The following is a 144,179-nucleotide window of genomic DNA, read 5'->3' as shown; positions in this document are numbered from 1 at the left end:
GACTTGCTACTTTGTACCTGCCGTGCTTGTTATTTCTTTGTTTTTGAAAAGAAAATATAACCTGGTTAAATTTTAAATTAATTTTACTTTTGTAGCTTGAGACCCGTTCACCACCCCGCACCTTCTTTCACGCATAACTACCACAAAAACACGGTAACAATAATAATAATAATAATAATAATAATAATAATAATAATAATACAGATAAAATAATAAAAATACAGATATTATCTTGTAACGGGATTTGAACCGTTACAAAATTCAAAGAAGCCTTTCCTTTTGAATTATTTACACTATTTCAAACTTAGAGAGGCGTTTCCTCTCGAATTATTTACATTTATCACTTTGCGCACACATTTAATTCGTATGGGCATACCCTGCTGTAATTCTGTTTACCTGTTGAGAATTAATATATTCAAGTTATATCAAGTTACGATATCCTATGAACTGAAGTGAATGTTTCTATGAATACATTTTTGAACCTTTGAAAGTCGTTTCACAACACTTCCCTAAATTAATCATTGCTGAATATGCAATATAATACACACGCTCGTTTTATTAGGAATTTTATCAACACACATAACACGACATTATTTACACAACGTGGCTACCTGTGGACAATCATAAAGCAACTCAAATATCCAAACATCATAAACAGAGTATCATAGCACTTCCTGCAAGAAATGGGCGAGAACAAATACATTTCAAACACACACGATAAGTCACAGATGGTACAAGTCATCTGCTACTGGTGACAGTGAGTAGAAGCTTTCACTGTCTCCTGGAATGAACTCAGGATCTTCTGGGACATGGTATATTTAACCTGGAATTCCCTACACGCTGTAAATAATTAAGGAAATAAATTGGAGGGATCCTTCCTTTAATGCACATTGGAATCTCTGCGACGTTGGTAATATTTAAATTGACGCACATAATAGCTGTGCCGAGAGGAATGAACCAGCTACTTGTATTCTGTTCCCTTTCAATGGAGCAAACACTTTACTTCGTCCCCTTTGACGGGCTCGTAAATCACCCAGTTGTGAGTCGCCCACGACCCACTTCCAAACAGCGGGCCACTGGGTCCTCTTAACTTACTTCACAGCGAATAATCTCACTTCTTTCTTTCCTGGCCACAATGGCAGCACATTAAATATTGGCTCCAAATCCGGCTGTAATCGTCGTAGCACCGTATCTACTTCGCGCATATTAATAACAGACTCTAGAGGAACTTTACATTTCTACTTCACAATACACATTAGGGCTACAGCCTGCTTAGCCACCCCGTTCCTCCTCTCGGTACCTCGAATACAATGCTATTTAATGATGAACCCGTGCCACACGGGTCCAAATTACACCACGCACTCACGAGCTAAATAATTCAGCGATATATACCCCAATGTCATTTATCCATCCGTTGTTTCAGCAGCCTTAATTACTAGTTAGGAGGACTCCCTACCAGGTGTGAAGTGCAAAAAGCAAAAAAAAAAAAAAAAAAAAAAAAAAAAAATTACTGAGAGATCTTTGATGACTCATATTTGCTATAGAAAAGATGATAACTGGAGTCATTTTTACAGAATATTTAAGCCCTCTTTACTCGACCGAGCTTCACACTTAATTAATCTAAGGTCCTTAGAATTACGTCATTTATTACCAAAAGCCTTTTTAAAAACGGAAGTAAAATATGGTTGTTCCAAATCATGATGAAGGTATTCCATAAAAAAACCCCAAAATAAAATGAAATTACGATTATCCCTTTGAAATAGCATATTGGCGATCTACGTTACATCTACATGCAAATTTACTCTATATTTACAATAGGAAACGACTTTCAAATCTACAAATAGTTGGAAATGTACTCATCCTTCCGGAAAACCACGAACACAGCATTACAGGAGCGCACATCCATGTATTTACTCTGCCCTCATGATGCCATCAGCGATGTGAAGTCCTTTGATGACCAACTGGCAAGTCACGAACATGACGGCTTGATCTCGTGCGAAATTCCAGACGATCTCTGCTACACCAGGCGAAATTCCGGCAGGCAGCTAGATATCTCGTTCACTCCGACGTTCTTGTAGACTCCTTATGTAAATGAGGGGAAGTTATCTCATGTGAATGCATTAGTTTATATTACACATCACAGATTAAATGCATGGTTGGGTCTGCTTAATGACACAAGCACTCCAACCTAACTTCGGTTGTGTCCCTGAAGCCCGACATTATTCCCATCTCATCCACCTATACTTTCTATTGACAGCTACTTTAAGTCCTGAAGCTCCACTGGTTCACTTAGAAACGTCACTGGTTAGGCCACTAGTGTGTTAGCACTCTCGTATTACACAACAATAATTCAGGCGTACTCTAGTGAACTTAGTCATACGTAAGTCGAGCTCTCTACTGCGTTTGGGATCGATCTAACGTGGCACTGCCCTTAATCATGCCGCCGACAATGAGCCGTTCATTTCCTTTCCTTATATTTCACATTAATATCGAATACACTCACTCCACGCACTTAGTTAAATACGTGCCTATTTATGTTAATTGAGCCGTATTAGTTTAGGCATATATGAGGCTCGATGCACGATCTCTTCGACACACCGACAGCGATCATCACGGTTTCGTACCGTTCCTACTATATTTGTTAGCGGCACACTGTACGCACAAACAACTTACTCAGATTGTGGTTATTTCCACATACATTCACAGACTTTAATAAATCACTGCATTACACAGCTCACATTACAGAATGATTTCTTCATAAAAGACTCACACACAAATCACGACGAACTGGTCACGAACTGACGTTGAACTGAAAATGAACTGGTGGTGTCCGTTCCTCAGCTCCTTACTACATAGGCGAGATGCCCCGGTGCTAGCAGTGGGGGTAAAACACAACCCCTTCTCAAAATGTGCTCCGGTAATACGCATCGTAGAGTGATGAACAGGATATCAAATTGTAGCTCCTGTATTCCCATTTTCACTGAGTGAATATGATTAAAATAGCTTCGTAGATTCTCAAGCAATCTTAAAAGCGTCCTTTTGTCTCTTTCGGCGAATGATGACGAGCGCCAGGGGAATCCTTGAGCTGGCTGCCGCGGTTGGGACCCAATATCTGGTAAGACAGGCCCTTGTTACGGCGTAGCTACCGTTTTTTCAATTATGTAGAGCACTTCTCGGTCTCATAATTATGTGTAAAATTCTCTGATTCAAATGAATGCTTGCACGTGACTCTCCGTTGAGTATCTTGCGATTTATAATAATTATCAGGGGAAAAACAATTGAACTCGATGAGTTGGCAGTGGTGAATGAATGAGGGAAATATGGTATACTGTTAGTTCTCACGTTGGATGTACTCCCTGAGCTCTACTAGTGCCCTAGATTCTCTGTCACGTGATAATGCGTCTCTTTCCATCTCGCTCGTGGTTGGAGTGAGAAAACTTCGAGTACCAGCGCTCCTGCAATGCCTTGCTGCTAATTACCGACAACTAGAGTTGGGTCGCGCGAGCCGGCATATATCCAATCGCATCCCGGAGCGGGTGGATAAATCCTAACTTGGACAGTTTTTACCACACAATGACGCGGAAAACGGCATATTTCATCTCCTGAGTATCATGATATACGTTGTGAACGGTCACAATATACATCAAACAGAAAACCTACAAAATGGTAAGTATTTTGATGCTCTCTGAGCGAATTTCGACAGCGGAAGAGGTTGACAGTTTACCAACTTAAGTGCGGTAATAATTACTTTTTGAGACTTTGATTCAACACTTTAAATAAGACTTTCACCAAAAGGTCAATATTACACATGTATATTATAATCATTTAGTATTTGACTACACACTAAGAAACTAACAAGACACTAAAGAGACTGCCAGACTGACAAATTCGCGCGACAAGCTGTGAATCTTTCTTCGGTGTCCATGACCTTGGCAAAAAACATCTCCATTCCTTGCTGTGCCGCTAACAAATCAGTTTGCCACGACGAAAGAATGAGCTGATAAGACGACAGGGTTTGTACTAATTGATTTTTTAATAATTCCTATAATTTCTAGTTTCAGCCGGCTAAAATGGAATACAAATGTAATGTTTTCTTCACAATGTGGGTGGGAGAGGCATAGCCCTCCCCCCCTAATCACCGCTACTGCCGTTGGAGCAGAAAGAGAACACGAAATAATGAAGGAGAGATGAAGGTAAAAAGCATCACACAAGTAAGTGCAAACCATTTTTAGACTCAACTAGGAACCCAGTGGTCTCCAAACCATGCTCCCAAGTTCAGAGCTCCTGGATTGTCACCCCTTTTAGTTGCCTCTGACGACAGTCAGGGGATAGTTATATGTAGGCTATTCTATGCTCCTAGCCACAGGGCGTAAAAGAGAACGAATATCTTTTAACAATAACAAGCAAGCTTGTAGTTTTACACTACTGTTTATATCATGATTATAGCAACAGGACCTCTTCTTAAAAAATGTTATTTGCTTTACGTCTCACTATTTTTATGATTTTCGGAGACGCCCAGGTGCCGGAATTTAGTCCCGCAGGAGTTCTTTTACGTGCTAGTAAATCTACTGACACGAGGCTGATGTATTTGAGCTCCTTCAAATACCACCGGACGGAGCCAGGATCGAACCTGCCAAGTTGGGGGTCAGAAGGCCAACGCCTTAACCGTCTGAGCCGCTCAGCCCGGCGCCTCTTCTTTTAGACGGAATACGAATCATAGGGAAGTAGTACCGAGCGAGCTGGCCGTGTGATTAGGGATATAGTGTGTTCGAACTCCCACTGTCGCCAGTACTGAAGATGGTTTTTCGCAGTTTCCCATTTTAATACCAGGCAAAAACCTTAAGGCCACGGTCGGTTCCTTCCTAATCCTCTCCCTTTTCTCTCCCATCGCCGCCATAAGTTCTATCTGCGTCGATGCAACGTAAAGCAAATTGTAAAATTGTAAAATGAAAATACAGTAAATAAAAATTGCAGAAGGGATGCTGAGCCATTATATTAATTAATTGTTTCAGGTAGTTTCCACATAATTGGTACATTTATTGAGGGGCCCATGTTTGTTTAAGATGGCAGGTTTGTTCTAGCAGAAACTGGGTTATCTCCGGTAGTAAGCTGTTCTAAGAGACTCAGTGTCCATTTTCTAGCAAGTGGGGAGTGTTAGAGTTGTCAGAAGATTGTTTTGAAACCGTCAAACGCTAGTAGACAACCGTACCAAGAATGTAAACTGGAGACGAGAAGTGAGTGTGTTCTCCATACACTATTGAAGATTGGTTTTCCTCCAGGCTAATAACATTTGTGGTGGTGATGATTCTTGTTTGAGAGGAAATACAAGTGGGAAATCATCTTCATTATTATAACATGTAGGAAGAAAAGAATAAAACAAAAGCATTAGCCTTAACTCGGGTTATTCAGTCAAGCTGAGTGGCTCATATGGTAAAATTCTGGGCATCTGACCCGAAGTTGGCGGGTTCGATCCCCACTCAGTCCGGTGGTATTTGAAGGTGCTTAAATACGCCAGCATCGTATTGGCAGAATTTTTGGTATGGGAAAGAACTTTTGCGGGACAAAATTCCAGCACCTCTACCTCTCTGAAAATCGTAAAAGTAGTTAATGGGACATAAAACCATTATTATTATTATTATTATTATTATTATTATTATTATTATTATTATTATTATTATTATTATTATTATTATTATTACAGTATGATTATTATTTCTTTGTTTCTTTCTTAATCTGTTTACCCTCCAGGGTTGGCTTTTCCCTCGGACTCAGTGAGGGATCACACCTCTACCGCCTCAAGGGCAGTGTCCTGGAGCGTGAGACTTTCGGTCAAGGGATATAACTGGTAAGGATGACCAGTACCTCGCCCAGGCGGCCTCACCTGCTATGCTAAACAGGGGCGTTGTGGGGGATGGGAATATTTTATGGGATAGACTAGGAAGAGGGAAGGAAGCGATCGTGGCCTTAAGTTAGGTACCAACCCGGGATTCGCCTGGAGGAGAAATGGGAAACCACGGAAAACCACTTCGAGCATGGCTGAGGTGGGAATCGAACCCACCTCTACTCAGTTGATCTCGCAAACCTGAGTGGACCCCGTTCTAGCCCTTGTACCACTTTTCAAATTTCGTGGTAGAGCCGGGAATCGAAACCGTGCCTCCGCGGGTGGCAGCTAATCACACTAACCACTACACTACAGAGGCGGACTTCAGATGTCTCACTATTCATTTTCGTATTCGTAGTTGCTCATGTCGTCGTATTTACACACAAGTCTGATATTTTCTTGTCATTAAGTTAGGAAATAGAAAATAACAAGGTAATCAGACTAGTTGAAAGAAGGGAGACCATTATATGAGAAGTAGAAAAGCCAATAATAATAAGTGAGATTAACGAAGGGATAGACATTTTCTGCGGATTATCCTAGATAATTGTGGATCACTGGAGCTACCTGGCTCATTTGGATTTTGGCCGGTTGCCTTAACCAACACCACACGGGGCCTTAAATGTAGATATCTCTTTTGCTGTTCGTTTTACAGGAGAATTCCTCATATAAAAATAGTATTTGCAAATTTTTTCTTCTATACCTTTTACCAATAATAATAATAATAATAATAATAATAATAATAATAATAATAATAATAATAATAATAATAATAATAATAATAATAATAATAATAATAATAATAATAATAACAATAATAATAATAATAATAAAAATTAGTGTGCCTATTGCTAACCTGGTGCAGCCCTTGTAAGGCAGATCCTTCGAAGAGGGTGAGCGGTATCTGCTGTGTATAGAAAGCTGCCTGTTATTGTGGTGTAGGATAGTGTTCTGTGTTCTATATAAGTTGCAGGGGTGTTGGTAACAGCACAGTCCTCGGGCCATGGGAATGAACTATTTAAGGTTAAATTCTCCGGCCCGGCCGGGAACTGAAACCGGGGCCCTCTGTACCGAAAGGCGCTACGTTAACCATTCAGCCAAAGAGACGGACACCTTTTACCAAGAAAGTAAAAATAAGGAAAACTTTGAAGTCCAAGAGCTAATAACAAACTCTGTGAAGAGTTGCCATTAAAATCATCCTGGCAATTTTAAAGGCTTTCTACATATGTCTGTAGTGTACATTTTAAGTATTTGGTTGAGTACTTGGTTTTTGTACCAGAAGGAGAAGATCAAATCAAGAGCAGCAATAGTGCAAAAAAGATGGAACTGATAAGGGCTACAGAGAGCCAGGAAGCGAGTATATCACAAGCCGCTGACAGCTGCATGTCCACTCACGTGCTTCAGAATCTCACGAGCAACTTGATAGAAGGATCGACAAAAGTGTAATCAATCGAACGAGTTGGTGGTGCGGTTGGTTCGAACCCCACTGTCGGCAGCTCTGAGAATGATTTTCCGTGGTTTCCCATTTTCACACCAGGCAAATGCTGGAGCTGTACCGGTACCTTAATTCAGGCCACGGCGACTTCCTTCCCACTCCTAGCCGTTTTCTATCCCATTGTCGTCATAAGACCTATCTGTGTCAGTGCGACTCAAAGCAAATTGTAATAAATAAATAAATGTAATCATGCACATGTTAGATGATATTCCCGTCAACCCAGCTACTGTAGTATGTATACTAATTACAAGATATAATATTGATTAGTAAGGGCGTATTTTATGGAGTGCGAGAGAGAGAGAGGAAGGGAGAGAGAATCTTTGTTGCACCGTGCCGGTATACCCATAAATAACACGTATTCACATCTATAAACTAGTAAACGACGGTTGTTAATGCGTCGTTCCATTTCTGTTCCATTTAGGAAGGTATGTTATTTTCTGATGCACTGCTATTAGAGGTCGGTGGATATCGATCGCGTCACATTGTCTACGCTCATCAATGTTTGGTTTTGTCCTAGTTAATGGCGACCTAACAGTACTTTTCCCTTATTATCCGGCGGATACAAGCATTGCGAGCGGGTCACTTACATTATTTTTAGCTGTGAAGGTCTCTATGGAAACAGGTAATGGGCTTAGAATGTTTATGTTATGAACGAGCCGATTGTCGCAGGTCACGACTCAGCTCCCTGGTCAAAACATACGTTAGATAGTGATAGGCTGAATATTCAAAGTGACACCATCACACTCTAACTACCAACCATGGCTGTGTAAGTTTCTTGTTTTAAAATTCTTTGATCACCTTAGTGGCGAACTAAGTAAACACAATGCGTTAAAATTTGTCATAAAGGAAATAAATAATCCGTCAAATAAAGCTGTGTTCATGTATATGTCGGCAAACGCCTGTAATATAAGGAAACAAAGCAATGTCATTTCCGTACAGGTCATGAAGGCCCTTGGAGGGGTGGAACGTAGCTCTACGCCCGGGTGCCTTTGCTCCAGGAATTAACGTGGTTCTTATTGTTGGTGTAGGCTGAGTGAATTTCAAGGCCATGTGCACCTCCAGAAGTAGAGATCTTGTTTATTATTAATTTAAAGGAAGAATTACGTAAATAAATTCAGTAGAAACCACAGGCGGACTGTCCGCAGAAATGGCGTCGTACATTAAATACAGTAGAATTCCATTAGTCCGGCATCGGACAGTCCGGAACGCCCGATGGTCCGGCACCATTCGAGGATTTGTTTATGTTATTATTTCTTAATAATGATCTCTCTTGAACAATTTGATGCATTATTTGTCGAAACGATTGGAAGTGTATTTTTTATTTCAAAGTTAATAGTGCAAATGTATCTGATACAGTCCAGTTGTTATGCATTGACTTACTTAAATATCTCTATCTCTGGAAATATTCAATCTAGAAGGCCGTGTGCTACACCGAATACTGGAAAGCCAACCATATGATTAAAAATAACAGATTTCAAAAATAGAATGTATGGGCCACGTTCAAAAACGGATGGAAACATGCCTTCAAAAATTGAAACGGACAGAAGGAAAAGGGAAGTTGTAGATGGAAAGACTCTAAATGGTAAAGGAAGACTTACAGATAAAAATATCGATGAACTCCGGCATTGTTATGGAATGGCAATAAGAAACAACACGTTTGAAAAGAGGAGTGTGTTGTTAAACTAATGATTCTGCTGATCAATATTTTACTGAAAAGCGCCGTGTTACAGCTGTTTTCTTTGTACGCTTTAACCTATATCGTAGTAAGAGGTACCGCCCGATAGTCCGACATTTTCGGTAATCCGGCACCGGGCCGGTCCGGAACGTGCCGGACTATCGGACTTCTACTGTATATAGATTCTTCCTTTTCTTCTTAATATTATTATTATTATCATCTACAAAATTGTATAAAGCTGATTTTATGTATTTGGTCATCAGATACAGTGGTACTATCCTAAAGTGAGGAATTAAGTAAGCAGGTTCGTTTGAACACTGCCAGTTTGCCTTCGAGTGGGATTTGGGTTTCCTAGTGAGGTGATGAATAGAGTAGTACTTGCAGTATATCTGTTAACATCAAAATTTAAGTGATCTTAATTCTCTCCGTGACCTTATACTCACAACCGTGTATTGTGGTAACGTCCTCTCTTATTGAACGTTAAGTTCATTAATGAAATATACGGCAATAAAAATTTAAGTGAGCAAGATGCAATAAATTTAGTGGAAGTGTTCACCTAAATTAGTGTAATTTATTGCAGTGGCCTTCTCAATTTCCGGCAAAATACCAGTCTTATAGAATAAGGTCATTTCGTATTCCTCGGGCGATGCGTTCTTATGTTATTGTTGTTGTTGTTGTTATCTGTTTTACGTCGCACCGACACAGATAGTTCTTATGACGACGAAGGGATAGGAAAGGCCTAGGAGTGGGAAGGAAGTGGCCGTGGCCTTAATTAAGGTACAGCCCCAGCATTCGCCTGGTGTGAAAATGGGAAACCACGGAAAAACATTTTCAGGGCTACCGACAGTGGGAATCGAACCCACTATCTCCCGGATACAAGCTCACAGCCGCGCGCCCCTAACCGTACGATCAACTCGCCCGGTCGTTCTTAGTTATGAGGTTGTAGTTTATTTTATGAGTGGTGTGTAGAATTAAAGTTACTCTCTAGTACCTGAGGTTGCAGGTGTGAATCCAGGCGCCGCTGGTCGATATTTAAGAGCAATAGTAGTTTAGGCAAGAGCCTCCTCGACTCAGGCGCTAGCACGGCGGCCTCTTATCATTAGGTTTCGTGGTTCAAATCCTGGTCACTCCATGCGAGATTTATGCTGGTCAAAGCGGAGGCGGGGCAAGTTTTTCTCCGGGTAGTCCGGTTTTCCCTGTCATCTTTCATTTCAGAAACACTCTTCAAAATAATTTAAAGTCATCTGTCAGTTATTAATCATTGCTCCAGAGGAGTGTGACAGGCTTCGGCAGCCGGCGCTGTTCCTATCCTCGCCGCTAGATTGGGCTTCGTTCATTCCATCCCTGACTCAGTCAAATGACTGGAACAGGCTGTATATTTTCATATTTTTCAGTAGTTTAGGCACGTCGAAGCCATCCTTTCAAGGCGAAATTCCTGAAGACCAGTTTTTGCCATTGGACTGAGCGACTTGGATGGTGCAGTGCTCACTTTCTGAGCAGAAGTTTGCAGCTCTGAAAACCGTGAAAGTAATGATTGGCCAACACCATTCTTCTTCTTCTTCTTCTTCTTCTTCTTCTTCTTCTTGCGTTAGGGCCTACTAGAGACCACGTTCCAATTCCAGTTCTACATCCTTTGTTGTTGTTTCTTCCTTTTCTTCCAATATTCCTTCATTGTTTCACTATTTTTCTTTTTTCTTCCTTCAGACCACTTTGTGCCGGTTTTCTTTGCCTCTCTCCCTTGGAATCCTTCCATCTTTAAAACTTTCTTCCTGAAAATTTCTCTTTCCATTACTTCTTCTTCTCTGATGTTGTTTCTTTCCAAGTATATTTTTATCTCTTGAACCCAGGTGGTTTTTCTTTCAAAGATTCGTGAAGATCTTTTTGGTTAGTCTATTGTCGTCCATTCTGTAAATATGTCCAAAAAATAGCAGTGACATTTTCCGTGCTGTTATAGATATGTTTTCTCTGTTCTGATAAATTTCGTTTTTACTTCTTAATTTCCAAAATTCTGTAGTTTTTAGAGGACCTAATATTTTTTTAATAATTCTTCCTTCTAGTACTTCCAATCTTTCAAGTTCATAATTGAGTACTAAGCATTCACTGCCATATAAGCATTCTGGTTTAACAACTGTGTTGTAGTGCTTTATTTTAAGAATTTTAGATAAACATTTATTGTTGTATGCATTTTTTGTTATATCATATGCTCTTTCCATTTTGTGTGCCCTTGCTTCTATAGCAGATTTTTCCAAACCATTTTCTTGGATTGTTTCCCTCACATATTTGAATTGCTTTACCCTTTCGATTTAACCAACATCTGTTCCTAGCAATTTTGGAGCATTTTTTATATTCGTCATGAATTTTGTTTTCACTACCGAAATTCTTAAACCTACCATGTTGCCTGTCTCTTCGAGAAAATTTACTTGTATTGCTGCATTACTCAGGCTTTCAGAGAATATGGTAAAATAATCTGCAAATGCTAGGCATAATAATAATAATAATAATAATAATAATAATAATAATAATAATAATAATAATAATAATAATAATAATAATAATAATAATAATTATTATTATTATTATTATTAACAACCTCCGTGGCTCAGGCGGCAGCGCGCCAGCCTTTTACTGCTGGGTTCCGTGGTTCGAATCCCGGTCACTCCATGTGAGACTTGTGCTGGACAAAGAGGAGGCGGGACAGGTTTTTCTCCGGGTACTCCGGTTTTTCCTGTCATCTTTCAATCCAGCATCACTTTCCAATATCATTCCACCTTTCAGACATTAATCACTGCCCCAGAGGAGTGCGACAGGCTTTGGTAGCCGGCAAGATTCCTATCTTCGCCGCTAGATGGGGGCTTCATTCATCCCGTTACTGACCCGGTCGAATGACTGGAAACGGGCTGTGGATTTTCATTATTATTATTATTATTATTATTATTATTATTATTAGTAATTCCATTTCTGCAATGCCTAATGAATTACTATAGGTTCTACGAGATCCAGATATATCGCATTTCTATCCTGCAGGGGTTCTTTTTCATGTCAATTGTCAACGGCACGGTGTTGTCGCATTTAAATGCCCTTAGATGCCACCGACTCCAGTCAGCGTTATGTCCTCTACCTTGCGAACAGAAGGACAACGACAAATACCTGCATTAATGAGGTCGGCTCGTATGCTTAGCATGCTAGCTACTTGTACCCATGTTCGTGGGTTCGATCCTAGCAGAGGTTGGTTGGTGGATTGTTGAAGCAGTCGTTCTGTGTCCGGACGTTTATGGTCATCACAAAATCACGGACATTTGCGGTCTCTGAGAAGTATTTGTGCCCGGATTGTGTCGGCCGAGGTGCGAGAGGTATCCGCCTCTATCTAAACGACCAAAATATTATGTGTACTCGAGTTTGGAAGTAACCAATAGTCTTGCAGAAAATCCAATAACAGCATCGTTTCATTTCAATTTGGATCATGTAGGTATAGAATTTGTTATTTATATTATAAATTTTTTACCGCAGGTGGGTTGCAGAAGTGCCCGCTTTTAAACGCGTTTCAGCCATGCGTAACATTTAAGACATTATTTCTCAAAACCGACATGTTTTTGAAAACATCTTTCCAACTCCCGAGGATGCCATGCTCCCCCAACCATAACATGCCCACCACCATGCTTTACTGTTGACACTGTGTGTTGTTGGTGTAATTCGGTGTTAGGTTTTCGCCACACTTTCTTTCGTCCGTCAGAACCAAACAGGTTCGACTCGTCTGAGAATATGACAGTGTCCCGGAATCCCAGCGGTTTTCCACAATATTCCTTGGCTAATGCAAGGCATTTCTTCCTGTTTACCTACGAGATATATGGTTTCTTTCGTGGGGATCTGCCATGTATATCGGGGCTATGCAAGACATTCCGTACTGTCTGCGCACTCACCGTCTTGTTAGATATTGTGGCGACGTCTGCAGCTAACGAGGCAGCACTTCTTGTCGAATCTTTTGGGACTAAACGTGCGATGCGCCGTCTCTGTCGTTCTGTGAGTATTCGTGGGCGACTTGATCTGGCTCCATGCTCCTTATATTTGTGTATAACATATCGCAAAGTGGAGAAACTGATAGTTATCATTCTACTGATCTCTCTGTAACTTTTGTCTTGTGAGTGCAGTAACACAATGTTCTCTCGAACGGCGGATGAGTGTCCTCCTTTCCTTGGTCCCATGCTGACAGTACTGAGTACTACCACATCTACCGTCAGACTGACTGGTAAACAAGCCTTAGTGACGATACAGACACATGTCCGTGTGTTCTATGCTGTTTACACCAACGAGGCGTACGAGGGCTGTACTGTGTCAATAATTATTTGGCGGTTCTAATATTTTATTTTCCTCTCGAAATCGCTCGCTGCTCGTGTCCCTGCATAATATCCTATGTAATATTGTGTATCTACCACTGATCTCTATACCTGGATGGCTGGTAGCTTGGGTAGCAGTAAGCCGAATAGAAGATGACTGGCGTCGTAAGATGGCAGCGAGCGCATGGTGCAATAGACCACGAGGAGCGCGCTTGCTTTGTTTATGCTTAGTTCAGTGACGCCAGGCCTCTTGATTGTAGTTTCACGAGTGTTCTGTGCTGTGTTATTGCAAAGTAAATAGTAGTGTATTTTACGAATTTAGGTTCGTTGCCTTTTAGTATGCTTGTGAATTACAAGATTAAATTTAAATATGTATGTGTTTATCTGAAATATGAATGAAGAAACATTCTACGGGGTATTAACATACCGCAGTATTCAGCTTATGGATGTACAAACAGAACCGATCAGCAGAAGGAGAAATCATTTCATCGGGGAGTTTTAATAATAATGTTATTTGCTTTACGTCCCACTAACTACTTTTTTAAGGTTTTCGGAGACGCCAAGGTGCCGGAATTTAGTCCCGCAGGAGTTCTTTTACGTGCCAGTAAATCTACCGACACGGGGCTGTCGTATTTGAGCACCTTCAAATACCACCGGACTGAGCCAGGATCGAACCTGCCAAGTTGGGGTTAGAAGGCCAGCGCCTTAACCGTCTGAGCCACTCAGCCCGGCTCGGGGAGTTTTATACTGTACATAAGAATCTTCCTAGGGTAGTGTTTTGAGTTTTAGGTTTATTGTATCTTATTTCGCATATTCCGGGAGCAAAATGGCAATTAATTTTTGTAGGTTTCCTTTCTCGAGACCCGAACATCTAAGATCATCGATTAGGAGTATCAGGCGGGAGAATTGGGAGCCTTCTAAAACAGCTGTTCTCTGCTCGGATCACTTAGAGGAAGACTGTTTTGATAGAAATGGACAAACTGTACACCTTAGAAGTGATGTACAGCCAACTGTTTTCAATTTTGCTGAACATTAACTGCAAGTAAAGATTTACTTTTTTTTTTCTCATAATTAAACTGACGGTTTCGATGAAATAATTGACGTGACCTTATAACAATCTTAGAAAATGAAGTCTGGAGGAATTCTAGACCTTATTTACATCAGTAATAATTATGGGTTTCAGACACTGGAGTGGTGGGAGAAGGGAACGTGTGGTGGGTGTTTGGGGCTATTCCATTATACTATTCGTGGTATTTGGGACTCTTTTAAGTGGTGTTACATATTTCTGATGATGACTATCAATATCGCTTTGCTAGCTGAATTTAATTAAAGAGGTCTGTAATAGTACATTAAGCTGCAGGTAATGTGATATATTGACTAGTTTTGAATATTTGCTGGTTTTATAAATGTGTACATTTGCTTCAATGATATTTTAATTTGATAATATGCGCGTTATTTCTTGGAAACAGGAAACAGAAATTCATTATCAAGCACCGATTACGATATGTCGAATCTAGGCCTGTATATTGAGCTACGTTTATAGGTACATCATTTTAAGAATGCATAGTTTCGTGGCATACATGTATACAATTTACAGCAATGTTTCCAGAAACTGGTTTTCACTCGTATTGTGTTACCGATCGCTAATTGCATGTATTCAGCACCTAAGTTAATATTTGTCGGCCGTTATTATACACTCATTTTTATTGCTATCCCGGAGCTTTAGTGACCTCGGAATGACGTGTCAGTGATTCCAATGACCTTATGCTTTGAGTGAACATGTCTCTATATTTTTAATTATTCCAATGCGCCATTAATTGCGACTTAAAATTGACTATATTATCATTGCTTCCCCATAAGGAGAGCTCGAGGTTGGGTACGCCAACATGGCGAACCGCGCGTTCAACTTGGCGTACTCTCTCCTGCAGCGGAGACCTGCCATCAGCGATCCATGTATAGAGATCAGTGGTATCTACCGTATCTCTGTCTACGTGTGTATCTTGCATGTTACATTGCCGTTCATTGCTCTCAGTAGTTCAACAACATGGGGTGTGCCAATACTTTTTTGTAACAAGTGTATTTTGGACGGAGGAATGTTAGGCTCTTCTGCATTCCTTCAACCGCCGGCGCAACTCGGTGTCTAGCCAGGCAGTACACTACCGGCTATCGACCTGGAAACACGTGCAGTCAAATCTCGTTCCGTTTTGTAGCCGATGTGAGTTCCATACAGGAATTAGATAAGAAAATGTTTATTGAACTAATGAACGCCATTCTGAAATACAGAATATTTATATATTTATTCCTATATACAGTTTTGAAGTTAGGACTCTTGGCCCTCTCTTACACTTAACCATATAAAGTAAATTTTTTATGTTTTTTACAGCATTAATTTAAAATATCATGACAATCAATAACAAAATGAAATGTCGTATGGCTTTTAGTGCCGGGATATCCCAGGACGGGTTCGGTTCGCCAAGGTGCAGGTCTTTCTATGTGACCCCCGTAGGCGACCTGCGCGTCGTGATGAGGATGAAATGATGATGAAGACAACACATACACCCAGCCCCCGTGCCGTAGGAATTAACCAATTAAGGTTAAAATCCCCGACCCGGCCGGGAATCGAACCCGGGACCCTCTGAACCGAAGGCCAGTACGCTGACCATTCAGCCAACGATTACAATTAATGAGATGACGAGTAAATCCGGAAAGTTTCTTTTTTCCTTGCTATTTACTTTACGTCGCACCGACGTCTCATGGCGACGATGGGATAGGAAAGTGCTAGGAATGAGAAGGAAGCGGCCGTGGCCTTAATTAAGGTACAGCCCCAGCATTTGCCTGGTGTGAAAATGGGAAACCACGGAAAACCATCTTCAGGGCTGCCGACAGTGGGGTTCGAACCGACTATCTCCCGATTACTGGATACTGGCCGCACTTAAGCGACTGCAGCTATCGAGCTTGGTAATCTGGAAAGGAGTAACAATAGTACCATTAATTAAGATTACTATTAATGAAGAAAGGTATATTGCCTCCGAGGAGTATAAGGACATTTATTTATACAATGTAGATGTTAGGCCTCTTTAAAATAGACAATCATCATCATTATCGTCATCATCACATTTATTTATCTATTGCTTTTAGAGCCAGGAGTGTCCGAGGACATATTCGGCTCACCCGGTGCAGCCCTTTTAAGGCAGACCTTCCAAAGAGTGTGGGCAGCATGTACCGTGTGTGGGAACTGCGTGTTTCTGTAGTGGAGGATGGTGTTGTGCGTGAGTTGAAGGAATGTTGTGGGGAGTACAAATACCCAGTCCTCAAGCCAGGGAAAATAACCATTTTAAGGTTAAAATCTCCGATTCCACCGGGAATCGAGCCCGGAACCCGCTGAACCGAAGGCGACTACGCTGACCATTCACCCAAGGAAGTATAAGAACAATAGGAAGAGGACTGTGTCATGGGAAGAGATTTCAGGAGACATTGTGGAAGGATTCAAGTGGTAAGAACTCGTCTTGACGTAGATCGATCGTCCCAGTCGTGAACGAATTCAGCATTGAATTAAAGGCGGTAGTGGTCTACTTGGTTCACCAAGCTCGATAGCTGCAGTCGTTTAAGTGCGGCCAGTATCCAGTATTCGGGAGATAGTAGGTTCGAACCCCACTGTCGGCAGCCCTGAAAATGGTTTTCCGTGGTTTCCCATTTTCACACCAGGCAAATGCTGGGGCTGTACCTTAATTAAGACCACGGCCGCTTCCTTCCCACTCCTAGCCCTTTCCCGTCCCATCGTCGCCATAAGACCTATCTGTGTCGGTGCGACGTAAAGCAACTAGCAAAAAAAAAAAAAAGGTCTACTTGGTTCATCCGGAAGAATGCGTGTTCGAATGCCTGTCAGGAAGTAGAAAAGATAGAAAGCAGATTTCCACCTTTGGAGAAGCACATGGCACTGAGGTTCACAATGCCTACACAAAGGTGAATTTTTGACGGGGGTTGGTTGATGAGGGGGGTGGGGGGTGGGAGGGGGTGAAGCTAACTATTCTGTCCCACTTAGTGTCTAGGTTATGAATAACAGAAGCCTTTATCTTCCAGTCTTCCAAGAGCCTTCATGGCTTGTGCGGAGATGACTTTGTAATAATAATAATAATAATAATAATAATAATAATAATAATAATAATAATAATACCCAGGAGCATGTAAAAGGAAGTTTATTTAGCGTAATATTTTGGATGTGCTATCACTTCCTGTACACACTGTGCAGCAACAGGGGTTTTCTTTCACATATTCCGTTGCTTTCATCTGACAGATCATTTGAACGAAGAGATAAACTGAGTAGGATTTTGGCATCAAATTAGTGTGGAATAGTTTTGTGAGAAAGACCGGAACTCTCGGAAGGTTAGCCATGCTAATTCCGTAAATATTCCACGAGGCCGTCGAGACGTCTCCACGCTGCGGGCTGGAGGAATTTTCCATACGATCTGCTGTTACTACCCGCCCAGTCAGCCGTCCTTGATTAAGTCTGCTCCTCAGATAGGATGAATCAAAGCGAGAAATGTGCGTTTGCACGGCTTGAGAAAGCAAACACCATGTGAGAATCTCAGCTTTCTTGTTTAGAGGAACTATAGAACAGTGTGTGTGTGTGCTAGTAGTGCCTTGTTAGCTAATGTGCTGAAGGACAATAGTCGGTTACTAATGTAACCCCTCTTCTAACATGCTAGGCTATAGTTACAGTGCTATGATTGCCTATCTTATTTGGGTGTTACGAAAGCAGAGCACTGTTACATTCGCTTTCCATCCCTAGGAGCTATGGCCTACCAAGCGACCGCTGTTCAGTCCTAGGGCCTGCAGATTATGATGTGTCGTGTAGTCAGCACGCCGATTCCTCTCGGTCGTTATTCCTGGCTTTCTAGACCGGAGCCGCCAGCTCCTCAAATGTAATCACGTAGGCTGAGTGGACCTCAAACCAGCCCTCAGATTCAGGTAAACATCCCTGACCTGGCCAGGCACTGAAGCCGGAGCTTCCACGTAAGAGGCAGGCACGCTACCCCTACGGCGGGGCTGGCACTTTTAACCTACAGTATACTATAACATTATTATAAAGAGAGAAAATCTGTGAGTCTGTTTGTGGGTGGAGGGTAATCTCTGACCGAACGAGTTGGCTACACGGTTCGGATTACATAGATGTGAGCTTGCATTCGGCAGCTCTGGTTCTCCTATTTTCAAACCAGGCAACTTTTATTAAAGCCACGGCTGTTTCTTTCGCAGTCCCAGTGCTTTGATATCTAATCGTCACCAAAAAAACCTAAGTCTGTGTGACATTGAAACACTTGGAAATAAATAAGGAAACCTCGCAAACCACTAAATCGATTTCAGTAATTTTTTCACCATTGGAAAACTCATTTGTTACAGTTATTACAAGCTATATATAATTAGGCTAGCCTATCGAGAAAACAGGTAGTTTAAGAAAACATATACTGAGCGAGTTGGCCGTGCGGTTAGGGAGCTTGCACTCGGGAGATAGTGAGTTCGAACCCCACTATGGGCAGCCCTGAAGATGGTTTTTCGTGGTGTACGATTTTCACACCAGGCAGACTGTTATCTTGATTAAGGCCACGGTCGCTTTCTTCCCATTCCTAGACCTTCCTATCCCATCGTCGCCATATTTGTAAGACCTGTGTCGGTGCGACTTAAAACCAATTACAAAAATAAACAAAAGAAAAAGAAAACGTAGAGCTGGTAAGAAACATTGTGTGTCCGGAACCCTTAAAAGGTATTTAATTATTCAGTCCTGTTAAAGAAAGGAACCCATCAAGTACATTCAAGAATTAAAATTTTATTCAGATGAGGATGATGATGATGATGATGTTTGATGTTTAAAGGGGCCTAACAGCTAGGTCATCGGCCCCGAGAAATTTTCTTCAGTGAAGTTCTTATCTTATGCATTTTCTTCTTACCTCCAGCAGTTTTCTAGGAATATCTACTTTTCTCTACTTTGGCACTTGCTTTATCGGATAGAATTCTAAGTATGCGGTTAACAGTTGGTCTTGCGAACAAAGTGAGGCTAGCCTACATACATGTTTTAGAATTGATTTTCCTGAGTAGTCAGACTGGTCATCTGACATTTTAAAACTTTACATGAGAGGCAAAAAACTTATTTGGAGAACAGTCTTCAAGCGAGATTGGAATAAATTTTTATTTCCAGCTACAGGGTGGTTCAAAATAGTGTGTCTTTTAGTTTCACCTTATTAAAACTGCATAAAATGGGTGTAAATTTGAACTAAAGTATAAAGGTGATCAGTTTCGTGACAGTAAATGTAAATTGATTGCTTTTGTTGCCTTAACTCACTCTAAACTGATTATTGCACATAGGTTTCAGCACTGCAAAAATGCCGTATATTGTTACTAATAGAAACAACTGCAAAATACTACCAGAAACATCATAACAACACAGGAGAAATCAACATAACAATAGAAACGTCGACCTCACCAGTAACACCTGGCTACTGGTTCAGTTAAATAATAATAAACGAATATTGCTGTTTTGAAATATATCAACATAATCATGCATCGGGCTTGAAATATCATGGTTTATTGTTGAAGTGTTCTTTTCTTACGCGTTTTCCGTTCAAACAATGAGGTCAGTATCGGAATCCATTGGTATTTCCCGTTCTTCTTCCATTTCACCTCCTGCTGTTTTACCAGTAAAGGAATCCAGGGCATATTTGTAGAAGGAGAGCTGCATGAGATGTCGCCTCTTATCACCATGGTGTTTGACAAGTAGTTTTCCCACATTTTATACTTTTTTTTGGATTCGGTTGCAATCCTAATGCAATCGGCAAAAGATTGATGACAATAATATTTCTACGTGGTTTGCATATGCTCTTCAGTTGATTGAAGTCTGTCATATAGTCCTTTCTCCTCTTTCTAAAACCTTCCCCTTAATTCTAATTAGAATAAAGCGTTTAGTTTAAAAAAAATTTGAAATCCCCTTGCGCGATAGATTTACCACATTATTGCTGTTTTCCAGTCGAATAACTCGACATCTTTTATCTGTAAGACAGTTCTATACTCTTCAAAAATACCAATGTACTCCTGAGGATCAACAATAACGTGTTTCTTCCTGATCACTCTTTCTATGCACCAAAACACTCGATCATGAGGCATGAAGGAATGCTCTGCGGCTGGGAATATGAAATATAAAAATGCAATCCCTCTGAAGCCCCTCCCTGCACCCACGAAGCAGCCATTCCTAAGACAATTGAATTTTTTTCCAGCGCATCCATCTGTAAAGAAGTATATTATATCAATATTTTAATCAAATTTTATGTTTCTGATGCGATGATACAGAATTTACGCTATTGTATTTGATCCCCTTTTATTTTGAAGTTCATTCCAAGTGTAAATGAATATGTTGGATTTTCCTTGGGTTGACTTGAGGAACTTGGGCTCACGGTGAAATTACACTGATGACTGTAATACGCTGTATGGTTCGGAAATTTGGGTAAGACTAGATTCTTTTCGCAGTCAAACGACAAGATGTCAGTATTTTCTTTCTCAGTTTTCAGTAGAGCATAGAATGCCGAAGCACACTTTTTGTGGTTCTGCAACTCTAGTTATAGATCTGTCCTTTTCTGACCGTAATTTTCAATTGAAATTATTGAAATGATTCCCTCATTCCCTTCAGTTCGATGCATTTAGAGCATTAATCAACTGATGGTGTCCCGAAGCTAATGTTATGTTCAGAGCAAAATACTGACCTATAATAATAGTATTTCACTTTGACAAACTCGTCAACACTTTTACTGTATATTTTCCACATTTTTAATGTAGATAGATCACTGCTTAGGTACTGTGTTTAGAACCCTGTCGAGCTTAATGCGACTCAAGTGGTACCAATGATTCTATATGAGATTTTAGTTTCGATTTGCGTGCCTCGAATACTTTGGATTTACGATCTCCGCCATGTTTCTCTTTAGGAGAAGCACTAGGTATCACGTGGTCTCTGAATAGTTTCTCGACCCTGAACTTAGAAATACCAGTACTCCTACAAAAGTATTCTTGCATACTGGCACCTCTGAATGTCCAGAGTCCTGTCTGAAACATTATATGTAATATTTTATGCTTACAGTCTTAGGTTTCGTTGTTGCATCTCGTGGATATTTTCGTTTATGATGTGTTGTCTTTGAATATAGTAAAATCAAGTTATCCTGATCTACGTAGTCTGTTGCGGAATAGAAATTCTGGTGAAATTGCATATTGCATATTAAGTCTTGAACAATTAACATTATTAGTATTATGGCCACATCTGGGAAGTTTTGGCAGGAAGCATGGCGAATGTCTGAAATGAAACGTGAGCATTTCATGAAATATTGCATTGCATACCTTTCATTCAATGATGCATTCCTAAGTGCACAATTCTTAAGTTAACTCTTAAAATAATGTCTGTAGCATAAATTACCTTATTCTCTTCTTCTTGTTTATTAGCCATTCTCTTTCGCCGCGCTTTCTTTTTCTTCTCTTGTTGGGCTCACATAGCTTAATGCCATTATACGTTTGTAGGAGTTCTTACTCTGGGCTCATTTTGCTATAAACTTCCACCCTACCGAATCATAACAGGATGGAACGTTGCATTCTTTTGCTTTGGCGGTTGTAGCTTTAAAATGATAAACAGTCCACCAGAATAAGAGTTCAGAATGTCTTCAATGAGTTTAGAGTATGATGTTAATTCGGCTATGACAATGACTAATTTTGTTTCCGTGCTCAACCTTACTTAATAAACATTATACAGCAGATAATACGTTTCGGTGCCTTTGATGGCGGGACCTAGTGTTTACAGTGCACTATGTCTTCTGGTATGGACTACAGCAATTTTGTTACTTTCATTGATCTGTCTCAGCTTTATCCTTGGCTTTGACAAAATGAAAGTGACTTAGGTATGAGTGATACTAGTAATGCCATTCCTTCTGCAGCCAGTCCCTGCTATGAATGGTGTGAAAATATTGCTCATAGGGTCGGTTGGTGCATGCATTTCGGTGGGCTTGGCAGACTGATATGTAATAGCAACTTCTGGTTCAGTGAGGAAAGCAACGTAAAACTACCTCACTCCTCATTTCCCTATTACGCCTCTTCAGTGATGCCTAGGCCATCTATGGCAGCTGATGGCGGAGCTGTTGAGGATCCAACCAGCCTTCGGGCTGAGGACTAAACATACATACAATACGTTTCGAAACCAAAATTTGTAAAAGAGAAGTTCTGTAACCGAAACAATGATGCAGATGAGCAATTATGCAGGAATTTACATGCTTCCATTAATAGTGAAAGTAAGAAATTTCGACTCTCATTATAACATATGTTGTAGATGGCGTTGTGATCGATCGTCTGTCAAATGTAACTCAATTTCCCCCAAAAATTCAGATGATCAGTCTTGATAATAGACCAGTAATTGGTTCTTATGCATCTTTTTCTTACCTCCAACAGTTTTCCAGGAAAATCTACTTTTCTTTACTTTGGCACGTGTTTTATCGGATAGAATCCCAAATATTCGGTTAACTATTAGTCTTTCAAATAAAATAGGCGTAGCCTACATACATGATTTAGAATTAATTTTCCTATAAATATATTTATATGTACTTCAACTCTAACTGTTTTACAGAAAATTACACTTTCATGTTATGTTGAAGGAACAGTTCGAGTTCGGGGCACTCGCATGTCCAGCGCCGAATCTGACAAGTCGGTGAAATTCATGGTCCAATGTCGTAAAATTCTCCTAGATCTTCAGAAAATGAACCTCTCAGTAAACAAAATAATTTAATAATGAACAACAATCTTTGAGATAACACGGTGTGTTTTCGCTCAATAGTATCGCCGTAGCGAATAGGTATCGCATTAACAAGTGTTTAAGAAAACGTTCACGCTTCTTCTACGCCAAACTCGGCAATGGAGTCGAGGACGGAAGAGAGGTTGATACCCCCTACTTCTCTAGAGAGACAAAGGCTGGCTAAAGGTAACCCAGCATCATAAGGTCCGGACTTCCTCGCATTTCCCTCAGCTGTCAGCTCGAGAACTGTCATACGTGTCGGATCCACCGACTACGGTCATACTGACAGACTTAACATACAGCACCTATCGAGCGAGTTGGCCGTGCGGTTAGGGGCGCGCAGCCGTGAGCTTACATTCGGGAGAGAGTGGGTTCGAACCCCACTGTCGTCAGCCCTGAAGATGGTTTTCCATGGTTTACCATTTTCACACCAGACTGTAAATTAATTAAGGCCAAGGTCACTTCCTTCCCACTCCTAGCTCTTTCCTATCCCATCGACGCTGTTAGACGTATCTGTGTCGCCGCGTCGTAAAGCCAGTCGTAAAAAACAAAAACATATACCTTAACATACTGGGGTGTAACACGATTGAGTAACCTGAATGTTTAATCACGGCCGACTTGATGTGTCGCTCTAGTTAGCTGGAGCGCAGCGAGGGATCCAGTCGGTCGTGGTTTAATGTGCTTAGTTCGCCGATTGGCCGAGAGATTTCGCTATATCACTAAGGTGACCAACAAGTTCCGAAATTTCCCGATCATACTTATCAAGTGCTAATGTCTAATTCATGGAGGTGAGACTGAGTTGTATTTCTTTAATTTTCCTTCTTCACATTCTTTGCTTCTCTGACTGTGTATTTGTGTGTGTGTATATCAAAGTTTTTGTTTTTTCAATGCACTTCTTCAAGAAGTGCCGTGTAATCCCAGCGTTTTAGGTTAGGCTATTACTTTTCCGTGCTGTGAATCTAAACGATCAGTAATCAGCGCCAAAGTCCTTTGAGCGGTTATTACGCTGCACGCACACGTAGAGTTTGTTTGTTGCGTTGCACTTCCGGGAAGTGCTGTACAATTTCAACGTTTTTGATTGTGGCAATAGTCTACTTCGTGCTGTGTATTCAGATAATCGCTAATAGGTGCCACCAGAAAACTCCTTTTTGAGTTAAAAAATATTTGTTCGTGGCGTCGACCTCTAGAGATCTTTTGCCACTACTTGCACTATGTGATATGAACCTGCGTGTAATTGAAATTGCAGAAGTGTAGAGTGTTGAATGCGAGGAAAGGGACGTTAAGGACGACACAAACACCCAGTCCCCAGGCTAGGGATATTAATCATTTACAATTAAAAATCCCTGACCCGGCCGCGAATCGAACCGGGGGCCGCTGGGTGCCTTTTTGAGGTTACTTAGGAATGGAACGGCATGTTATTACTATTAGGTGACGGTGACTTTTCCGTGTTGTTTCCTATTCTTTATTCAATTTCGACGAGTATCATCGTGAAATTCAGTTATGTGCAGTCAAAACATTACAAATGAATGGCTATGCGCACTTTACTGCCGGTGACTCATCTTATAGACTTCGTTTTAATAAATGCAGAATATTGAAAATTACTGTATTTAAACGATGAGTAAGGTGGTCAGATTAAATTACACTGAATTAATAAATATTATTTTCCGACCGTTTACTTAGAGCATATGTATATTGTGCCCTTTTGATATGATATAAAGTGATATAAGTCCCTGGACAAATTAATATAACCACCTCATGTTCTCTCTCTTTATGGATTCATTTAACCATTTTAGACACTGGAAAGTGTTTGTAGGAAGACTGTAAGTGCATTTATATATCAAGAAAATATTTAAGTAGGAGAATTGTGAAAAATATTGTATGTTGGTCACACTGTTTACATGTTTGCGCCAATTTATACTTAGCCTATGGAGGGAAATGCGTGTCGCTCTTGTATTCATTTACTCTGCAAATAAGTTGCTTTTTGAAGGTAAAATTCTAATGGTAAGTTAAGCCTAATCAATTAATTTCATTTCTGCTTGCATGTACGTATATTTCACGCCCGTTTACGATACGTTTATGCTCCTTTGGGAGAAAATTAACAACATTTTCCAATTCTGACCTCAAATCGTTACGCTTTCAGAAATGGGCCTGGAAAAGGACCTGTCACCAACCTAAAGGGGAATGATTCAAGGTCTTTTGACTGAAACACAGCAAGAAATAGCAAAAAAAGTTGGTGTTTCAAAAACTTCACTGGCTAATATCAGTCGTAGGTTACGTGAAAAGAACACTCTGGCATTGAATCGTAAGGGAAAATGTGACAGAAAAAAGGTGCTGTCACCTCGCGGTGAACGAATGTTGAGAAAAATAATAATAGAAGATAGAACAGCAACGAACTGCAACATTAGAAGGAAACTGAACGATGCAGGAATTCCAGTGTCTACCAGAACAGTTCGGCGAAGACTGGCAGGCTTGGGCTACAAAAGCTGCAGACCTGCTCGCAAGCCAAGACTTAATCCAAGGATGATGAAGCAACGGTTGGAATGGGCTAAGGCGCACAAACACTTCACTGTAGAAGACTGGAGATCAGTATGTTTTCCAACTCATTTTGATTTGAAAATTATCCATAGTTTCAAATATTTTGCTAAGTGCTTTTGTGTTTCAAGTGTGCTTTAGTGACGAAAGCACCTTCCAGATTTTAATGAATAAGGCTCAGTTTATTAAGAGAAAGCCATCGGAAAAATTCAATGAAGATTGCGTGATAAAGACTATCAAACATCCAACTTCGGTGATGATATGGTCAGTGATTAGCGGCAGAGGTTTGGGCAGGCTGTACATCGTTGAAGGTACGATGAAACAATCTGCAAATTTGACTTCTTCCACAACTCCGGGATAGGTTTTAAGGAGATGAAAAGAAAATATTTATGCAAGATGGTGCGCCCTGCCATACGGCAAAGACTGTCAAAAGATTCTTGAAGGAAAAGGAAGTTAGTCTGTTGGACTGGCCAGGTAACTCTCCCGACCTCAACCCAATTGAGAATGTATGGGAACTGTTAAAGAGGGAAGTGGCAAAAACAATGTCACTACGAGGATACAATTACTTACACGGATCATATTTCACTGGAACCACAACCAGCAATTCAAGGATATGAGCTTACGATGCATAGATAGCATGCCTCGCAGAGTGCAGGCCGTTATTGCAGCAATTAAATGAGGATTCAAATCTGAGTTTTGCGATTGGTTGTGTTATTCTGTGTGTATAAGTCTAGTCACATTTCACACAATTAAGATAAATAAAACATGAATGAAAAACATAAAGGCAATGTAAAGTTTATTTTCCTAGGTTTCCTTAGGTGGTCATATTAATTTGGCCAGGGACAATATTTGAGATTAATAGACTCATAAACTACAATATGTTCTTATTACTTCCGAGAGTATTTACGAAGTGGTTTGAACGAAATAAGGCAGGTAGTTTTATTATGATGAGTAATTTTATGTAATTAATTTAATTCCAAAGCCGCACCAAGATTAGATCGAACTCGAAGGACAGATTGTCGCTAGGCGACAACGAATTACTCTGCATCCTATTTAGTTATAGAGGTTTGGGAAGACGCCGCCATATTTTATGAGCCAAACTTATTAAAAATATGACTTGCTACGTGGAATTGATAGTGTGGGGGCAAGACACCCCTACCACCTCTAGGGGAGGGGGTAAAATCTAAAAGTAATCAAAAACGACCGCTATTAGTGTCGTATGCATAGTTTTAGGACTCACTGAGATGAACTATGGCACTCAAGATGCCGTTTACGTCGAAGTTCATCCCGGAGTGGGGGTTGAAAGGGGGTGAAGTATATAAAATATAAAAACACAAATATTAATGTAGAATTCCAATATTTTAGGGTCGCTGAGATGAATAAGTGCACTCCAAATGTCGTTTTAAGTCCAAGTTCAGTCCCATCGGCATGGGGGCAAGAGATGGTAGTGATTATTGTAAATGTATATAGTTCATCATGAATTTGTATCAATAAAAATAATATCTCAATCAGTATGGGCTGTCTTTCATTTTTCCACATTTTTCTTCAACGAATTCTAGATTACATATAGATCATCCATATTTACACTGACTGACAGAGCAAATGCAACACCAAGAAGGAGTGGTCAGAACTTTATGCCAATTGCAGGATAGACTGACGTCACTGAGGTATGCTCATGATGTGAAATGCGCCGCTGTGCTGCGCACGTAGCGAACGATAAATGGGACACGGCGTTGGCGAATGGCCCACTTCGTACCGTGATTTCTCAGCCGACAGTCATTGTAGAACGTGTTGTCGTGTGCCACAGGACACGTGTATAGCTAAGAATGCCAGGCCGCCGTCAACGGAGGCATTTCCAGCAGACAGACGACTTTACGAGGGGTATGGTGATCGGGCTGAGAAGGGCAGGTTGGTCGCTTCGTCAAATCGCAGCCGATACCCATAGGGATGTGTCCACGGTGCAGCGCCTGTGGCGAAGATGGTTGGCGCAGGGACATGTGGCACGTGCGAGGGGTCCAGGCGCAGCCCGAGTGACGTCAGCACGCGAGGATCGGCGCATCCGCCGCCAAGCGGTGGCAGCCCCGCACGCCACGTCAACCGCCATTCTTCAGCATGTGCAAGACTCCCTGGCTGTTCCAATATCGACCAGAACAATTTCCCGTCGATTGGTTGAAGGAGGCCTGCACTCCCGGCGTCCGCTCAGAAGACTACCATTGACTCCACAGCATAGACGTGCACGCCTGGCATGGTGCCGGGCTAGAGCGACTTGGATGAGGGAATGGCGGAACGTTGTGTTCTCCGATGAGTCACGCTTCTGTTCTGTCAGTGATAGTCACCGCAGACGAGTGTGGCGTCGGCGTGGAGAAAGGTCAAATCCGGCAGTAACTGTGGAGCGCCCTACCGCTAGACAACGCGGCATCATGGTTTGGGGCGCTATTGCGTATGATTCCACGTCACCTCTAGTGCGTATTCAAGGCACGTTAAATGCCCACCGCTACGTGCAGCATGTGCTGCATGTGCTGCGGCCGGTGGCACTCCCGTACCTTCAGGGGCTGCCCAATGCTCTGTTTCAGCAGGATAATGCCCGCCCACACACTGCTCGCATCTCCCAACAGGCTCTACGAGGTATACAGATGCTTCCGTGGCCAGCGTACTCTCCGGATCTCTCACCAATCGAACACGTGTGGGATCTCATTGGACGCCGTTTGCAAACTCTGCCCCAGCCTCGTACGGACGACCAACTGTGGCAAATGTTTGACAGAGAATGGAGAACCATCCCTCAGGACACCATCCGCACTCTTATTGACTCTGTACCTCGACGTGTTTCGGCGTGCATCGCCGCTCGCGGTGGTCCTACATCCTACTGAGTCGATGCCGTGCGCATTGTGTAACCTGCATATCGGTTTGAAATAAACATCAATTATTCGTCCGTGCCGTCTCTGTTTTTTCCCCAACTTTCATCCCTTTCGAACCACTCCTTCTTGGTGTTGCATTTGCTCTGTCAGTCAGTGTATATACACAAGCGTAACAGCGGCACACAGGCAGGGAAACGTCTGCCGGGTTCTGCTAGTACAGTAAATTATAAAACACGTTCGACTACGACACGGGGAATATTATTTACAATTAACTTGTCTGTGGTACCGTTTATGTCGGTTACTGCAACATCCCATATACACATTTTTCCGAAAGCCTCTTTGTGATATGCAGAACAATTCAGAGCCCAATATACCCGGTGGGCAAATAAATATTTAAAATAGGATTGAGGAGGGATTGACCTTGTTAATGAACATCACAGAAGATGATGGAAATCGCCTTATCTGAAGAAATTTTAAAAAAAACCTGAGGATCCAAAAGTCCTGATTGCACTTCACTCAGAAACCACCGGCAGAACTCAACACGTGAAGGTTCGTCTGGGCGCTTTAACGCACGCACAACATAAATTTGTAAGAATGCAGATGCAGGTTCATTTTGATAATGTTTCGACACGATGATCTCTTAATTCTCACTTGCACAAATAAACGGTGTTGAGATTTCGTCGGACTTCGTTTCAGGCTTTCCTTAACGCCAGCAATGATTTCTGGTGTTCGAACTCTGCTGTTTTTATTCGCTACAGAGCCCATTTCAAGCCATTTACCACTAAGTTTTGCATTGTAGACTTTGCTGGAGGTTTTGCCAAAACACTTCCAGTCTTAAACTTTTGCGCAAACAGTTCCGCACAGGTTTTCTACGAATCGTGCTTCTCATAACACTCGACAATGAACACGCGCTGTTTTTATCATGGGCACCATTTTATGTTGCATTGAACTCGTCACTAAGCACGTCTGCTCCTGTCTCTCACTCACATTAGTGACACAGTGACGTCCTCGGGAGATGCGTACGCGCAGACATGTGGCAACAACCGATTGGCGCATCGAAATTACGGTTTACAGCATTTCCTGTGATAGGCAGTTGTCCTGTTTATTAACAAGGTTTAACTCCGCGTCAGTCTTATAAACATTCTCCGGACGAGTTTTATTTTGCCTTCATTGTAGGCCTAGGTCTGACACAAAAGTGTTTCAATTGAGGTTTGAAAGTTACATCTACAAGTGGCATGGAGAGTTATTGTCTCTATGCTGTCACTAAATTGTCGTACAGTGCATAGCGATTATTGAAACTGCATGGAACTTGTGTGTTATCTTTGAAAATCAATATCAAGGATTCATATGATGTCGAATCTACACAGCTATTATGTGGGATGAAGCTCCCATGGCTCAAGTATTTGCATCAATGTCGACTGATCGACTCCTCAGAGAGTAGTATTCCTTTTGGAGGAATCGTCAGCGGACGAGATTTCAAACATATTGTCATTACTTGCACCTGTCTCCAAACAAAAAATAATTCAGAATAAACAGCTTCATAACGAAATATGAAAAGAAAAACTTCTTATTTCGAATACATTATTTTTAAAATTTTTCAGTTAAGAGGCTCGACGCCACATACCCATAAAATACGTGAAAATGAAGCTACTATTGTGATTTTATGAGTACATTTAAATGCTTCTCAAGGTAATTTAAATGGAATACGGTTAATTATACAACATGTGTATGACAACTGTCTAGACATGCAAATTATTACTACGTATAGCTGATAGCTTACATTCGAGAGGCAGAAGGTTTGAAGCACGCTGTAGGCAGCCAGGAAGACGGTTTGTCGTGGTTTATCATTTTTACACCTTAATTCAGTGGCTTCGTTCCCAGTAAGATATGTCTGAATCGGGTCGACGTAAAAGCGATAGAAGGAAAACGAAGAAATTATTATTGATGAAAGAATAGTTCTAAGAAAGAAGTCTTTCATTTTCACGCCCTTCATGGCCCTTGTCTTCCTTTAGCCTATATCATTTTTCGAAGTATCGGATCCCTTCCATTTTCCACCCTTAGTGTTAATAGATGATGGTTGCCCAGGATACGTCCTACAATAATTACCAACACCACCACTAGACACACAATTACCTATTTCATTCGAAATACGATAATATCTTATTTGTCATGCTTTCTGCATGTGATTAACGAAGTACAAGTACTAGGTATGTCTACCCTAGTCAGTATTTTTCGTGGCAAGTTATATGTTGTAATGTCTCCGGTGCGCACCACCAATATTTTAATTTACATACAGTAGCTAACTAACATATCTTTCAATGTAGGATATAAAGAAATATTTTAAAGAGTGGAATAGATACGAGACGAATTATTTCCCATTTACAGAAAACTGTTATATACACTGACAGAAAATCATAACTCAACACCAAGAAGGAGTTTGTGCTAGATAAACGAAATTCGAGAGCCGTGTTTGCACACCTGAAAGAACACGCCTTTTCAAATTCGCGCACTAGTTGACTAAGAGTGGTGCTAGTAGAGCCACTATGATCTTGCAAAGCAAGTTTGCTTTAAATACGCGCTGTGAACTTCGTGAGCGTTAGCCATCGTCCGGTGTTGACGTTGTGATGTAGATGTGAGTTACACATGCCTTTAAGGAGACGAAGAGGGTAGTATCAGCAGCTTACTGTGGTTCAACGAGGTCGTGTATTAGGACTAGGAGAAGGTGGATATTCTTTCCGCGATATTACGGAAGGACTTGGAAGAGATGTATTCACAGTGCATCGGTGTTGGCAACAGTGGTTACGGGAAAACACTGTCTTAAGAAGACCGGGGTCCAGCCGCACACGGACCACTACGGTGAGGGAAGACCACTGTATTCGCCGCATGACTGTGGTGGATTTTTCTGCATCTACAGCAGCGGTTAGAACTTGAGTTGGCACTTGAGTGACATAACGAACTGTAAGAAGTCAATTACTTGAGGGACAGTTCCGAGCCAGAGCAGATTCGACTTGAGTGGTGTCAAGCTAGAGCTAATTGGAGGACGGAGTGGAGGTCTGTTTTGTTCTCATATGAGAGCCGTTTCTGTCTTGGTGCCAGCGATGGCCGTAGGTTGGTAAGAAGGAGGCCAGGTGAGTGCGTGGAAACAAGCTGTTTGCAGCGTCGACACACTGCACCTGCACCAGGAGTTATGTTCTGGGGAGCGATTTTCTTTGACAACAGCACAACAGCAGCACTATAGTCGTTATCCCAAGAACCTCGAGAGTGGATTTGTACGTCAGACTGGTGATTAAACCGGTTGTGCTGCCATTCACTCGCAGTATTCAAGGGAGTGTTTTCCAACAAGATAACGTTCGTCCTAATTCCGCAGCTGTCACCCAGCATGCTCTACAGACTGTCGACCAGTTGCGCTGGCCTGCGAGGTCACCGGACCTTTCTCCCATTGAGCATGTATGGGACATTATGTGACGACAAATCCAGCGTCATCCAATACCAGCATTAACCGTTGCTGATTCGACTGACCAAGTGCAACAGGCGTGGAACTCCATCCCACAAAATGACATACGGCACCTGTACGACACATTCCATGCATGTTTGCATCCTTGCTTTCAAAATCACTACTTTGGTTATTCATGTACCACCATGTCTTCTCGCGCACAGCCAGTCTGAGTGGCTCAGACGGGTAAGTAGCTGCTTTCTGAGCCTAAATTGACAGTTTCGATCCGGGATCAGTCCGGTGGTATTTGAAGTTGCTCAAATACGCCATCTCTGTGTCGGTAGATTTACCGGCACGTAAAAGAACTCCTGCGGGACAAACTTCCAGCACCTCGGTGTCTCCGAAAACCGCAAAAAGTAGTTAGCTGGACGTAAAACCCATAAAATTATTATTCTAGCGCATACTTGAACCAGTGACCTGGAAACTTTCACCAAATAAGCAGGCAGGATCAGGTTCAATCATACATGAACGAATGGATTTTTATAAGTGAGGATTTACCCTTGGCAGAAATATTTGGCCAGAAGTATGTTAAGATACAATAGTTGCCACCCTTAGCTGACGTTTTTGTTAAATTCAATGTCCTACTAAATTTCTTCAATATCTCTGTACTTCTACAACCATTATTAACTCTGTTTCTTTCTAAACTGCACCTCCTACTTATTCTCTTTTCTCTGTTATAAAATAGCGTGTCTTTACTAATTCCTACCATCTTTAAAGGTCACAATTATTTTCACGCTCATCAAAAATTGCTTTGAACTCAATCCATAGACTGTTTACGTTTTTATCACAATTTTACTCAATCATAATTACTTATTTTAAATTCGCTCATGCCCCACTGATCAGCCATACGGATCTGATTTTTAGCCCTACTCGTATAACCTTTCTTTCTGTCACATTTATTTTTAAATACCACCTGATTATTTATGCCATATATCATTTCAGTTTCTCTATAGAAGTCATCTGTTTTTTCAGCACCACTTCTAGAATACTCTTTCCTCTAGTTGATTCAATCACTTTCTTATGCAGCTGTCCTTTCCAAATTAAGTTATTTACCTTTCATTGATCATGCTTTCTGTGCCAGTTAACATCTGGAAAATTGAGATCACCCAATATATTCACGTTACTTTCTGTGTTGTTCCTCACATTACTCATTATATCTTATCAAATAAATCCGCGTCAAAAAGTCTCACTCATTCCAGGTCTGTATACCCCAAACATATCATGTTGTCTATTATATTTCGAGATGAGCCTTTCACATAGAGTTCTCTGCTTCTCATCCTTTACTTCTTCATATCTTACAAATTCTTCTTTCACCAACTGGACACCAGTGGGATCTGAACCCTCAACCGGTTGGCCATTTTAATTCTGTACTTAAAAACACTTCAACACGTACTATATGTACGGAACATGACCTAATAATAATAATAATAATAATAATAATAATAATAATAATAATAATAATAATAATAATAATAATAATAATAATTACAGATATTAACGTTTATTGTTAAGTTCTTTTTTAACCAGAATTGAGCTACTGAGAATCTGTTCTCTGCTCTCTTATTTTTCGTGTAAGTTCGATATGATGATTAATGGAACTCATAAACCTGACACTTTTTTTAACGAAATGATGGAATAACTCGCGTTAGGACAAATAAAATTGTTGTGCATACTTATTGACATAAATCGTACGAGGGTCTTGAGAGAATCGGATATCGCTTGTACACGATGTATCATCTAAAGTGAAAAATCTAGTGATGTCTGTTTTAATTTTATGGATTGTACATACTTTCTTATTGCGGAAGCTATTTTGCTTCATTTTGAAAATATTTGAGGTCACAGAGTTAGATGGTACGCCTGTATAGTGTAGGCTATTGATCGAATATACTGCACTTAATATTATTAATTTCACTCATGAATTTCCCATCGTACAATTTTAATTTTATTACTTGGTCGAAGATGGTAAGTAGTAACAATTAGTTAATTAATTCACTTAATTAGTTAAATAATCTCTTTATGTAAAAGTAAAATTATGTCTGTATACTTTCCATCATGTCTAAACTGCTGAGCAGAATTTTATGATATTTTGCTCAAACATTCTCAGATGCTCTTTGCACACGTTTGACTGTGTTTCATTTCTTAATATAGACCTGAAAACATATTACCTATGAAAACTCGCGTAATGACTTACTTCCAGACCTGCTACCATGGTTACGTAAGCATAGAAATAACATTGTTTTACTAACATGTGGCTGATATCCGACATGTTGATGGTATCTGGTTTGCCAAGCATGCTACAGTACGTCGGCTTATCCTGGATGTGGTGCTGGTAAAACCAGATAAGCTCTATAGAGAAACCGAAGTAACAGACGGTATTAGTGATCTTGAAGCTGTTTTTGTCGTAGTTAAAAATAAATGTGATAGAAAGGAAGGTTTTAAAAGTAGGACTATTAGGCAGTAGCATATGGCTGATAAAGTAGGCATGAGGCAGTTTCTAAAAAGTAACTATGACCGGTGGAAAACGGTAAATAAAAATGTAAAAAGACTATGGGATGGCTTTAAAGCAATTGTTGAGGAATGTTAAAACAGGTTTGTACCTTTAAAGGTGGTAAGGAATTATAAAGACCCACCTTATTATAATAGAGAAGGTGCAGATTGGAAAGAAATAGCGTTAGAAATGGCTGTGGAAGTAAGGAGAATTGAAGGAACTTACTAGGAAATTGAATCTAGCAAAGAAGGCAGCTAAGGATAACATGATGGCAAGCATGATTGGTAGTCATACAAATTTTAGAGAAAAATGGAAGGGTATGTATAGGTATTTTAAGGCAGAAACAGTTTGCAAGGAGGAAATTCCAGGAATAATAAATGAACAAGGGGAGTGTGTATGTGAGGATCTTCAAAAGGCAAAAGTATTCAGTCAGCAGTACGTAAGGATAGTTGGTTACAACTGCTAAAAATGTATTAAAATTTACATATGATGACAATGACATTTACAATAAGATACAAAAGTTGAAAACTAGAAAATCAGCTGGAATTGATAAGATTTCTGGGCATATACTAAAGACAATGGGTTTGGATATAGTACCATATCTGAAGTACCTTTTTAATTATTGTTTGGTTGAAGGAGCTATACCAAATGAATGGACATTTGCTATAGTAGTCCCTTTGTATAAAGAAAAGGGTGATAGACATAAAGCTGAAAATTACAGGCCAGTCAGTTTGACATGCATTGCATGTAAGCTTTGGGAAGGAATTCTTTCTGATTATATTAGACATGTTTTTGCGAAATAAATAACTGGTTCGATAGCAGGCAGGTCGGTTTTAGCAAAGGTTATTCCACTGAAGCTCAACTTGTAGGATTCCAGCAAGATATAGCAGGTATCTTGGATTCAGGAGGTCAAATTCAAATGGACTGTGTCGCGATTGACCTATCTAAACATTTGATAGGGTGAATCATGGGATATTACTGGCAAAAATGAGTGCAATTGGACCAGACAATGGAGTGACTGAATGGGTTGCTATATTTCTAGAAAATAGATCTCACAGAATTAGAGTAGGCGAAGCTTTATCTGAACCCGTAATAATTAAGAGGGGAATTTCTCAAGGCAGTATTATTGAACCTTTATGTTTTCTTATATATATAAATCATATGAGTAAACAAGTGGAATCAGAGGTAAGGTTTTTGAGGATGATATTATTCTGTACAGATTGTGAGCAACTGCAAAATGACCTCGATAATGTTTTGAGATGGACGGCGCGCAATGGTTTATTGATAAACTGGGTTAAAAGTCAGGTTGTGAGTTTCACAAATAGAAAATTACTGCGTTGATGGGGTGAAAGTTTCTTTTGGGGATCATTGTAAGTATCTAGGTGTTAATATAAGGAAAGATCTTCATTGGGATAATCACATAAATGGGATTGTAAATAAAGGGTACAGATCTCTGCACATGGTTATGAGGGTGTTTAGGGGTTGTAGTAAGGATGTAAAGGAGCGGGCATATAAGTCTCTGGTAAGACCCCAACCAGAGTATGATTCCAGTGTATGGGACCCTCAACAGGATTACCTGATTCAAGAACTGGAAAAAATCCAAAGAAAAGCAGGTCGATTTGTTCTGGGTGATTTCCGAGAAGAGAGTAGCTTTACAAAAATGTTGAAAAGTTTGGGTTGGGAAGAATTGGGAGAAAGAAGACGAGCTGCTCGACTAAGTGGTATGTTCCGAGCTGTCAGCGGAGAGGGGGCGTGGAATGACATTAGTAGACGAATAATTTTTTTTTGCTAGGGGCTTTACGTCGCACCGACACAGATAGGTCTTATGGCGACGATGGGATAGGAAAGGCCTAGGAGTTGGAAGGAAGCTGCCTGGCTTTAATTAAGGTACAGCCCCAGCATTTGCCTGGTGTGAAAATGGGAAACCACGGAAAACCATCTTCAGGGCTGCCGATAGTGGGATTCGAACCTACTATCTCCCGGATGCAAGCTCACAGCCACGCGCCTCTACGCACACGGCCCACTCGCCCGGTACGAGTAAGTTTGAGTGGCGTCTTTAAAAGTAGGAAAGATCACAATATGAAGATAAAGTTGGAATTCAAGAGGACAAATCGGGGCAAATATTCATTTATAGGAAGGGGAGTTAGGGATTGGAATAACTTACCAAGGGAGATGTTCAGTAAATTTCCAATTTCTTTGAAATCATTTAAGAAAAGGCTAGGAAAGCAACAGATAGGGAATCTGCCACCTGGGCGACTGCCCTAAATGCAGATCAGTATTGATTGATTGATTGATTGATTGATTGATTGATTGATTGACTGATTGATTTATTGAAGTTTCCTACACCAAAATTATTCGTTGGTAAATTATCTTTCTGTTGACCTTGGATTGTTAACAAGGCAACTTCAAGAGTGCTCCGAAGCTACTAAAAGTCTGGAAGAAATTAAATTATACGTACTTTACGACTTCCATTATATGCTATAAACTGTAATTATGTCCCCATTCCCTACCTAGTTTATTTGTTCTTTTATTACCCCTCGATTCTTGCCACTAAAATTCAATTCTTGTACATACTGTAGGCAGACATTATTTCTTTGAACTCAGTTCTAGAAACTCCTTCAACTTGTCTATGACTTCTACATCTACAAATTCCACGTAAATGAATTTCATCTTATTTATTTAATATTGTACAATCAGACATAGAGTCATAATGGCTTCACGTATTCCTACATTTCTCATCATCATCATCATCTGTTTACCCTCCAGATCCGGCTTTTCCCTCGGACTCAGCGAGGGATCCCACCTCTACCGCCTCAAGGGCAGTGTCCTGGAGCTTCAGACTCTTGGTCGGGGGATACAACTGGGGAGTATGACCAGTACCTCGCCCAGGCGGCCTCACCTGCTATGGTGAACAGGGGCCTAGTAGGGGGATGGGAAGATTGGAAGGGATAGGCAAGGAAGAGGGAAGGAAGCGGCCGTGGCCTTAAGTTAGGTACCATCCCGGCATTCGCCTGGAGGAGAAGTGGGAAACCACGGAAAACCACTTCCAGGATGGCTGAGGTGGAAATCGAACCTACCTCTACTCAGTTGACCTCCCGAGGCTGAGTGGACCCCGTTTCAGCCCTCGTACCACTTTTCAAATTTCGTGGCAGAGCCGGGAATCGAACCCGGACCTCCGGGGGTGGCAGTTAATCACGCTAACCACTACACCACAGAGGCGGCTCCTACATTTCTTCGAAATGCAAATTGATCTTCTCTGAATTCATCTTCAACTTGTCTCTGCAATAAAGTATTCTAGAGATAATTAAGTTAGAGCTTCAAACATGGCTTTCGATGTAGCATCTAACAGATATGTAAGGACGTTTGCAACCAATTACTAAAATTAACGATATGTTAACAAATTAAGTATAACAAATAATGCTCAAATTAAGTTACAATGAACATCATATGGCCGTTGCACCTATAAAAACCGCTATGTGATAACATTTCAGCCTAGAACTCTGACCAGAAATGTTCTGTCATCTAAGGTTCAGTATTGCATGAACTACCTCATCGATTTTTCGTTGTGACATATGTGCTGCGGGTCAGTATTTATCCCCTCAATATTGTCACGTACCGGTATTTCGAAGGACAACGACGATATAAAGATTTCGACATGGTTAAATGAAACATTCTCAGATACAAATCCTTCTTAGTCCCCCTCCCTGGATCTAGTCCCACTGCACTTCCCTATGTATGTTAATGATTTTTGTGTCAAAGAGACTCTTAAGGGGACATGTGCACGAAATTCTTCGAAAGCATGACATGTTTGTTGTTGCTGAAATTACTAGTTTATTGTGTAGGTAATCTACTCCCAAAAGGATTTAGTTGAACTCAGTACCTGAGTGAACTAAATTCCTAACACATGCACGTCATGTGCCACGCCCCCTTTCTTCAAGCATTTTTTTTTTAACCTTCGCTGAACTCTTTACGTCTGTTTAGTCAGGAAGTTGACGGTACCACACTTACGAGTATAGAAGTTGGCTGTAAAGCGTGATTTCTAGTTGGTCAAGCACGGCGATCAATGCGGAAAGATTGTTTTGATTTGAGAGATACAGTGCGAGGTTTCGTGTTGTGAAATTCAATCGTCATTTCCTAGACTTCCTGTTTCCAGGACACATGTACCTTTCTCTCTGGAACTACTGAACGTATCAACCTGAAACTTGATGTGCACGCAGGCTAAACACTTGTACACATGTTTATGCAAGGAAAATACAAAAAATGCCATTTTATGGATTTAAAAAAGTTTATTATAAATCGTCGTTGCCGGGACAAAACCTCCTATGTGAGAATATTTTTGAAGATATACTGACCCGCAGTACATACGTTATGAAGAGAGAGAATGCCTTGGCAATATTCACACGACATTGCACATTAGATGACAGAACTTTACTGGACAAAGTTCCAAGCTAAAATATTTCACATAGGAGGTTTTGTCCCGGCAACGACGATATGTACTTTATGTGAAGTTTTCAAGTTGAGAAGTTCATTTATTTAAAAAAATCATGTAGCACGAAATTAGAAACGCCCGCAGACATTAAGACATACATTTCTTAGAAATCACTAAGAAGTACAAGGTTCAGGATCTCGGCTTTGCTGAGGAAAAGGTACATCAATATGACCAAAATTAAAATTTAAAAAATCAATTTTTAAAATCTAAAGTAACTGATTACTGTTTATATCTAGCCATTGTTACAGCTCGTACAGCACAAAGGTGAAAGACATAAAAGATTGGATATTATATACTTTTTGTTATACACACATATTAGATACAACTGTTTCCATAGATATTTATACCTTTGTGAAATAAGTAATAATTGAAAAATCTCCGTTATTATTCCCCATACGGTAAAAACGCATCACTTTAAATCACCATGTAAAATTTCATGGTTCTAACTCAAATAATGTCCAAGTTAGAGAGAATTTAGAAAATCAATAAATTTACGTGCACGACTCCACATAACAATTGAATCGGGATGCATTTTGAGGGGCTAAATAGAAGATTTTAGGACGGACAGCAAAACATCATTCTCCTTCTTTGTTTTGCTGTGGCTCCCATGTTCGTATGGTGTTGGCGTTTCCTTACTTTGACGTAGAATACGTATTTTTCAGAGGACCTACTTTTTCAAAAGTGACACGAACAGTGCCATCAACATATCATGGGTGTTCTCCACGCGGTCATATAAATCATAAACTATGGTTAAGTATAATTTCAGAGTGTAAACAATATGCTCACTTGTACATAAAGTGATTCAATCATATAGTTCTGCATTTATTACACTATTAGTGAAACGTAATAGTCTCCTAGAATAGAATGGTTATAAACACGTTGTAAAAGAGGTATGTAATATCAGTAAAATAATATTACCCGACCTTAATTCCCCTGCCAGTTGATACTTAGGATAAATGAAAATTCCTCTAAAAAGAGTGAGTAAAATCATAATAAATAAATAAATTATATACAATATTTTTCGTTTTATGTTTGTGTCCTTTAATTGTTAAAGAAATGTATTCTACACATTAATAATAATGGCGTGTAGCCTCCGAAGAGACCTGGCGCAGGTCTTTCGTGTTGACGCCGTATAGACGAACCTCGCGTCTGTGAAGACGGCACATACATCCAGCCTCCGAGCCATTGGAATTAACTAATGAAGGTTAAAAATCTCCGACTCGGTCGGGAATCGAACCCGGCATCCACTGGATCAATGGCCAGCACGCTACCCATTTAGCCGTGGAGTATTCTACGCGTTGGGTCTTCATGGAAACTGTTTACAAAAATGTTTCTCCATGGCTTTCCATCCTGAGCTTCCTCCTTTTTCCGTTACGTCTCTCTCAGGTCCGGTGCTGATTTGCGCTTCGCCACATAATCTGTAGGCCTTCAGGTTGAGCAGCAGTTGCTTGGTAGGCCAAAGGCATCTCAGAGACGGTAGCGCCAGGGAATTAATTAATTAATTAATCTCAGCTTAGTCTTTCTCTCTCAGTATTTTCCGTTACTGCGTCACTCTCTTTCTCACGCATTCTTCGTTTCTTCTCTCTACGTGGCTCACCATTTGAGCCTATGTCCGTGATTCTTCTTGCTGACGGGTCACACTTTTACCGTACTCCCGATATTTCTGATTTAGTCTTTCATCATCACACCACACATCCATATTTGCACTCTAATTTCTGCCACTTCCATCGTCCTTTCTCGATCCTTTGTAACCGCTCATGTTTCAGTTTCATATAACGGGTCTTATCACACTGTACCCCACTCAGCTTTCTCCAGTTCATACAGCCACACATTCTTTAGTTTATTTCAAAAGCTTTACTGGAGTCGTAAACTTAGATTCGCTGAATCAAAAGGTTGCAAATAAATCGCGAAGCATCTTTCTTGTTTTGTAAAATTCTGTGAAATAAGTAATTACATTTGCATTCCGTAGCCTTGCGTAGGATATTCAAAAGATTTTTTGAAGAAGTGAATGCCTTGTGACTTTATTCTCCCTAGCACATTTCTCTTCCCATTCATGTCTAAAATAGTGCGTAGAACTAGGACACATCTTTGAGGACGTCACTGTAGTCTCCTTCCACTGACTATACGCCCTGCAAAGTAAACACTTTTCACTTGATTATGGGAGGTGGGGTTGGAGACATGACGCAAGCGGAACAGCACTGAAGACCTGTAATTGGGCATCGCTGCTCTATAATCATTAGTTTATGGTCGACTGAGTAGCACAGTTAGTAAGACGAGGCGTTCACTTTATTCGCTGAAGGACACGTGAAAACATCTCAAACCTTATGCTTAAATTCAAGAGAAGACTCATGTCCTTTCTAGTGACAGTATTTGAAGAGACACTAGTCTGTACGTGCCCAGTATATTTCTCACATGCAGTGTTAATCACGTACTTTGTTAACACCTGAATTTTATATATAAACAAATGTGCTATTCCCTCGAGCGAATGGCATGTGTCTGTGAAATGAATTTTGAGTGATTTGGGTGACTGAAAGTAACTGGTATTTTACTTGTTGGCTGAACGGTCAGCGTACTGGCCTTCGGTGCAGAGGGTCCCGGGTCCGATTCCCGGCCGGGTCGGGGATTTTAACCTTAATTGGTTAATTCCAATGGCCCGGGGGCTGGCTGTATGTGTTGTCTTCATCATCATCATTTCATCCTCATCACGACGTGCAGGTCACCTACAGGCGTCAAATAGGAAGACCTGCACCTGGCGAGCCGAACCCGTCCTGGGATATCCCGGCACTACAAGCCATACGACATTTCATTTCATTTCACTGGTATTTTAATGATACATTCTGTGATGAGAAAAGAACAAAATAAAAGTAACTACAGTATAATTATCTGAGAAAAAAATTCACCAGTTACTAATATTAGTCTACTTTTTCAACAAGTAATAAATGAAATTACAACGAATTCACAGAACGCGAGACATTAGGGAATCACTGACATCCTTTTTCCCATGGGAATGGTATGATAGTAAAGATTGCAACGAAAAATACGTTACTCCATTTTGTGTGCTTCTTTTAAAAGCATGGAGGTATTAAGTGGCTACCTTCACTAGGTGAGTCTAATTGGACTTTCAAAATGGTTGACCGGGTGAGTTGGCCGTGCGCGTAGAGGCGTGCGGCTGTGAGCTTGCATCCGGGAGATAGTAGGTTCGAATCCCACTATCGGCAGCCCTGAAGATGGTTTTCCGTGATTTCCCATTTTCACACCAGGCAAATGCTGGGGCTGTACCTTAATTAAGGCCACGGCCGCTTCCTTCCAACTCCTAGGCCTTTCCTATCCCATCGTCGCCGTAAGACCTATCTGTGTCGGTGCAATGTAAAGTCCCCTAGCAAAATGGTTGCTTCCAAGCAAAGTTTCCGTGTCACATTCCTGTTTTCATTATTTTCAAGATAACTGAAAAAATGAAAATGTTTCCAGTCATTTGACAGAGTCAGGAATGGAATGAATGAAGACTCATCTAGTGGCGAAGATAGGAATTGTGCCGACTGCCGAAGCCTGTGGCCTGTGGCGCTCCTCTAGGGCAATGATTAATGACTGACAAATGAAACGAAATGATACTGGAGTGTTTTCCTGGAATGAAAGATGAAAGGGAAAGCCGGAGTACCAGGAGCAAAACCTGTCCCACCTCCATTTTGACGAGCAGAAATCCGGGGCTTGAATCGCGGAACCCAGCGGTGAGAGGCCAGCGCGCTACAGCCTTAGCCACGGAGGCTGAACTTTCAGGATTACTAATTCAACTAGGGGAATGGAATTTTTTTTTAACACCATCGCCGTCACATGTTTATTCCCGGGTGGGGATGGTAGAATAACATCCTATATATCCCCTGCCTGTCGTAAGAGATAACTGAAAGAAGGACGAGGGCCTTTCAACTTGGAAGCGTGGGTTGGTGGCCACGGTTCCGCGAGGTGAGTCTGGCATTTCTTCCTTTACTTGTGTCAGACTCCTCGGTTTCATCCTTCCTAACCGATCTCCCTTGCTATTTTCCGACCCGACGGTACCGGTATTAAATTTCCGAGTCCTGGTGAGTCCATTTTCACGATCTTCGGGACTCTTCTCTCTCTTTTGCCGATACCTTCATTTTTCGAAGGGTCGGACCTCTTCCATTATCCTTCTGATCAGTGTTAATAGACGGAAGTTGCCCACTCATAATTTCTCTTAAAACGATAAAAACCACAACCACCATCTCGAACACGTAGTACACGAATTTCTAAATCTCAATCAGTAACCACAACAACATGTGAGTAAATGAACGCGTGCCCGTCGTATCCTGGAACTATATCCATGGAGCGACGTCCTGCGAGTGCTGGGGCTTCATAGTTGCCAAGCTCTCGATGCGATGTGTATCGATTACTAAAATGTTACTACTACTGTAATCTAACGATTACAATTTTATTTTTAGAATTATATTACGAGTAAAAAGTACATTTTGAGAAAAGTAAAGATTTCTTTTCTTTCTTATTTCTTAATCTGTTTGCCCTCCATGATTTGTTTTTGTCTCGGACTCGGCGATGGATTCCACCTCTACCGCCTCAAGGGCAGTGTCCTGGAGAGTGAGACTTTGTGTCGGATGATACAACTGAGGATTAGGACCAGTACCTCGCCCAGGCAGCCTCACCTGCTGTTCTGAACAGGGTCCTTGTGAGGGGGAGTGGGCATGGAAAAATTGGAAGGTATAGACAAGGAAGAGGGAAGGATGCGGCCATGGACTTAAATTAGGTGCCCTCCCGGCATTTGACTGGAGGAGAAGTGGGAAACTACGGAAAATCACTTCGTGATGGCTGAGGTGGGAATCGAACCCCCTCTACTCAGTCGACCTCTCAAGGATGAGTGGACCCCGTTCCATCCCCCGTACCACTTTTCAAATTTCGTGGCAGAGCCGGGAATCGAAGTCGGGCCTTCGGGGGTGGCAGCTAATCACACTAACCACTACACCATAGAGGTGGACACAACTACTTATAATAATAATAATAATAATAATAATAATAATAATAATAATAATAATAATAATAATAATAATAATAATAATAATAATAGAATAATGGCCGCCAAGCTGGAGTCATGAAGTGGAGCTCCGCGATCTTGACATCTTTTCTCGCGTTCTGTGTAGTGTCGGTGAGTATCAGGGAGTATTTGAGCATTTGATTGGTGTGGTGGTTGTGTGAACGTGTTATCTTGGGAATCTAGAGCTTGTTTTAATTGATTTGAGGGCATAATTTTATTTCATTTTATTGCCATAAACGCCTCCATGTTGGATTTAACTACAATTGCTCCATAGATAACTTACCAAGAGTGTATATTGGCTGCTAACCTTGCCCTAACAACCACGCACTCGCTAAATTTTCTTGGTCTCCATAGATACTACCAACTAGATATATCATTCCACTCTTCCATTGAGGCGTCTCTAAGGCAACAGATCTTAGCCTACTGCTGGGAGCCATCTTGGTGGTCTGTGATAATATAATAATAAACACCATATGTGGGGAAGATTGGTCTCCGTTATAAGCCTGGGAAGGCAACCAGTCTAAGGGAGAAAACCCTAAATAAACCTACCGGAGCTCACAACCTCGGTAGTATCTCGATCAGGGGTTTAACCTCTGGTCTCCTAAGACAATTTTCAACTAAAGCATGGAGGACAAAGTCACGGAAGTAACTACCCCAGGTGGTATCAAATCCACCTCCGCCTTTGGCGGTGTTAGTAGGCCTTCGGATTCTGGGGAGCCCACACCAACATGCTTTGAGGACGAGTCGGAGCGTCCTGGAACTACTAGCAATAAGATCCGATATAAGGAACATAACTATTTCGCCACATTGAACATCAACTCACTACTTAAGCTAGGCAAACTGAAGCATTTAACTGATACTTTGACTCACCACAAGATACTACTCACAGCAATACAGGAAACCAGGTATACAGATGAGAATGCCTTTGATTCGCAGGGGTACCGTATTTTTAAGGGAAAGGTAGGGCGCAGGAGAATGAAGAATGTGCCACACCTGGGGACTGGGTTCATTGTAAGCCATAAGATACTGGACTCGGTAATTGACTTCGACTCGCCCAATAGTCGAGTGTCCCTTCTAACCTTCCGGTGCACAAACAAGATATACACTGCAGTAAATGTTCACGCACCTATCAATGAGGACAATAAACGTAACCCTGAAAGTACTGCACCATCCCGCGTCCGGGTTGACTACACGAGTTTCCAGACTAGCTCTTGATAATACTTTCATCTGCCGAAAATTCTTGGGTTGTGAGTTCCGCGTGAGAAAGAACACCGACGGCCTACGGTAAATACCAACCTACGTAGATGAACGTCTTCAACACGCTATTAGTCGGTTACCGTATATTTTTGATACCAAAATTTATCGCAAAAATCAGATTATCGTGGCTTGCCAAGAACACCCTACATGATATCATCATGATCGCAATGAAAATTAATCATTCCAAACTTATATCTAGTACTTATTCTAAACAGACATTGAAAGAATTCAATATTACTCTACTCAGCTTTTATTCATAAATTGATTTATGGATGAATTGGAATAAACGTTGATTACCTTGAAAATCTTTTATACAGTATAGCAGGTTTCCTATTCAATCAGTTTCTCAATAATATATTGATGTTGTCTTGAAGAAATAGGTTTGGGAAAACCTCTGATAAATAAATAAATAAATGAACTTAGGCCTTATTCATCTGACTCATAATCTTAGCCTATCTAAAAATTGTATTCTGACTAAGTAGTTTCCAAGGGATTGAAATGAAAAGAAAAATAATTAAATTACATAATAAGTAAAATTACTCAACATAATTGAAAAAGTTGGACAATTGCAATAATTATAATTATTATAATGTTTGTAGTGAAAGAATTATTTGGATGCATCCGAAAGCTCTAAGTAAAATAAGCTATCTTCCTACTATATACAATTCAAATTAAAGTTCAATTGGAAAATGAGGAAAACGCAAAGAAATTGGCCAATAATTAATGACTCAATTAATTAATTAATTAATTAATTAAGATCTGGAATCTCTGAATATTATACTAAGTTGCTTCTCGAAATCATCAAGATTCAATTGCCTGAATTAAATTCACATACAATTACAGAAATGTATATCACTCAGTTGAAAACAGTTCATCTCAATGTCCACGCACAATAGAAAAATCGTGTGAAAAGATTACTGTCTGATCCTTAGGTATTTACTCTATTCGAAGTTTCAATTTGTTCAATGTTTCATATTTTGTATCAATTAGCCTCCATATAAGCAAAACTAAGTCCACTTTAAGTCGTAAGCATTTTCAAATTATTTCCATCGTAAGGATTACATTGCTAAATTATTCAATTATTCCTTTAATTCATGGTTAAATTCCAGCTAAAGTGCGTATATGACTTACCATAACATTTCCAAGTACATTACGATTACTATTCCAACGAAATACCATGTGTGGAAAAACTGACACATAGGAAGACTCTATCCTCATCTAAAATCCACATATGAAAGTCTAAGTTACCAGTGATGACTAATATTGCTCCAAAAGAAAATAAATAAATCGTAAGCTGACTTGCCGTAAGTGAGAATATATATGAAAACAGTCGTAATTATGTCAGTGAAGGTCTAAATGTTTATGTAAGTGATCTCTTGGCTCTTCGAAGATCCTACTTATTCAATTAATTCTTTAGTGATGGCATTAAGATCGTATCCTAAACCGTATCATATATATATTAGGGAATAAAATAGCAATCAGAAACAGTACATTTCACTACCGACACCTTAGCATGTGCCACCCACACATACTACCATTTCTCGAAGAAATACTATGACCGACACCTTAAATAACAGTAACTATCACCATCAAAATACACTAGCAACTCATATGCTAACTATATTCATTATTTAACACTTCCATTATCGCATAGCATTTATAATTGAAGCACTCATTCCATCAAAACACAACATATGTACTATCACCTGCACATATATATATATTCATTACCATTACTGTCATAGTATCAAATAAATAGTACACTGTAACCTTAAAATTGTGCCATCAAATTTCCTTGTAATACTCCCTAAATACGATCTTTACGCTTGCTATTAGTCAAAACCATCATGCATATAAATATTAGGTTCTCATATTACTCTAATATTTCACTGACAACAAATTATGAACAATATCAATCACTTCTCCACTATCATATTGACAAACTTACGAACGGCATTTCACTGGTACTTTAACGCCTATGTTTGGAATTTACGGTAACTTTGGATGAATACCTATTTCCTTGTGAACACACACACGTATATTAATTACGCACACAAAATGTCACTACAAATATTATACATTAACCCAAAGAATAAGGTTTTCTACTTACGATACGACTTAAATGGGGACTTATCTTTGCTTATTGGATCTGGCTTCCATCTCGCTGTTGATCGTCATGGGATGGTAGGTCTTGCTCCCTGGTTCGGCTTAAGTAACAAGGAATCATCTCGTCATCACAGCTGACTACTATCCTCCTGGATCATTCATCTCGTCAAGCGTTACCATAGCCAGAGTAGTCCTCGCCTCAGCTTCTTAGAAGATCATGATGGCCTTCATTGCATCAAGGACAGAATAATACAAGGCGTTAGTGGATTTATACATGGTAATCTGCTTAGTAATGCTAATGTGGTCAGTATATTTGTTTTCTGTTCCGCTTAATTTGCCTATAAGACTCTAAATATCGTCTTGTTTCAAACTGCCTTGCTCGCCGAAACGTTGTGAATATTACGTGCTTTAAAGATTGCACTCTGTTCGGTTTACTTCAGCTCTCTTGATGTTATGCAGTATCGGGCAAATAAAATGTTCCGAGCCCAACCGTGACGTAGTGAAGCTCCAACTTGACGTTTCTTATCAGCTGGTCTTTTATCTCACGTATATGTCAATTACAGCTGGTGTTCGGCGGGTTATCGTGGACTTGATCTTATCTCTAACAGTAGACCAAAATCTCCAATTATTACTGGGTTTCTTTACGCGATTCCGTCTTTCTTGGTGTAGTGCTCAAATAAGAATCCTTTCTCTAATGGAAGACTTTTTTTTCAATAATCGATTTAAATAATCCGCTCTCGTCATTCTTTCGCACTGCCTTCTAAAAAAAGAATTCCTTCTGTGATTGCCGGTTGAATTTATCATCTCTTCAGTTCATACAGCTGTTAATTGTTTTTATTCTGACCCGCTAATAGCCGAAGCGCCATTTTTGTTCCAAATATAGTAACTATAGAACGGTGAAATGGCACATTTACTCCTCCCACGTTGACTTAAATATATGGCTTGCTATATATTTATCCTATATATTTCTAAGATCATAATGGGACTTTTCACTGTTCATAGTTAAAATTTTGAGAGCATTACTGTAAGTTTTTTTTTTTTTAATTGGATTAGTTCGTTCTTCTCATAAGCCATTCCACTTCTCATTCCTTATTTAACTACGTCATTTGATGGATCCTAATTCCTTTGTTCCTTGTAATATAACTTAATATTTGCCGCATTGTGTATTCCTTTACTTCTACCATTCAGATCGTGAACTTCATAAGCGTTGTTTCCAAATGACCGATGTATAACAAATGGTCCATCGAATAAATGTATGAACTTTGCAAATATTTTAGTGGATACGTTCGAGATTGCTGGCTTCTTTACTAATATAAGGTCGCCTTTCCTCAATTCAGGATGGAACTTCTTGTGTTGTATCCTCCTCAGTCTCCTTTGGGATTGTTTATATAACCTCTCTCGAACTAGTTGGTCCAGCTTATCTTGGTCTAAGCTTGGTTCGGTAGGTAACTGGATTATTTTGTCCCATGGTCTCTCAGGTTTAATGTTGTAATGAATAACCTTTGGAATTTGGCCGCTGGATTCGTGGACAGTGTTATTAATACTTTCTTCAATTTTCTCAAGGACATCTATCCACTTCCAGTGTTGCTTGGAACAGTATATCCGGCAAAATTTGGCTATTTCTTTCATATATCTTTCGACTGGGTTGGATGCTGGATGTCTTATTGAACATAGAACATGTTTAATTCCCATCTCTTCCATAGCCTCTTTAAATTTAAGTGACGTAAACTGAGTTCCTCTGTCGGACAACAGTCTCTCGGGTTTTCCCATGTTAGGCAAAATATGTTTAACCAGACGTCGTATTACTTGTTTCGAATTAGCACGCTGTATTGGTTGAAGTGATACATACTTTGAGAAAACGTCCATAACTACCACGATGAATTTATTTCCTTTCTTAGCGGTAGGAAGCTTGCCAAATATGTCGATAGCATATAGCTCTCTGGCTTTGTGTGGTATTATGGCCCTTGGTTCATGCCTTATCAGACAATTACCTTGTTTTACTTTCTGGCAAATATCACAAGTTCTTACAATACTCCTTATAGTTCTTCTATTTCCTTTCCAAGTGAATTTTTCTAAGATGACTTGAGTTACTTTCTCCATACCGCCATGTCCTGTGATCCGATGTACGTGCCAGATCACTTCTCTATATAATACTGAAGGTAATACAATGCGTACTTTCTCTTGATCTTTACCTGTTTTAGCCATGAGCATACCCTGTTTGATGCTGTATACTCTTGATATTTTCGACCTTGCCTCAGAATCACAATCTCTACTTTCTAACTTATCTATGATATTCTTCAACTTCTCATCCTGACGTTGCAACTGTACAATATTCCGTAATTTTTCTAGAATATCCTCATCTTCCGGAATTAGCTCTATTTTATGGACTTCCTCCATGTTGTCCATGGGATTTCGACTCAAAGCATCGGCTAGGATATTTTCCTTTCCACTGCAGTATTCTATCTTTATTTGGAACTGTTGAGTGAACAACATCCATCTTGTTATTCTTTCGTTTGTCATTGCTGCTTTAAGTCCGAAAGTCAACGCTTTGTGATCAGACCTGACAGTTATGGGATATCCATAGATAGTTTTCTTCCACTGCTGTAAAGCATAGACTATTGCTAGTAGCTCTTGTTCTGTGGTGGTGTAATGAATTTCATGACTCCTCAACTTTCGACTGGTGAAAGCTAAATATATTCTTTTAGGGGGTGTTCCCTCTTCCTCTTGGTATAAACATGCGCCTATACCGACATTTGAGGCATCTGACTGAATAATAAATTCCTTTTCGTAATTAGGATAGCCTAGCTTTATACTTTTGGTCAGCAAAGTTTTTAATTCTTGGAATGCCCTTTCTGCTTTTTCATCCCACTTCCATCTGTTATTTGTTTTCAAAAGATCCTGTAGAGGTGCTGCAGTCTGAGTGTAACCTTTACAGTGGTTAGAAAAGAACTGGGCCATTCCGAGGAATTGTCGTACATGTTTAATGCGTTTTGGTCGAGGAAAGTCGCATATCGCCTGGATTTTTACTGGGTTTGGTCGTACCCCTGTGCCATCTATCATGTGACCGACAAATAATACTTCTTCCTGACAGAACTTGGACTTGGCTATGTTGATTTTGAATCCAGCTGTCCTTAGATTTTGAAATAACTTCTCTAGCTTATCACAATGATCCTCGAATGTCTTGGTTGCCAAGATGAGGTCGTCTACATAACAAGTTAGAAATTCCTTCACCTCTGGAGTTAAGTTCCTATCCAGGGCTCTCACCAAAACGGCACAACTATTTTTCAGTCCGAAAGGCAATCGACAGTAGCAATAAGTCTGACTGTCAAACATGAATCCCGTTAGCAGTCGAGATTTTTCTTCAAGGACAATATGATGGTAGGAAGACGTGAAGTCCATCGTTGAAAAATACCTCATGTCTCGGAATTTTTGTACAATGTCCTTAATCTTCGGTACAGTATTATATTCAGGAATTAATCGGGTATTTAAGGATCTCGCATCTAGGCAAATTCTCAGTTTCCCGTTGCTTTTCACAACTATTACTAACGGGTTCAAATATGGACTAGATGTTTTCATGATAATTCCATCATCCTCCATGCCTTTTATAATTTCCTTTACTTCTGAGAAATATTTTTCTGGTACCCCATACAATTTTCCTTTAAAAGGTGTCCAATCATTTACCAACAACTTATATCTAAAATTAGGAATCTGTCCTGGCTTGTTCCTGAATAAATCTGAATATTCCTGCAAGATTCCGTGAAGTCTGGATTTTTCGAGTGGTGAAATTTTAGCATTTGCAACCGCCTCTGAGATGTTTGGTGTATTTTCTTCTTCCACTGTAATCATGACCTTCTCAATAATTTCTAGCATTTTCTCACATGGTATTGATATTTCATTCCCTTCTATTTGCAATTTCGAATCCCTTTCTGAGTGTAAGTCCTCTCCTTCTTCCTCGACTTTCACATTATTGACTACACCGTCGTCCTTATTGATCTTAATTCTTTCCTGTTTTTCTTCGGTATTCCCATCGCAAATAGGAAATCTTATCTCTTGTTTCTCCATGTCAATGGTCATTCCTGTGACTGTGATAAAATCTATTCCTAGTATGACGTTATACTTGATTCGGTTCATGACTACGAATGGGTGTTCAAAATTTCTGTTTCCTATATTAATCTCCAGATATGTTTGTATATCACACTCCACTGTCTTGTCAGGTACAATACCCCGTATCTTAATTTTTGACACTGGGATCGTAAGCAGTTTCATTCTCTTATTCATGTCTTGGAAAAGCTCTTTGGATAACACACTAATACTGGCTCCAGAATCCACAAGGCAATGTACTTTAAGTTCTCCTATTTTTGCGACTATAATAGGTAAATTATATCTTTTCTTGATGTGATGCTGTGTTAAGTCCTTAACCAATTCTTCAGAATCAATCTCCCACGAATCTACCTGCGTTACAAAATAACTATTAATTTTGAAATTCCCCGCGTTTTCTACATTTTCAATTTCACCTTCTAATTCGAAATCGGCGTTTTTTTTTGCTTGTTGGCCTTTCACTCTCTCCCCTATATTCAAATTCTTTTGTGTTGGGATTGAGTGCCTGTTCTTCTTGTCTTCGCTTCTTGAATCTTTGTAATTCAAGACTCTCAGCTCCTTCCACGTCAGTATTTACGTCCTGATCTCTGATAGCCTTTTCCCATTTAATTTTATCATTTCGGGCCTCATTCAGTTCTTGGATGTATCTTCGGTTGTAACTTTGCTTTTCTTGAGTATCCCTAACATTCCTTCTTTCATATCGGGGTCTCTCTCTGAAATTATTTCTTCCTCTGCCATCTCGATACTGGTTCCTCGGTCGCATATTGGGCTTATACCTTCTATTTCCCATATATGTCCCTTGACCATAGGTTCCTCTCCTGCAATGACATTTTCCTTCCTCCTTTCTTCCATTTTCTGGATTGCCCCATTGTCTTTTTCTATTTATGTTTCTGTGTTCTTCTAGGGTATTTCTACTTGTGTCATCTTGCGTAAGTATGTTAACAGTTTCTTCACTGTAACCATTCCTAGCTATCCTGTGAGGATGTGGTACCGTAGTCATGTCAATCTGTCTTAGTGTTGTCTCCATTTGTACAGCCGTTACCGGGTTAGCAGTAGCTAGTAACCGTTGAACGTCTAACGGAAATTGACGTTGTATAGTCTTAATTGCTTCGAGTTCGCTGGGTGGTGAATCCAGGTCCTGGAAACGATAAAATTGGTGGGCAAAGAAATCGCTGAACCCTGTTTGACCATTTGAAGCATATTTACGAGAATAGAGTTCTAAGCGTAAGTTGTGTTGAATGTCTGGATTCCAGAAGCGTTGCAAGAATGCTGTTTTAAAATCGCTGTACTCGTGGAAAGTATATTTGAATGCTTGGAACCACAAACTAGGATTTGCGTCCAAGTGTTTTTCTACTATTTTTAGTTTTTTCTCCTCTGGGATACCATGCTCTCTGAAATAATCATCCATTTCCCGAAGGAAACGTTTCGGTGACATACTCGTGGTGTTATTAAAATGTTTGGGCCTATCGTCGAATGTCTTTATTACATTTATTATAGTAGGGCACCCACTACTTCCATTCTCTGTATTCCTTTCCGCAATACTATGATTCGAACGTGTAACCGGTATACCTGCATTTTCCCTCTCATTCATCTGAAATTCCACATTCTTACGACCTTCGTCATTGGATGATGGAACGGTCCTTCCATGTTCTTCATCCCTGATCTCTTGTATTTGAGCTTGTATCAGCCGAAATCCTTCCTCAGATTTACTTATTCTCTGATTTAGCTCTTCTTTGTTGTGCTCGATCTCGTCTTTTATTTCCGCTATTTTATTTCCGATCTGATCTGCAGCTTGTTCGTATTTCCTTTCCAAATCAGCATTCGTTGTCTGTATTTCGCTGCTTAATTCCCCAATCTTCTCCTCACATTGTTTCCATTTCTCTTGGGAATCTATATGCAATTTCTCCACGTTGTCCGTCAGGCTCTTTATCTCATTCTCCTTCAGAGATTGTAAATAGTTATTGTTCCCTATCATCTCTTTCTTGATGTCATTTATTTCATCTTGTATTTTCTGATTTTTCTCTTCCACTTTTCCACTAATCTCTGCTTTCCATTCCTCCATGTGGCTCTTGATCTTGCCCATTTCTGATCCTATTTTTAAGATCTCTTCTCTCATTTCCGTCATTATTATTTCGCGTCTTTCTTCTTGCTCCCTAGTTACCTCTTCCATCTTCCTCCGATATTTGATCAATTCTTCCTTCTGTTCTTGATGACCTTTCTTCATCTCTTCCTTCATCTCCTGCTTCTTTTCTTGCTTCATCTCCTCCATCATTTGCCTCTGCTTCTCTTCCTGTTTACTAATAATTTCTTCCATCATTTGCTTCTGTTTCTCTTCTTGCTTCCTCTCCTTCTCTTCCTGTTCTTCCTTCTGTTTTCTCTCCTTCTCTTCCTGTTCTTCCTTCTGTTTTCTCTCCTTCTCTTCCTGCCTCTTCTCCTTTTCTTCCTGTTCCTCCTTCTGTTTTCTCTCCTTCTCTTCCTGTTCTTCCTTCTGTTTTCTCTCCTTCTCTTCCTGTTCTTCCTTATCGCGCTTTCGGTTTTCTTCCATCATTTGCTTTATGGCTTGCAACATTCCCTGTCGCTCTTCTTTCTGCTCTTTCTGGTATTTTTCTTGCTTCTCCTCCTGTACTCTCTGGTACTCTTCAAATTGTGCTTTTAATTGACTCAATGTTGACATCTTTACTTTTACGTATTATCTCCGAATTCTCTATTATTTCAGAAAATACTCTAATTCTGCCCTAATTCCTCTATAGTTCAATATTCACAAATATTCTTATCCTTACTCACTCAACTGTACTGATACAATGCTTAAATATAGGCTTAACCACTCTGACTAGGCTTTGCTTACGAGGATGACCCAATTACTCCACAAAATATGAAACATTTACCTTAATGACTAAGATTCCAAATCCTAATTCTGGCCTAAATAATTAAAAAAAAATTCAAATAACTCAACTTATCATCTACTTCCTATATCTAAGTTATTTCATAATAAATGGTGACCAACATGTTAGTAACATCCCTTATATCCATTTACAATGTTTTATATTTACAATTATAAAGTCCTCATATTCTACTTCAGCTTCCTCTGGACAGAAATTCGATTATTTCCAGCCATCCTGAAATATTTTCTTCCTCTCATCCATCCGTTTCTCTCCCCTTTTACTTCTGATTATTATTATTATTGGGCATCTATTCAATTTCACAGTCCATTGTTCTGCTGTGCTTTCTTCGATCCCAATATAATATCTGGTCAAACGACAATTTTTTTTATCAGATATGACTAAATTTTGCATGATACCTCCATTTTCACTCCATCATCTGGTCCCTACATTCAAAATCTTCTGTGAATCAACTCCTAAAATATACCTTTCCTTCTTATCAAGGCTCTTTCAGTAAAATTTGAAATTGCCACATGTTTGTGTAATTCTACAATACTCGACAACTCCATTTCTTGACCTTAATATCTTTCTCTTCATTCTGAATATGACGTAGCTTCATATGAATATGGTTTGATAACCAACATCTCTCTCCCACGGTGTTTTTCTCTTGAATTATTCCACTATTGCGGCATCAATTACTACATGTTTTAGCAACATTCTGCTCCACAGTGTCCCTCTATATTTGCCACAGATTACTCCCACGGTGTCTTTCTCTATTTGCTACGCGTATGGGCGACAATTTAACTACAATTGGCGACCATTCGTGTACACCTTTACCTCATTTCGCATGGCACCAATTTAACTACAAGTTTTGGCGACCCTTTACTGCCACGGTGTCTTTCTCTAGAATTGCCCCGCAGTTGGGCAGCCAATTAACTACATGCACCATCCCGCGTCCGGGTTGACTACACGAGTTTCCAGACTAGCTCTTGATAATACTTTCATCTGCCGAAAATTCTTGGGTTGTGAGTTCCGCGTGAGAAAGAACACCGACGGCCTACGGTAAATACCAACCTACGTAGATGAACGTCTTCAACACGCTATTAGTCGGTTACCGTATATTTTTGATACCAAAATTTATCGCAAAAATCAGATTATCGTGGCTTGCCAAGAACACCCTACATGATATCATCATGATCGCAATGAAAATTAATCATTCCAAACTTATATCTAGTACTTATTCTAAACAGACATTGAAAGAATTCAATATTACTCTACTCAGCTTTTATTCATAAATTGATTTATGGATGAATTGGAATAAACGTTGATTACCTTGAAAATCTTTTATACAGTATAGCAGGTTTCCTATTCAATCAGTTTCTCAATAATATATTGATGTTGTCTTGAAGAAATAGGTTTGGGAAAACCTCTGATAAATAAATAAATAAATGAACTTAGGCCTTATTCATCTGACTCATAATCTTAGCCTATCTAAAAATTGTATTCTGACTAAGTAGTTTCCAAGGGATTGAAATGAAAAGAAAAATAATTAAATTACATAATAAGTAAAATTACTCAACATAATTGAAAAAGTTGGACAATTGCAATAATTATAATTATTATAATGTTTGTAGTGAAAGAATTATTTGGATGCATCCGAAAGCTCTAAGTAAAATAAGCTATCTTCCTACTATATACAATTCAAATTAAAGTTCAATTGGAAAATGAGGAAAACGCAAAGAAATTGGCCAATAATTAATGACTCAATTAATTAATTAATTAATTAATTAAGATCTGGAATCTCTGAATATTATACTAAGTTGCTTCTCGAAATCATCAAGATTCAATTGCCTGAATTAAATTCACATACAATTACAGAAATGTATATCACTCAGTTGAAAACAGTTCATCTCAATGTCCACGCACAATAGAAAAATCGTGTGAAAAGATTACTGTCTGATCCTTAGGTATTTACTCTATTCGAAGTTTCAATTTGTTCAATGTTTCATATTTTGTATCAATTAGCCTCCATATAAGCAAAACTAAGTCCACTTTAAGTCGTAAGCATTTTCAAATTATTTCCATCGTAAGGATTACATTGCTAAATTATTCAATTATTCCTTTAATTCATGGTTAAATTCCAGCTAAAGTGCGTATATGACTTACCATAACATTTCCAAGTACATTACGATTACTATTCCAACGAAATACTATGTGTGGAAAAACTGACACATAGGAAGACTCTATCCTCATCTAAAATCCACATATGAAAGTCTAAGTTACCAGTGATGACTAATATTGCTCCAAAAGAAAATAAATAAATCGTAAGCTGACTTGCCGTAAGTGAGAATATATATGAAAACAGTCGTAATTATGTCAGTGAAGGTCTAAATGTTTATGTAAGTGATCTCTTGGCTCTTCGAAGATCCTACTTATTCAATTAATTCTTTAGTGATGGCATTAAGATCGTATCCTAAACCGTATCATATATATATTAGGGAATAAAATAGCAATCAGAAACAGTACATTTCACTACCGACACCTTAGCATGTGCCACCCACACATACTACCATTTCTCGAAGAAATACTATGACCGACACCTTAAATAACAGTAACTATCACCATCAAAATACACTAGCAACTCATATGCTAACTATATTCATTATTTAACACTTCCATTATCGCATAGCATTTATAATTGAAGCACTCATTCCATCAAAACACAACATATGTACTATCACCTGCACATATATATATATTCATTACCATTACTGTCATAGTATCAAATAAATAGTACACTGTAACCTTAAAATTGTGCCATCAAATTTCCTTGTAATACTCCCTAAATACGATCTTTACGCTTGCTATTAGTCAAAACCATCATGCATATAAATATTAGGTTCTCATATTACTCTAATATTTCACTGACAACAAATTATGAACAATATCAATCACTTCTCCACTATCATATTGACAAACTTACGAACGGCATTTCACTGGTACTTTAACGCCTATGTTTGGAATTTACGGTAACTTTGGATGAATACCTATTTCCTTGTGAACACACACACGTATATTAATTACGCACACAAAATGTCACTACAAATATTATACATTAACCCAAAGAATAAGGTTTTCTACTTACGATACGACTTAAATGGGGACTTATCTTTGCTTATTGGATCTGGCTTCCATCTCGCTGTTGATCGTCATGGGATGGTAGGTCTTGCTCCCTGGTTCGGCTTAAGTAACAAGGAATCATCTCGTCATCACAGCTGACTACTATCCTCCTGGATCATTCATCTCGTCAAGCGTTACCATAGCCAGAGTAGTCCTCGCCTCAGCTTCTTAGAAGATCATGATGGCCTTCATTGCATCAAGGACAGAATAATACAAGGCGTTAGTGGATTTATACATGGTAATCTGCTTAGTAATGCTAATGTGGTCAGTATATTTGTTTTCTGTTCCGCTTAATTTGCCTATAAGACTCTAAATATCGTCTTGTTTCAAACTGCCTTGCTCGCCGAAACGTTGTGAATATTACGTGCTTTAAAGATTGCACTCTGTTCGGTTTACTTCAGCTCTCTTGATGTTATGCAGTATCGGGCAAATAAAATGTTCCGAGCCCAACCGTGACGTAGTGAAGCTCCAACTTGACGTTTCTTATCAGCTGGTCTTTTATCTCACGTATATGTCAATTACAGCTGGTGTTCGGCGGGTTATCGTGGACTTGATCTTATCTCTAACAGTAGACCAAAATCTCCAATTATTACTGGGTTTCTTTACGCGATTCCGTCTTTCTTGGTGTAGTGCTCAAATAAGAATCCTTTCTCTAATGGAAGACTTTTTTTTCAATAATCGATTTAAATAATCCGCTCTCGTCATTCTTTCGCACTGCCTTCTAAAAAAAGAATTCCTTCTGTGATTGCCGGTTGAATTTATCATCTCTTCAGTTCATACAGCTGTTAATTGTTTTTATTCTGACCCGCTAATAGCCGAAGCGCCATTTTTGTTCCAAATATAGTAACTATAGAACGGTGAAATGGCACAGTACCGACAAATTTTGGGAAGAACTAGAGGACATCATCAGCAAAAGTCCCAGAGCGTCATACAATCATTCTACTCGGGGACTTCAACGCACAGTTAGGGAAAGAGCGCAAATTTAGAGACATTGTGGGAGAATACCCAGCTCACTTACGAACAAATAGAAATGGGGAGCGTCTAGTGGGACTCTGCAAAGCTTTCAACCTGGTAATGAAGTCAACGGCCTTTAAGAAACTACCAAGGAAACAGAAGACCTGGACGTCACCCAACAACCTCTTAGGGGAATTTCAGATAGATCATGTTGCCATTGCAAGGAAAGCCCATAGAGAGATCCAGAATGTAAGAGTGTTAAGAGGAGCGAATTTGGACTCCGACCACTACCTCTCCAAAATAAAGCTGAAATTTCTACCTAGGAACACTAAAAGAACCAAGTCAGTTAAACTTACTAAGTTTGATTTAGAAAATCTTGCAACTTGCAAACAGTTTACAGAGAAATTGGAAAGAATAGAATGCAGAGATTGGGATGAATTGAGGAAAAATCTAGTAAAAGTAGCAACAGAGACTGCGCCTTTACTAAAACAGAAGAAGCATGCCTGGTGGACAGCTAGATGTGAAGAAGCGGTAATGCAGAGGCAGATGGCCTGGTTAAAGTGGAACTCACAGAAGACACAAGAAAACAGACAGAAGTTCATAGAGCAACGGAAGATAACTGCCAATATCATCAGACAAGTGAAACGGCAATTCACAAAAGACCAATTGACACAGTTGGATGATGACTTCAAGAAGAACAATACCAGAAACTTTTACAGAGGCTTTAAACGGAACGTTAGTCACTACAGTCCACCCAGTCTCCATTTCCGTGGACCAGATGGGAAGATAGCCTATAATGACACTGACAATTGCCACCTTCTCGCCAAGTACTTCGAGGATCTCCTTAATTGTGAATCACCTGATACCTTTTTTGTTTACCAAGACAACATCAAGCAACCAAACTCGCAACCACCATCCAAAGAAGAAGTAATACAAATCATCCAGTCTCTGAAAAACAACAAAGCATCCGGAGAAGATTCGATAGTAGCCGAACTATGGAAGCAGGCTGGAGACAAGACTGTAAGCAAGCTGACAGAAATTCTGCAAAACATCTGGGAGACCGAAACATTACCTAGTGACTGGACCACTGCACTGATTCATCCCTTGCACAAGAAAGGAGACTTGACTGACATCAATAATTATCGAGGAATCTCATTGGTACCAGTCACATACAAAATTTTCTCTAAAGCCTTATTAAATAGAGCCGAACCTCAACTAGACCCACAATTAGGAGAGTACCAGGCAGGATTTAGAAAAGGACGCTCTTGTACAGAACAGATACTCAATCTGCAATCAGTATTACATCAAGCAAAAATGGCCGGTAAGAAATACGTTGTCATTTTCGTCGACTTTACAAAGGCGTATGACTCGGTAGACAGACCTACTCTTATGAAGATTTTGCAGGAACTAGGACTTGATGAGAAGACCCATAACCTAATCAAACAGACTTTAAGCAACACCAGGTCACGAGTAAAGTTCAGAGGAGTCATATCAGAAAGTTTTGAAATTAAATCAGGAGTGAGACAGGGAGATGGTCTGTCCCCTCTCCTCTTTAACTGTGCCTTGGAGAAAGTAATAAGAGAGTGGCGAAAGGAGTTAGCTAGAATGGAGATTCCAAGTGGCATTTATTTGGGACATAAGCGCAATGAGCTCAATGTTGACTGTCTGGCGTATGCCGATGATCTGGCCCTGATATCTAATTCAATAGAAACTTCAGTGAAACAACTAAATGTTCTCAGACAACAAGCAGCAAAGGTTGGGCTACATGTGTCTCTCGAAAAAACACAATTCATCACGAACATCGGTGAATCTCCTTGTACGTTGCATCTGGAACAGGGAGAGATCAGGAAAACCAATAGGTTTAAGTACTTGGGAGAATGGTTGGAATCCAATCTCTCTGAAGGAACAGCTTTGTCAACTCGAGTTAACAGGCTTGAAATGGCCTACCAACTGACCAAGAATACGTATAATAAAAAGTGTCTCTCTCGTAATACTAAGATGAAGCACTACCAGACAGTCATCCGCCCTGAAGCCTTATATGCTTCAGAATGTCTAACATTCAACAGGAAGGGACTCATGGAAAAACTTGAAATCCAGGAAAGAAAGATAATGAGGAAGATACTGGGGCCAGTCAAGGAAGGGGACAGTTATAAAAGACGGCCTAACCAAGAGCTCTACAAGTACTGTGAAAGAATAACGAATGTAGCAAGGAAGAGACGCCTAGCATTCTATGGGCACGTCTACAGGATGCATCCTACCAGGTTGACCAACCGGATTCTCAGCTACTGGCAAAATAGGAAGACCAAGTCACCATGGTTGATGGAAGTGAATAAAGATCTACAGGAACTGGGAATAACAGAAGGAATCTTAAAGGATCGTACAGCACTCAGGAAGATGCTTAAACATAAGAAGTTCCAGGACAGATTATCAACAAAGAAGACTGGCGCCCTTTGGACAAAGGAGAGGAAGGAGCAACACAGCCTGAGGATGCGCAACTACTGGGCAAACATCAAAGCCCATTCCAAAATGCAATAGTTGAATGTCGTGGTCCTTAGCTGGCCTATACGAAACAAGAAGAAGAATAATAATAATTGTACCGGGAGGTGCACCCCAGCACATTCTTTCACCTCTGCGTTCCACGGATACCCTGGAACAAGTGGTAGCAGAGCGTGGTTGAATGGGTCTCAATTAAGCCCTTTTGACGGCTAAACATAGTATTCGGATCAACTCTAAGAATTTTCTCAGTCGCTGGAATTTTTTTTCCAAATTTTAAATTTTTTTTCATCATGCCTGGCCCTCGCGAACTCCTCCATCCCGGCTACTTGCGCAAAGAGGAATAAATTTATGAATTACTTATTAGGAATGTTCAATCTGGAGGCACGATTGCGGCAGATACCACCAAGCTTAAAGAATCATCAGAATTACCTATTAGTATCCCAACTTTGGGGGAAAAGAAATTGATGAGTCTCTATCCACTATCACGGATAACATCACTGAGCTAGCGTCAGTAGTAAGTTTTTCTGAAGTGAGTGATCCTTCTCCCAATCAACTTAAGAGAGTACAAGCTAGATTGTTCCATTTTTATAATAGGGTTAGGGACCTATTGTCTCTCAAGTTAAAAGAAAACCATGCTAAGGAGGCTAGTAACCTTGTTGAACACCTTTCTGAAATATCAAATAAAGTTCTTCAGTTGTTGACTGGGGCAGGTACTCCCAAAACCGACCAAGCTCCCGCGATTCTTCCAAGGGTATAGAAGGTAGAAAATCTGTGGCAACTCAACAAACTTCTGCCCCATTCGAAAACGAGTCTGATCGCCATACATCAATTCCATCTTTCTTTTTAAATAATGCTGTGTCTGAAGCTTCTCAACTCCCTAAGCCGTTACCTATTATGTCACCTGGATTTAGTAGTTTGCCTCATCCATTAGCTATGTTGCTTAGGGGAATTTCAAAGTTTTCTGTAAATTCTACAACGAAGTCATTTTATTTTTAAGATTTTTTTTTGCTGAATTTCAAGATCACGCTCTTGTGTTTTCTCTTTCTCATTCCCAAATTCTTCAAATTATTTACCCTTACTCCATAGGTGTTCTCTCGGACAAAATAGTCAAAGCAATAGCTGAACAATCTTACATAGAAGACTTCCATGCTCACCTTCTGGCGAATTTCATTCCGGCTAGGGCAATGTCCTCTCTAATACAGAAGTACTATTTCAGAGTACAGCGATTAGATGAAAATCTAGCAGATTTCATCCAAGATATTAAGTTTTACACCAGGGTATTCGCTTTTCATTTCCCTGAGGATCAAATTGTGCAGACGATTGTTGAAGGCATTTTCCCGCCCTACAGGTCGTAACTGTGTTTCGTGTCGCGTCCTCAAACTTTTTCAGAATTAGAGACTATGGCTGTCTCAGCCGAAGGAGTGCGGTATGCTGACACTTTACGAGTCGCTAAGGAGCCCCCTCAGTCTTCTAGTAACTTTCGGCCTCAACCTCGCCGAACTTTCACCACCCGCAAATGCTATGCTTGTGGGTCGACAGATCATCTACGTAACAAGTGCCCAGTAATAAAATTGAGTGGGACAAAGAATGAAGCAGGATCATCACAAGGATGTTTTAAATATGGCTCGTTTAGTCATATCGCCAAGAATTTCCCTAATGCCAATAGCACCCCCTCCTGCTCAAAGTATGGTGCAACCTCAGCGAACTCTAATAATCGAAAGTGACTAATGTCATCGGCTGAGTCGGCGTGTTCATCTTTTCCAGGCTCAGCCCCTGTTAAACCCAACGGAAGCTCGTTTAAGGATAAGGGATCTTCTAACCCATCATTTGAATGCCCAAAAGAATGCCTTAGGATTGCGGCGGGGACCCCCGCACTTGTACCTTTTCTCAAAGTTGAATTGAATAGTGAACCGGTTACTGCTCTGTTAGACTCAAGGAGTGTTTGTACCATTATTTCGGCTGAATGGTATTCTAAATTAAAGAGCATTTGTAAGTTTCCAGACTATTTTTCATCTTCTGTTCAATGCGTTTCTGCTAACTCCTCTCCCTTAGAAATTTTAGGGTTTATCTTTGCCAAATCGGATTTCTAAATTCACCTGGAAAGTTTTTAGCTAAGCACTTGTCTTGCCCCGTAATATTGGGAGCGGATTTCATGTCTTCTACTGGTCTCGTGCTCGACATTCAGAGCAAGTTGTGCATCTGCAAATTTGCTAAACATTGTAAAATTCCGTTGCTAAAATATAATTCTTTGTCATGTTCATCTGTTTCGCCTACCCAGGATGAGATGTTGTTAGACCTTAGACATCTACCTGAGGAGCAGGCTGATAGTATTCATAAGATGTGTCAGTCATTTACGGATGTATTTTCCGATACTCTTTGTGTTACTGACCTTATCGAATACAACATTGAGGTTACGGATTCGATCCCCGTTAGATTTCCGCCTTATAGGCTATCTCCACCTAAAATGAAGGCTCTTAAAGAGATCATCGACCAGATGTTAAAGGACGGTATTATTCGACCTTCTAAGTCGGCGTATTCATCGCCCATTTTTGGTGCCGAAACCCCAAGGTGGCTTCCGGCCTGTGATTGACTATAGGGCTTTAAATTGGAAGGTGGTGTTACAATCTGTGCCTCTGTCCGACCTTCACTCTTGTTGTTCATGGTTTCGGAAAGCTAAGTTCTTCACCATCTTAGACCTTAATCAGGCGTACAGCCAGATCCCTCTAGCGGAAGAATCGAAACATCTAACAGTTTATGCCACGGATTGGAACTTGTATGAGTACAAACGCATGCCTTTCGGGCTCCCCAATGGGTCTTTTCCGACATCAAATTTGAATACTTGTACCATTATCTTGATGATGTCGTATTTTCTGAGACCTTTAAAGAACACCTAGATCATCTAAAGGAAGTACTGAATCGCCTTCGTAAGGCTGGGTTGACTGTCAAGTTATCCAAGGTAGCGTTTGTTAAACCTTCTATGTCATTCCTAGGGCATATTGTGTCGCTCTATGGTGTTTCTATAGATCATTCCAGAACACAGGCCATCCGTGACTTCAAACCTCCTAAGGACGACAAAGGTATTGCCAGGTTCATAGGCATGGTGAATTTCTTCAGGAAATTTATTCCCAACTTCGCTAACAGAGCGGCGCCCTTGAACTTACTTCGTAGGAAAGGCGTCAAATTTGAGTGGGGACCTTCTCAACAAGCCGCTTTCGAAGATCTGAAATTAGCTCTTTGTAATGCCCCGGTCCTTGCTATGCCGGATTTTTCCAAGAAATTAATTGTCCAAACCGACGCCTTATCATCGGCGGTGGCTGCTGTCCTTCTTCAGGAAACTGAACCCGGGAGACGACCCATAGCTTTTGCGTCTAGGACATTATCAGCCCAAGATAATCCAAGATAATAAATATTCCATCTATGAACTTGAGGGTTTGGCAGTCTTATTTGCATTAGAGAAGTTCCGCCTCTATCTGGATCATGTCAAGTTCGAACTGGAAACTGATAACCAGGCCTTAAGTTGGGTCTTAGCTAGGACGCGTCGTACTGGTCGTATAGACCGATGGGCCATCAGGATTTCTTTCTTCCAGTTTGATAGGCATATCAGAGGATCTGAAAATGTTGTTGCGGATGGACTAACCCGCATGTTTTCTCATGACGTGGAGACCGCCGAACAGGGTGATAGTTCTTCTCTTCCCATGCCCATACCTTCGGGAATTAATGCCATTCTAACTGATGCCCCCATGTTGTTCAGGGATGTTGAAAAATATCAACGTGAAGATCCCGTGCTGGCCCCTATTATTGAGACCCTTTCTTCTGGGGAACATGTTGTCCCTTATGTATTGAGGAACGGGGTTTTGTGTTGCCCGTCGAGGCATGATCAAAAGATGAATGTCGTGGTTCCAGCTGTTCTTGTACCTACGATCTTCAAGTATTATCATGAGACACCGTTAGGGGGGCATTTAGGCATATTCAAAACTCGAGGAAAGATCCGAGATATGTTTATTTGGAAAGGTATGGACAGTGAAATTCGTGAATTGGTAAAAGTTTGTAAATCTTGCTTGCTTATTAAGCCCACCTTGTCCACTAAGCTAGGTCTATTATCTTCTCACCAAGCGTCCCGCCCTATGGAGTGCCTGTATATAGACTACATCGGACCCTTCCCCCAGTCAAAGGGGAACGCCAACAAATTCATTCTAGTGTGTGTAGATGGTTTCACTAGGTTTTCCTGGTTATTTCCGACTAAGCTGGGTACCGCTCAGTCCACCATTTCTTGTTTAAATACCATATTTGCTTCTTTTGGTCCTTGTTAAAATATAGTTTCTGATAATGCTAAAGCATTTACATCCAACTTATTCCGCAAATTCTGTTTTGATCTGTCTATATCACATGTAACTACATCGGCGTATTATCCTCAACTATCTCTGGCTGAGCGGGTCAATCGTAATCTTAGATATGCGCTAATTGCGTTCCATCATGATCATTCCAGGTGGGATACGTCCCTGCATTGGTTGGCCTTTGCTTTAAATTCGGCGGTTCATGAGTCTCATAAGTTCAGTCCAACTTCTCTGATGTTTAAATTTGTTCCTAACACGCCGCTCTCTAACCTTTGGTCACTTAATGACATTCTTCCAGAGGCAATAGATCGCGATAATATTAGGGATCTATGGAAGAAGGATAAGGCTAATCTTAAGGTTTCCCATGAAAAGGTTAGGGAAAGATATGATCGTGGACGGAGGCCCACCAATTTAGAGGTCGGATATCAAGTCATAGTTAGAAACTTTGTTCCCGCGGGCAAGTGTCACCAGATTTCACGGGCCGTGCATTATATTGGATTTTCTGCCTCCCGTTACATTATTAGTGAGCAGTCCAGCCACAGAGAGGATCTTTAGAGTACATCTCACTCAAGTCAAACCTGTATAATTAAAGAACATTTGCGACTAAAATTTAGCAGGAGTTTGAAAGTTATATTTAAAAAAATCCATTATCCGAGGCCTTCTGCCCCGATTATGTTATTAAATTTTTATATATAATTTGTATGTACGATCTTCTCCTCTGGTTTTCCTGCTTTCAATTCCTTATTGGCCTTTACCAAGCTCCCGTCTCCTGCATCTCCGCACTATTGGCACACAAGAACCTTCCACGCCACCCGCCCCTCTGCATCACCAATAAAGATCGTACTCTCAAGTCTGCAACAACACTTCTCTGTCGCCCAGATCTTACTGTTTCAGTGCCCCCTCAGCCGTTCGCCGCCATACTGCAACTGAAGTGGGGTACGGGCCCACTCCACTTCCTTGAAGGCTCCTTGTGAACTGCGCGCCTGAGTCCATCTCCCGGCAAAGGCTGAAGTGCGGTGACCCTACCGCCAACTCATCTGGGGACTGTACATATACTTCTAATCTGTGGCGACCTTCACCACGACTACCCCTTTCATAATAGCGGGAGAGGTGTATCTCAGGGTAGTTGAGGGGTCCGGTCGACCTCAACTGGGTATCGGCAGCGGCGGCAGGTCTTGCCCTCAAAACTATCAACATGTTGTTAATACTCTACAACAAAAAGGACACTCTAAAGCTGGAGTTAAACTAGTTTCTACCTAACAACTACAAAAAACTTAGACATTTTCCCCCCTTCAACAGAAAATGTTTTCTCAAAATTCTTCTGTGTCACTCCAAGGAAGGACATTTGTGGGGGGGGGGAGGTCTCTACCGGGAGGTACACCCCAGCACCTTCATTCACCTCTGCGTTCCACGGATACCCCGGAATAATAATAATAATAATCATCATAATAATCTACCTACTTCTGTCTGGACCGAGTTTGATAGCTGCAGTATCCAGTATTCGGGAGATAGAGGGTGCGAACTCCACTGTCGGCAGCCTTGAAGATGGTTTTCCACACTTTCCCCATTTTCACACTTTAATAAAGGTCACGGTCGCTTCCTTCCCACTGCTATCTCTTTCCTATCCCATCGTCTCCATAAGATCTATCTTTGTCGGTGCGACGTAAAAAAGGAAAGAAAAACTTTTGTCTGGCTTCAGAGCACAATCGTGGGATCTAGAGGCCGGAGATCTACCACTGATTCAAGGAGTGTATGTCAGACTTTGTCAGCTGTCCTGTTTTTAAATCGGGTTATAGCTTTGAAATCCCCGCTTATAGATGAACTTGAACTAAATGTCCCCTAACAAGAAATGCTTGTAAACGTTCTCAAAAACTGCATTGTCAAGGGAACGATCACTCGAAATCTGTAAATGCAGGAAATGTATTTAAGTAGAAAGTCTTTTTTTTTCTATTGGCTTTACGTCGTACCGACACAGATAGGTCTTATGACGACGGGATGGGACAGGAAATGGCTAGGAGTGGGAAGGAAGTGGTCGTGGCCTTAATTAAGGTACAGCCCCAGCGTTTGCCTGGTGTGAAAATGGGAAACCACGAAAAACCATCTTCAGGACCTCCGACAGTGGGGTTCGAACCCACTATCTCCCGAATACTGGATACTGGCCGCACTTAAGCGACTGGAGCTATCGAACTCGGTAAGTAGAAATTCTATGGCAGGCTGTGCTGTTAATAACTGTTTCTCGCAAAACAAGACGTTCAATAAAGATAATATATTATTTTCATGTAGTGATCGTAAATTGGATGTGCTTCTGAGAATCCGAGCTGTCATGGAGCTTGTAGAAAATAACTTCCTTTCTTTGACGACTTGGCATTCTCTCTACGAAGAGAAGTTATTGAACAACTAAGTCCAACAGCAGTTCTTTCCATAAAAATGATATTTCGTGAAATACCATTTCGAAGCCAGATACATGCCGGGACTGTACTGTAAAATTAAGGCTACGGCCTTTACCTTCCAACTTCAAGCCATTTGACATCCCAGCGTCACTGAAATCCTAGAGGAAGTTATTGCGACGATATTCCACTGGCTGACACTCTTAGAAACAAATTACATCACGGAACGACGAGAGTTGCTACGCTACGAATGTGACCTATGGCCAAGTAACCCTCGTTTTCGACGAACGTGGCTGGCTAAGATGGAACTGCTCCGAAACCTTCATACTGGTACTTTATACTTCCTTCATCTACTATTATATACATCATACTTCCTTGTATATATTATAAACTTCATCACCTATCATCCAACCATACTTTCGGAACAATTAAATGTCCTGTCAATAAGTTAATGTTCCATCGCACCACATTAATTCACCTTGGCTTCTGAAGCACAACTGTGGAAAGACATTTCCCTCTTATCATGAACCGTAAATGCTAGTTTATTAAATAATAATAACTAGCAAATGCACCCGTGCTTCGCTAAGGTATTCTACAATGTATACAGATATCGAAGTAAATTACTGTACATGCAGTGGATAATATTTTTTTAAAATTGCATGCCTCTTAGTGTTATCCAGAAAGAGCAGGGAGAGGTTCCCATACGTTGTTTCCAACGTAAAGGGCGAGTTGCGGAGTTGTGATGAAAACGGCAGGCTCACTTGCCTACAGCCATTCATAATCGAGTAGGAAAGTTTCCATTATAATGGAAGGCCCCATTATCTACCACGTGGTCACAATCGATTTGGGGAGTTTTCGTTACAATAGCAGGCGCCCTTTCCTACTTCCAGACATATTACAGTTGAGTTTTTATTATTATATTAGCAGGCTCCTTCTCTACTGCCAGTAAAATTGAGTTGTGCTGTTATCATTATAATGACAGGTTCCTTTTCTTAATGGCAGTACACCGAGTGGTTGAGTTTCCATTATAATAGCAAGGCCACTATGCCTAATGCCAGTCACATTTTAGATGGGTAAATTTATTTGTAATGGCGGGTACGCTTGCCTACTCCCAAACACAATCAGTCAGAGAAGTTTTGAACAAAATTGTACGCTACCTTGACTTCTATGAGTCAAATTGAGAAGGGACTTATTAATTACACTTTACTAATGCTGGTTACAAAGAGTTGGAAAAGGATCCCATTCCTACTGCCATCAAAGTCGATGTGGAGAGTAATGATTACAATACCAGACGCCCACTTGCTGAGAGTCACTATTGATGTAAAATATTAATTGTAATGGCAAAAACACCCTTTCTATATCGCTACAAATCGACTTGAATGAATATATATAGATCGCCATACGAAGTATATGCATGTTTACAATATTGCAAAACTTAATTTACAGATTAACAGTTGCTAAACGATACATCATATCGATGGACGGATTGTACTATAAGACGCCTCATTTAGCGTTCTAAATGGCTGATCTTAAATATGTTCTCCTGTTTCATCTATTTATGGGTGAAAATGAAATGGCGGATGGTTTTTAGTGCCGGGAGTGTCTAAGGACAAGTTCGGCTTCAATCAATCAATAATGATCTGCATTTAGGGCAGTCGCCCAGGTGGCAGATTCCCTATTTGTTGTTTTCCAAGCCTTTTCCTAAATGATTTCAAAGAAATTGGAAATTTATTGAACATCTCTCTTGGTAAGTTATTCCAATCCCTAACTCCCCTTCCTATAAATGAATATTTGCCCCAGTTTGTCCTCTTGAATTCCAACTTTATCTTCATATTGTGATCTTTCCTACTTTTATAAACGCCATTCAAACTTATTTGTCTACTAATGTCATTCCACGCCATCTCTCCGCTGACAGCCCGGAACATACCACTTAGTCGAGCAGCTCTTCTTCTTTCTCTCAATTCTTCCCAACCCAAACATTGCAACATTTTTGTAACGCTACTCTTTTGTCGGAAATCGCCCAGAACAAATCGAGCTGCTTTTCTTTGGATTTTTTCCAGTTCTTGAATCAGGTAATCCTGGTGAGGGTCCCATACACTGGAACCATACTCTAGTTGGGGTCTTACCAGAGACGTATATGCCCTCTCCTTTACATCCTTACTACAACCCCTAAACACCCTCATAACCATGTGCAGAGATCTGTACCCTTAATTTACAATCCCATTTATGTGATTACCCCAACGAAGATCTTTCCTTATATTAACACCTAGATACTTACAATGATCCCCAAAAGGAACTTTCACCCCATCAATGCAGTAATTAAAACTGAGAGGACTTTTCCTACTTGTAAAACTCACAACCTGACTTTTAACCCCGTTTATCAACATACCATTGCCTGCTGTCCATCTCACAACATTTTCGAGGTCACGTTGCAGTTGCTCACAATCTTGTAACTTATTTATCACTCTATAGAGAATAACATCATCCGCAAAAAGCCTTACCTCCGATTCCACTCCTTTACTCATATCATTTATATATATAAGAAAACATAAAGGTCCGATAATACTGCCTTGAGGAATTCCCCTCTTAATTATTACAGGGTCGGATAAAGCTTCACCTACTCTAATTCTCTGAGATCTATTTTCTAGAAATATAGCAACCCATTCAGTCACTCTTTTGTCTAGTCCAATTGCACTCATTTTTGCCAGTAGTCTCCCATGATCCACCCTATCAAATGCTTTAGACAGGTCAATCGCGATACAGTCCATTTGACCTCCTGAATCCAAGGTATCTGCTATATCTTGCTGGAATCCTACAAGTTGAGCTTCAGTGGAATAACCTTTCCTAAAACCGAATTGCCTTCTATCGAACCAGTTATTAATTTCACAAACATGTCTAATATAATCAGAAAGAATGCCTTCCCAAAGCTTACATACAATGCATGTCAAACTTACTGGCCTGTAATTTTCAGCTTTATGTCTATCACCCTTTCCTTTATACACAGGGGCAACTATAGCAACTCTCCATTCATCTGGTATAGCTCCTCCGACAAAACAATAATCAAATAAGTACTTCAGGTATGGTACTATATCCCAACCCATTGTCTTTAGTATATCCCCAGAAATCTGATCAATTCCAGTCGCTTTTCTAGTTTTTAACTTTTGTATCTTATTGTAAATGTCATTGTTATCATATTAAATTTTGTTACTTCTTTGGCCTTAGTCTCCTCCTCTATCTCGACATTATCCTTGTAACCAACAATCTTTACATACTGCTGACTGAATACTTCTGCCTTTTGAAGATCCTCACATACACACTCCCCTTGTTCATTAATTATTCCTGGAATGTCCTTCTTGGAACCTGTTTCTGCCTTGCTAGATGCTGGTCTTTTGATTTGACACCCGTAGGTGACCTGCGCGTCGTGATGAGGGTGGAATGATGATCAAGACGGAACCTACTCCCAGCCCCCGTGCCAGCGAAATTAATCAATTGTGGTTAAAATTCCCGACCCTGCCGGGAATCGAACCTGTGACCCCTGTGACCAAAGGCCAGCACGCTAACCACTTAGCCATGAAACCGGACTATTTATGGGTGAAACTGGGTTAAAAACGTTGAACAGGGTGAAATTTGGGTAAGGTTTCCTCACAGTGCATTACTTTTGGGTACTAATATGACAGCTATAAACATAGAATTTGGCTCCCGTATGGATACTGGCTGGGCCATGTTCGTGTAGAATTAGATGATTCTACCATTCGTATAAGTGACTCGAACTACTATTTATACGTGTAAAAAAGAGCAAAATGTAGGTATAATAGAGAAATAGAGACAGATATAACATATAAAGAATGGAGATACTACGAAACGTCGTAGGCCCAAAGTTGTAGATCACTCCAAATTTAACTGAGATTGTGGCATCCGTTTTGTGATACGACTTACCGTCTAGCCGCGAAATACCTCGAAACGATGGTCTGCACCGACATTAAACTTGCCTCAATATTTCGATATTTTTCGGGGGTAAAAAATGAAATATTTAAAGATATTGGAGGCTTTCTGTCGATTACAGGCCAAGACATATCATTTTTACAAATTTCAGTTTTCTACCTCGTCTGGCAGATTGTGCCTGAATCGTGCTTTTGGGGAGGTGGGGGGGGGGGTGGGGGCGGATAAAAATGAGTACTTTCAGGAAACTAAAGCTAACAAATATGCAGATGGTCACTATTACACTTGAAACGGAAAACTGTACGAAAATTTAGCCAAAAGGTCGATGTACAGACACAAGGTCGTTACGATTTTATTTATATGGATAGGGAATCTGCTCTACGTACAACACCTTTTGGGCTATGTCCGCTGACTTAGCCTTCAAAACAGACGTTCATGACATCTCCCTTTATTAATCCTCCTATCGAAAAAGTGCACATGAGAAAAAAAAGTTTTGGAAATGGATTTCCATCAAGGTTGGTCCATTTCCAGTCAAGTTGGTCTTGTATATATTATGGGAGAATAAAATCACTGTTTCGGTTCCCTATAGACCCCCAGTCCTTTCCGGGAATTTGACATGGTATGGACCTAAAAACTTATCTTTGGACAGGTGGATGTTAAATATGAAGTTTGGTTGAAATATCTCCAGTAGTTTTCAAGTTACAAGAAATACGCTTTACACGCACCCGCTCTTGAGTTACGTCCGGTGGGACTTGTACCGTAGGCCAGTCCGTTAATTATATCTCCGTTATTAATCCTCGTATCGAAACGATGCACACGAGAAAAAAGGTGTAGAAATTGATTTTCATTAAGGAAGGTAGATTTCCATTTTGGTTGTGTATATTTTGTGGGAGTACAAAATCACGGTTTCGGTTTCGTATAAACTCCCAGTCAGTTCAGGGATTTAGAAACAATTTTGGCCCTAAAACCTACCCAAGGACAGGTGGATTCTAAATATGAAGTTTGGTTGAAATATATCCAGTAGTTTTCAAGTTATAGGCTAACAGACACCAAAGCTAAAAATTTTGCAGATGGTCATTATTACACCTGAAACGGATAACTGTACGGAAATTCCGCCAAAATAGTCAATGTACGGACACACGCTCGTTACGATTTTATTTATATAGATAATAATAATAATAATAATAATAATAATAATAATAATAATAATAATAATAATAATAATAATAATCAAGAGATTCCTGTTTTTAAAGGAGGAGTAGATGGAAACTCCTGTAACAGCTACTGAGGAATGAACCTATTAAAATAATGTTGCATATGATAGGTATGTGAGAGTAATAAATAACAGCCTTACAAATAATAGCATACACCCTTTCAATGGGAGATCAAAGGAATTTTAAGAAAAGAAGATCCTGCATAGTTAATATATTTAGGATGAAAGTGATATTTAGAGAATATAACTGAATTTCATTTGAAAACACATATTGTCTCTGTTGATTAGGAAAGTGATTTCGACGTGGGAGACGTTGTGGGATAAAATGGAAACGTATGGATATCCAAAAGTTTTTGACCAGAACAGTTTATCGGAATATATAAGGGAAGAAATTGTTTTGTATCTTATATAAAATTTAACTGAGAAAAAATGCAGGGTATATAAGAAATATTGCTTATAGGTAAGATTATATCAACATTGGTCCCGGAAACGGTTAATTTCTGAGTCATCAGACTGTCAAATGCGATCATAGTGTCCATTAATTCGTTGACGAAAGACGAGATGGTGATATGCGATAATACGTAATGTCTTCTGTGAACTGAACAACTTTGCAGCACTTTAAAGAAGTGAATTCACAGAGCCTTCCAGACAATAAGTATCGTGCTCAGAATATTGGAGCGTGTTCAGAACTTCTTGAAATGGCAAGCTGAACCTTGTGTTCATTCAGGGGTCGGAATTTTAAACATTTAATGTAAGCAATGTCGACGGTATATGTCATTTCATTAAATTACCGTGCTGGAATTCATTAAGGCCATATTTCAAAGTCAGATACTCTATATCCATGTATTTAAATATGTTTATATTTTTCTAATAACACTTATATGTAAAATACATTTCATAGGATTGTCAAATGAAGCATCATACGCTAAATAAGTAAATAAATAAAAATCAGATAATTAGGAAATTAAGTATTTAGGGAACTATGTTCATGTAACTTATTTTTATTCTCTACGTATGAGGAACTCAATCTTAAAATTGTCGCATAATTTTGTTACGATCTGTATGTCAGTCAAGAACGTTTGTGGCCTCTTGTCAACACAGTTTTATTTGTACATAGATGAGTTCATTAGAAGACGGAAGGAAACTGTTCATCCTGAAAAGAAGCAAAATAAAGCGACAGAAAGGACATTGTTTATTTCCCCATATTTGTAGAAACAGCTTCGCTAATTACGTTGGTAGAATTGTCATAAATGTATGACTGCCTAGAAAGAGGTGTTTGCTTTGTAATTCAGTCAATCCTTATTTATTTAATAATGCATTACTTTGAGGGCAATTTTGTGGCATTTGGTATTTCAAATATAACATGAAACAGAGAATATAAATATTTTAATCATGCCTTTAAAACAGCTAGAAGGGGATACAAAACCAAAGCGTGGAAAAGTTTTTTCTCTTCGCCTGAATTAGACAATGTCACGTAATATTTGTTCCTCCCAAAAATGTTTCAATTAATATGAAGTCATACATCATTATCATATCGGAATGGTCAATACTGGTTCAAAGATCTTATAGTGGATTTCAAAAACAGATACAAATATTTCAAAATTATTTTTGAGGAGATGTCAGGGACGGAGGAAAATAAAATTGCCATTTTTATCAAACGTAAGATAGAGCATTATAACTCCACTTAATTAACGTAGTATACAACTATTTCCATGATTTATGTTCATTCTTAGTTTAGCGTCCAATGTACTTAGCTTAATTATAATTTGATTGAAAATTTACGTTTATTTTGTCGAAACAACACTGATCTTACGGCTTCTGAAGACCACTCTTAAGGACAAATGGCTGCTGTTAGGATGTTGCATTCATAAATGATATACACGTGGAAGCAGCACGCTTTCTTAGATTATTTCCGGGATGAGTAGGCACGTGGATTTCAGTGGCTCGTGTATATCTTAATGAATGGAGCTTGTTTATAACAGCAGGCGATGAGAGGTCTCGTTAAAACAAAGGTCTACACCAACCTCATTGCTCGTTTCGCGTGGACAGTTCAAACCGAATTTCCTTCTAGTTGTTGAAAAAACCGTTTTCCCTTAAGTAACCGATTGATATCTAAAAAAGACCTACACCGGGCGAGTTGGCCGTGCGTGTAGAGGCGCGCGGCTGTGAGCTTGCATCCGGGAGATAGTAGGTTCGAATCCCACTATCGGCAGCCCTGAAAATGGTTTTCCGTGGTTTCCCATTTTCACACCAGGCAAATGCTGGGGCTGTACCTTAATTAAGGCCACGGCCGCTTCCTTCCAACTCCTAGGCCTTTCCTATCCCATCGTCGCCATAAGACCTATCTGTGTCGGTGCGACGTAAAGCCCCTAGCAAAAAAAAGAAAAAAAGACCTACATTTTCTAAGTAAAGGGTACAATCATTTTAATCCATTAGAAATATAAACTCAAAAATAAAAAATAATACAAACTGTTGGGTTTTATTTCCCACTAACTACTTTACGGTTTCCAGAGACGATGAGGTGCATGCATTTCTTCTCGCAGATTTTTTATTTACATGCCAGTTAATCTACTGACAGGTGTCTGCCTTATTTGAGCACATTCAATTTCTAACGGAATGAACCGAAATCGAACCTGCCAACTTGAAATCAGAAGGCCAGTGCTCTGCCTTGAGCTTAACAGCTTGGCGGAATATAAAGATTCTGAACATTTGCTTGAGAGGATAACGTAATCATCAGCACATATTGTTAGTATGGATGATGTAGGCGTGTGTTAGGATTTGGAAGGATTTGGAATAAATCCTCGGATCAGAAACGAGATAGCAACGCCTCTGGAGAGAATTTAGGAATTACCGGTATGGTATCGTAGTAAGAATATAATATTGACGTTGAGCCTCGAAATACCGTTATGTGCAGTGTTGCCAACCCATAAATCTTTTCTCCGCCAAATTTTAGTTGAAAATTGCGCTATTTTTCGAACTGAAGCAAAACGGTATATACCAGCTGTTTTAACAGAGGAGATTAACTCAACACTCACCAGTTTCAGAACAGGAGGCCATCATATTCTTCTTCCCACACCATATGCTCTGAAGCAGATGTGCTGGGTTGAGGTCCTGTGGTTTCATATGAAGCCACATGGTACTATTCTTTTTCAAAACATATCTTGGCAGTTCACAGAAGCAAAGCTCATACGGAAATTTTCAAATTTATTTCGAAAGTTATTTTTACTTTTATTACTGTTTTCATTGTTTTTTATAAGTGCAGAGAGGAATAATATCTAATTTACATTGCACTGCCAATAGATGCACCGTCCGTGTTTGGGATCACTGTAAAACTCAACCAAATAGTTTTTTGAAGTTCAATTATTTGAGCACTCTTTACGAAATGTCTGACTGTACTTTTTAACCTTTTTTTCGTCATATTGATATACCAAAAAGAATCTGATTTCAAAAGAAACACGATATCAAACACGACACTACCCGGCTCATGAAGAGTATAGTAACGATTACAAAAATATCTGACTGAGGATGTAGGCCAGAGCTGGGCTAGAAAACGAGTGGTAGTATGCTGCATAAGTTCAATACAATTGGATTAAGTAGACTATTATACCGTAGTAAGTTCTATATTTTTTCCTCCTGGTGATGAAAGGTGATATTGTTACCGCTGACAATCGTCAATAGAAATTTGAAAATCCGTCAAAATAATCCGCTGTCCGCTAAATGTAAAATTTATCCACTGTTCTATTAAAAAATTCGCCAAATTCAGTGGAAAACCCGCTGAGTTGGCAACATTGGTTTATGTGGCAATGTCGAAGGGCGAAATACTGACCCGCAGCACATGAATCACTTACTTACTATAGAACGAAAATACGTTGATGACGTTCATGCAACACTGAACTTTAGATGACAGAACCTTTCTGGTCAGAATTCTAAGTTAAATATTGTCACATAGCGGTTTTTCTCTGGGCACTACGACGATATGCTGAGCCAACTGCGTCATGTAATAAGATATAGATTACTTTTCAGGAATGTTACTCTTTTTGCTTGCTTCCTATATGATTTTATGAGATTCGAATCCTAATGGGCTGAGAGTTGGAATTTCCACGTCAGAAACCATGTTTGGCATTAGGAAAGACATATGTTCTCAGTTACTTGGCCAAAACTCGAAACGAGGCAGGATAGTTTCAGCATTTACGTCGGATAATGAGAAGGTCTTGCAATTGACATTTTTATCATCGATAAGTAGGGTAATTATTTATTCATTGTAACCGTAATTGCCATTCTGGGCCTAATCTTTTAAATGTCAAAAATATATTTTTGTCATATTATCACTGTGAAATTTATTTACTTATTTTATGCTATTTGTAAACTTCACACCAAAACAAATAGACTATTAGTGAAGGTGAGATAGATTGGGAAGGTAATGACCATTGTCGTAATTATGAAAGACCACTGGCATTTGTGAAAATGAGAAAATACAGCAAACTATCTTCAAGGCTACCAATGGTGGTACAGGGCTGAGGCGCTGGCCTTCTGACCCAACTTGGCAGGTTCGATCCTGGCTCAGTCCGGTGGTATTTGAAGGTGCTCAAATACGTCAGCCTCGTGTCGGTAGTTTTACTGGCACGTAAAAGAACTCCCGCGGGACAACATTTCGGCACATTGGGGTCTCCGAAAACCGATAAAGTAGTTAGTAGGACGTAAAGGAAATTAAATTATTATTATTATTATTATTATTATTATTATTATTATTATTATTATTATTATTATTATTATTATTATTACCAAAAGTGTTGACTGTAAGTATCATAGCCCACTGCGTAGCTGACTCACACGACTAATATTTGCTAAATTCTTGAACGCAACATACAAGTAGTATGTTTTGAAGGTAGTAAATTTGGGTTTAGCATGACGTTTACCGACCTACTGAAGTTCTATAATTTAACTTGTGGATTGCCAAAGGATGTATCAGCACTGAAATAGTTTAAACATTATCTGTGAAATGTACTGGTGTAGAATGCTGCGTTTTTCTTGGACAGTAAGAAGAACCAGTGTGTCCGTTCTTCAGGAGCTGAAGATTTAAAAAAAAATCGTTACATATCAGTGAAGGAATACTGCAGTTCTTTGGACACATTGCAAGACGACCTACAGAAAATCTAGAGCAGTTAATCATGGAAGGGCAGTAGACCACGAGGAAGGACTGTAACCAGATGGATTGGACAAGTGAAGACTATCACTGATTTATCTGCCAGTGTACCCTGAGTAAATCTGAAGATCGTTCGGGATGGTGACACTACAGAAGAGATGTGACCAGCAAAGTCAGTGTGGTCACAACACTCAGAAATATGTAAATCGATTTGTGATGACGATGAAACTTTTTACCACTATCGAAAACGTATTTAAATTTTTGTCACCATATACCTAAAATATAAATTTATTAAATGAATAGATAATTATCAGAAATGGCATCTCTGCGATATTCTGTCTAAATGGAATGGAATATAGTCGCCTAGAAGTATGCAGATATTTAAGTCTTAAACCTTGCTGCTCCTAGGGAAACAACGCTGCGAAATGTAGACGGAATGTAATTAAGTTTAATCTTCAGGAATTTTAATTACTTTCGTTGGAGAGTCTATTTAGCACATCTTAAGAGTTTGAAAATTTCCCACCTTACCGAATGAATTACTGTGACCTCGCTATAAAGGTATCTGCAGCCAAACGTATGCTGTACAATAGGGATTCAATTCTTTTCAATTCTTTTCCGAAATATGAGCAACATTACAATTTTTTTTTAACAGCAATACTTCATGTCATATCTTCTCGAGGTCGTGATAATATAATAATAATAATAATAATAATAATAATAATAATAATAATAATAATAATAATAATAATAATAATAATAATAATAATAATAATTGTACCGGGTGGTACACCTCCACGCCGCTAGTTCAAATATTGCGCCAGTTGAAACTCCTCTACAGGAGAAAGCCTGAACTTTAACAAACTGTATTAACTCAACAGTTTCTCCGAAGATAGCTCTGTGTGAATTTTGATGTGTTTGTGTTTGTATTTGATCAAGAAGTGTGGACGTTCTCTACCAGGTGTCTCTACTAAAAACTATGATTACGCACTCTGGTGCGAAGGAATGAACCTTCTTGAAGAAATTTAGTATTCATAAGTTTTGTTTTTACTATATTTTGTTCTGTTATCTTTGGGTTGGCAACATTAATCCTTTCTATCAGCCTGTTTTGAATTTAGCCAATCCCAAATTTCTTTAATTTTTTCCAACCAATCATGTATGTCTTCTTCGACGTAGATATGTTGCTCTAAGCTATCCAATAAAAGCGAAAGGGCGTGTCTACTCATTCCTGAAAGGTCTCGAATTTTCCACGAGGGTATAAAAACTGCTGATTTTCTTGTCTCGGTGCCACTAGTATAACATCTAACTCAGTGTGTGAATATGTAGCAGGGGGCGGGAAGCGCCTCTTTCTTCAAGCAGCTGTTCTTCTACAAGGTAATGGCCTGTTAACCTTTATTTCTTGCTAGCTCAGCAGTTTAACTCTCGGGGAGGGTTCGAAACCTTTAGTATGTAGCCTACCTTTTTAAAATGTAAATTCCTTTTCTGTCTATGTAAAATCTATAAATTTCTTTTACTGTAAAGCGGGGATAGAGAGTGCTTTACCCTCTCGAACTCCCCTTCATTTTGAAATTGAGGTGACTACGTTTTCATAACCGTTTCTTCTCTTCCTTAAAATATTAAAGTTTTCTCATACGGGTCACCTCCTTAGCTTGGGATTAGCCCCTGTGTTTCGGCCTAGAGCCACTTAGGTTTTAAAAGTGTATTTAGGAGTGCAAGTTCACGCCTCCAATCCCTTCTATACTTTGGGCCAGTAACTTAACCTGATATTTTGTTTTCTTCTTGAGAAGGTCCAGTAGATTGGGTACGAGGTACCCCTGTGTCATTATATGTGTGCCTTGAGGGCAGTTAGTGTAAAGTCAGTTTATGGCCTCTTAAATAGGCTTGAAGACTTTGAGAGCGCATCTGCTCTTTCTTGTGTGTGAAAGGTGCCTCTGGGAGGCTTGAGTTAAAAGTTGGGAGCAAGGGCTCCATGCATTTAAGGGTTTTCTGCCCTTTAGCAATTGTGGTGGTGAGCTGAGAGCTCAGAAATTAATCTTGGGGTTCGAAGCCCACATCTTGTAACGAACTGTAATTTGTTAATTTGTTGATCTGCTACTTGGTACCTGTTATACTCTGTTATTTGTTGATTTTGAAAAGAAAATATAACCTTTGTTAAAGTTTTAAATTAACTTTAATTTTGTAGTTGAGACCTATTCCAGCCCGCACCTTCTTTCACCTCTGCTGATCCACTAAAACACGGTAACAAGTGGTAGCAGAGCGTGGTTGAATGGGTCTCAGTATAGCCCCTTTCGAAGGCTAAATAAGTTATAGCTTTTGGTTCGAATTCTAATAATTTTCTCAGTCGCTGGTTTTCTGATTCTTTCTAAATTTGTAAAGTTCTGTCATCATGCCCGGCCCTCGCGATGTCCTCCATCCCGGCTATTTGCGCAAGGAGGAATTGATTTATGAATTAACTATTAGAAATGTGCAATCTGGAGGCACGGTTGCAGTAGACACCAACAAGCTTAAAGATTCCCTGAATTTGCCTATTTCCATCCCCACTTTGGGTGAGAAAGAGATTGACGACTCTGTCTCCACGCTCACTGACAATACTACTGAGCTGGCATCCGTAGTTAGTTTTTTTGAAGAAAATGATCCTTCTCCTAATCAACTTAAACGTGTGCAAGCCAGGTTATTTCATTTTTTCTAATAGAGTTAACGATCTGTTGTCTCTAAAGTTGAATGACATTCAAAGGAAGGAAGCTAGTGTTGTTCTCGATAACCTTTCTGATTTGTCCAGTAAGGTTAGCCTATTGTTAACCGGGGCAGTCCCTCCCAAAACCGCCCAACCCGCTACGGTAAACGTAGTTAGCGAGGAAGACTCTTCTAAAGGAGAAGAGAATAGGAAATCTGTAGGAACTCAACAAACCTCTGCCCCATTAGACAATGAATCCGAACGTCGTACTTCACTGAATAATGCACCTTCCGAAACAGCTTCTCCGCCCCTTAGAACCTTACCTACTATGTCACCTGGCTTCAGCAGTTTGCCCCATCCTTTAGGAATGTTGCTCAAAGGTATTTCTAAGTTTTCTGTTAACTCTACAGTGACGTTATTTCATTCTTAAGGTTTTTTGTTGAGTTTCAGGATCATGCTCTTGTTTTTTCTCTTTCGCCGTGTCAAATTCTGCAAATTATTTATCCCTATTCCGTTGGTGTTCTCTCAGACAAGATAGTTAGGGCAATTGCTGAACAATCATACATAGAAGACTTCCATGTCCATCTGTTAGCAAATTTTATTCCGGCCCGAGCTAGGTCTTCACTAATTCAAAAGTACTACTACCGAGTACAGCGTCTGGATGAGAACCTTGCCGACTTCATCCAAGATATTAAGTTCTACACTAGGGTATTTGCTCTACATTTCCCTGGAGGGTAAACAGATTAAGATAGAAGATAGACTAATAATAATAATAATAATAATAATAATAATAATAATAATAATAATAATAATAATAATAATAATAATAATAATAATAATAATAATAATCTTTCCAAATGCGGTCAGTATCCAGTAGGGAGATAATGGGTTCGAACCCCACTGTCGGTAGCCCTGAAGATGGTTTTTACCGAGCTCGATAGCTGCAGTCGCTTAAGTGCGGCCAGTATCCAGTATTCGGGAGATAGTATGTTCGAACCCCACTGTCGGCAACCCTGAAAATGGTTTTCTGTGGTTTCCCACTTTCACATCAGGCAAATTCTGGGGCTGTACCTTAATTAAGGCCACGGCCGCTTCCTTCCCACTCCTAGCCCCTTCCTGTCCCATCGTCGCCATAAGACCTATCTGTGTCGGTGCGACGCAAAGCAACTAGCAAAAAAAAAAGATGGTTTCCCATGGTTTCCCATTTTCATATCAGGTACCTTAATTAGGCCCATGGCCGCTTCCTTCCCTCTCCTAGTCCTTTCTTATCCCATCGTCGCCATAAGGTCTATCTGTGTCGGTGTGACGTAAAGCAACTTGTAAAAAAACCTTTTAAATCCGTTTACCCTCTCTGATTGGTTTTTCTCTCGGACTCAGCGAGGGAGTCCACCTATACCACCTCAAAGCAGTGTCCTTGAGGGTGAGACTTTGGGTCGGAGAAAAAACTGGGGAGGAGGACCAGTACTTCTCCCAGGCGGCTTCACTTTCTATCTCACTATCTCCCGGATGCAAGCTCATAGCTGCCAAATGCACGGCCAACTATCCCTGTCTTCATCGTAGAAAGTAAGACAGCAGGGAACATAGCGCTAATGATAGTTGCATATTATGAATGAAAACGATCTGCGATTAACTGTTACGTTAGAGAAGGAAGTGTACATTGTACATTGAGACTGTGAATAGATAGGCCGGTGATGTACAAAGCCTTGCAACTGCTCAGTTGGAATGAGCACACTCCATGACTGAGATGCCAGGATACGACGAAATTAGAAAAGGCTGGTTTTTAATCTTCCGGTTATCGTAACTTCTTTTTTTTGTTATCGCCTATCGCAAGGTCTCATACTCACTCGTTTACAAACAAATATTTGCTTATTTGGCCTAGAAAAGGATCGTTTTATATTCTACTTGATCTAACTGGGTTGGTCTGGGATGTATCTACACTGACTGACAGAGCAAATGCAACACCAAGAAGGAGTGGTTCGAAAGGGATGAAAGTTGGGGAAAAAACAGAGACGGCACGGACGAATAATTGATGTTTATTTCAAACCGATATGCAGGTTACACAATGCGCATGGCATCGACTCAGTAGGATGTAGGACCACCGCGTGCGGCGATGCACGCAGAAACACGTCGAGGTACAGAGTCAATAAGAGTGCGGATGGTGTCCTGAGGGATGGTTCTCCATTCTCTGTCAACCATTTGCCACAGTTGGTCGTCCGTACGAGGCTGGGGCAGAGTTTGCAAACGGCGTCCAATGAGATCCCACACGTGTTCGATTGGTGAGAGATCCGGAGAGTACGCTGGCCACGGAAGCATCTGTACACCTCGTAGAGCCTGTTGGGAGATGCGAGCAGTGTGTGGGCGGGCATTATCCTGCTGAAACGGAACATTGGGCAGCCCCTGAAGGTACGGGAGTGCCACCGGCCGCAGCACATGCTGCACGTAGCGGTGGGCATTTAACGTGCCTTGAATACGCACTAGAGGTGACGTGGAATCATACGCAATAGCGCCCCAAACCATGATGCCGCGTTGTCTAGTGGTAGGGCGCTCCACAGTTACTGCCGGATTTGACCTTTCTCCACGCCGACGCCACACTCGTCTGCGGTGACTATCACTGACAGAACAGAAGCGTGACTCATCGGAGAACACGACGTTCCGCCATTCCCTCATCCAAGTCGCTCTAGCCCGGCACCATGCCAGGCGTGCACGTCTATGCTGTGGAGTCAATGGTAGTCTTCTGAGCGGACGCCGGGAGTGCAGGCCTCCTTCAACCAATCGACGGGAAATTGTTCTGGTCGATATTGGAACAGCCAGGGTGTCTTGCACATGCTGAAGAATGGCGGTTGACGTGGCGTGCGGGGCTGCCACCGCTTGGCGGCGGATGCGCCGATCCTCGCGTGCTGACGTCACTCGGGCTGCGCCTGGACCCCTCGCACGTGCCACATGTCCCTGCGCCAACCATCTTCGCCACAGGCGCTGCACCGTGGACACATCCCTATGGGTATCGGCTGCGATTTGACGAAGCGACCAAGCTGCCCTTCTCAGCCCGATCACCATACCCCTCGTAAAGTCGTCTGTCTGCTGGAAATGCCTCCGTTGACGGCGGCCTGGCATTCTTAGCTATACACGTGTCCTGTGGCACACGACAGCACGTTCTACAATGACTGTCGGCTGAGAAATCACGGTACGAAGTGGGCCATTTGCCAACGCCGTGTCCCATTTATCGTTCGCTACGTGCGCAGCACAGCGGCGCATTTCACATCATGAGCATACCTCAGTGACGTCAGTCTACCCTGCAATTGGCATAAAGTTCTGACCACTCCTTCTTGGTGTTGCATTTGCTCTGTCAGTCAGTGTATTTATAGTCGTCATGTAACGCGTAACGTGCGTTATTCGCATTGTATCCGTGATTGTTTTAAGAGCTGGCTCCATTCTTCAATAATATTGAATTAATATAGCCACTAAAGATTCCTGATTCTTAGAGAATGTTGTTCTAGAGAGCTGTGGATACTTACATGAATGTTTGCGCATGCTTGGATTTGAAGCGTCCAGCCACTGTCAGCCCTGACGGGTGACAGCACTTTGCCACTTCAGTCACGCTTGCCAAACGCCGTTAGGTTCTCAGAAAACATACTTGTACTGAATAGCTATCCATCTCGCCATCCACCTCCTTTCCATATCTCTGATTCATGTTTTACAGCGTTCATTTTGCATTCTGTCACAACAGATTATTTCGCACAATCTGTTAACTATATCGTATTAGCGGTATATGTATTATAAAGCCACGCAATAAGCGGCATGTTTGCGGAATGGTCCTTTTAACTTGGCACAATACAGCATATGGTCGCCTTTCCTGTGCAAGTCTGCCTTGTTTTACGTTGCTGAGACATTAGTAGCAAGCAGAACAATATCGACCCTATGGACATTTGGTGTTAGATGGGTTGCGTATCGTTATGAATTACAAGGGGCTGGTAAACCACCCCATATACGTACATACAATATTATATCTTCATTATTGACCGTTATGCCTTTCAGCGTTCAATCTGAAAGCCTCTTTGAATTAACTAAACGTCTTCACAATACTATATTTGCAACTACTTTTGTGATGTTGTTGCGTTCCACACCCCTTTTAATTAAATCCCATTAAATCATTCAAATCCGAGTGTAACCGTCGTCGTGTTCGTTTCTCTCCGCTTGTCTCACCCTCTGTAACCGAGTCCGTCATTCTCCTAGGTAACCTACCCTCCTCCTCCTTTCGCCTCTCTTAATCGCAGTATTTATTTATTTATTTAGTGTATGGCATTACACATGGAGGAACATTTGTTTCAAATATAGAATATAAAACAAAAATAACAGTATAACAAACACAAATAAATATATAGCCTAACGTACAGTCTGGTTATCCATTCAAGGCTCAATAGTGTAGTACTGAAAAAGTCACTCAGATCACCGAGGTAGGCTCTCAATTTTCACTTCAGCACCGAAATCTATTTAGGCGGGCAGCTCCGTCCATCGAGTTCATTCTTAACGTAGCCTTTATCTTATCATTTTGAATAACCTCCTACCATTGTTCGCACATGCTTTTACCAGCAATCATTCCCATTAATTCCATATCCGCTGTTTTTAACTTATGACATATACATCCTGAGTACACCAAATTTCACTTGCGTACAACAAAGTATTCAGACCTATGGAAATATAATTTCGTCCAGTGTCAGAAGTATTAAGTCAGCAACATACAAAATACAAATTGTACAACATGATATATAGGTCTATATATATATTAATAACAACAAAACATAATTGAAAATAAAGTTATATAAAGAAATAAGGATTAAGGTGGTGGATCTGGACAGTGTAGTGACCCCGTATCGAGCACAGCGCGTGGAGAATACAACGAAGTAAGTACCAAGGCCCACAAAAAGTCTCAAATGCCGCTGTCTTCGTTGATATTAAGCCATATAAGTGAATTTTAACAAACTAATTTACGTTTATCTAGTTCAAACAATTACGAACTTCTAGTTGTAGGGACTCAGTACAATGGACGTTACGTTTTAATATAAATTAACCTCCAGTAAGAAAATACGAAATATCTTACATTCATTTATGTGTAATCTCCTCGTTTCTTTGTTATTATTATTATTATTATTATTATTATTATTATTATTATTATTATTATTATACCCGGCCCGATAGCTAAATGGTTAGCGTGCTGGCCTTTGGTCACAGGGGTCCTGGGTTCGATTCCCGGCAGGGTCGAGAAGAATTTTAACCATAGTTGGTTAATTCCCCTGGCACGGGGACTGGGTGTATGTGTCGTCTTCATCATCATTTCATCCTCATCATGGCGCCCAGGTCGCCTACGGGAGTCAAATCAAAAGATCTGCACATGGCGAGCCGAAGTCTTCGGACACATCCCGACTCTAAAACAGTATGCCATTTCATTATTATTATTATTATTATTATTATTATTATTATTATTATTATTATTATTGCCGGCACCCGTGGTGTAGGGGTAGCGTGCCTGCCTCTTACCTGCAGGCCCCGGGTTCGATTCCTGCCCAGGTCAGGGATTTTTACCTGGACCTGAGGGTTGGTTCGAGGTCCACTCAGCCTACGTGATTAGAATTGAGGAGCTATCTGACGGTGAGATAGCGACCCTGGTCTAGAAAGCCAAGAATAACGGCCGAGAGGATTCGTCGTGCTGACCACACGACACCTCGTAATCTGCAGGCCTTCAGGCTGAGTAGCGGTCGCTTGGTAGGCCAAGGTCATTCAAGGGATGTAGTGCCATGGGATTTGGTTTGTTGGTTTGAGGGTATTATTATTATTATTATTATTATTATTATTATTATTATTATTATCGTGTACTGATTAATTAGCCGGCCCCAAGCTCTAAGGGTAGTGTGTTTGCATATCACTCGGAAGCCCCGGTTTCGATTCAAGACTAGGTCAGATATTTTTATCTTGACCTGAGGGTTGGTTATGTCCACTCAGCCTACACATAATTACAATTTAGGAGCTATCGGACGGTGAGGTGACGACTTTCGTCCAGATAAACCAAAAATAAAGGCCGAGAGGATTCATCTCGCTGAGCATGCATTGCCCCGTAATCTGCAGGCCTTCGGTCTGAGAAGCGGTCGCTTAGTAGGCTTTAGTGAAATGGGAGATATTGATTGAAAAAAATAAGTTAAATGACAGTTTTAGTCAAAGTGACCTCCGTTACTTTGGAGCCGCGCAGGTAAGCAAACACACTTTAAAGACACAGTGATTGTTAACCGTGGTGTTTCTGGATAATTTAGTACTTAACCACGCGTAGTACACAACAACGTTCTTATCTGATTTCCTCGTGCCGGGAATTCTAATCTGGGTAACAACATAGTTACGGGAATGAGAGTATGTTCTGTGAAATGATATCTGCATTGAGCGAGCGTTCCACCCGAGGTCGCTCTGCCACACCGCCCACTCCAGCAGGTCATGATGCATGGCTGGCTGTCGAAGATTATTCACAAGAAATGCTGTGTGCTAAAATATTTTGAGTGATGGATTCACGCGAGAAGTCGACAGTAATAAGTTATTTCTCATGCTTTGAAGGTAGTTCTTAAGGTATATAGCATTTCTTCCCCGCAGTAATAAACTAATAATAATAATGATGCTATTTGTTTTACGTCCCACTAACTACTTTTTGGTCTTCGGAGATGCCGAGGTGCCGGAATTTAGTCCCGTGGGAGTTCTTTTACGTGCCAGTAAATCTACCGACACGAGGCTGACGTATTTGAGCACCTTCAAATACCACCGGACTGAGCCAGGATCGAACCTGCCACGCTGGGGTCAGAAGGCCAGCGCCTTAACCGTCTGAGCCACTCAGCCCGGCAGCAGCAATAAACTCATGCGCTTTGATTTATACAAGAAATGTTTTCTTATATTTCCATTTTAGGTTGCATCGCAAGCGTGCCTACTTAAATTTATTTATTTTTAAATGATAGATGATAGAACATATGCTATACACTTTAAATGAATCAGTATTGAATACAGGCCTTGTTCGATTAGAACTGCTGGCACTATCATGGAGCACATGTTGTCCTTAGTTTGTACAATGAACTCTTCCTATCATTTAGAAAAGCGCACTTGCTTTGATCTCCAACTCCCGTGTTAAAGGTTGTGATATCGATAGCCTACTCAACTTCGTCGATTGGTGTATGAAAGTGCTTAAAAGCGAGAAATTCGCGTCAGAAAGTTAAAACCAGTTCGCCTTTTTGGTGTAGTGGTTAGTGTGATTAGCTGCCACCCCCGGAGGCCCGGGTTCGATTCCCGGCTCTGCCACGAAATTGAAAAAAACAAGTGGTACGAGGGCTGGAACGGGGTCCACTCAGCCTCTGAAGGTCAACTGAGTAGAGGTGGGTTCGTTTCCCATCTCAGCCATACAGGAAGTGGTTTTCCGAGGTTTCTCACTTCTCCTCCAGGCAAAGGCCGGGATGGTACCTAACTTAAGGCCACGGCTGCTTCCTTTCCACGTCCTTGTCTATCCCTTCCAATCTTCCCATCCCCCGCAAGGCCCCTCTCCAGCATAGCAGGTGAGGCCGCCTGGGCGATGTACTGGTCATCCTCCCCAGTTGTATCCCCGACCCAGTGTCTGAAGCTCCAGGACACTGCCCTTGAGGCGGTAGAGGTGGGATCCCTCGCTGAGTCCGAGGGAAATACCGACCCTGGAGGGTAAACAGATAAAGAAGAAGAAGAAGAAGAAGAAGCAGAAGAAGAAGAAGAAGAAGAAGAAGAAGAAGAAGAAGAACAAGCAACCTTGCATTTTTAAATGATCATTCATGTCGTGATCACAAACACAAACCGCTGTGGATGGGGGCTGTAGAATAACACCCACCGTATCCCTGCCTGCCGTAAGAGGAGACTAATAGGGGCCCCAGGGGTTCTTAACTTGGTAGTGTCGGTTGGTGACCACGGGAATCTTAGCTGAGTTCTGACATTACTTCCAATTAATTTTTCCTAGGCTCCTCAATTTCATCTGTCCTACGTGGCCTTCCTTGGTCAACTCTTGTTCTTTTCCGACCCCGACGGTATGACGTATGGAGGTCTAGGGAGTCTTTCATCTTCACGCCTTTCGTGGCCCTTGTCTTTCTTTGGCCGATACTTTCATTTATCGAAGTGTCGGATCCCTTCTATATTATCCCTCTCGTTGGTGTTAATGGAGGATGGTTGCCCAGTTGTATTTCCTCTTAAAACAATAATCACCACCACTGACCACCTCACAGCCACAGGAATTCACGTTCTACATGGGATCAAAACCACAAAGGCAGTTCTTATTTTTAAAAATCCTATGTGGATTGATCGGAATTCATACGCGGCCGCCTTGGTGAAGAGCCAATGACTCTGCCACTCGACTACCAGGCCCTCAGAAGATTTATCTGCATGTTGGTGTGGCGATCGTTGTTGATTTAAGGGGAAACACAGCAGATAACCACTCACCCTTAATTCTGCCGAGCGAGTATAGCAGCGTACTTTGGGCTATGCAGCTGTTACGATTACCTTCGGGAGATGATGAGTTTTCCGTGGTTTCCCATTTTAATATCAATCAATCAATCAATCAATCAATCAATCAATCAATCAATCAATCAATCAATCAATCAATCAATCAATCAATCAATCAATCAATCAATCAATCAATCAATCAATCAATCAATCAATCAATCAATCAATCAATCAATCAATCAATCAATCAATCAATCAATCAATCGCCTGGCGCAAGTCTGACTTTCAGTGAAATACGTCTATTAAACACAATTTTATTTACAACTGGCCGATGATAACTAAAGAGAGGGACGAAATTTATTGTGGTGGGCAACTGTCACGTCAGTAAATAAATAAATAAATAAATAAATAAATAAATAAATAAAAAAATCAATAAATAAATAAATAAATAAATAAATAAATAAATAAATAAATGCCTGGCTCCATGGCTAAATGATTAGCGTGGGCGCCTTAGGTCCAGGGGATTCTGGGTTCGATTTCTGGCTGGGTTGGGGATTTTAACCTTCATTGGTTAATTCCAATGGTTCAGGATCTGGGTGTGTGTGCCGTCTTCATCATTAGAATTCATCGTAGGTAGGGTCCCACTCTCACAGATGCGCAGGTCGCCTATATGGTGTCAAATCGAAAGACCGGCACCAGGCCTCTTTGGACGCCATACGCCATTATTATTATTATTATTATTATTATTATTATTATTATTATTATTAATATTATTATTATTATTATTATTATTATTATAAAGTGAAATTAATAACAACTGGTTAACTGGTTTTATATTTACAGCTGTTGTGTTATTAATGCTACTTATTTACTACCTGGCTGGTCGCCTAGCTGCTGTCGTATCCCGGCCAACAGGTGAGACGCCGAGCGGTGAGTGGAATCACCTGATGGCTAACAACAGTACTAAAAACGAAAGGGATATAAGATGGTAATTTATAGGCGTAAGGTAAGTTGGTTGTTAAGAGTTGAAACTCATATGATTTCCTATATATGTGCGTATATTGACAGATGATGTACAAAGAATATACACGTACAATTGAAGTCGGTCACGTATTGTGACGTACTGGAACTAGCCTTCCTCAGAACGGCTACTCCAAGTAAATGCAAGTGGACTCTAAAGCATTAGAGTCCCACTGAAATGCTAAGCGATGTTAAAAACAGAGTATCGTGAAATCTCACAGAGATTCCTCAAGCTTTAAGTTGCCAACTACGATAAAACCCAGAAGAACTCGGGCTTAAGTCGAGAATCAAAGTATGAATGGTGAATACCAAGTGTTAGCACCACCGTTCAACCTGATCTACTAAGAAATATTCTAAGTAGCGAGACCGCTTGGAGAATTGATCGCAACTCTCTAACGTGAGCGGAAGGCAAGGCTCCCAAAGCGAAGACTAATGCAATAAGACGCTTGTTCCTTCAATTACATACGTATTTAAAGGGACTAGCAATATGATATGAGGTTCTCCCCTCCTCTCAGATAAAGCCTTACTGGCTTACTATTGGTGCTACCACCTCCCCCATGTATCTCAAATCCCACACTATGCACGTGGCAATATTTATTAACATGAACTTGACTTCTCGCCCTTAAACCTATGCTCATAAAATAACTTCCCCATTTCTAATACTTGTCATCATAAACATGACGCTGCGTCCCGTTTCACTTAATTGGGTCGCCCATTAATTTTAAGTATGGTATCCTTCAAACTACCCCCATTTTCTTGCCATCTCCAGACGACAGGACGTGACTTTTTAGATTTGTCCGTATCGACTTCCTCGTGAGACCTCTTGACCTCACACAACTCTGTTTTTAACTGTCATTCTATATCACCCCCAACACATGGCTGCTTCGACAGCAAGGCCAGTGGATTGAGTTACCAAAATAATCACTATGTATTACTTATGTGCTGCTACTTGATGAAGGTTCGTGTCCCTGGACATGACACCTCCCCCCTTAGGAAAGAAACTAGTTGCCACACATGCAACTGGTTTCCACCTGAGTACACGTACATACAGGGTTAATTACCGCATGTACCTTACATAGCACATTACATTTTAGCAATATTACATTACATTTCATAGATACACTTCAACTTATTACATTTTGACATTAATACAATTCTCTTTACCCTTCATACAATTAATGTTCATAATACATTTCACATTACAATTAACATATTTTTTCACAGTAAACCATATTGCATTAATACATTTCAATTCATATATTCCACAGTACATGTAGTACTTAATATAACATAGTTTAGATTTAACATCTAATACATATCAATTTATATGTTTCACAGTACATATAACATTTCATTTTTTATTTCACAGTACTGATATAACTCATTTTACAGTGATTAATACATATCAATTTATATATGTCACAGTACATATAACACTTCATTTTTTTTCATTTTACAGTACTTAATATCACTCGTTTACATTTCACATTTTTTATTTCACATTTCACAGTAATTAACACATATCAATTTATATGCTTCACAGTACATACAACTTTACCTTCCAGCCTTCTCTGGTCGGTTTTAACTTCCGTACCAAACTCTTGGAATGGCCGGCTTCGAGATTGCAATAGCAACTCGGTTCCCCTGACTATACTTCTTGAGTAAGTCTTACAAACTTGTGCAGTCACTGCTGACACATTATCCGTACCAAACTCATAGGAATGGACGCTTGGACCGTGCCTCTCTCGACACGTCCGAACTGTGCCTCCTTAGGCCAGTCTCACAAATTTTTGTGCAGTCATTACTGACACATAACCCGTACCAAACTCATAGGAATGGACGCTTGGGTCTTGCCTCTCTCGACAAGCCCGAACTGTGCCTTCTTAGGCCAGTCTCACAAATTCTTGTGCAGCTATTACTGACATTACCCGTACCAAACTCATAGGAATGGACGCTTGGGTCTTGCCTCCCTCGACAAGCCCGAACTGTGCCTCCTTAGGCCAGTCTCATGAAATTTTACCTTAACATAAGGTTGCCTGTTCGACTCTGCCCCTTGGCAAGTCTTTTTTTTTCTTACTTTAATAATTTTAAAGTTACATTCGTTACATTACAGCCTTAACACTGTCTTACTAGTGATTCATTACTTATACAATGGTCATTGAAATTTTTTACTTTACTAATGTGGTTACGCTCCCTCTTTATTGCCTCCTTGGCTCTCTGATGAGAGACCTTTCATTAAGCTCTATACTGGAAGTAGTAAGATCTGTCATACTTCTACCCCTGCGCTCATTTACGCGCTTACCTCTTACATACTCCTGTCTATCAAAGTGCACTGTAACGTCCTCGTCTGAACAATGTGAGTTAGGACCATTAATTATAGTTTGGCGGATACATACCCTTCCGCAACACTCATCTCCTAGCTCTGACAGTTTATGAGCAAGTGTAAATCTTTTGCAACATCTTTTGCAACAACAGCAGGAACATAATAATAACAAAATAACAGCAATTGTTCCTCCACCTATATAAGACAGAAAATTCAACTTATCCAATTTATGATTTTGCTTTAATTCATCCTCCTGTTCAAGTATTAATTTTTCAACTGCCTCTACTTTATGACTTGCTAATTTTAATTCCTCTGCATGGTGAAGTACATTTACCAACGGTATCTTTCCTTCATCCTGCAATTGACTCAATTTAGTGTTAATTCCTAAATGATCGCAACAGTCATACTGTAACAATAGATCAGGTACAAACCCTTGATCTTTGGTACTATTTGTTTTAATTACATTTGAAGATTGAATTTTTGATTTTGGCCCAAAGGCCGTACATCTATTAAACATTGTTATTATTCCTGTACCTGTTAACTTAGCATCACTTGTGTGCAGCTCTTGACATACTACTGTTATTTTTACCTCCTGTGGAGCGATATAAATCCACTTATTTTCTCTTAAGGGAAACCACATTACTTCTTGTACTCTAATTACATTTTTTTGACAATCTTGTGGCATAACCTGTGCCCCTGTCAACAATTTTACTGCACATTCCTCATGTGAATGAGCTAGTTTGATAGCAAACTCTTGTTTGCATACCTTAAGTTTATCACTCAACCTCTTACAATTATTAATTTGATTTTCAGTTAACATTACATAATTTTGCCTGTTCTGGTCCAAAAGAATAAATTCATTTTCACTATTAATAAAAACAAAGTTTTCTATCTCACCATTCACTCTTGTTGGGAATGGTATAACCTTAATAAGATCATATTTTACCTTATCTACCAAAGGTACCTTTACAATGTAACCAAGTATTTCTTTAGTAATGAACACTTCAATCTCTGCTATTCTAGTTATTAAATAGCCATAAGCCAGTCTCAACTCAACAGGTAATGTCATTTCTGGTGGGAAATTATTCTGTGCCTTTGAAAACGACTTTATTATATCACTAGGACTTATAATCTGAGGTTGTAAGACTCCCTTTTGAGCCAACATTATTCCATTTAACAGAATCTCATAATGATCTTTTAATTGCGCTAAGAATCCTTGCGTGTCAATTAAATGCCTATTGACCGCGATTTCAATCTCCGTTCTCCTAAATGCGCTTTCTATTTGCTCAGTCTCATCCTTCAGATATCCCCGTATTGTTGCTATATTATCGCTTAATTCTTTTTCGTTCTTAGCGACGTCATACAATGAGCTATTCATTGATTGTAACGTACTTTTTACTACAATCATCTGTTCTTTCGCGACTTTCAACATCGACAAATTCTCTGATTCAAGATCCTTAATGTGACTTTGATAATAGGCTGCATCTCGCGAGTCTAAGGTTCCAAATAAAATTTTAGCAATACTTCCTACAAAATTAAGAACTCCTCGCTTCATTCTATTCTGATCTGAATTTTCTTTCTCCTCAGTCTTAGTTGTTTGCCTTATTAATTCACGCAAATTTTGAGTTTTATTTAATTGCACAATTAAAAGCTTTACCTCATTCTCACACGTATATGTTAAATTTACTTCCAGTTCTGAACACAATCTCATGGTTCTCTGAATGTATTTCTTACCAACATTATACGCATCATTTAACGCTTCTAAATTTACATAAGTTACTACCTTCCATTCAGTGTTATAGAGTTGAACTTCACCTAGCTTGTCGAAATAAACCCCTGGGGTGGACTCATATGGTTGGAGCTGGAAATCAATTGCCTTTCCTCCTTTCGTAAATATCGCCATCACTGCGATCGCCGCTGCTATCAGCGCCATTGACCTGCAAGTAACAGATTTGTGTTACCTTGCGTTGCCTATAATTTATTACTGGTTGTTCACAATGTATTTACATACAATTTTCCTTCTCATTTAAATATATAACTTTAATCGGTTACTGTGTACTGTAACGCGCTTCCCTCGCTTATTCATATTCAAAACGCAGTTCACTCCTGAAACTTCCTGTACTGTGTACGGGCCTACAAAGTTTGGACTTAATTTTTTGCTACGACCTCGTCTTACTGAATCATTTCTTAAAAGAACTTGGTCTCCTATCTTAAACGTTACTTCGTTTATTCTTGTATCATACTGGACTTTATTTTTCAACTTTGTTTCTATTAGAGTTTTACGTGCTACCTCGTGACTTTCTCTAAGCCTTCGAGCTAATTCCTCCACATAGCTTTCGTGTTCGTTATAATTCTTCTCGTTTGGTTTTCTTTGCAATGTCCCTGGTATATTCGCCTTTCTTCCAAATACTAATTCAAATGGTGTGAAATTAGTTGACGTACTTTTCGTTGTATTGTATACAAAAGTTGCCATTGAAATGAACTTATCCCAATCGTCTTGGGTTCCACATACATAGTGTCTCAAAAATTCAGCTAATACTGCATGAGACCTCTCTAAACTCCCGTTTGACTGTGGCCTAAATGCGGCAGTATGAATCTTCCTAATATTTAATAATCTACATAATTTCTTCATTACTTCGCTCAAAAAGTTGCTACCTTGGTCAGTTAATATTACACTTGGTATTCCAAATGTTCGTACTACATTGTCCATCAATGCCCTTGCAATTGTCTCTGCTTCTTGATTTTTCATTGGCACTGCTACTAAGTACTTCGATAACTGATCTTGACACGTTAAAATAAATTTGTTTCCGTCGAGTGTAAGTGGAAGTTGTCCAACCACATCTAACGCTATTTTCTCAAACACAATCCGCGGTGTGTCTGTGATTACCATACTCGCCTTCGTATCTGGCTTCGTAAACTTATTAGTTTGACATAAATGACATGATCGAATGTATTGCTCTACATCTTTCTTCATTCCTGGCCACTCAATATAATCTTTTAACCTAGCATACGTGCGTGTAATGCCTTGGTGTCCTCCAACTAAAGATGCATGAAATTCTTTCATTATCTCTTTCTTTTCATCCTCTGTTAATTTCTCTGTGAATTTCTCATCTGTTTCCATTTCTGAAACTTCTTCTTGTTCAACCTCATCTAATTTGTGTATTCTGCTCAGTGCGTCTGCATTTGTATTTAACTTTCCTTGTTTATAAACAACATCGAAATCGTATTCTGCTAACTTCAATCTAAATTTTAGCAATCTTGAGGTTGGATCTTGCACATTAAATACCCATTTAAGTGGTTTATGATCCGTCACTACAGTGAACTTTCGTCCTAAGACATACGGTCTAAAATACTTTACTGCAAATACAATTCCTAACATTTCCTTTTCTGTTGTTGAATAATTTCTTTCTGCCTTATTCAATACTCTAGATATGTATGCTACTGGCAAATCGCTTCCTACCTTCCCTTGCGACAATACTGCGCCTAACGCTTCATTGCTTGCATCGGTTGTTACAATAAACGGCTTCTCGAAATCTGGATATTGTAAAATCGGATACGTTATCAACTTATTCTTTAAAGTCTGAAATGCTTCCTCTTGTTTAGTTTCCCATTTATAGTCTACTTCTTTCTTTAAAAGTTCATACAGTGGTTTAGCAATTTTGCTATAATCTGGTATAAAACGTCTGTAATATCCCGATAATCCCAAAAATCCCTTAAGTTGCTTCGTGGTCGTGGGTTGAGAAAATCTCTCTTAACTTCTCAAAAACGTCGATCATTTATTATTATTATTATTATTATTATTATTATTTTACTGAATCTCAAAATAATCATATAATTTAATTTCATTTAATAAACATTTAATTCACTTACTTCCGCTGACACATTTGTCATTAATCACATGAACGTCACTGACATACGTTTATATCAAAAATTCCGATATAATGCTGAAAATACTGGTTTTTTGTAATATAATTAGCATAAACACTTAGTTCCATTTACTCCTGCTAATTAATCGTATGAACGTCATTTGCATACATTTATATCAAATGTCTATCTAATACCGAGAATGTGATCTTTTCAATATCTTTTTCTCTGCTTCAACTTGATAATAGCTACTGGCTAAATCAATTGTCGAGAAATAATTCGCTTTCCCTATTGAGTTACTTAACTCCGTAGTACCTGGTATAGGGTACATGCTACCGATCGTAATCTCGTTTAATTTTCTATCTAAATAAAATCTATCATTAAATTCTGGACACAATTCAAATATCCTTTCTCTATCACTCTTTAGCATATGATCTGCCCTAATTAGTTCGATTAATCTTCGAGTTCTCGATTGTGAACATTTCTGTGCGTCACTTTTTTCTACTTTCATTACGTGCGCAATTTCGTCTTGTCCTATGTTATACATAGTTTCCGTTCTCGGACGTACTTTTATTACTTTAGCTTCTCTAATTTCTATTTGATGTTTATCACCATTTACTTCTATGAATTCCTCCGTGAAATTAATTACAGAATCTTTCAATAAATCTCTACCTATCAATCCGTCTTGTGACAGCTGAAATTCATCATCTACTACATGCAATTTGCATTGAGATGTTCCCAAAGTTACCTTCGCGGTTCCACACGTGAATAGTGTTCCTTTGCTAACTCCTAGCAATTTTAATCTATCACTTGTATCTATCGTTATTTCCTTCGGTACGCATTGTTTCTTTATTACACTTATTTCTGAGCCTGTATCGATTAAAAATTGAAAAGGTCCGTGTACATCATTTATAGATAGTAAAACTGTCCCTTCATTGTTATTACACTTATTGTGTACTTGGCCTATGTGAACACTTTTAGGACCTATAACCGGACTTGCGTCATGATCCTGTTCTAGTTTTCCGCCTGCTTGTTCTCGTAACCTTTACCCTTGTAATTAGTGAATTGCTGCGGTTTACTACTTTTACAATTTTTCTCTACATGCCCTGTTCTCTTACAACGTTTACAAACTATTAATCTGCACTCTCGTGAATAGTGCCCTTCCTTATTACAATTGTAACACGTTATTGCCTTAACTTCTTTTGGTCGCATTTTAAGAAAACATGAGGATGCCGAATGTCCTTTCTTATTGCAATTACTACAATATTTATCTCTTCTAACTGATTCACCGTGCTTTTCTTTACTTGAGAGTACGGCCGACTCTTCTTGGGCCGCTACCTCAACTGCTAAACCGAAATCATCCGTAATGTTCCTACTACGGACAATCGTTTGAATGCTTTTATCAATTAATCCTTGTACAAAACATGATATCCCTAACTCTCCTATTAAATTCGCTCTATGAACTTTTGCCTCCGGTTCGACTCTTGCCGTGGCAACTTCTTTAAGTTCGCTTACCATTGCATCCATTCTCGAACCCCAAGCTATTACAGATTCATCTTTATTTTGCTGTGCTTTAAACATTTTACATGCGTAGTGATCAATAGTCCTACGCTCTCCATAATTTTCAAACAAAGCTGCCTTCGCTTTTGGCCAGCTCGTAACATCCTGTCTTACTAATAACTTGCTTCTAGCTTCACCCGTTATTCTGGTAAGAACATATTTAAAAAACAGCGGATGTTCATCTGGTTGAACAAATTCTATTGCTGAATCTACATTTGCACAGAACTCTTTCAACCTACTCCGATTTCTCCCGTCAAAAGGATCTCCGATTAACTTGAACGCTTGATTGATATTAATATAATTGTTATCTGAATTATCACTGGCACTTCCCACTTCAGAATTAGACATACTGATTTTGAGTTTGGCTTACCTTACAATATTTGGTCTTCTACTGCGTGCTGATGGTGAGCTGACGACGTGCAGGTACGCCGGGTCGATTGCGTCTTCCTTCCTTGGACTCCTATGAATCCCTCTGCTACTCCGTGGGCCAGCCCTTGCGCCTTCTTGGTTCTGCTCTCTGTCTGCTTACGGACTTCTTCTTCCTCCTGCCGACCGCCCCTCAGTCTACTAGGATAGACAGCCGCTGGACTTCTTCTTTCTCCTTCGGACCGCCCCTCAGTCTACTAGGATAGACAGCCTCCGGACTTCTTCTTCTTTCTTCCGACCGCCCCTCAGTCTACTAGGATAGACAGCCGCTTAGGAAACCACCAACGCCTGGTTAAGAGTTAAACAACCCTGGATGGACGTCGAACTCAGGACCAACCCCACACCTGACACCAGTTTTTCTTCTCCTGTCGTATCCCGGCCAACAGGTGAGACGCCGAGCGGTGAGTGGAATCACCTGATGGCTAACAACAGTACTAAAAACGAAAGGGATATAAGATGGTAATTTATAGGCGTAAGGTAAGTTGGTTGTTAAGAGTTGAAACTCATATGATTTCCTATATATGTGCGTATATTGACAGATGATGTACAAAGAATATACACGTACAATTGAAGTCGGTCACGTATTGTGACGTACTGGAACTAGCCTTCCTCAGAACGGCTACTCCAAGTAAATGCAAGTGGACTCTAAAGCATTAGAGTCCCACTGAAATGCTAAGCGATGTTAAAAACAGAGTATCGTGAAATCTCACAGAGATTCCTCAAGCTTTAAGTTGCCAACTACGATAAAACCCAGAAGAACTCGGGCTTAAGTCGAGAATCAAAGTATGAATGGTGAATACCAAGTGTTAGCACCACCGTTCAACCTGATCTACTAAGAAATATTCTAAGTAGCGAGACCGCTTGGAGAATTGATCGCAACTCTCTAACGTGAGCGGAAGGCAAGGCTCCCAAAGCGAAGACTAATGCAATAAGACGCTTGTTCCTTCAATTACATACGTATTTAAAGGGACTAGCAATATGATATGAGGTTCTCCCCTCCTCTCAGATAAAGCCTTACTGGCTTACTATTGGTGCTACCACCTCCCCCATGTATCTCAAATCCCACACTATGCACGTGGCAATATTTATTAACATGAACTTGACTTCTCGCCCTTAAACCTATGCTCATAAAATAACTTCCCCATTTCTAATACTTGTCATCATAAACATGACGCTGCGTCCCGTTTCACTTAATTGGGTCGCCCATTAATTTTAAGTATGGTATCCTTCAAACTACCCCCATTTTCTTGCCATCTCCAGACGACAGGACGTGACTTTTTAGATTTGTCCGTATCGACTTCCTCGTGAGACCTCTTGACCTCACACAACTCTGTTTTTAACTGTCATTCTATATCACCCCCAACACATGGCTGCTTCGACAGCAAGGCCAGTGGATTGAGTTACCAAAATAATCACTATGTATTACTTATGTGCTGCTACTTGATGAAGGTTCGTGTCCCTGGACATGACACTGCACGGATGACTAAATGTATAGCTCGAGGTGATTATGTTTCCATATGTTTGATGAATGGAAATCCACACCTGTTTCCAGTCATTCGATTGGATCAAGAATATATATTGTACCCTTGTTATGGGTGCAGTATATGTGATAACTTTAAAAAAATCGTACACCATGTAACTTCTGCGTTAATTTTCTACGACAATGGTATTGTTATATCGAGCGTAAGATTCTCTATTCAATGATAGGAATTTACATTCAGAAGTCGATACGTTTTGTTTATTTATTTTACAAGTTGTTTTACGTCGCTCCGACACAGATAGGTCTTATGGCGACGGTGGGACAGGAAAGGCCTAGGAGTGGGACGGAAGCGGCCGTGGCTTTAATTAAGTTACAGCCCCAGCATTTGCCTGGTGTGAAAATGGGAAAACATGGAAAACCATCTTCAGGGCTGCCGACAGTGGGGTTCGAACCCACTATCTTCCGAATACTGGATACTGGCCGCACTTAAGCGACTATAGCTATCGAGCTCGGTGAAGTCAATATGAAGCTGATGATGAAAATCTCACATATTCGACCGCTTATAGTTCTGTCCCAAAGGGCTGTAGGGCAACCGTTGTGGTAACATCTTAGGTGAAGGGAGATATTTCTTATATTTTCCCACTCTACGGGTCGGAATTAATATTTAGACAACAAAATCGCCAATTTTTCATAATTTTGGTGCAACAAACACTAAATGAATTTGTATTCGCTCACTTCTATTTGTTAGCCTATATATTTGTGAGCGAAACGAGACGAGCATATTTTACATCGGTCAACACGTTGACTCACTACGACGGCGTTCCCAAACGTACTGAGTGCGTGTATCGAGCACTCAAAGCACGAGGCCCCCACGGAGAGAAAATGGATCATCGCCTTAAATTTGTTGTTGTCGCATTTATCTGAGGCGTTGAATTACTGTACGTAGTGATATCATAATACTGTATTTATCACTCATAGTTTGCCATGCCTTTCATAACCAAAATTTCCCGTGTATACTGCGGAGTGAGACTTTGTTACGTTGAGAATTTAGGAGTTTTACGGTCGAAAATTAACCAATTTTGGCATTTTACTCGTCCAATATTACTGATAGGCGTACAATGGTCTACAGGCAACATATGCTGGCGGAAACTAGGATAGATTAAGACCAAATCTGCATTACGAATGAGCCGGCTATGGGAGTACATCAAACTGCTGTAGAGCCTCCATTGCTGACCTCTTGTGAAAGTAAACAAAAAAACACAGGTAAGGAGTTGGAGATCAGTGAAATGAAATGGCGTATGGCGTTTAGTGCCGGGAGTGTCCGAGGACAAGTTCGACTCGCCAGGTGCAGGTCTTTTGATTTGACTCCCGTAGGCGACCTGCGCGTCGTGATGAGGATGAAATGATGATGAAGACGTCACATACACCCAGCCCCCGTGCCAGCCAAATTAACCAGTGATGGTTAAAATTCCTGACCCTGTCGGGAATCGAACCCGGGACTCCTCTGACCAAAGGCCAGCACGCTAACCATTTAGCCATGGAGCCGGACTGGAGACCAGTGGTTCGTATGAACAGTTGATTCATTGCCGTTTGTACACTGACTGACAGTGACAATGCAACACCAAGGAGGAGTGGTTCGAAAGGGATGAAAGTTGGGGAAAAAACAGAGACGGCACGGACGAATAATTGATGTTTATTTCAAACCGATTTGCAGGTTACACAATGCGCACGGCATCGACTCAGTAGGATGTAGGACCACCGCGAGCGGCGATGCACGCAGAAACACGTCGAGGTACAGAGTCAATAAGAGTGCGGATGGTGTCCTGAGGGATGGTTCTCCATTCTCTGTCAACCATTTGCCACAGTTGGTCGTCCGTACGAGGCTGGGGCAGAGTTTGCAAACGGCGTCCAATGAGATCCCACACGTGTTCGATTGGTGAGAGATCCGGAGAGTACGCTGGCCACGGAAGCATCTGTACACCTCGTAGAGCCTGTTGGGAGATGCGAGCAGTGTGTGGGCGGGCATTATCCTGCTGAAACAGAACATTGGGCAGCCCCTGAAGGTACGGGAGTGCCACCGGCCGCAGCACATGCTGCACGTAGCGGTGGGCATTTAACGTGCCTTGAATACGCACTAGAGGTGACGTGGAATCATACGCAATAGCGCCCCAAACCATGATGCCGCGATGTCTAGCGGTAGGGCGCTCCACAGTTACTGCCGGATTTGACCTTTCTCCACGCCGACGCCACACTCGTCTGCGGTGACTATCACTGACAGAACAGAAGCGTGACTCATCGGAGAACACGACGTTCCGCCATTCCCTCATCCAAGTCGCTCTAGCCCGGCACCATGCCAGGCGTGCACGTCTATGCTGTGGAGTCAATGGTAGTCTTCTGAGCGGACGCCGGGAGTGCAGGCCTCCTTCAACCAATCGACGGGAAATTGTTCTGGTCGATACTGGAACAGCCAGGGTGTCTTGCACATGCTGAAGAATGGCGGTTGACGTGGCGTGCGGGGCTGCCACCGCTTGGCGGCGGATGCGCCGATCCTCGCGTGCTGACGTCACTCGGGCTGCGCCTGGACCCCTCGCACGTGCCACATGTCCCTGCGCCAACCATCTTCGCCACAGGCGCTGCACCGTGGACACATCCCTATGGGTATCGGCTGCGATTTGACGAAGCGACCAACCTGCCCTTCTCAGCCCGATCACCGTACCCCTCGTAAAGTCGTCTGTCTGCTGGAAATGCCTCCGTTGACGGCGGCCTGGCATTCTTAGCTATACACGTGTCCTGTGGCACACGACAACACGTTCTACAATGACTGTCGGCTGAGAAATCACGGTACGAAGTGGGCCATTCGCCAACGCCGTGTCCCATTTATCGTTCGCTACGTGCGCAGCACAGCGGCGCATTTCACATCATGAGCGTACCTCAGTGACGTCAGTCTACCCTACAATTGGCATAAAGTTCTGACCACTCCTTCTTGGTGTTGCATTTGCTCTGTCAGTCAGTGTATATTATTTCTAATTACAATACACGATAGACCCTTCCCGTAAATAGCTTTATCGGCTGTACCTATCATGTTGTTGTTAAATTTCTTTTTTAATTTGCTGTTGTACCCGTCGTTGTCGGTAAATGTAAAATCATTTACCTGGTGTATGATACAGCTTTTGTGGTCCCATCAAGTTGCTCCTGGCCGAGCTCGATAGCTGCAGTCGCTTAAGTGCGGGGAGTATCCAGTAATCGGGAGATATTGGGTTCGAACCCCACTGTCGGCAGCCCTGAATATGGTTTTCCGTGGTTTCCCATTTTCACACCAGGCAAATGCTGGGGCTGTACCTTAATTAAGGCTACGGTCTCTTCCTAGATCTCACTGTCCTTGGCAGTTTCATCTGTTTGACCTGGAAACATCTTTCTTTTCGGTGGACACACACAAAAAAATAATCTATGACGTGTCCCACCAAAACAATATGGCCCTCAAATAAATCCCCTTTTTGTCGGTACCGCGCACGAGGGTAATCCTTATAACTTCTGAACCGTTAGCCCGAATTCAAAAAACAGAGTGTCGTTTGGAAGGCCGTATTATACCTACAAAATGTCTTAAAACATTTCGGTTGGTGAAGCTGTTAACGACGGACCTATCTTTGAAAGAAAACAATTTGTGAAATTTTCGAAATATGTTCATCATGTCCAACTTTATACCACAATAAAGCAAGCAAAATCATCCGATCACTCCACCACTGATAAGAGGACTACGTTTCGAACTGAATAAGACCAAAACTGCTCTGCAGGACCAATATTGAGTGTAATCACCAAACCTTATGTGTCATCCTTCTCATATCATAACCCTGTATTTAATAAATGTTTGGAGTGCTAGCTTTCTGATTCCAACTTGGCAACTTGGCAGGTTCGATTCTGGCTTAGTCCGGTGGTATTTGAAGGTGTCGGTAAATTTACTGGCAAGTAAAATAACTCCTGCGGGACAAAATTCCTCCCCCTCGGCGTCTCCGAAAAATGTCAGAAAAGTAGTTAGTGGGACGTAGATTCAACAACATTAATGAATTTAATAAATATTTGTTAAAATAATGTAAAGAAGTAAAGAAATAATTGATGAAGTATATAGCAATAAAGAAAATATAAATCTATGTTGAAATAAAGAATAAAATAAATGACGAAATAAAATATTTCAGTTTAGATTATTTCACGCCGATGTTTTGCATTAATGCCACTCTTCATTTCATCTGTTCCTTCCAGTATAAAAAATATATATCAATTATCAGGTTAATTAATATTCAAAAAGTAGACTAAAGAGGGATATACAGAGCCTTTAAACGTTGCCAGGATAATTTTCGTTGCAACTCCCTATACAGTCTGGCTGACGGGGGCTCCTACGCATGAGCACTACGCCTTGCCTGGTTATTCCTGAGCAGCAAACATAGTGCTAACTGTTATGCCTTGCACATTAACGTTTCTACAAAGTGTCGGAAGTGAATGAGAAATAGTTGACAGTAGTTCGTTTTGTCACCTTTATAGAATGAGGGTAATTGTAATGGTGGCAAAAAACAAAACAAGGAATGACCGTACATAGTGGGGAACGAAATTTACTTCAAGTGCATGCGTTATGAAACGTTGTGATGAGGAAGTAGCACAGAAACTCTTTGATAAAAAACCCTAACAAACCCGATTGTTATTATTATTATTATTATTATTATTATTATTATTATTATTATTATTATTATTATTATTATTATTATTATTATTATTATTATTTGCTAGGGGCTTTACGTCGCACCGACACAGATAGGTCTTATGACGACGATGGGATGGGAAAGGCCTAGGAGTTGGAAGGAAGCGGCCGTGGCCTTAATTAAGGTACAGCCCCAGCATTTGCCTGGTGTGAAAATGGGAAACCACGGAAAACCATCTTCAGGGCTGCCGATAGTGGGATTCGAACCTACTATCTCCCGGATGCAAGCTCACAGCCGCGCGCCTCTACGCGCACGGCCAACTCGCCCGGTATTATTATTATTATTATTATTATTATTATTATTATTATTATTATTATTTTCTAATGTTAAATTATAATGTTTTTTTAGGGCAATATCTGGGATGGGTTTTTGTTGTACAGTAGTGTCACGAGTCGCGCAAAATCGAAATTCTGTCCACGTAAATGCGTCACGTTTCACGCTGATTGTTAGAGGAGTAATCAGCATATTGAAAAACATTTTCTTCAGTCTTGTATTTCAGCCTTTCTTCAAAAATGAAAATCCACAGCCTGTTTCTAGTCATTCGACCGGGTAAGGAATGGAATGAATGCAGCCCTTATTTAGCGGCGAGGATAGGAGCTGTGCCGGCTGTTGAAGCCTGTTGCACTTCTTTGGGACAATGATTCATGACCAACGGATGAAATGAAAGATACTGGAGAGTGTTGCTGGAATGAAAGGTGACAGGCAAATTCGGAGTACCCGAGGAAAAAATGTCCCGTCTCCGCTTTGTCCAGCACAAATATCACATGGAGTGACCAGGATTTGAACCACGGAACCCAGTGATGAGAGGCCGGTGCGCTGCCGCATGAGCCACGGAGGCTTGCGAAAAATACTCCGTCGAAACTTCTGTTTGGACATAGAAAACAAAATATTGGCAAGCATGATGAACATTTCGAAACTTGGCACACACCCTTGTTCAACATCATTTGCTCTTAGTAATTGCGTTTTCCTTCATAACCGAAATGCATTATTATTTCTAGTAATATTACTTGTCTATAGCTTCAGAGCCGCTGAAATCCAGTTCATCATCATCATCATCTGTTTACCCTCCAGGTTCGGTTTTTCCCTCGGACTTAGCGAGGGATCCCACCTCTACCGCCTCAAGGGCAGTGTCCTGGAGCTTCAGACTCTTGGTCGGGGGATACAACTGGGGAGTATGACCAGTACCACGCCCAGGCGGCCTCACCTGCTATGCTGAACAGGGGCCTTGTGGAGGGATGGGAAGATTGGAAGGGATAGGCAAGGAAGAGGGCAGAGCCGGGAATCGAACCCGGGCCTCCGGGGGTGGCAGCTAATCACGCTAACCACTACACCACAGAGGCGGACTGAAATCCAGTTATCACGAAAATCTGTTCAGAAGTGAAGAAAATGGAACAGTTTTAAAATGAGCTTGCATCATTCTGTTTCACCGCGAGATTGCAAAGGACATCATGACTAATGTTTTAGCGGTGTGTTTGTTTGTTTGTCTGCAACAGAGAAACAGACAAATAGAAAAAGCGACAAATAGACTTTGAACCGGACATAGCTTATCACTTTCCTCTCCGGTGTAAAAATCACGTATTAGGACAATATTCAACAAGTATTTACAGAAAGATGATTTTTATATAACCAATATGTGATGATCAGATATGCCTTACGTCTGCACACTGAAATCTTTCTTGAAATCGTTTTTCTTTGAACTTTACGAACTGAGTCAAAACTTATGAATTGTATGACTAAAACACCCTGTGCCGTTGAAAACGCACGAAGCATAGTACCCTTTATGACTAATTACAGAATTAAGAATAGAACAAAACCCACACACTTGGGAATATGTGAAATACGACTGCAACATCGGACACCTAAACAAGGTCAGATATCAGGAATATTCGCGTATACAAAACAAAGGCTGGCGTCAGGGAACGAAACATGTGTTGACATGCCGGGCCATCCCCTTCCCGTGCGCGGCGAACGAGCGGGGAGCTCAGGCATAGGAAAAAACACCGCGCGCCGGAATAAATCATGCCTGATCACCGTATATCGTCAGTGAGCGAGCAATACGGCGTATCTCACAATGCTCTTCCTATCCATTACTGGTCAGGCCTCCCAGGCATATATCGATATGCAGTCCATCAGAACAATTTCCATTGTGTTCAATTTCCTATGTTATTGTATAAAGGAAAATGAACATAACCGTACTGCACTATAGGAATGTGTGTTTGCATGACGTATTCACGCACTTCTATAGTATCACGTATGTAAGCTTCATTTTCCTTTTGCACATTAGCATAGGAAAATAAACACAACAAAGATTGTTCCATCAGACCGCATAGGCCTATCCACATGTGGCTGGGAGGCGTGGCATGCCTTAAGGAAAACAATGGATAAAAGTATTATAGACATGATAATAAGCTACAATTCATGTCTACGATTACGGGCCGTGAAAGCATCAATCTTAGGAAGAGTATTGTCAGATACGTTGTATTGCTCGTACAGCGACGATATATACTCTAGATTTAATTTCAGTGCTATACCAGCGTAAGCAGGCCTTGTCACAAGTATATCTCCAATTGCAGTGTATCTAATAACAATAACAATAGACCGCAATAATAATAATAATAATGAAATGAAATGAAATGAAATGTCGTATGGCGTTTATTGCCGGGTTATCCCAGGACGGGTTCGGCTCGCCAGATGCAGGTCTTTCTATTTGATACCCGTAGGTGACCTGCGCGTCGTGATAAGGATGAAATGATGATGAAGACAACACATACACCCAGCCCCCGTGCCGTAGGAATTAACAATTAAGGTTAAAATCCCCGACCCGGCCGGGAATCGAACCCGGGACCCTCTGAACCGAAGGCCAGTACGCTGACCGTTCAGCCAACGAGTCGGACATAATAATAATAATAATAATAATAATAATAATAATAATAATAATAATAATAATAATAATAATAATAATAATAATAATAATAATCCCATGTAGGAAACTCAATTGTTACCCTCGGAGAAAGATTTTAAACAAATGCAGTCGAATGCGTGGATGGCATTTGAAATACATTACTGGAATTAGTTCCAAATTGAAGCCCAACAAATATAAATCTACAGTATATACCATCATACCTTCTTCTTCTTCTTAATCTGTTTACCCTCCAGGGTTGGCTTTCCCCTCGAACTCAGCGAGGGATCCCACCTCTACCTCCTCAAGGGCAGTGTCCTGGAGCTTGAGACATTGGGTCGGGGATACAACTGGGGAGAATGACCAGTACCATCATATCTTACACAGAAATATCTCACATTATTTTGAGTATCTGCGTGAATAAATGAGAGATGTGATAAGCTGCTAGTCATATATCCAATTTGTCTCCTTTGTTTTCAATGCGCTTGACCAAGCCATGGCGCTATTTCAAGGTAAATGCTGAATTTGAACAACATTCTATAGTAAGCCTCTTTTATCTGGGCTCAGTCATTTTCCAGGAAGCTTGCTGTGTTTGTAATTGAATGTGACAATTCATTCACAAACATAACACCGGAATGTGCGCCAAGAATGTTCACCTTGGCAGCATCTTGAGAGAGAGAACGAGTCACGGGGAGATCACAGAAGTATCAATGGGTGGCTAAACTTGTAGTTTTTCGAAGAATTGTGAATTGCATCTTGGCAATATACATACACACATACATACATACATACATGCATACATACATATGGGGCATTACATGTGAAATAAAACAGCAAAAGAAATTATTTTTTAACATTTTAAAGTAAGATTTTAGAAAAGTAAAGTGGTCGGATATATTCATTTCTGCGCAATTCCAGATTCCAGATTCCAGATTCCTCTGTTCAAGAGTATTCATTATATTAAATGTGCAATTTCTCCGAAAATCAGCTTTTTGCAGAACAAATACTGTATTGTGAGCAAACTATCTAAGATAGTGCCTTCATTTCTATAAAGTTATAAAGATAATAATAGAGGCTAGACAGGATGAACCGAAATTCGCGCACTCGGGCATCGCAGCGCAACTCGTCATATGCCAGCAATAAAAAAAAGAAGTCTCTCACAAAAGTTCTTCCTGCGAGTATATCCGGCAGAAAAAGGACGTTGGAGAGTGGCAATGTGGCAACACTGTAACCACATGTAGGGTAACTACGTCTGGCAGCACATATTAGGCGTGCTGTACAGTTGGTGCAGTGGATAGAGTTTTGGATTAGCATGCAGGAGGGTGAGGGGTCGATCCTGGGTTGAGGCGTATTTCGTTGGTCAGCTTTGAAAGACGCCCTTTCCACGTCGTGGGCGAGCATTTATTCGCTGTTGACGATTAAGATGCCAGATACCATACCACCTGGACTGTATATATGTATGTTCAGTCATCAGCCCTAAGGCTGGTTGGATCCTCAACAGCTCCGCCATACTGTCATAGATGGCCTATGCATCACTAAAGAGGCGTACTAGGGAAGTGAGGAGTGAGGTAGTTTCCCGTTGCTTTCCTCACCTAGCCAGAAGTTGCTATTACATATCAGTCTGCCAAGCCCACTGAAAAGCATACACCAACAGACCCTATGAGCAACATTTTCACACCATTCATAGCAGGGACTGGCTGCATAAGGAATGGCATTACTAGCATCGCTCATACCTCAGTCACTTTAATATTGTCAAGGCCAAGGGTAAGACAGAGACAGATCAGTGAAAGTAAAAAAAAAACGCTCTAGCCTATACCAGAAGACTTAGTGCACTGTAAACACCAGGTCCTGCCAGCAAAGAACTACATTTACGAAATAAAAATCACACGCCTCAACCCAGGATCGACCCCTCGACCTCCTGCATGCTAACCCAAAATTCTATCTACTGCACCAGCTGTACAGCACGACAAATATGTGCTGACAGAGTTAGTTACCATATATGTGGTACATTGTCGCTGACAGAGTTAGTTACCCTGCATGTGGTACGTTGTTGCCAGATTGCCACTTTTCAACGTCCTTTTTCTGCCGGATATACTCGCAGGACGAACTTTTGTGAGATAATTTTTTTATTGCTGGCATGTGAGAAGTCGCGCTGCGAAGCCCGAGTGCGCGAATTTCGGTTCATCCTGTATAATTCAATAATAACTGCCATAGTAACTTCCTTAATAACTTGTTCCAGAAACATTTTTTTTAAGTTGATCTACTTCACCACATTAAGGAAAATATCTTGAAAGTCATTACATGTCCGCCTGTGTGGTGTAGTGGTTAGTGTCATTAGCTGCCACCCCCGGAGGCCAGGGTTCGATTCCCGGCTCTGCCACAAAATTTGAAAAGTGATACGAGGGGTGGAACGTGGTCCACTCAGCCTCGGGAGGTCAACTTCTCCTCCAGGAAAATGCCGGGATGGTATCTAACTTAATGCCACGGCCGCTTCCTTCCCTCTTCCTTGTATATCCCTTCCAATCTTCCCATCCCCCCCGCAAGGCCCCCGTTCAGCATAGCACGTGAGGCCGCCTAGGCGAGGTACTGGTCATTATCCCCAGTTGTAACCCCCGACCCAATGTCTCACGCTCCAGGACACTGCCCTTGAGGCGGTGGAGGTGGGATCCCTCGTTGAGTCCGAGGGAAAAACCAACCCTGGAGGGTAAACAGATTAAGAAAGAAGTCATTACAGTTTGAATATAAAACCTCATTCATTTTTCTATTCCTAGGGATGATTGAAAATGGGCCTAGAAATTAAAAAAAATATCGCATGACAAATGACGGTGCAAAATATGACTTCACTTGGTTGACCAGAGTGCAGACCCCCACTCCTCGATTTGGAGCAATAGCGCTGTCTCTCTCTTTCCCCACGCCTGTCTCGCTCGCTCCCCCTGTCTCCCTCTTCCTCACTTGCTGCGTAACGCTCCAAATCCGAGCCGAATTGATCCGAGTTGAGCCGAGCTTAGTCGAGTAGCCCAGAGACGAAGCGTTGGTACGAGCCGTGCCGAGCGGGAGCGGTGCACAGTGCACGGAGCTCTTGCGCCTCGATTTGCACGCGTGAGATTTTGGGCGTTTGAGAGGCCCTGCTTTAGAGTCTTCTTGTAATTGTGTGGAAGTGAATTTATTTGTTCATTTTTCGAAACTCGTGCCTGAACTTACGCAACACTATACGACCCGTAATTTTTGCGCAATTCAGTTAAAGCCGCTCTGCATTGCTAACTGCTTATTGCTGTACGTGCTGCTTGTGTAAGATGGAACTCTTTATGATGTTTTAAATTCGTGTAACATTCAAGGAGTCATAAATTTGACAAAGCAGATTTATTCAACACCCAAAAATATAAGCATTTATTCATTTAAATATATCTTTCCATCATGGAATAAAATAAATTTAAAATAATGTTAAAGATTATCTCAATAATGTCTTACACAAAACACATGATTTACGTATCACTAAAATCCTATATGATAGGTGTGAATATAAAACCTCATTCATTTTTCTATCCCTAGGGGTGATTGAAAATGGGCCTAGAAATAAAAAAAATCACATGACAAATTTAACGAAATGTTTTATGAGTGTTATAACAGAAAAAATGTCTGTCTGTTACATCATCAGCACACAGGCTGGTTGGATCCTCAAATAGCACTACCAAAAGCTATGCAGTTATAGGGAAACCGCAAAAACCAATGGCAGAGCCCAAATGAGGCATACTAGGCAAGAGGAGGAGTGAGGTAGTTTGCCATTGCTTTCCTCACTGGACCAGAAGGTGCTACTACAGCACGACTGATCCTATCAACACCTTTCATAACACTTGACACTAGATGTGCTCCAAATGTCATTACTCAACACCACCCTACCCCCAGCACCTTCCATATAGTCACAGCCATGAATGAGACTGGGACTTCGGTGGAAGCTACACTTTGCTCTGGCCTGTGCCAAGAGACGGATACAAAAATACTGCATCCATCAAGAAATGGCAACAGGAAAGTATTATTTACATATTCTTGATTCTGGAGCCATTTCTTACATTTATTTTCAAATGTTCACAATTAAGAAAGCTCAGGTTGATTTTAAGCAATTTTTGTTCGAAATTACCGGCAATATTTCATATATATACCGAGACGGCTGCGTAGACGTAAGCTTACATTAGGGAGATGGTGGATCTGAACCACACCGTTGGTAATTTGGAGATGATCCTCCGTAATTTTCCCATTTCATAAAATGCAAATTGCTATATACCGGTACCTGCTTACTGAGTAGCTACGTGCTGGTGTAAGTTCAGCTTCATTCAATGAAATATACTGCTTCATGGTTTGCATGCATGGTGGCCTTTAATCAAAGCGGTCCCGTGTTTGATTCCCGGTCACGTCGGAATTCTAAATTTCATTACTTAATTCTTCTGGATGGGTATTTGTGCCGTCTTCAGAATAAAATTCGTCATCCCCACACGCGCGCGGGTCACCTATACGACGTCAATTCGAAAGACCTGCACTAGGCCTTTTCGGAGGCCACATGTCATTATGTCATTATATTTCATATTCGAATTATTTTTAGACTCTGTACTCATTATTCAACGAAGTTTTCAGAAAAAATATTTGAATGATAACTCTTGCTATAAGAACATAGGTACTGATTTATGTGCCTTATCAAAGTAGTCTCTATAAAGTGGATTTTGTACTGCTTTCAAGTACCTTTGTTTGATGTAATAAAGCGATGTTTATTTACTTTTATCTGTGCCATATGAACTTGTAGAACTCAAAGAGAGGTCATTCACTAGTAGAGAACTTTGAAAAATAAAATACGTCATATCAAGTGAGCCATAAAGTTCGCCGCTTGAATGCAGCTGTAACAAACACAGCCAAGGATGCAGAATAAAATTTTATGAATCCAGCGAATGCAGTTCAGTTACTGTAATTTGTTTCTAAGATAGTAGTCATTAGCAATAAAGAAGAGAGTGGATGATGATGGAATCAGTCGGAAGGCATCATAATCATCAGGTCATTGCCGTCTTCCGACTTCACGTTGCCATCCTTTCTTAGGATGGTTCATATCTTTGTTTTATTTTTTAAAAGTTGCTTTACGTCGCACCGACACAGATAGATATTATGGAGAAGATGGAAGAGAAAGGCTCGCATCTGGGAGATAGTGGGTTCGAACCCCATTGTTGGCAGTTCTGAAGATGGTTTCCCATGGTTTCCCATTTTCACACCAGGAAAATGCTGGGGCTGTCGGAATCGAACCCACCTTCCTCCTCAGTTGACCTCCCGAAGCTGGTGGACCCTTGTTCCAGCCTTCATACCACATTTCAAATGTCGTGGCAGAGCCGGGAATCGAACCTTGGCCTCCGGGGATAGCAGTTAATCATGCTAACCACTACACCACAGAGGAGGGCATAATAATAATAATAATAATAATAATAATAATAATAATAATAATAATAATAATAATAATAATAATAATAATAATAATAGACTATTAATGTATTTTAGAGAGAAAGCACATATGTCTGCCTCATTGTAAGGGCATTGCTATTCTCTTACAAACGTTCTTCTTATAAGAAAACACACATGATACCTCTTTTTTCTATTTGCTTATCGCCGCACTGACGTAGATAGGTCTTATGGCGACGATGGGATAGGAAAGGGCTAGGAGTTGGAAGGAAGTGGCCGTGGCCTTAATTAAGGTGCAGCCCCTAAATTTGCCTGGTGTGAAAATTTGAAACCACGGAAAACCATCTTCAGGGCTGCCGACAGTGGTATTCGAACCCACTATCTCCCGGATGTAGCTCACAGCCACGTGCCCCTGACCGCACTGCCAACTCGCCCAGTAAGCTGCAAATCTTGCGACTTCTAAAACAATATTCATTTGATGACAAACCTAGCCATTTGAACTTGTTTTCAATTTTAGAAACTGATTATATTACAATTTAAAATGTCATCTTTTTCTCAATGAAATCGGGAAGTCCTGTTTTGTTATCATCCTTTTAGATCTTGCTGCAACGAAGCAGTTTTTCCGCCTACGTGCCATCATGTCCTCTGCGTTCTCTCGTCAGGGGAGTCCCTGATCCAACAGCCAACCAATTGAAATTGCCAGTGAAGTATTAATGTATAGATGATATGTGAGATATTGCTGTCGTTATCACGAGACGAGTGTCAGTTATATCAGTGGTTAATTTCGGAACTTATATGTGGCGTTTATTCCACTGTATTGTACTTACATTTTTTGTAAGCATTACGAAGAAAATGAACTGATTTCTTTTGTTTCTTATAGTAACAGGTCATTTTATTTCGGAAACCGCATATGTCCATGATCTTCAAGATCCTTCGCTACTCTTAGATAAAAGTATAACTTTAAAAGAAGTTCAGAAATATCACTAGGTATCTCATAAATTCATTGTATAAAACCAGAAAAAAGATCAAAAATCACAATCTGCAGACAGTTTTTTCTACTTTTCCTAAAACGGGTAGTAATGGCAAGTATGGTTTCGGTGTTACCCGATTCAGTTTTTCTCTGTAATTGATGTTGGAGGTGCTTTTCCGGTATTGAGGGTCATTGAGGTTGTTCTAATGACCAAGACAGGCGTACGGTGACCTTATGACATGCCACTCCTGAACGTAAACGAAACTCAACTATTTTGCACTCCCTGCACACTGTGTCTAACGAGACATCCATCCCACTTCGAGGTCAGGAAGGCACAATGTTACTGATATCGTTGAAAGCACCACGGAGCACCTTGTTTGTGTACGCAATATTAGCTCGTAATAGAAAACATTGTCCACCTCTGTGGTGTAGTGGTTGGTGTGATTAGCTGCCACACCCGGAGGCCCGGGTTCGATTCCCGGCACTGACACGAGATTTGAACAGTGGTACGAAGACTCGAACGGTATCCACTCAGCCTTGGGATGTCAAGTTAGTTGAGGGTTTCGATTCCCGCTTCAGCCATCCTCGAAGTGGTATCCCGGGGTTTCTCACTTTTGCCCCAGGAAAATGCCGGGATTGTACCTAACTTATGGCCACGGCCGTTTCCTTTCATCTTACTTTCCTATCCCTTTCAATCTTCAGGACAGAAGGTGAGGCCACCTGGGCGAGGTACTGAGCCTCCTTCCCAGTTTCAGCCCCAACCATTTGTCTCACGCTCCAGGAGGTTTGCGCTTGAGGCGGTAGATGTGGTATTCGTCGCTGAGTCCGGGGGAAAACAAGCCGTGGACGGTAAACGGATGAAATAATAATAATAATAATAATAATAATAATAATAATAATAATAATAATAATAATAATAATAATAATAATAATAATAATAATAATAATAATAATTTAAAAAAGGGACAAACAAAAGGTTGATAACTATAGAGGCATCTCTCTTATGCAAATTGCATACAAGGTATTCTCAAAAATATTGCTGAATTGAGTAGAAACATCACTTGACCAGCACCTGGGTGAGTATCAAGCTGGATTTTCAAAATGTAGATCTTGTTCAGAACAAATATTTAACTTAAAATCCATAATTCGCTATAGGATATTGAATTCAAAAGACATTGTTGTGACTTTGTAGATTTTTAAAAAGGTCTTTTACTCGGTTTATAGAGAAACCATAGATAAAAAAATTCGTGAATTTGGAGTGAAATCTAAATTGGCAAACCTAATACGAGAAACCATTACTGACAGAATTTTAAAGGTGAAATTTATGGGTGAGATATCAAAACCTATTAAGATAAGTAGAGGGGTACGGCAAGGTGACGGTTTGTCACCCCTTCTAATCAACTGTGTTCTAGAGAAAATTTTAAGAATTTGGAACGTAAAGTTTAAAGAGCATAACATTTTGCCGGTAACTTTGGGGAGAAAAAACAAAGGCATTGGAATAAATTGTCTGGCATTTGCAGACGTTTTTGCTATATTGTCAGAAATCCTAACAAGTGCAACAACACAAATCAATCTCTTGGAAGAAATAGCCAACAAGACAGATTTGAGAATCTCCGTAGGAAAAACAAAATTTATTACAAACATCAAGAATGCTCCAAAATTGTTGGCAACACATATTGGTCCAGTGGAAAGAGTAACGAAATTCAAATATCTGGGGCAAGTAAGGGTACACAAGATGGAAAGAGCATATGGTATCACAAAGAATTTTTATAACAAAAAGTGTCTATCTAAAAGTCTTAAAATAAGGCACTACACTACAGTGGTGAAACCGGAATGCTTATATGCAAGTGAATGCCTGGTACTAAACTATAGATTAGGTAAAGTAAGGTACTAGAAAGGAGAATCATGAGGAAAATTTTAGGCCCTGTGAAAACAACAGAAGTATGAAAATTAGATCGAATGATGAAATATACAGGAACATAGAAAACATAACAGAAACCATAAGAAAAAGGAGATTGCAATTTTTTGGACATATTTACAGAATGGATGATTCCAGATTAACAAAAAGGATTTTCAAGTACCTTTGGGACAAAAAGGCAACAACTAGCTGGATTCAAGAAGTAAAGAAAGATTTATAAAGAAATAATATAAGAGAAGAAGGAACTATGGACAGAGAAATTTTTAGAAAGAGGGTAGTAAGTATGGAAGGATTCCAAGGAGGATTGAACAAGAATCCTGGTGCGAAGTGCTCCGAGGACAGAAGGAAACAGCATAGTGAAAGGATGAAAAAATATTGGAAGGAGCGGAGGGGAAAACAACAAAGTATGAACTGAATTGAAATTGGCACGTGGTCCTTAGCAGGCCTCATCAATAATAATAATAATAATAATAATAGAAAACATTGTCCACAGGATAGCGATGAGAATTTTACCTTTAGGTGGCGTGGAAGGATTCCGTGTCAAAGTGGAAATACTAGCTTATTTAGGGTACAATATATGCAAGCAAATAGGCCCTTAAAGGAGCTAAATATGACCCAAAAATGTAAAATATGACTTAAGCATATTAGCGATAATACATCAGATACACTTAATCATGCAAAGTGACAGAGCTACAGTCGGTAGGTTAAAATTTTGTACATTCATTCAGTATCAGTCCACAGGCGCAGTTTCCCTAAAAAAAAGCGCAAACAAGCGAAGTATTAGCATGCTTTTTAGTATCTCCAGCCGTACGTTCGTACAGTACCCCCTGTTTTACGGAATAATGTTTTTTAAATCTGCTCCCTCCCTGTTTCGGGAAAAGAAAGAAAAATACATCTGCTACAGTATTTTGAAATCCTATATTTGAAATGCTTTGTTTGGAACTCGACACAGATAACATGTACTTACCTGGTTAAAAAGACGCCTCAGTTTAAACGAAAATGCTCAAAATATGACCAAATATGACCTTATATCACAAAAATGAGTAAAATAAGACCAAATATGACCTTATATCACTAAAATGAGTAAAATACGACCAAATATGACCTTATATCACTAAAATGCTAAAAATATGACAAAATATGACCTTATATCACTAAAATGAGTAAAATATGACCAAATATGACCTTATATCACTAAAATGAGTAAAATATGACCAAATATGAACTTATATCACTAAAATGAGTAAAATATGACCAAACCAATAAAAATGACCGAAATATGCATTTATATGCAACTCCAAGTTGCTTTAAACTGGGCCAGGAATCGATCACTCACAGATAATTTTCAGATTTCGTGTAAAATTTCGTCACATCACATATCACGGCGTGATCATTAGCAGAGTTAAAAAGCACACTTTCAACGTGCACTATGGATATTGTATAGTAGTTTCCTCTGTGGATTAGTGGCAGATTGTTGGTCTGCGGAATCCTGGGAGGGGTAGTCGTATTTTAGAAAGACAGAAATAAGTCCTTCTGACACTACATGTCGTACAATGTCGGCATGTAAGAGTTCTCACGTGACACATTTGGTGTTTAACCGACAAAGTTAATTAAAACTCGGCCATAGATCGCCCAACAGAATAACGGCTTCTCTGCCATTCGGTACAGTAAATCAGAACGTCGAAATTCACATTCTTGCAACCTTAATGGCGTCAAATGAACATATTTGAGACACAGTAGCTGAGACCATACGATTATTATTATTATTATTATTATTATTATTATTATTATTATTATTATTATTATTATTATTATTATTATTATTATTATTATTATTATTATTATTATTATTATTATTACGGGGTTACCCGTCGACCAGCAGAGGTGAAAGAAGGTGCCTGGGTGAATGGGTCTAACTACTATGTCCAGAAAGAATTTAAACTGAAATGGAAGGTTATATTTTCAAAAAGCAACAAGTTAATAAATTCTCACTTAGTGAGATACAATAACAAGCAATTTAGAAACAAGACTTATAAAAATTCAAGATTTCAAAACTTTAACACACTTGGGTTACAAGCCCCTAGTTTTACAATTCCTGAGCTTCCAGCTCAAACTTTACAGAAGGTTATAAATTTACACCAGGGCAGAAATCCCTCAATATATGGAGCGCTGGCTCCCAACTCCCAATATCAAGCCTTCAGAAGGCATTCAATAATCTTACTTTGAAAAAGAGCTAACAGGCTCTCAGTTTTCAAGCCTATTCAAGGCAACACCAAAAATATCTTACACCTCTTGGCCTTCCATGGCCCAGCTTACAAATTGAAACAGGGGTATCTCGTACCCAACTTATAGGGCCTTCGTGTAAAAGAAATAACAGTTAAATAAATGGCCCGAACACAAAATGAAAGGAGGCGAATACTTGCACTCCTCGATGTGACTTCTTAAAACCGAAAGGGCACTAGGCCGATGAAACAGGGGCTATTCCCAAACTATGGAGGTGACTCGTATAAAAATAAATTAAGACATTACGGAAAGGAAAAAGACGAGTTACAAACGTAGTCACCTCAAACCGATGTGAAGGGGAGCTCGAGAGGGTACAGCACTCTCTATCCCCGATTTACAGTTAAAGATATTATGAAGATTTTACATAAGCCGGCAGAACATTACATTTGTAGAAAAGTAGGTTACATGGTTAAAATGTTGGACCTTTCCCTCAGGTTAAACTGCGGAGCTAGCAAGTAATAAAGATGTTAACTGGCCATTACCTTGCTGAAGACCTGTTGCCTGATGAAAGAGGCGCCTCCCGCCTCCTGCTTGACACACACACTAAGTTAGATGTTGATCAAATGGCCAAGAGACGTGAAAATCCGCCGTTTATAAACCCTCGGGGAAGGTTCGAGACCTTTCAAGAATAAACTAGCCACACCCTCTCAATTTATTCGTCAATACAAAAGTTACACTGAAAGTCGAAGAAGAAATACGGGATTTGTTGGAAATAAATTACAAAAATTAGGGATTGGCTGGATTCAAAACTGGCGGAAAGAAAAGATAAATATTGCCAACCCAAAAATAAATGAACATCAATTAGTAAAAAAAACTTATGTATACAAAACTTCTTCAAAAACGTTCTTTCACTTCGCACCAGGGTGCATAATCATAGTTTTCTAGCAGTGACATCTATGAGAGAACGTCCAAACTTCTTGATGAACGGAAAACAAAAACAAGTTGAAATTCACACAGTACTGCAAACTTCACAATAACAAAATTACGTCGAATTACAGTAGTGATATCTTCTGAGTAAAAGTTTAAGTAGGTTTTGTTCACTGTTCCTCCTGTAGGGGAGTTCGATTAGGCGCAACATTTAAATGCGTGGCGTTGGGGTGTACCTCCTGGTACAATTATTATTATTATTATTATTATTATTATTATTATTATTATTATTATTATTATTATTATCATCATCATCATCATCATCATCATCATTAAATTTATGTGAAGACGGGGGAGGGGCGGGGTTGATAAGCACAATGGGTAGGTTACCTGCTGGCTTTCCATCCGGACGACTGAGGTTCGAATCCCAGTCAATCCTGGGTTCGAATTTTCAACTGAAGATCAAGAGATGCCAAAAAGGGCATCCGGGCAAACTTAAGCTAAAACCAAATTAATCTTGTGTGGCTCTAGTGACCCTAGAAAATTCAAGAATAAGCCGAAAAATGTTGGTTTGACTCTTTCTCTGAATGGACATCGTTCTGGCTTTTGGTTCAGAGGGCCCTGATTTCGGTTCCCATCCGGGTTGAGAAATTTAACTGCGTATGGCTAATTTTTCTGCTACGTAGCGATTTGGCAGTGTGGTGAGGATTGCGTAGCTGTGAGCTTGCATTCGGGATGTGGTCGGTTCGAATCCCACCGTTGGGAGCCTTGAAGATGGTTTTCCGTGGTTTCCCATTTTCACACCAGGCAAATGCGGGGTTGCACATTAATTAAGGCAATGGCCGTTACCTTCCCAGCCCTAGCACTTTTCCCATCCTTGCGTCGCCAAAAACCTTCTATGTGTTAGCGCGACTAGCAAAAAAAAAAAAAAAAAAAGAAAAAAAAGAAAAAATGAAAAGAAAGTAGAATACCGTAATCAAAATTACTGTGGAGAAACTATCTCAGAGACCATGAAAACTAGGAGGTTATCATTTCTCAGACATTTATACAGAATGAACCAAAACAGACTAACCAAAATGTTATTCGACTATGGCGGCATGGATTAGGGAAGTTCGTAAAAATCTAGAGAAGTCCAACGTCCAGGAGATTCAGATGTTAGACAGGAAAACATTTCGGACCATGATTTAAAATTTGGAAGGGTTTCAAGTCGAAGGAACTGCAAAAACGAGAAGAGCCTGGACGGAACAGAAGAAACAGCATAGCGCCCATATGAAGGAGTACCGGAGGGAGAGGAAACATCATACAAAGAAAAAATGAAATTGTAGCTTGATCCTAAGCGGTCCGTTCACAAAAACAAAACAAAAAAAACTTCTGGTTCGGGGACTGTGTTCGTGCTAATTTTAATACACGTTTCTTCATATACAAACAACATACCCAACTACGAACCACCGCAGAAACATGCGACATTGAATACATCACTCCACATGGCTTGGAGTCACGATGAACGTTCGGACGTAAAGCTGGGCGAATTCTGTATCAAGTAACGATCAATGGACATTCAGAAAAAGGCCAAGTAGATTAGCAATGAATGAAGATCGAGTTTCTGCTCTGATCACTCCAAGCAGATACACTCCATCTAAAGGGAAAGGACAAGCATGGTCTTGGCAATCGGACTTCTACAATACCGGCTTTGTTATACTTGCATCTCGTTGCGAGTCTAGTAGTGTTTGTTTTGATTAATAAATTTCGTATCCCGTTGTCCGAAGTTTTAGTACCCAACCTAGCATATCACGACTGACGACAAATTGTAACTTAGTTGCTGTCATCTCGGGGATGAAACCTTGAACTTCTGAACGGTGCAGCTTTTCATTTCCAGTATTATGGTGGAAAATAAATTGACTCTGTTACATCCAAAGGTGAAAATATGAAATTGTAATTTTCAAACAAATACTATTTTGAAATATCTCTAATCACAATATAGTAAGTTATATACTTCTGGAAACTATGACAGCTCATGCTTTAGTAAACTCTATTGTTAAATTCTAATCGATTTCATTGCGGTAACTCATTTCTCGGGAAAATCAGAAGCGGAACAAAATGAAATGCATATCTCCTACGCACCGTGCTTCATTATGCAGTCTGTTCCGTCCTAGGCAACATGCTGTTCGTGAATACGTAGAGAAATCAATATGGTTCTAAGAACAAGACATTGTTCAAGGTATTACCCATTTTGTCTGCATTTCCTGGAACTAGGGGTGCAGTGGAGAGGAATGGACTTGTCTTGGATGCTCAGCTATCCTGCGCATATGAATGGCATTACTATTGATATGCATGAGGTGGTGGCGGTTTTGTGAACCATGGCGTGACTCGACGCGTCGCCGCACTGAATGGATGGCCAAAGGAGGGACGCGCGGGGTAAGAGACGCACTACGCCGCGCCGCTGCTATGTTCGTGAATGGAGCCTGTAGCGTCGTCGCCCTACAATGCCGGCAGCAGGCGATTTATTTGTGTTACATCGCTGACGTGAGCTGTTCCACCAGCTGGAGCTCTGAGCTATATATGATGATATTGTGGGAGCAGAATGGCGAGACTTTCCTAAGCTGATACATGATGAGTATTTCGAGCTGTGGTGCTCTTACAGTATCCCGAATGAAAGTACCGAAGATCGATTCCTTGAGCGGTAGCAAGGTCCTCTAGCTTGTTCTTGATTAACTCACCGGGAGAGTTGGCCGTGCGGTTAGGGGCGCGCGGCTGTGAGTTTGCATCCGGGAGATAGAGGGTTCGAATCCCATATCGGCAGCTCTGAAGATGGTTTTCCGTTGTTTCCCATTTTCACACCAGGCAAATTCTGGGGCTGTATCTTAATTAAGGCCACGGCCACTTCCTTCCACTCATAGGCCTTTCCTATCCCATCGTCGCCATAAGACCCATCTGTGTCGGTGCGACGTAAAGCCACTAGCAAAAAAAAAAAGCCTTATTAACTCGCTCTATGAAAGCCACTGAGCCGACCCAACGATTTAGGGTACCAGGCGAGCTGACCGTGCGGTTAGGGGCGCGCAGCTGTGAGCTTGCCTCCGGGAGATAGTGGGATCGAACCCCACTGTTGGCAGTCCTGAAGATGGTTTTCCCGGGTTTTCTATTTTCACACCAGGCAAATGCTGGGTCTGTGCCTCAATTAAGGCCACGGCCGCTTCCTTCCCATTCCTTGCCCTTTCCTATCCCATCGTCGCCATAAGACCCATCTGCGTGAGTGTGACGCAAAGCGAATTGCAAAAATATAAAATAAATAATAACAAAATATTTAGGATTGGGAAGCGTGCCTCTTACTGGGAGACACCTGTTTCGGTTCCCGGCCAGGTTAGAAATCTTTTACTCGGATATGAGGGTTCATTCGAGGTTAACTCAGCCTATTAGAGGACAACTGAGGGGCTATCTGACGGTGATATGGGGACTCTGGTCTAAAATGCAAGACTAACGGCTAGAAGAATTCGTCGAGCTAATTATGCGTCACCTCGGAATCTGTCCATCTCCGTCGTGTAATTGTTAGCACTAATCGCTATCGTCTTTGGAGGCCCGGGTGCTTTCCTGGTATTACCAGAGATCTCTGCCGGAGGTATATATGAAAGACGAGAAATGCGAGGACTAAGTTTGAATTTTACCTCGACATCTGCAGAGTTTGGGCTGAGAAGCGGTCGCTTGATAGGCCAAGGTCCATTAGGGCGTAGCGCCATCGGGTTTGTTTATTTGTTTGTTATGAAAAACCGAGAAGGAATGGAGAGAAAAGCCTTACATTTTTCATAACCTTGGCACTTAGTAGGTTAGTGTGGTAGTGATTATTGTTTTAACTATGCCAGCCCTCCTGTACCCGTGCAACTATTATCACTTGGAGGTTAGAGTTTTTAGCTCTATTTCGGCCACTTTACCCAGGAATTAACCTGGTACCAATTTCTGGTATAAAATGGCTGAATCTAAGATTCTTGAGCGTTTCCAGTAGCGGAACCTTGTTTATGCATTTTTTGACTTTCTGTCCCAAATCAAATGAGGGCACCATCAATGCTTAGACCAGCCCTAATTAAACTCAAACAACCGGTTATAGCTTGAGTCAAGGGGAACGTCTAATAGAGCACATCATCTCATATCCTGAAATTTAATATAACGTGATTGATTTTATGTCCCACTAATTACTTTAACCGTTTTCAGAGACGCCGAGGTGCTGTAATTTTGTCCCGCATAAGTTCTTTCATGTGCTAGTAAATCTACCGATACGAGGTTAACGTATGTTAGCACATTCAAATAACACCGGAGTGACTCGGGATCGAACCTGCCAACTTGAGATCAGAAGACTGGCGTGCCATGGTTAATTGCGTAGCATGCTGACCTATCGTACAAGGGGTCCCGGGTTAGACTTCAGGCCGTGTCGGGGTATTTTATTCATTGGTTAATTCACCTGCAATGAGAATTGGGTGTTTTTGCCGTCTTCAGCATTAGATATCATCCCAGTTGATGTTTCATCCTCACAGACGAGTCAACCCGAAAGATACCCACCAGGCCTCCTCGGAGGACGTACGAAGAAAATAAATTAGGATCACCTTGGTCTAGCGATTAAATGAAATGAAATGGCGTATGGCTTTTAGTGCTGAGAGTGTCCGAGGACAAGTTCGGCTCGGCAGATGTAGGTCTTTTGATTTGACGCCCGTAGGGGACATGCGCGTCGTGATGAGGATGAAACGATGATGAAGACGACACATACACCCAGCCCCCGTGCCAGCGAAATTAACCAATAATGGTTAAATTTCCCGACCCTGCCGGGAATCGAACCCGGGACCCCTGTGACCAAAGGCCAGTACGTTAACCATTTAGCCATGGAGCCGGAAGGTCTAGTGATTATTCTATTAGCTTCAGTCTGGTTGGTCTGAGTTTGTTTCTTGGTTCCCTTGTAAAAGTGTCGGATCCTGGTGCAGTAACACGAGGTGTATTCTGTGAAGGATGCTGAGGTAATCAATAGGTTTGCAAAGCATTTATGTTGAAAACTGGGGCACTGTGAGAGCTGATAGTAGAATGATTTCTTGGTTCAGAGGAGTTGTAGTGGTTACACATTCACCTTTATTGTCCAAAGGTATAAAATACCAGAACGGTATTCAGTTGGATGGAAATGCAATAAGCAATTTGGCTTATTCCGACGGGCTGGGAGTGGGAAGAAAGCGGCCGTGGCCTTAAGTTAGGTACCATACCGACATTTGCCTTGCTGAGAAGTGGGAAACCACGGAAATCCATTTCGAGGATGGCTGAAATGGAAATCGACCTCCCCCTCCCCTCTTCTACTCAGATGACGACCCGAGGCTGAGAGGACCCCGTTCCAGCCCTCGAACCACATTTAAAATTTAGTAGTGGAGCCGGGCATCGGACCCGGGCCTCCGGATATGGCAGATAATCACATTAACCACTACACCACAGAAGCGGACAAGCTTATTATAAACAGTTTTACTCGTCTGTACTTATACATTGTCTCCGTCCATAGTAACTTCCAATCATTAAATATCTTCGTAGTCATTTTTCTTTCTGACTTAGTTTATTAAGTGAAATCGAATCGAAGTATGGACAAGCTAATGCAATGAGATCGAAATACTGACAACAGTGCTCTAAGAAAAATGTAAGCTTTCAGAAGAATGTACTTAAATCGCTCTGTTTTCAGGTGAATAAGCTGCATGGGCACAAGATATATTATTCAAAAGCTTGTAGTAACGGACATGAAAGTAGAGAGAATGATTGCTAGTATATAGTGAGAACAATGGCAGGAGGGCACTCTCAGTGGGGAGAGTAAGTAAGGAATGAACATGATGGAAAGAGCTGTGCGTTTGGACCGGCTTCAGTGACGGGATAACGTAACATCAATGGCGCATAGTAGATTACTTAGGATAATAATTGACTCTGTGGTGTAGTGGTTAGTGTGATTAGCTGCCACGCCCGGTGGTCTGGGTTCGATTTTCGCCACTGTCACGAAATTTGAACAGTAGTATACGAAGACTCGAACGGGACCCACTCAGCCTCTGGAGGTCAACTTAGTAGAGGGGTTTCGATTCCCGCTTCAGTCACCCTCGTACCTAACTTAAGGCCACGGCCGTTTCCTTCCATCTTCCTTGCCTATCCCTTTCACCTTTAGGACAGCAGGTGTGGCCATCTGGGCGAGGTATTGGTCCTCCTCCCCAATTTTACCATCGATCATATGTCTCACGCTCCACGAGGTTTGCTCTTGAGGCGGTAGAGGTGGTATCCCTCGCTGATTCCGAGGGAAAACCAACCCTGGACTGGAAACGGATAAATAAATAAATAAATAAATAAATAAATAAATAAATAAATAAATAAATAAATAAATAAATAAATAAATACACAATAATAATAATAATAATAATAACAATAATAATAATAATAATAATAATAATAATAATTTTTTAATTTAATTTCGTGTGGCTATTACTAGCCGAGTGCAGCCCTTGTAAGGCAGACCCTCCGATGAGGGAGGGCGGCATCTGCCATGTGTAGGTAACTGCGTGTTATTGTGGTGGAGGATAGTGTTATGTGTGGTATGTGTGTTGCAGGGATGTTGGGGACAGCACAAACACCCAGCCCCCGGGCCATTGGAATTAACCAATGAAGGTTAAAATCTCCGACCCGGCCGGGAATCGAACCCGGGACCCTCTGAATCGAAGGCCAGTACGCTGACCATGCAGCCGACGAGTCTGACATAATAATAATAATAATAATAATAATAATAATAATAATAATAATAATAATAATAATAATAATGTTATGTACCGTTAACTACTTTTAAGGTTTTCGGAGTCAATGTGTCGAAATTATGTCCACTATGCGTTATTTTTTTGTTTCAATGATTCTACCGGCACGAGGTTAGCGTACTTGAGCCCGTTACTGTACCATCGGACTGAGCTGGGATCGAATCCACGAATTTGAACTCAGAAGGCGGGAGACTTAGGCAATGCTTAGAATCGTTTTTTTTTTTACCTTTTTTAAGGTAAGAGATATGCAATGAGACAAGGCCTCAGAACTTGTTGTAAATAGAGGATTGTTTGGAGGGTCATAGTTTATTCACAGATGTTTGCAGACTGAACGCTGAAAGACTTAACAGTCCGTCATGAAGATATACTGTATGTATGTTTAGTTCTAAAGTTTGCACGAGTTAACAATAATACTTGTATTGGGAGTTGGCGAACATAATCGTCTGAAGAGGAAGGTCGCCATTTGAAATGAAATGGAATGCAGCCATTTAGGGTTACTGATGGGGACACCTGTGCCTGTCACTTCTCCTCTCCAAAATAGACGACGCGCAGGAAGTTATTAAAGACGAGTAGAGGGCAGAAGGTCGAGGTAAAAAGAGAGGAGCAGTGCTTTGGAATTTAGGGAAGAGATGCATTTTTACCCTGCATACTTGCTGTTCCTATTGTTGTTTTTGGATGATCAAAGGGACTTGAGTATCATCATGGCCAACAGCTTCATGTACTTAAGATTTATAACCTGTGTGATCATGGTATGCGTACTGGAATTTGCGATTAATTTACTGAAACTAGGAATCTACTGAAACCAGCTCCGTGGTGTACGGGTAAAGTGCCTGCCCTTACTCGAGGGTACTGGGTTCGATTCCCGGTGACCGGGCGAGTTGGCCGTGCGCGTAGAGGCGCGCGGCTGTGAGCTTGCATCCGGGAGATAGTAGGTTCGAATCCCACTATCGGCAGCCCTGAAAATGGTTTTCCGTGGTTTCCCATTTTCACACCAGGCAAATGCTGGGGCTGTACCTTAATTAAGGCCACGGCCGCTTCCTTCCAACTCCTAGGCCTTTCCTATCCCATCGTCGCCATAAGACCTATCTGTGTCGGTGCGACGTAAAGCCCCTAACAAAAAAAAAAAAAAAAAAGATTCCCGGTGAGTCCAGTGATTTTCAATATGAGGTCCAGAATTGGGTTGCTCAGTCTCCGAGGAGCTGTTGATGCTTTGATGCAAGGCGCAGTGAATCCCGTCAAGAAAGCCAAGAAATATGGCTATGCATGTGGTCACGCTGACTATGTGCAATCCAGTGCCTGTACGCCATCTCTCTGGGCAGCAGTCGTCTTGACAGTCGAACGCAACAATGGGCTGTCGTGCCACGTTTTGTTTTGTTTAAGGAAAGCGGAGGAAGCAGCCTGTATGCTAAGGTTTGAAACCTTGGGAAGTCACCTGTAGAATAGACAGGAAATATATATTAGCCCACTTCTCTCCTCAGTCATCTTGTCTAAGGCTATGTGTGTTACCTTTGAGTCTTTCAAATCGTTCGAACCCCACTGTCGGCAACCCTGAAGATAGTTTTCCGTGGTTTCCCATTTTCACATCAGGCAAATGCTGGGGGCTGTACTTAAATTAAGGCCTGGGCCGCTTCCTTCGCACTACTAGCCCCCCCATCGTTGCCGTAAGACCTATTTGTATCGGTGCGACGTAAAGCCAATTTCAAAGTCTCTCAAATCAGGTTTAATTTCGCACACAGCCGCGGGTCGAAGGTCGAGTGAACTTAGAGAATACGGTGAGTCATCTCTACTTATATCAAATAATAATTGTTTTTACGTCCCAATAACTACTTTTTATGGCTTCCGGATACGCCAAGGTGCCAGAATTTATTCCCGCAGAAGTTCTTTTAAGTGTCAGTAAATCTACCGACACGAGTCTGATGTATTTGAACACCTACATATACCACCGGGCTGAGCCAGGATCGAACCTGTCAAGTTGGGGTCAGAAGGCCAACACCTCAACCGTCTGAGCCACTCAGCCCGATATCTATTAATAATAATAATAATAATAATAATAATAATAATAATAATAATAATAATAATAATAATAATAATAATAATAATATTTTATGACCTTAGCTACCGTGTACAGGAATTTTTTTTCACGCCATTTAGGCTTCCTGCATGTCTATAAGCTATTGACCTTCCATAATGTACTAGCAGATGGAAGGGAAACCAGAACTCGAGATCTATTGCTGAATTTCAATAATTTTTTTTCGGTCAACACTGAATGTGTTACCAGCGATCTTTTACAAGCCAACGTCGTACGACATGGACTGTCGAATGATTACTTTTCTGTTCTTCAAGAACCCTGCTACCTCTGCCATGCAATGGGCCAACAGTCCACCTCTTATCTACAGAGGGAGCAATCTGTTAGTTTATCCCTAGGTCAATGCATCCTGGTCGATCAGGAGGCTCCTGCTAAACATCACCAGACCTTGGAGTTCTTGAAATAGTGTCTTATTTCCAGCTCCGGCTCATATACACTTATTTCAGACCCTGCCCTTTCTCTTTCTCCCGCTGTGGGCGGGGGTGGTAGAATAACATCCACGATATCGTCTGCCTGTCTTAAGAGACGAGTAAAAGGGGCCGTATAGATGTAATGCTTGTTGTGGGTGCCCGCAGGATTTCTTATCTACAGTATATGGGAGGTGAATTTGATTTTGATAATTTAAATTAAGTGCGATTAAGTCTTAAATGCCAGGGACATACAATACCATGCGGTCATACTTCTTTTGAGTGACCATATGTGAATCTACAGAGTGTATCAGAATTCAATACTCAAACTTCTAGGGATGATAGAAGAAGCTGACTGGGCGTGTTGGCCGTGCGGTTAGAGGCGCGCGGCTGTGATCTTGCATCCGAGAGATAGTGGGTTCGAATCCCACTGTTGGCATCCCTGAAGGTGGTTTTTCGTGGTTTCCCATTTTCACACCAGGCAATTAAGGCCACGGCCGCTTCCTTCCAACTCCTAGGCCTTTCCTATGCCATCGTCTCTATAAGACCTATCTTTGTCTATGGGACGTAAAGCCACTAGCAAAAAAAGAGAAGAGGCTAAGTAAAACGTTTTTTTTTGGTAAATAACAATTGGTCTGAAACGAGTTATTGAGTGACAAAAATAGAAATTTTACTGTAAGGGTATAAATTAATTATGGCTTTCATTCTTCAAAATTATCAATATTACATATCTGTATTACTTATTAGTTCTAAGGTGTAGATGTTGATGACCTAAACAATCATTGAAAATTATCACTAAAAAGCCTTCAAATTTACTTAATACGTCTATAAAATAAGTAAAAAATGACTTTAAAATATTTGATCAAACTGAATTCTGGTGAATGTGTAACAATGGTTTTACAAGTCATTTCTCCCTGTCCTATTCACTGCACAGCTCTTGTTTTTTTGCAGAAATAACTATCTGCTAATTAACTTGGAAGTGTATATAAATATGGACGTAATGATATGCTGGATATAATGCTAAGCACTTTGCGCCCGAATAACTTGGGAATACTTGTTCTCCGCACTCGTTACAGTTTTCAGATGTTTTAATCGTTTAATGTGCTGTTGTAAAACAAACTTCCTTTCCGCACTCACTTTAGCGCTACACAATTTACAAAATAAAACATGCCCATCTCTTGTAAACACATCTTCTCCAAATTCATTCATAGCTGAATTTAAAACACACTTTGTGGTGGTTTCTCTTTTGGCATTTTTGTTGCACAGAACTACTTGGGAGTATAATCCTGTACTGAAGGGGAAGTTATGTAACAGTAATTTACAATCCCTTCTCGTTTCCAGTGTTTTCGTGGCCTTGTGGTACGTGGGTAGGGGGTGGGGGGAGGGGTGAATGGTGGGTTATAGGGGCGGGTGCGAAGGTTGATGCATTCCTTGTGCTTGAGACACATTAAAAAATTCTTTATCGCAATAATCGGGCTTTTGTTTTGCGTTCTTGCACACATCTCTTAAACACAAGACTCAAGGTATAAATCCTTTCCGTACCCTTTCTTAGTCAGCAGACACTGCTGGTCATTTGCTCAGTCATAAAATATATTTAACAAATTTAACAATATGAAAGGAAAATGTGTAACTGTTTATGTTGTCACATTTGGATTTCTATAGGTCTGACAACAAGGAATACATGCGTATCTTAAAACAAAAATTAAAATGATCTGACCGAGCTCGATAGCTGCAGTCGCTTAAGTGCGGCCATTATCCAGTATTCGGGATATAGTAGGTTCGAACCCCACTGTCGGCAGCCCTGAAAATGGTTTTCTGTGGTTTCCCATTTTCACACCAGGCAAATGCTGGGGCTGTACCTTAATTAAGGCCACGGCCGCTTCCTTCCAACTCCTAGCCCTTCCCTGTCCCATCGTCGCCGTAAGACTTATCTGTGCCGGTGCGACGTAAAACAACTAGCAAAAAAAAAAAAAAAAAAAAGATCTGAGTATTGTCAAAATGCTATGTATTGACCCAAAACCTTCTTGAAAGTTGAAATAATTGGGAAAACATTGTAAAATACAAGACGTGTTATTATCATTTGTTATATCACAGAATGAATTTCTATACTACTGAGCAACGTTCCAATGCAAACGGAAAAAGAGGTAACATTTCAATAACGAAAATGAAATGAAATGTCGTATGGCTTTTAGTGCCGGGGGATCCCAGGACGAGTTCGGCTTGCCAAGGAGCAGGTCTTTCTATTTGACTCCCCTAGGGGACCTGCGCGTCATGATGAGGATGAAATGATGAAGACAGCACATACACTCAGCCCCCGTGACGTAGAAATTAACCAATTAAGGTTAAAATCCCCGACCCGGCCGGGAATCGAACCCGGGACCCTCGGAACTGAAGGCCAGTACGCTGACCGTTCAGCCAACGAGTCGGAGATTTCAATAATAATACTGTACGTTATATAAATTCCATGACGTCAGAATGCAGTGTGTGTGCTGTGACAACACGTAATTTTTTGTGTTTCTTTAGAGCAGAATGAGATTATATGAGATTACAATTGAATCCCAGAATCGTAGTTCGGGTGCTTGCAGCTGCGTGCTCTTTACAGCGTATGCCTGGGGTTTTTGAACGTGTACGACAGGTAATGGCGCCTCGTTGCAGAGCGTGTATTGAAGCAGGAGGACGCACTTTTAAACAGCTTTCATACAAAATTACCTCAAAATGAACGTGTATTATTGATTCCCAAACCTGTGGTTATATCTGATTTTGTCTCTTCTGTCATGCCTAGAAGTTCGAGTACCGAGCTCGAAAGCTGCAGTCGCTTAAGTGCGGCCAGTATCCAGTATTCGGGAGATAGTGGGTTCGAACCCCACTGTCGGCAGCCCTGAAAATAGTTTTCCGTGGTTTCCCATTTTCACACCAGGCAAATGCTGGAGCTGTACCTTAATTAAGGCCACGGCCGCTTCCTTCCCAGTCCTAGCCCTTTCCTGTCCCATCGTCGCCATAAAACCTATCTGTGTCGGTGCGACGTAAAGCCAATAGCAAAAAAAAAGTTTGAGTAGTGAATTTTTATGTATCCTGTATTTAAATCTCATAGGGTAGGGCAATGGCTTTGATTTTTATCTGATCATTCTATCAGCTGTGTGATTCCCGTCAATTTATTTCCATATCGGACTATGATCTTCGCTTTGTATGTCATTTTCATTGACAGTTCTAATCCTATGACACCGGAAGCAGCAGTATAATGCCACCAACTGTGTATGTCCTCGCATAAAACTATTTTGTTTATTCAGCCTTCGATTCATGAAAATACAATATTTAGGATTAATTACATTTTTTTGGTTCTCTTAATGTACCGGCATTGTATTCATGTGTGTTCTTAAACCACGAATTTCTATTCAGTGAAGTTACACCCCTGAAAGCAATAAAGGCATTTAAAGTGACAGCTATTTATTGACTCTACCCTCATCAATCGTTAGTTAATATTGAAAAGCGTGGGTGGATGAGACGAGAAACTTGAAACGTTTTACAATGGCACGGAAGTAATGGGCAAGCGGGGGAGTGATAAGTTGCGAAATTGAAAACGTACAGCTATTTTCAGTCGGAAGGTCGAGATATTGACGACACTGCCAATATTGTCATCGCATTTGATTGCGAGACATAATTTACTGTTTTAAATATTGAAATGTTCTCGAAATAAACTTTCAACGTATTATCTCGTATTCAGTACATATAGTTCATATCGAGGAGATGTTAAGTACAGAACAAAAGTGGCCAACCAGACATCAGTGGAATTCAAACCCACAACCGTCCGATTTCGCGTCGGATGCTCTATCAATCTATGGTGGCTTAGGTCATGTTTGTTATGTTAGAAAGGATCTTAGGGGAAATTAGAATAGATAAATAAAATATAATAGGCCTGCATCAATTAGAATATGTGGGTTTGATGGCCACCACCAAGCATGTGGTTGTGAATTTTGACTCTGTATCATGTATAGTGACTTCCCTTGAGACCCCATCAATGCTCTGAAGTTATTAATTGTGACTTGGAATTACGTGAGATGAATCCCCTCATTCCTAGTGTGTCCTAGTTTCAATGCTAAGGAAATACTGGACTGATACACTTCATAAATAGACGGTTGTTTTTTTCTCATAATTCTTTCGAACTGAATTCAAATATGCAGACTATAAAAAATACCATAATAGCTATTTTTATACACGAATATTCCAGTGCAGCTCGCCTTCTGTTCTCCCGTACCACACATCAACTGTCAACTTCGCCAATGGAGACCTGTGTTGTTTACAGACGAGTCCAGATTTCCCCTGACACAGCGTGATGGACGTCAACGTGTACGGAGACGCCGTGGTGAGCAGTGCGTGCCAAATATCCAGGAAGGCGACCGATTAGGACAGAGTTCTGTGATACTGTGGGGTGGCATCAGTATTGATGGCCGTACGGATCTTGTCGTCGTCCGTGGTAATCTTACCGCTGCGGGTTTCATCGAGCAGATACTGCTAGAGCATGTGTTGGTTGCCGCATACGATGTTGGCCCTGAATTCGTACTCATGCACGACAATGCCAGAGCTCATGTAGCACGCATCACCAGAGCTGTCTTGCGAGAACTGGACATCCAAGACCTCGAACAGGCTCTCATTGAAGAATGAGACTTGATACCGCAACGTGACCTCCGTCGACTTATACGAAGCAAGCCACGTAGGTGTCAAGCTGTGACAAATGCTCGTGGAAGACATACACCATACTGAAGCTCTCCAACTGTGATAAAAATCCACCCTGGAGGGCTGTTATCACATTATTTTCGCCACTATTCGGACATTTCCGTTTGTGTTCTGAAAATGAACGCGAATCCATCGAGGTTTTTTTGTATACTTCAACGGTAAAGGTTTAGTGGGTAATATACATGGGTGTGAGGTAGGCTATTGTTTTGTGGAACATGACATACGTTCAAAAAACCTGTTCCCTTTTTCTTTAATTTTTTGAATACAAATTATTATTATAATAAATAAATAAATAAATAAATAAATAAATATGGTTTTCCCCTGGATCATACCACACTCTCTAGTAAAATCTACTACTACTAGTGAAACGTTTTAATTTCGTCCCTGAGGGGAACGGCAGGCCTCCTAGACGGCAAAGCGGTCGCTCAGGCTAGGGAGATTTGATACGGTGAAAGAGATTTCGGGAGGTGGTCAGAGGGTTGGAGGCCGTGCCCAATACTAGGAACTGTCCCAACATTCGCCTTGGTGCAAAATAATGGAAAACCACGGAAAAACATTCTCAGGACAGCCGACGGTGGGGCAAGCCCGCTCTTTTTCACGAATGCGGAGGCGTGGCCACCCCGCCTCTGCTCGGTTCGTCGGTCGGAATGCAGAGCCGTCGAACCGCGGACCAGGCGTGACCGCCCGCAGGCCAAATCTCACTCTGCATCCGCCGGCGTGGTAAAATACTGGGATAGTGTTTTATTACAAGCTTCGGAGCGTCAAACCAAATTATAGCTCCAATAATAATTAGAGTTACGTTGCCCACACTACTACAACCATCAAATAACACTGGTTATCAGCAACATTTCGATACCCGCAAATACACGAGAGTGATTGCTTACAACATCCTACGACCTTAACTCCAAATAAAACTAATATTACGCTGACTGCTTATCGTAACTGAAGTCTGTGTGCCCTGTCGCTTATGTTCCTCCCTTACCTCTACTAGGTGGCTTTACTGTGCAGACATTGTACGAAAGCTAATTGGTCAACGACGAGTGTCTCATGAATCAAGATTTACCCTCAATATCTTGAGTTACATTAATTTCAAAGTTGCTTGCGAACATATTTTTCTTTAATTGAAACACCTGATCCCGTGAGATCTCTGAAGTTAAGCAACATAGGGCGTGGTCAAGATTTGGATGGTTTGCCATGCGCTGTTGGTGGGCGGGGGGGGGGGGTAAGGGAATGAAGGAGCGGAAACGAACTGGCCACCCTACCACACTTCTGCGGAGGTTCGGACCTGCCTTCGGGCAGAATACACCCTTACCTTACCTTAATTGATTAATACACATTCAAAGATGTGCTTTTCTTTAAATACTATGTATTCTAGGCAGAAAATGTTTATTGATGCGGTCAATTGCTTCATACACGGGGCACATTTTCCTCTAAACAGCTTATATTTTGAGGTAAAAAACGTACAGACATTTACTATCTCTATTGTTAAATTTGTGTAGCCTATATTTTTCTGTCTCATTAGGAATTAACGTCACAAATGGTAAACCGAGCTCGATAGCTGCAGTCGCTTAAGTGCGGCCAGTATCCAGTATTCGGGAGATAGTAGGTTCGAACCCCACTGTCGGCAGCCCTGATGATGGTTTTCCGTGGTTTCCAATTTTTACACCAGGCAAATGCTGGGGCTGTACCTTAATTAAGGCCATGGCCGCTTCCTTCCCACTCCTAGCCCTTTCCTGTCCCATCGTCTCCATAAGACCTATCCGTGTCGGTGCGACGTAAAGCAACTAGCGTAAATGGTAAGGCCAAGGAAAATGTAGCTAATGCGTTGAGGAAGAAGAGCTGAACAGTAGCTGAGGATATTTACTGCTTTGTTGTGTATGGGTCAACTTGGAGGGTTGGCATGATAGCATACTCTACGAAAAACAAAAGATGACTGTAATTTTGGATCGTACAATAATACTTTAGGTGGAAAAATGAACAGGATACGGAAGTACACAAAGAAAACAAAGATAAAAATTATTTGGAGTCAATCGAGGTTTATAATCTACTTGGAACTCGAGATGCCATTCCAATGTTTCTTGAAGATTTTTGGGTAAAGATTTGGCTTAAAATCCCGTCTAAGAGATGAAATTGTACTGCCGGTGGTGAAGAAATCCTGCCAAATTTTGAAGCACCATTTCAATCGGAATATTTCATTACGATTTTTTATAACTGTTATATACAATTTCAATTATTGAGTATACTGAGTCCTATTGGGCTTCCGGTTTTGGAAGATTCAGTTAAAAATATAACTGTAGTAAGTTGGTTTCCATTTTTTACTGTAAATATTCCGTTCATTGAAAACCTATTATGTTTTTCGCTAATATGTGTAGTCTCTAGTAGTGCAACAATAAATGTGATTCCGTACCATAAATAAATAAATAAATAAATAAATAAATAAATAAATAAATAAATAAATAAATAAATAAATAAATAAATAAATAAATTAATTAATTAATTAAAAAGAAAGAAATATGATGAAGGAAGGAAAGAGGAAAGTAAGTTAATCAAAAGGCGCGTCCTCAGCCCTTCATAAAACGCCTAGGGCCTACTACTTAATTTCTTCCATCTCTTTGAATAATAATAATAATAATAATAATAATAATAATAATAATAATAATAATAATAATAATAATAATAATAATGGTTTCGGTTTCGGATGAACACTCAGTGAATTCAGGGATTTAGAAACAACATTGGCCCTAAAACCTGCCCAAGGACAGGTGGATTCTAAGTATGAAGTTTGGTAGAAATATATCCATTAGTTTTCGATGCAAGAACTCAAACAGACAAATAAACAAACAAACAGACACCAAAGCTAAAATATATGCAGCCGGGCTGAGTGGCACCGACCGTTAAGGCTGGCCTTCTAACCACAACTTGGCAGGTTCGATCCTAGCTCAGTCCGGAGGTATTTGAAGGTGCTCCAATACGACAACCTCGTGTCGGTAGATTTACTGGCACGTAAAATAACTCCTTCGGGACTAAATTCCGGCACCTTGGCGTCTCCGAAGACCGTAAAAGTAGTCAATGGGACGTAAAGCAAATAATATTATTAAAACATGTGCTGATGGTCATTATTACAACTGAAACGGATAACTGTTCGGAAATTTCGCCAAAACAGTCAATGTACAGACACAGGGTCGTTAAGATTTTATTTATATAGATTATTATTATTATTATTATTATTATTATTAATTATTATTATTATAAAATTTTGTAGCGTCTTTGATTAGTCTAAAAACATAAAAGTGTATACTTACGTGTAGGCTGCAATAAACATTGTTACGCTTTACGGGTCACTCCATCCCTAACCATGACCTTTGAAGCATTCAACAGATGCACTTTGCTGAGTGTTAGCATATTGCAAAACTGATTCATAAAGATGAATACATTTTCGACTCCAACATCTGTTTATGACCTCACATGAACATGAGAGTTGAACTGTACAAGTGCCAAATTGACCAACTGCGACACAACTCGTGTGTTGCAGGAAACAAAACGGACTGAGTCACTAACCAGCCAAAGGCGACGCGATACCAAAAATAACTTTACAGTATCCGCCACATTATGGCAGGTAGTGGACATTAACATGCAGTTCGACCATCGTAAAAGGCTTTAAAGGTCAGTAGCCCATATACTCCAGGTCCAAACATCAAGGCTTGACATAAATGTTCTCCTAACTGTCAGGAACTTTTTTTTGATACTGAACAGCATACAACAAATTTTATTCAGCAGTCGTTTATTCAAGACATCTTAGAATGCTCTATAATGGAATTCCAAGAATTTTATGCTTCATGGGATAGAACTGCGTAGTTTGCAGAATGTGATCGATTATTTTCTTGTTTGAGCGTTTAGATATTTTGAATATCATACGAGTGATATTTTATCTGCATTTTGACATATCTAGACACGTCTGTAGAACTTCAAACTTTTATTTTTTTTGCTAGTTGCTTTGCGTCGCACCGACACAGATAGGTCTTATGGCGACGATGGGACAGGGAATGGCTAGGAGTGGGAAGGAAGCGGCCGTGGCCTTAATTAAGGTAGAGCCCCAGCATTTGCCTGGTGTGAAAATGGGAAACCACGGAAAACCATTTTCAGGGCTGCCGACAGTGGGGTTCGAACCTACTATCTCCCGAATACTGGATATTGGCCGCACTTAAGCGACTGCAGCTATCGAGCTCGGTGAACTTCAAACTACTATACAATGCTGTTAACCAGTGACATTAATTGAAGAATTGTAGTGGGGCACTTATATGCGGAGGTTGTTACTGCGTTATATATAAAGCTGGATCAGTAAAAACAACCCACTCAAATATGTTCTGATCCGATAAAAATGTCAATATTCCGTTTTCATATTCTTAAGCGTCTGCCTGTTGGTATTTTTGGATTGATGCAGTATCTTTGCATCTGTCTTTTCGTATGGATCGGAGCAAACTATAGTTTCCATTGAAAAACCAAATCCTGTGGTGCAACAGCCCCGCGGGGTAATGGCCTACCAGGTGGTGGTGTTGGTGATTTTTGTTTTAAGAGGAAGTATAACTTCATAATCATCTTCTCTGAACAAATTAAGAGGAAAAATTGAAATAAAACCAAATTATGTATTCATTGAAAGAATTTGGAAAACGAATAAAAAAGTTACAAGTTACAATTTGTAATTGCAAATTACAGAAATATTGTATTAACCCGAAAAGGTTACAAACGAATAAAGAGAGAACTTATGTTCCTTAAGTAACAGAACACTTGAAATTTAAATACCTCTGATTAATCCACTCTCACACATAAAGTGAATGTCGAGATTAGCAGTAGTCGCGTCATCGGCTAATATGAGTATGAGTGTCTCCTGTAGGCCGAGGTTCCGTCTTAGGCCAGAAAGATCGGCACACTCTGTGAGAATGTTGGCCACGGTGAAGTCGGCACCGCAAGAACACACTTGGGGAAGTCAGCGGGGGTGTCTTCCCTCTTTAGGAGGTAAGAGTGCGTAGATCTTCCATTACCTATTATCAGCCTACATAAAACTACGACCTCTCTCCGAGAAGATCGGAAAGTTGATCATCAAACAGTAGTTGTCTTCTTAACTGCTCTCAGCTTGTTGGGAATTCGGTTAGCTAGCCACTCTGATTTCCAGGACGCCAAGATGGTTCGACGTAACTGAGAAACATATCCCTAGCAGGTAGATTCACAGGTATTGGAGGAAAAAGCACCGATTCCTTTGCAGCTTCATACGAAAATTCATTTCCAGCAATCCGAACGTGGCTTGGAAGTCATGTGAACTATCGCTGTCAGCCTGAAGGCCTACAGATTACGAGGTGTCCTGTGGTCGGTACGACGAATCCTTTTAGCCGTTATTTTTGGCTTTCTAGACCGGGGACACTACCTAACCATCAGATAGCTCCTCAATTTTAATCACGTAGGCTGAGTGGACCTCGAACCAGCCATCAGATCCAGGCAACAATCCATGACCTGGCCGGAAATCGAACCTGGAACCTCCGGGTAAGATACCACGAATGTATAATTGTCAAACTAAAATATGATATTTTGGTGTTAATTTTCACAGTTGCAATTATTTTAAAATAATTTTGTGCAGGTCTTTTTTAAAGAGCATGTCGAGATGTTGCGCCGTGTTACACTCAACACAATAAACTGCTACTTAGGTGTAACCAAGTGGCAATTCCCCGAAATGCAAATTGTGAAAGAATTAATATTTCGACTGATTCTGCAAATCGCCCCGATCATTTCCGTGAATAGTGACATTAAACTAGATATACTATTTTTTTTCACGAGGAGTCTGCGGGGCCCGTTAAAGTTCCGGGCCCACCTGATTTATAGGCCCCGCAAGCTCTAACGTTACGCTTCATGTAGAACACTTTAGAACTGCTTCCCTCACCGCTCCTCATCAACTTCTTTCGATAACTCATATGGTTATAAGCTGAATATGATGCATGGCCATTCTTCTTCTGTTGCAGGAGTTTCGTCATGTAGAAATTAGATGTACACTATGTACGTCATATGCTAGCATTTCAAGCGAGTGTATTACGCTGTACGGGTCGTGGAGCTGTCATTTTGCATTACTGGGATGGTAAGTTCGAGCTCATTCCATCCTCTCTGAGAACCCTCAGAAGTTAGGGCGACATTAAACAGATTGCATAAATGAATACGAATTTTGGCTTTCGATTAATATAGCTAAATAAAATTCAGGAAACTCAATCGTCGAATTACCAGTGTTTCACCCCAGTGTCTTGCAAAGGTGTGATATCCAACTGAGGAGCTCATGCCACACTGACGCGAAACACTGGGGTGAAACACTGGTAATTTGACGATTTAATTTCCTGAATTTCGTTAGATTGCATAAATATTTATATCGGTACTATACTCGAGTATATTAGACTCTTTGTATTCTTGTACACATACAAACTGTGCTATTTTGGTACTTTCCCCTCACCCTTTAGTCGGTACACATAAATGCTATACTTCTTGCCTCGGCACTCCTACAATACACTGTGCGAGATATTTACTGTGGTACATTCGTTCAGACTTATTAGTCTACATTCTAATTGGCACTGCGGACAATTCCACAGGTCGCCTGTCAAGTAAACATGAAGAGAAATGTGTGGGAGGAAGAAGGCAAGGCGAGACGGTACTCGTAACCATGACAACGGACTTGCTTCCTGTGTTCTTGGAACGAAAGAAAAGAAGTCAAGCTGTAACAGGTACAGCCGCCAATGTTATTTGTGTGAAACATCTACCGTCCATTGCAATTAAAAATAATCAACAAGTTATAAGTTTTGACATCGTCTTATTTATTCTACTAAATTTCGATTTAGCAATTGCCAAAATTACATCATTCTATCAGTTATGACCAGATTTCTAAAACGATGCAAACGAGCGACGTAACCAGGTGGGGGAAGGAGGGTGTTACTGGGTGTTAGACCCCCCATGGAATTATTACAAAAGAAAATAAACACAAACTGATAACAAACACGTGAAAGTCGACTCCGGTTGGTTCTTTTGAATATTCATAGGGACAAAATTGCAGTACCAACAGATCTCTTGAATGTATTGTCTAAGTAGCCTCGAAAGTTGGATTTTAGATTGTAATATGAACATACCATTCGCCGTAAAATTATTCACTTTGATCATACTGTTCTTATTATTTTAATGTAAGATTTTGTAATGTACCGGCATTGCAATTTGAATATCAGTGGTGGTGGTGGTGGTGATTATTGTTTTAAGAGGAAGTACAACTAGGTAACCATCCTCTATATAACACTAATCAGTGAGAAAAAATGGAAGGGATCCGACACTTCGAAAAATAAAAATATCGGCCAAAGGAAGACAAGAGCCACGAAGGGCTTGAAAATGAAAGACTCCTTAGCCCTCGGAAACCTAATAGCGTCGGGGTCGGAAAAGAACAAGAATTGACGAAGAGAGGTCAGATAGGATATATGAAAGTGAGGAGACTGGCACAAGTAAGTGGAAGCAATGCCAGGACTCAGATAAGGGCCCCTTGGTCGCCAACCCAGGCTCCAAAGTTCAGAACTCCTGGGCGCCTTTTAGTCGCCTCTTACGACAGGCAGGGGATACCGTGTGTGTTATTCTACCGCCTCCACCCACAGGGGTATCTGAATATCAACATAATTGTATCAGTGTCCTTATGACACTCGTGCGTGCGCACACCACACATGCACAAGCACTTTCATTATGTTCTATCATATCCCCTTCCCATCGGTCGATCCTGGCTACGCTACTGATTCAAGCACGTACGATAAAGATACTTCTTCCAGTTCTCCGGGACTACGAACCAACCACTCACACAAACCGCTCATCTCGGAATGCAGCGCTTACCTGTTAACATGGATGTGTTTTTGGAAGTCATCAATTTCCGGACGCTATTGTAACCATAGCAACCAGTCTTTGTATATACTAGGTCAGTAGCGTCATCTTTTCACTGTGCGCTTTCCTCTTGTACGAAGCAAGCTGGCCGCGTGATTAGGGGTGCGTATGAGTGAGCTTTCATTCGGGAGATGGTGGGTTCGAATCCCTGAATGTGGTTTGCGATGGCTTCCCATTTAAATACCAAGTAAATTCTAGAGATGTACCTTAATTTGGACCACGACCGCTATCTTCCCAATTCTAGCCCTTTCCCATACTTTCGTCGCCGAAAATCATCGATGTATTGATGCGTCGTTAAACAAGTAGAGAAAAAATCTTCCTATAACTAAGAGCTTGTGAAAATCTCGAACCGGGCTGGGTAGCTCAGACGGTTGAGGTGCTGGCCTTCCGATCCCAACTTGGCAGGTTCAATCTTGGCTCAGTCCAGAGGTATTCGAACGTACTCAAATGCGTCAGCTTCGTGTCGGTAAATTTACTGGCACGTAAAAGAACTCGTGCGGGAGAAAATGCCGGCACATCAGCGTCGGAAACCCAGTAACATTATCATTATTTTTTAATTGAAAAATTTCATATCAAGTGAATCCCGTTCTATTCCTCAATTCAGAATTAAAATCCTTGAACTGGCCGGAATACGAACCCAGGGCCTTGGAATAAGCACAGACATTTAACCTCTATACTAGAGGTGCTCAAGCTGGACGTTCCTTCCCGCGGGCATCCAGCACTGTAAGTGGGCGGGCTGGCAGCGTATTCTATTCAACCGCAGTGATGTGGTGGGTATGTCACAGGCCGTGAAGGTTGGGCGAAGTTCTCCCAGTTACTCTTGATAACTGCGGCGATACTCGAGTTTGGAATTGAGGTAGAAAATAATGAAAGAAGTTGGATATCGGCATCATTTTCAATTTACGTTGTAAGAAATAAGTTATTTATATTTGTTGCAGTTTGTATGTTTTGACCGGATACAATAAAGAGTTGCCCTACAACCTCTAATATTTTTGTAATGTACATAATGAAATGACAATTTTCACTATTACATTTTAAGAGGTGCTTTAAAAACATTTCTAATATAATACGGAGTTAAGGTGGATAAGCTGTGACTTATGGTTGTTTGTGTTTAAATTATCAGATAAACTCACCAACAATCCAATCATGCTTACCGGGAATAAAATCGGTGCAGTTGTTTATCTGAAGGCATACTGTACATCTCTCTGGTAGATACATTTATATTGTTGTTGTACTTTAATGTTAGATAGTAAATTCATACGTCCTCACTCGAGATGAAACTGCCTCTTGCCATTTGGAGACTAACTGTTATCACCAGAAGCATGTTAACTTTTAAATACTATTTTCAGAAATTCAGTGAACAGGGAAATTTACTCCAACACTGTGCAAAATCATTGTAATTGTAATAACAGGAATTTATTTTTCAAAATGGAAATACTCTTTTTCCCATCCAAGGAATTGTAAATCGTAGCTTGTACGCTTAAACCCTGTACTTTTGTATCACAAAAATTGTAACGTGTCAGCTTTTTTGAATGAATAAATATAATAAAACTGACTGTTTATATTGGGTGCAGTATAAATCAACCAGACTATCTTGAAAAGGTCAATTTTTGTTACTGCGATTGAAAATGAAAACCTGCAACCTGTTTTGCAGTCATTGACCGAGACAGGGGTGTAATGAATGAAGCAGATGTATGGGGTCGCCACTCCCAAGGTGATTTATTAACAACTGATAGATGCTATAAAATGAGAATGGAGAGTGTTGCTGGAATGAAAGATGACAGGAAAAACCAGAGTACCCGGAGAAAAACCTGTCCCGCCTCCGCTTTGTCCAGCACAAATCTCACATGGAGTGACCGGGATTTGAACCACGGTATCCAGCGATGAGAGGCCTACGCGCTGCCGCCTGAGCCAAGGAGGCCCTTGTTGCGATTATAGAGTTTTATTTTAAGTAATGTACCCCAATCAATACTTCGCTGAGTAATGGAGGAGAGCTTCGTAATCACAATCGAACGTCAATGCTGCCTCGCTTCCCTGCAAAGTGTGTTCGCTCTCTCGCTTCACTGTGGCGTATGCTTGCTACGTAAGCCGCCCGCGTTTACGTCACACCAGCCCGGCCGCACTGGGCTAACCTCAACGAGCGCCCAGCCGAGCACCTCTGTTCTACACCATAGGGCTGGCTAATAATTTATTATTCGATTTACGAGATCTAGAATGTCTTTCATCCCCTCACAATTCATGATCCTTGCCATTATTTGTGGATACAGTAATTTTTCTTTCGATTTATCGCAACTCTTTATCTCCCCTGTGGGTGGAGTCAAAGGATGCGTTATATGTTCCCCGTTCGTGTTATAAGAGGCTACTAAGAGGGAATCAACCGAAGAATCCGTTCTCGTTCCCTCGCCTTCTGAGCCCAAAAACATATCCGTGATTGTTTTGCTTTTCCGTGCAATGGAGAAATTTGCCAAGAAAATATTCTTATGCCGTGTTTTCACAAGAGGCCAGCAATACTGGATCAAGTTTGCGACGCTCTCGTGACGTCTCACTACCACAAAAATGATTCCATTCCGTACCCTGATGGGGTGCCGCGGGCCTCTCAGACGGTAACTCCTTCTCTCAGGACTGGTAGATTTGTATCGCTGATGTAATTCATCGAGAATGTGAGGTGGGCGGTGCCGTGGCCTACAATAAACACTGTTCCGACATTTTCCTTAGTGCAGCAGAATGGAAAATCAAGGAAAGCCGGTAGTGGGACCTGCCTCTCCGCTTCCCGAATGTAGATCTACAAGGCTAGTAAAACTATTTGCTGTAAAGCCGAAGCCTAGCCTGCTCGGTGTTACTTTTCATTCATTATACCGCTGTACTTTTGATCTTGTTCGAGCCGTAGGCTAGTTTACTATAAATGCGTTTGATTTAGGATTTTACCCTCTTTTTATTCATTTATTTGCACATTTTTGTAAATACAAAAAATTGTCAATTTCACCCGTAAAACGTTCAACATATTTTTTTTTTCCAGAATTGAAAAGTATTCAGGGTATCATCTAATAGATTTCGGTGATACAAATCAAATCACACCTCACTTGTCTCGCGCAGTTACTAATGTTCGCCCGCCAAGTCATACCTTAATTTGGCGGCCAACTTGTGAAGAAGTCATGCACATTACATCAGCTGCCCTCGATCAAATCTTGCGTATTGTACTGTAAAACATT

Source organism: Anabrus simplex, chromosome 7 (assembly GCF_040414725.1).
Source record: "Anabrus simplex isolate iqAnaSimp1 chromosome 7, ASM4041472v1, whole genome shotgun sequence".
In the NCBI taxonomy this organism is placed as follows: Eukaryota; Metazoa; Arthropoda; class Insecta; order Orthoptera; family Tettigoniidae; genus Anabrus; species Anabrus simplex.
Note: the sequence above shows the minus strand (reverse complement) of the source record.